This window comes from Colius striatus, chromosome 13 (assembly GCF_028858725.1).
Source record: "Colius striatus isolate bColStr4 chromosome 13, bColStr4.1.hap1, whole genome shotgun sequence".
In the NCBI taxonomy this organism is placed as follows: Eukaryota; Metazoa; Chordata; class Aves; order Coliiformes; family Coliidae; genus Colius; species Colius striatus.
In genome coordinates this window covers 8308073-8429968 of record NC_084771.1, presented here as the reverse complement: position 1 = coordinate 8429968, position 121896 = coordinate 8308073, and the positions used below count along the sequence as shown (strand labels likewise).

The window sequence follows — 121896 nt, the reverse complement described above, 5'->3', positions numbered from 1 at the left end:
AGAAAGCTGTACCGAGGAGTGACATTCCAAACCCAGCTGACGGGGTCCTGCGTGACCATTTCACAGAGGGGGCACAGGCTGCCAGTCACCACGGTATGAAAAATGCCCTGGGTGCATCAGAAAGAGGCAAAAAGGTGACAAAATGGCTTTATTGTCAAGTGCTGAGAGGTTTCATAGAATGGTGGGGGTTGGAAGGGACCCTCAGAGCTCATCCAGCCCAACCCCCTGCCGAAGCAGCTCCCACCTAGATCAGGTCACACAGGAACGTGTCCAGGTGGGTTTGGAAACCTCCTGAGAAGGAGCCTCCCTGGGCAGCCTGGGCCAGGGCTCCCTCACCTCAGCAGGGAAATTGGTTTTCCTTATGTTTAAATGGAACTTTTTGTGTTCCAGCCTCATGTCATCACCCCTCGTCCTGGCACTGGATACACCAGAAACCATACCAAATGGGTGGATGTGACAGCTATTTGCATATTACCAGTTTCTACTCCTAAAATCCTTTAAAGGTTGATCCATTTTTATTTAATCATTGTTTTTAAGAGCAGCATGGAGAGAAACTGTTACAGCCCATCTTCCTCCTTACAGCATCTCTGCACACCTCTGTGGCTCCTCAGCGCCGCTTCAGATGTCCCTCATGACCTGGTGCCACTCCTCTTAACAGAGTTCTGCTTTGGAGGAACATGAATGTGGCTTTCACTAGGAGATTCACTGTCATCCCCCAGCACGCTGCAGAGGATCCAGAAAGGGATGAGTCACGGAGCTGCAGGATCCACGTGTGGCTGCAGCGTGGGGTGGGAAGGGAGCTCTGGGAAATGAGGATGGGCTTCACTCACCATAAGGATGATTCCTGAGAGGTGGGAAGGGGTATGGAACACAGCCCTTGTAGCAGCCTTAGGGGGTCATAAAGCCACTGGGAAAATGTGGATGCTGGGGAGCTGAGGTGCCGGGGAACCAGGAACACGGGGAGAGGCTGGGAGTCGCTGCAGAGCTGCAAAGCCCAGGCAGGACTGCGCTGCTGGGGCCTGGCTCAGGGAAGAGTTACACAACAGCCCATTTTGGCACGAGTAACGCTGTTTGTACTCAACCTGAGGGCAGGATGCCATAGCCTCCCTACCTGCCCTCAGCAACACACACAGAACAAACAGCTGGGTGGTTCCTAAGGTGCTCCTCTCCTGTGACTCCCTCTGGGCTGTGACACGGCTGCACTCCCAGCAGGCAGCTCCCAGTCAGAACTAGTGGGGGGAAGGACCCAAGTGAGGGACAGCTGAGCTTCCCTTGGGAGCATTTTCTATCCCAGGCTTTCACTTTCCTCTGTAGAAATACCCATCACATAGAGATGGGCTCTAAAGGAATAATCCTGTCACAGCTTCACGTGTTGCCACCCCCAGGCTCAAATAAAAGCTGAGCATGAGTATATTCCATCAGGCACCGACCAAGAGGTGCTGAGGAATCACGTGCTGCTCATCCAGAAGCACAGCAGGTAACAGTTTGCAGTAGAGCTCACCAGGATGTGGTGCTACCCAGGAGCTATGGTGCAGTTTCCTCCTGACACAGGGTCTCACTCAGCTCGGGGCTGGTGTGTACTTTCAGGGCATGTTACAGAACATCACCCCGTGGGGTTTTCTCCCTTTGCATTCCTGTCACATACAAAAACATGAGCTTGCAATTCTAAGTCCTGAAGACAGGTGGGAGAAACATCACCTCTAGGGAGAGTGAGGATGAGCATGCCCTTTTTCCTAGCTGTGAGTTATTCTGAGAGCTGCAGAGGTTTTACAGCATCTCTCCATCCAGGCTGTCACTTCAGAGGCTCCAGGGTAGTGCTGGAAAGGTGGGAGAGCCCCTAGAACTGAGGTTTGCAGCTTGGTCAGGTGGCACCTCACGTCTCTGCTCACCATGAGCTGATCAATGAAGCTGCCCTAAAAAAGATTCCAGGAGCTACCACGGAGAGAGATTTTAATAACTCTCATTAGCAGCTTGGGAACTCACAGGATGAAGACCAAAGGAGCTCTACCATCAATCCCAGCTCCTGGCACAAAAGAACCTTGCTGAGCCGTGTGAAGGAATGCAGGTGAATGCTGTGGAGCAGCTCAATGCCAAGTGCCCAGCTCGTTCCCCAGAGAGCTCCTGCTGCGTGCTGGGTACCATGGAGCACCCCAGGAAGAGGCTGCCTGCAGGAAAGGCTGCATCCTGCTGGGAACAGCAGCAGCAACTCTGAAGTAGCCCTTCACAGGAAGCCCAGTCATGAGCAGGTGCTATAAATACATGCTAAGAAAGGATTTATTCCCAATGTCTCAACGCCATTGATTTAGGATGATTCAGCTCTTGGTGTTCAAAGCATGAAGATGAGCTGTCTTTTTAATTAAACCTTGCAGTTATGACAGCCAATGTCCCACTGCCAAGGCTCGGGGAGTTCTCACACCAAGTGCCAGGTATTGATGGGGGCAAACAACTTCACACTAAAGAACGCTGACAATTCACTTGGTATGTCTTAGCAACTTATGGCTAAGCTGGCAAATGTGTGCAGCTTTCATAGGATACTTCCTATGGAAAAAAATACTTGTTCACAGAATGTCCATGACTGGGAGGGTCCTGGAAAGCTCACCCAGTGCAACCCCCCTGCCAGAGCAGCACCACCTAGAGTAGGGCACACAGGAACTGTCCAGCTGGGTTTGAATGTCTCCAGAGAAGGAGCCTCCACAGCCCATCTGGGCAGCCCCTGCCAGGGCTCCCTCAGCAGTGTTTCTTTGGAACCTCTCCTGCTCCAGCGTGTCCCCGCTACCCCTTGTGCTACCACTGCACAGCCCGGGGACAGCACACTCCATGGGACACACACAAAGGCTCCTGTGAACACCCAGGCACTTCTCAGGCTGCGCAGCACCAGCCACACGTATCTCCGCGCTTCTTGCCTGTGTTTATGAGTCTGTGTGAGGGGCAGCGACGGCCTAGGCCCCACAGCCGGGCACAGGCCCCAGAGCTGGGCACAGAGCGGGCTCAGGCCCCGCTGCCGGGCTCGGAGCGGAATCAGGCCCCGCGGCCGGGCCCGGAGCGGAATCAGGACGGGTTCGGAGCGGAATCAGGCCCCAGGGCCGGGCTCGGAGCGGAATGAGGCCCCGGGGCCGGGCTCGGAGCGGAATCAGGACGGGTTCGGAGCGGAATGAGGCCCCGGGGCCGGGCTCGGAGCGGAATGAGGACGGGTTCGGAGCGGAATGAGGCCCCGGGGCCGGGCCCGGAGCGGAATCAGGACGGGTTCGGAGCGGAATGAGGCCCCGGGGCCGGGCTCGGAGCGGAATGAGGCCCCGGGGCCGGGCTCGGAGCGGAATCAGGCCCCGGGGCCGGGCTCAGGCCGCGCCGCAGCGCCTCAGCTCTGGGCCGGAAGTGCCGCGTGACGCCGCCCGCTGGCCCCGCCCCACCACGCCCCCTCGGCGCGTGACGCGAGGCCCCGCCCTTCCGCCCGGCCGCTTCCGCCCCGCGCCGTCCCCTCCCGGCGCCGCCTCGGCCTCGCGCGAAGCCGCGCACCGCCCCCTTGCGGCCGGCGGCGTGCGCTGCACCGTGCTCCGGCGGCCGCCTCTCGGGCCGCGATCGCTATGGGGCGAACGGCGATGCGATGAGCGCCGGCGGCAGCCGCACCGGGGCCAGCACCGCGAGCGGGCAGCGGGGCTCCTCCATGGGGGCTCGGCCGCAGTAGGAGCGGCGTCTCCCGGGGGCGCGATCCGCCACCTCCCCCTCCCCCTCGGGCCTCCTGAGGAGGATGGCGACGGCGGCCGCCCCGACCCAGCTCGAAGCCGGTGGGTATCGCTGGCGGCGAGGGCTGCCCCTCCGCCCCGCCGGCTGCCCCCCGTCCTAACCGTGTCTCCTTCTCTTCCCCCTCCGCACCCCCCTTTCCCCCCGCCCCTCCGCAGAGCTTTACTACCTGATCGCCCGGTTCCTGCAGTCCGGACCCTGCAAGAAATCAGCCCAGGTGAGCGCGGAGCCGGGGGCTCCGGCCGGGCCGGGGCGGGCGGGGACGGGCCGGGGGCAGGGGGGCGGCGGGCGGGGGAGCCGCTGCGCTGCGGGCGCCGGACTCACGTCCTTTGTGTGTGTGTGTGTGTCCGTGTCTCTCCCCAGGTGCTGGTGGAGGAGCTGGAGGAGCACCAGGTACGGCGCCAGCCCCGGCGGGACGGGGGAAGCCCTCGGAACGGGACGCGGTGGGGGGGGGTGTCGCCCTGTCCCGTCTAACCCGCCCCATCTGTTCCCGGGGCTCCAGGAGACCCTGCGGGAGGCGCGGGCGCCCCTGCCGCGGGCGGCGGGGCCGGGGGGCAGCGGCGGAGGGGCTCCTCCCCGGGGCGGGCGGGCACCGGCGCCGGCTCCCCGCGCCCGGCCGGGGAGGGGTCGCTCGGCGCGGGGCCGGCCGGGGTCTGACGGCCGCCTCCGTCCCCGTCCCTCCTCCCCTTTCCCGTCTCCCTCCCGCAGCTGATTCCCCGGCGCTTGGACTGGCAGGGCAAGGAGCACCGCCGGAGCTTCGAGGACCTGGTGAGCCAAGTTTCACTCCCGGCTTCCCCGACAAGTTCCCCCCCCCCCGCGCCGCCGCCCCGGGCGCCGCTTCCCCCTCCCCCCGCCCTCCCGGGGCTGCGGGCTGCGCCCCACCGAGGCCGCGGCTGCCGCGGGGAGCGGGGGAAGGGGCGGCGCGGCTGGGCCGGGGGCACACACACACCGCGGCGGGGGCCGCTTGCTGCCGGCCGACTGCGACGCGCTATTGTGGGGCCGGGAGGGTTATCTGAGGGCACGTACCGGGGCCCGGCCCGGCGAATGGCGCCGCGTCTTACAAGCCGGGGAGCGGCGGGAGGCGATGGAAGGCGGCAGCCGATTGGCTGCGGCGCGGCGGAGGAACTGGCAGGCAGGGAGGGCGGGATGGGGCGGGGGCCGCGCGGGACCGGTGCCCCCCGTTCCCCTTCCGCCGCCCCGGGTGCCCCTCGCCGCCGCCTCAGCCGGGCCGGGGGCGGCTCCGCGGGGAGCCGGCGCGGGGCCGGCGGGGCCTCCGGGCTGACAGGGCCTCGGCTCCTGGCACCCCGCGCCGTGGGGGAAGCCTCTGCGTGGCCAAAACACCGCGGGCACCCGCGGGCGCGGGGTCGTTGCTGTCGCGGCCCGGTGCGGGGGCCGGCGCGGGCCCGGCGGGGGCGGGACGGGGAGTTACGTGTCGACGTGCCGCCGGGCCCGTCGCCGGGCAGAGCTGTTGGGCTGGTTCAGGGATGCCTGGGCCTGACGCCCAGCGCCTCGCCGGGCAGCAGGGCCTGCCTTCCTCTAGATAAACAGGGATTTAGGGGGAAACGTAACGGTGAAACTATTAAATGCGTGTGAAATCCATGGAGTGGCTGCTTTCGCCGCACACAAACCGTGCGAACATCTGTCATTGAGGAAGGTCGGCTTGGCTCTGCCCTGCCAAGGGGCCGGGTGCGTGGGGATGGCCCCGAGATGAGCGTTTTCTCGCTGCCTTCTGCACGAAAGCGGCGAAACTGAAAAGTCACTTGGTTTCCTGTAGGGTGCCAATGGCCTTGTCATTTCTAGGAGCTCTGGTTAATAATGTATGGTCCTGCATTAGCACTCTGCGGTTGGAACACTGTAAGCTCTTTTTAAGACACTCATGCACTGCATACAGTGATTACCACTGTCTTATCACTTGGAAAGAAACAAAAGTACACCTTGCCTTGCCCATCTCGCACAGTGCAGCGATGACCTGGGATTTTGACATGACTGTTGCCCAGACAGCTTTGTAGCTTGCTCGAGAGTTAGTTTTCCACTTCAGTGATATCTTAGAAGCTCAGGTGCAGAAGGGAGAGCTCCTTGTGTCAAGGTGAGACATTTGTATCTGATGGCTTTCCCTTTCCAAAGCGTAGTAAGAATTTCAGATGAATGTTGTGCTTCGTCATACCTCCTGTGGATAATTCCAGGCCTGTGTATTGAGTGAACAGATACAGAGTAAGTACTGCATTCAGTACATTTTAGTGCTGTGTGATCTTCCTAGAGAACCTGAAATCTGACGATAGGCCATTTCAGGTTTAGCTTGGGAGTGTGCCTAGTACCTGAGAGGAATGTTGACAGTGTCACTGTGAAGTCTGGTTTCAGACATACTGGTTTTGCTTAATCACTTACACTAACTTATGTATTATTTATTCTTTCTCTCTATGAAGCAGGAATAGAAAATATTTTAAAACCTTATTTTTAGATACTAGGTGGCATTGTTGAAGCCAGGTCCTTTAATATTTCAGGGACAGGGGACACACTGTTGGAAAGCAAGGCTTTGGAATTCCCAGGAAGTTACCTCTGGCCATACACAATGATAAAAATTAAGAGTGAGATATATTGTTTTTTAATGTCCTAAACCAATCAACAGCAACCAATCCTTTTAGATTGCATTTTAATCTAGAGATATTTAACTGTTGAATGTGATTTGCAGTAAGAAACAGGATTATAAATGAATGATGACAGCGAGACAGGTTGATACTGGGTAGGGTGGACTGAGCTGCTCTCTGTTAATCCTCAGCCTGAAGGAATCCTATGCCTGTCTGTATAACCACTGTTGAAGATGTTGAAGAAGGGCCTTTTTTCCTCTCATTCTTAGGATGTTTGGAATTTGGACCTTGGGTTGCCTATGATTGTATATTAACCTGAGCTCTTTCAGGACTAGCTAGATGTCTGAACATCATGTTTAGAGTAGAGCCAGGGTTGTGAAGAACACAAATAACTCTGTCCTTCCTTTTAGTTATCTCGGTCACATAATGAACCAAAACAAATCCTAGGTGCTGGCAATTGGAGAGAAAGTGTTTTCTACCCATCTCTCCTTTTTGAATGCTTATGGACAGAAACCCAAATTCAGTTGCAATCCCAGCCTGGTGTTGCAATTACACTGGTCAGGCAGCCTGAGATGATGGAACCTGATGAGCGTTTACCAACCCAGAGAAGTCTGATTGGGTTTTTTTCTTTGTTTGTTTGCTCAATATTCTGCTCTGGCAAATCTGACCAGGTATTTCTTGTTCCAGTTGCTGATGTTTCAACTTTGTTTTCGATTCTCAGTCTGACTGTTCAGATTGGCCATGGTATCTGTTGGAAAATATGCCGATGCTCTTGCCATTGAGCATTGTTTATGCTTTTAGGCCTTTTGGAAACGATAAAGATGCAACAACCAGGTCGCCTACTAGGTGACTTATCTAGGGAATGTGTACTCCCACTTCACTTGAGCTTTTAGTCAAGACTTGAAAACTCTATATTTGGTTTTTTTTTCATTTGAATTCAGTCTACAAGTGTCAGGAACCACAAGGCAGAAGAGGCATTTAAGGCACACTAATAAGAATCATACCTAGCCAGCAAAACCACCCAGAGAATAGTAGCTTTCGTGCATTTGTGTTCCCTCTGTCTTCACTGCTTATTTCCACTTTGGGGTACTTTTGGTGTGCAACATGTGGCTGCCTGTCTGTATAACCATCCAGGTGTACTCCAGAGTGGTTTTTACTTTGTTATTGACTGCTGCTGGTCTTGAGACATGAAACATGTTTGTACAGGGGAGGGTCCTCATGCTCCTTACGAAGGTCTGAGGTATGGCAAACTTGCATGCAATTAGTACTCCTCATTTAAATTAACCATAGTAGTTGGATGTAGAGTCAGTAGTGGAACAGACAAGTCAAGTTGCACCGCCTCAGATTATCAGAACAGCCTCCAGTGGGCTGCTCTTTGAAATTATCTTTGTTTATTCCTGATAAAGATGCCTGTCTCTGGTCTGGTTTTCAAGAACTTTTCGATAGGCTGTCTCTTCTGGCTCAGCCTGTTTTGGTCTTTGTGCTGAAGGTCTGTATAATTTCAGAAGAAAAAAACCCCAGAAAATGGTCTGGTTTTGGGCAGTGGGGAATTTGCATCCGTGAACGGCCGTGCTGGTATGGAACAGCTTATGGGATTTGGCTTTGAGTTGCTGCCGTGTCCATCTGCATTGATTTAAAACTAGCTATGAGGCTGAGGTGCTGTTATTTATAGATATTGCCAATCCCAGCATTAGCAGCGGGGAGATGTTACGGTTTTGTCACCTCAGGAAAATGTCATCTGGTAGCTCCAGCCCCTTCTCTCTGGGGAAACCGAGTGTATAATGGCTTTTACAATTCATATCTTATTTGCATACTGTTGACGTCTTGTGCAAGTCCAAGATCTGAGCTGCTTTTTGCTGAGATTCCATGTTTGAGGTCTTGAGTAATTTCCTGCTTGCTCAGCTGCCTTGGTCTTCTTGGTCTCCTCTGCTGCTTTTTGATACAGTTGTCAATTGATTCTTAATTGATCATTATTTTGGCAAATGAGAGAAGTGTCGTACGGCTGCCTAGAGGTTAGAAATCTACTGCTGATGAGCAACTACCTGCCTGCCCACAGAGGACTGGTACGAAGAGGAAGCCTCTGGAGATCTGCTCTGCTTGCCTGCCTTGCTTCCACGAGGCAGCCCTTGTGCCAAATTCAGTCTGTGCTTTGGAGCAATGTTTCGCAGGGCTTCCCAAAAGGGATGTTTCAGAGCAATCTGGTTCCGACCCCTGGGAAGACAAATATCTTATTATAAGCAGTAGTCACAGAGTCTTTTTTGTTTATTTGTTTCCTGTTTATTGAAACCTTCCTTGGAGGAGAAATTGTCAACAATCATACCAGGGGATTTTGTTCGTTTCAGGGATCAGGCAGTTTCTTGCCTTTCCTTTTAGCTGTCCAGTGAGGACCCTTTGCTCAGTCAGCTCTGAGATTACATGGTGATGCTTCCAACAGCAGAAGCATAAACAGGTTTAGGGGAATGCCTTTCTCCCAGCCCTGACGTGCCTTCACTAATAGTTCTTTTCTTGCAGCTGCTTATCACTGTAGCAACTGATTTGCATTCTGGTTCAAGTGGCCATGGCTCTGTCACATCCACCACTGCTTGTTTACTTAGATTTTGTTTTGAAAGAATGGATTGGCTTTACCCAGTTCTTTAAAGCTTTTAGATCCATAAGACCTGCATGGTTGCTGTGTCAGAGAACTCTTCTGTGGGTGCTGTGGCGTTCTTGAGCTCTCACGTTTGAAGCTTTTTAGGGTCTGTTACATCTTGAGGCAACAAAACATTTTCCTCTTTATAATTTATCCCAGAGGGCAGAACTTGCTCTCACTTAGCACGTCCTCAACTCTTGTGCATTATGTTAACATGCCCTTTTCAAAGCTTTAGTTAAGCATGGGGTTTGGCCTGCATCACTCATCTCTGATTTTCTTCTACTTTTCTAATTGTTTTTTAATGATCTAATAATATTTTGTGTGCATTTGGGGAGGTGTTAGTACCCTTGGTCAGTTTTACCAGGTGGGGTTTGGCCTAGCATCCACAAAGAGGTGTGGCTATGACTGATTATAAGCTTTGCCTTTTCCCATCCTTGCTTTAATGACAATCTGATTTGGGAGAGTGTTTTTCTCAGCAGTGTGTTTGCAGCTTCATGTCTTGGAAAGATACTTAAAATCCATTTACATCTAACTCACGCGGAGGTGAAAGGAAGGATTTTTGTTTCAAGTTCTTTTGGGACCCTGAAAATAGAATTGCTTGTTTTGCTCTGGGCTGTGGTTTAAGCATTATATCTGGAAGCTATTATGGAAAAAAAGTCACCAGGAGAATTTGCTGCTGTTGCTGCCTGCTCATGTAGCTGTTTGGTAGTAACAACAGTGATAATGTTGAGGTTAAGGGCCACTTATTTGCATTGTCCTGGCTTGTAGAAAGGTGAAAATGTACAGAGTGGTACAGCCTTTTGCCTGTAGCATGTCATGGTTCTGATTGCAGGTGACAAATCAGACGTGTAGGATGTGCTTATAAAGTGAGTGGTCACTTAGACGTGTGCCTGGTCTCTGCAATGTGCTCCACATCAAGTGTCACTTAGAAATGGAGTCCCTCAGTTCCAGAAGGACAAGTTGCTGCTGGAGAGAGTTCAGCACAGGGCCACAAAGATGCTGGAGTGGAGCATCTGCCTTGTGATGACAGGCTGAGGGACCTGGGGCTCTTCAGCTTGGAGGAGCCTGAGGAGTGACCTCATTCATGGTTACAAATCCATCAAGGGTGGGTGTGGGGAGGATGGTGCCAGGCTGTTCTCAGTGATGTATAATGACAGGACAAGGGGCAATGGGGACAAGCTGGAACAGAAGAGGTTCCAAAGAAACACAAGGATGAACTTCTTCCCTGTTGAGGTGAGGGAGCACTGGCAGGGGCTGCCCAGATGGGCTGTGGAGGCTCTTTCTCTGGAGACATTCAAACCCAACTGGATGAGTTCCTGTGTGCCCTGCTCTAGGTGGTGCTGCTCTGGCAGGGGGCTGCATTGGATGAGCTTTCCAGGTCCCTCCCTGCCCTTGAGATTCTGTGATTCAGTCTAATGAGAGTGTGCACTAAAGCTGAGATGCTTCAGCAGGTCCCTTGTGCAGATTTAACTCCACAATGGCTTTGCCGACTTTTCTGATCTGGACAGTGATCAAGCAGACACTTGCTATCCTGAGCTGCTTAACACCTGGATGTCCTGGGCAAATCACTACCTGACATGTACCAATAGCTGCCACGTGCTTTGGGAGTCTGCTGTCTCCATCCCTCACCTTGGAGCATCGGCCGCTCCGCACGTGTGTTGATGTTCCCTCTCTTTGCTCTTCTTTGTGAAACCGTGGCTTGATCTGTGGATCTTTAAGCACCAAAGTCCCTTTCCATTTCTCAGGAGATGCACTTAGTTGATGCTGCTTGTTGAATAACTTGTGCTTTGCCTCCATGCTGGGGTATTTGCTGCCAGGCTTAATTCAGCACCTCTCTCTAGACACAGGATAGGGCCCATCCCTCAAAGCCAGCGTGTCTCTGAGTGGAGAGGGAAGTGCTTTGCTGCCTCATGTTGGGACAACACACTGGATTTTTCTCTGAGATGTATTACCAGAGAGAGAGAGGCATGATTTGGGTTTTTTTCCTACCCCAGAAGTAAAATTCCGCAGCTTCTGGTTTAGTTATTCTTTTTAGTCTTTTAATCTTAGGCTTGATGAATCGCCAGGGTTGTGAGGTGCTGACTGGGGAGCACATTAGTAATTAGCAGAGATGTAAAAAGCAATGTCATGCTCAAATTTTAGTAAGTTGCAGATTCTCTCTTTAGAATTGCTTTTGTTTCAGATCCTTTCAGACCCTGAACAAACTGAAGGGAGACTGGCGTGGGACAATACAAGATTGTGCAGCTTTAACACGTTCAGATTATTTCGGGAATGAGCAAGAAGGATAGGAAGACACAAAAGTTCACATAATCCTTTGAACACACGTCAAAAGGAGATGTATCATGTAACTTACAGTGAAAGACACTTCATGCTTGTACAGTGAACTTCCCTGGGAAGATACCACTGTAATTTTGGAGCTCTATGTTTTTTTGGGAGGAAAAAGTTGGAATGGCTGGAGAGAGCTGTCAGTGCAGGAGGGTGTTCATGGGGTCATTCCTTGATGCCCACACTATGACAGGTCATGGGATTGGGATCATGTTAACACAGTCATGAGGTTTATCTTCCTGCAGAGGTACAATCCAGAGCTGTATCTTTAAGGTGCTGTGACTGAAAGGATGAGTGGAGAAGTCTCTCTTCTCTAGGAGTTTCCAATCAGATTGGAAGAGTTTTTGTTTGCGTTTAGTTAAATGGTAATTTACATATGTTGTTAGAAAAGCTTTTCCTTTTGGTTTTTCTGGTTGAAGCCCTGCCTGTGGGATGGTGCTGATCTGCTTGTGATGCAGGTGGTTACATCATACAAGCCGTGACTCACTGTGTTGGGTCCTGCAGCACAACTGCTGTTGCCCAATTAGAATGAGTTTCCCAATGACACGTAGCTGATGACAGAGTTCAGTGAACAATGCTTTGGCAGCAGGTCTGAGTGAAGGACTGACTTTTCCTCTTTCCTGATGTGTGCTGCTCCCTCAGTGTGCTGGGGCAGGAGCTGGGAATCTCCCTGGGCTCTGGTAGGCAGCATACCTGGGCCCATCTGATGCTGCTGTGCAATTGAAAGAGGTGGTTTTGTCCCTTGCTTTTCACCAGCTCTGTGGCTTCTCTAAATCACAATCAGCTTTACTAAACTTAGCAAAAAACATTTTCCTTCTGTAATGTGAGTGTTGCTGGCCAGGGGAGCCTGTACACCTCCCTCTGCAGTTGGTGAAGACTGGAGCTGATGTAAAGGAGGCCTTGGTCGTGGTTTTAGCCAGAGTAGGGAATCATTCTGCCTCACTGCAGCTGCACAAAAACTTGTCCTGCCCTGTTGGGAGGGAACTGGCCTGTCATCAGTATTGGCCTGTGACTGGATACATTTGAAGTGTTAGTATAGGAGCAAGGACTGTGTGCAGGAACATACCTGCTGTTATTTCTGTATGATGAGTAAAGTATTCTGGCCTTTTCAGGTCAGGTTTAGGATTATTTGCCATTTTGCCATTGCTTTTGTGGCTTTGTAAAACAAAAAAGTCACAGTGTGGCAGGAATTGGAAGGGTCCTTTAGAGTTCCAACCCCTCTGCTACAGCAGGTTCCCCTCGCTCAGAGGGCACAGGAACATGTCCAGGTGGGTTTGGAAACCTCCCGAGAAGGAGCCTCCACACCCTGCCTGGACAGCCTGGGCCAGGGCTCCCTCACCTCAACACTGAAACAGTTTTTCCTTATAAACCTTTTGCATTCCAGCTTCTTTCCATCACCCCTTGTCCTATCACTGGATACAACAGAAAAAAAAGTGCTGCCCCAACCTCCTGACACCCACCCTTTAGATATTTGTAAATATTAATGAGGTCCCCCCTCAGTCTCCTCCAGACTAAACAGCCCCAGTTCCCGCAGCCTTTCCTCAGAAGGAAGGTGTTCCATCCCCTCTGCATCTTGGTGGCCCTGCCCTGGCCTCTCTCCAGCAGTTCCCTGTCCCTCTGGAGCTGGGGAGCCCAGAACTGGACACAGGACTCCAGATGAGGCTTCAGCAGGGCAGAGCAGAGGGGGAGCAGAACCCCCCTGGACCTACTGCCCACACTCTCGTTGATGCATCCCAGGCTGCCATTGGCTTCTTGCCCACGAGGGCATGTTGCTGGCTCACGTTTAATGGTTTATGACAACCTCTTTCTTAATATTGCAACAGATAGAAAAGCTGGAATTAGTTACAACTATTTTTTCCATGGTCAATCAACAGATGCTGAAAAGCTGAGTGACCTGGTACTGCTCTCTTCAGAAGGAGGTGGATGTAGCTGTGTGTCCTGTGTTGAAGGAGCTAAATAAGCTCTCCTGTTGAGTTTGTGGTTCCAGCTAGTAAATAGAGTAGAAGTCAGGCAAGTGCAGGACATTCTGGATAATGAGGCACCATGTATTTGCTCTTTGAACAGGCTGTGGGGAAAAATATTGTCTCCATAGAAAACAGTCTCTGTCTAAAGGGGAAAAAGAAGGATGTTTTCTCAAGATGACAGATTAGGAGGGGTCTTAAAGATACTTCTTCCCGGTAACAAAAATACAGAGACTGGGTATTGCTTCTAGGATAATGTTTAGAGGTTTTAGGCTTTAGCAGGTGTGCTTCTAACAGTAATATGAGTGTCTGGTGAGGGTGTTTCAGCTGAGCAAAAAGTGCTGTATGTGAAAAGAGTGAAGTGAAGGGTAAAAATGGCCTCAAAACAAGTCCCCAGGCAATGCTTTGATCTGAGTACTGCACTGGGAACTCCGAGTTTCAGAGGGTTTTGTTTGTTATTAAGGGATATCCTAAATCACAACTGCAACTACTACCACCTGGACTCTCTGGTCTGACTTTTTCAACACTTGAAAAGACATCTTTGGTATATTTAATTTTGAGGGGATTTTCAGGGGTTTTTGACTTTATTTCAGTAACTTTAACACTTGAATATGAACCAAAGAAATATGAGTAGAGGCAAGAATAAACCAATAACATCTGCATTATTTATCTGTGTAGGTGGCTGTCAATGCACACATCCCTCCAGATTATCTCCTGAGGATCTGTGAGAGACTTGGACCCCTTTTAGACAAGGAAATCCCACAGAGTGTGTTGGGTGTGCAGACTTTGCTAGGTGTCGGGCGCCAGTCTCTTCTGAGGGCAGCAAAAGGTAAGACTCTCCCTTTATGTGTGGCTGGATTTTGTTCTAATGTTCAAAACCTTTATTGTGGTGTCTATGTGTGTGTTTGCATGAACCCTGATTTGGCTGCTATGCTTCTCAGCTTGCTTGTTGCTAGAATTCAGTTATTGCTGGCTCTGTTACCTCTGTGTTTCTGTGGTTTGAAGTCATCTTCAGCAGCTCTTGCCTACAGTTGCCTGATCTTGTTATTTGCTTCCTCTACAGCACATTGCACTGATGTTTGTGTAAGTGATGTGGTGAACTGCATTAGAGATTTGATCCATCTGATATATAGCCATTTTTTTCACTGACACATACCTGTGTCAGAACTGACCCAGCAGTCTGTGTGTTTTGCTGGGCTGTTTTTTCAGGCTGATTTGTTCCATTTGATGCATTATTTGATACCTTGGCTCTGCAGGCAGATGTGTCAACTTGAAGGGCAAGGTGGCATCTGGGGCAGCATTTAGAGGGTGGGAGGAGGTGAGACTGATTCTTCAGTGATGATTCCTGCTTGTCCTTGCTCAAAGTTAATGTGAATGAAGCCCCCATTCCTTTCATGAATAGAGCACCAGTCCTGTTCCTTTTGAAAAACTGCTCTGCTCCACATAATGATCCTGAGAGCACAGTTTTGTGTTATAACAGATCTGAGAGCCATCTGCTAATGAAAAAGAGTGGTTCCTCCCTTCCCTTCTCACTCTGTGTCCCTGTCACTGCTTCCCTGTAGGAGCCAGAGCTTATTTGGTGGTGTGATTTGCTGATTCAGAGAGCTAAAATGTTGCAAAATTTGTTCCTGCTGTTGTAAGTGAACTAAATCAGCTCGTGGAAGGATCAGAGTGCTGGAGGTGACATAGGCAGCAGGAGCATCCTTCTGGGAGAGGAGCAGGGCTGGGAGAGCAGGATCTTCCAGTTTCAGTGGCACTTAATTTACCACATCCCATGAAGTCACACACTGATGCTAACAAGGGTAGTGGCATTCAGATGATCCACTGGATATCACCTGGAGGGATGTGCTGTTTGGAAACACATTTCCTTACACAGAGTTTTGGGACTAAGTCTTGTTTTGCCCGTGCTTTACTAGAATTGGATGAAGAGTTTCAGGTTTGCAGGGAGGCCTGCAGAGAAATGTTCCTTCATCTCACATTGAGTTTGCATCTTGGAAGAAAACAGCAACAAAACATGAAGAGAAAAGGAACATTTTTGTAGAGGGAAACAGAAGTTTATTAAGTGAATTAGGGGACAGAGGCTGGATGACTCACTGAAAGATGTAGTGCTTCCTAAGCTGTGTGATAAATTTATTGCCAAGAGATTTGTACTAGATTTATAGAGGGTTTTTTTCCCTTTACAGAGAAAGGTGCTGTGACACACTGCCATTTGGTGTGTAAGCCACACCTGTTAGTGTGAAACAGCCTACCTTTCTCAAAGTTGGCATCCAAGGCATTTCTGCTGCCCCTAGTTGTGCGTCAACATGAGGTTTCCATTTGCTGTTAGTATTTATAGCTGTTTTGGTGTACTTTAGAAAGTATGAGTTCTGTTTTTAATGTGTATCATCATAATACCCTGTGGTACAGTTTGGGTTTTAACCAGAGGCTGCTCTCGGGAGTCTCTTTGAGTCACGTAAGCTTGTGCACTTCCTATTCAGAGATCTAAATGGTGATACACAGATCCACCAATCTGTGGCACTGTCCTTCTGCTTCAGCACTTACCGTGGAAGCTCATTTCTCTCCTACCAGATGGCCAGAAATGGAAGAAATCCAGGTCTAATTTCTGAGGCAGTCTGAACAGTCTCAGAAAAATCGCTATTGTTCTAGAGAGAAGGCTTTCTGAGGCCAGTTGGCAGCAGATAGCTGGAGAGGCTTTAAAGAAAACAGTCTTCATTTTAAACACAATGTTTTTTTGGGTGATGGGGTGCAGAGGAGAATCTGAAAGGAGGGCATATTGCCACCAATTGCAGGAAAACAGATTTCGCTGGGAAAAAAACCCTCACTTCTCCCACTTCCAGGGAGCAAATGCATGAGTGTTATGTGTGTTCTCACATGTGCATAAGATGTCCTGGATGTGTTGGGATTGCAGAAGGACTGAAAACATACCAAAGTTCAGTCCTGCCTCAATACAAAGTGCACCCACTTTTTTCATTGTCTGTTTTTTCCCACCAATTTAAGACTCTCTTTTCACCAAAATGAAGTGAAAATAATCTGAAACCATTTACAAGCAGATTGCTTAGGAGCTAGAAATCAGAGTAGCGACCTCCTTTAAGTGTTACATCTCTGACAAAACCTTTCTGAAAGAGAAAGCGTATTTTGGGATGCTGGGAGTGGTGCTTGAAGCTCTTGATTCTGAGAGGAACAGATCAGTTGGACCTGGTTTGGCTGATTGTTTCACTAATCCACTGTTAATCTTTCTGGTACAGACTTCAGACACACGCTATGGAAAGGATCTGCATTTGCAGCTCTTCACAGAGGCCGCCCGCCCGAACTGCCTGTCAATTATGGCAAACCACCAAACGTGGGTGAGTTTGGAAACTTACATTCTTCTCTGTGTTTTTATTAATCTTCTACCTTAAGGTTACTCTTCCTGACTAAAACACAATGATGGGTTTGCATTAATAGCTTTTTTGATGTGTCACCATGAATTGGTCTAGACCAGGATTCTTACTGACAGCAGAATTCCCCTCTCTTGCATTATTCAGGCTTGAATCTTCCATAACACATGTGCACACTTTAACGCATTGTGGGCACATGGAAGAGCTTTACACCTCAGTTTCCTGTTTGGAGGACAACGTGCCTGAGGATTTTTTGATGAGGCACCTCCATAATATGTAGATGAGTTTATGAGGCTGGGTAGGCATGATCCCAGGAACATGGAGACAGGCTTTTTCAGGAGTCTCAGCCAGAACACAGCACCTTGCTCTCAGGGAACCTTTTGGACTCAGGAATTCATTTTAGTTGGATTATGACAGAAAACAGATTGCTTGCAACATCCCTCTCCAAAAAGGAAATAATTACAAACCAAACATTTACATTACTTCAGTTTCAATTGTCCACACAGTTAGATAAAGCAGATGTGTAAAGCTCAGCTATCTGCAGGCATTTGGTGTAGGAATCATGAAAGAGCTACTCAGTTTTGGTGAAACTAAAAAGTATTTTCCTCCCATGGTCTGAACTTTCATAAAATATTTTTACACTGTACAAATTTGGTTCTTCCAGGCTTAAACAAAGTCCTGTTGGTCTGGTTTGTTTCCTATTAGAGTGTTTAGTCTGTATCTAAGGTGTTAAGTTGGTTGTGCAAAGGTGTAGACTTCCTGGTTTGTTGGGAATTCCATTCATGTAGGTTTCTCCCATCCCTTTGGAGATACAGGGACAGTGATTGCAGACTTCTGCTTCTCCCATGTCTGTTCCTGTATTTGTGCTTCTGAACTTGTTCTCATTGCTAAAAATTAATCTGTGTGTGATAGAGAAGGGACAAAGCCTGGCTTGTTTGTGGGTGAACTGATGGCCTGCTTTGCATGAGGTCTCTGCTGGTGTGGCAACAGTGTGACGGAGTAGCAAAAGCTAATTATGGGTCTTCTGTATGAAAAAGAAATGGCTTTTTGCCTGGAACTAGTGCACAGGGAACTGTTGCATTGATACTTTTCCTACTTTCATCAGATAATTTAAAAGTCATACTGTGGACATTGAAAAAAGAAAATGATTCCTATGTATTGGTGGGGCTACTTCTGTACATTCTGTCTGTCCTTTTAGGCTGGTTCTGCAGCTTACCTTATTGTTAGCAGTTGGGCTGATGGATTACCAGTAGGCTAGATTATATATGTGTTGCACACAACTTCTACAGTTTCTAGAAGGGCTCCTGGATTAATGCTTTTGTAAGAGGAGAGTCAGACCGTGTGTTTTCAGAATATGGAGTGTTAGTAATGAGCCATATGAGCAGGTTGGACTTCAGGACTTGTCATGCTTTCATGGCAAAGGGCTATGCTGCTTGCTTGGTCATTATTTAGTGACTTAGAGAACAGAATTGGGTGTTGGTTTTGGTGTTCTATGAATTGAGTTTTAAGAAATGCAAAGGTGTTACATGGAAATGGGTCTTTTATGGCCAGGAATGTTTTCTGTAAGAATGGTTCCTGCAGTAAAACAGTCCTCCTTAGTATAGATACGTAAACTGCTAGTAAGAGAGGGAAATGTGTATAAAGAGTAAAATAAGAAGCTTGACTCTATTTAAGCTGTGCAGGAAGCTGGAGTTTGGTTTTTGGGATTCCCCATTGTTGATCTTGAAGTGGAAGTCACAAAATTCTTCTGTGTGTGTTTGTGCAAAATGAGTGCTTTCTTCTGCTGAGTGGTGACAGCCACAGATGCTGCAGTGTGTGTGTCTCTTGTTACAAAACCCAAGCTGAAGAAATGGCAAAACCTCTTTAATACTTGGCATAATTGTGAATTCTCATACTGTGCTGGCTTAGAGTTTTCTGGAATTGCTTTCTGAAGTAGTTGAGCTGAAGTAATAGCCACCCATAATAACGTGTGTTCATGAGTGAGATGAAATGATTGTGTAATTGATTGCCCGTGTAGACTAAAAATAAGGTATAGAACTAGCAGCTAAAAGTTTTCTCCCATAATTTCTCTTCCAGTGGTAAAGATTGAAGCTTGCTACCATAAGTGTGGCATTGCTTGTGGTTGCCCTCCCAGCTGGAAGGGTTGGAAGCTGCAGCTTCCATCTGACTGGGACTGGGACGTGAGACCTTGTGTTCTGTACTCCAAGGTCGTGCAAAATGGAACTGGAGCAAGAAATTAGTGTTGCCTTTTCCCAGCATGTTTGTGCAGAGCAGGGAGTCTTCTGGTTGGGGAAGTCTCCCAGAAGGTGCTGACCTGTGGAAGTCATTCTCAGGAACATGTCATTTGAGTGTTGAGTCTTGGAGATCTGTGACCATTTGCTGGGGGAGGAGATGAAGGGAAAATGCTGTCATAGCTTTCTGCTGCAGACAAGTTAACACAGTGAATACAGTAAGGATGGTCTTTTGTTTTATGTCTTTGCAGGTTTTGTAGTAGTGACATGTTTAGGACTCCCTTTGGGCTCTTCCAGTCAGGAAGTGGCAAGATTGGTTGGTCATATAGTACCTCAGCAATGGGAGGATATGAGAAACCTGCTTTGAATACTACTTCAGTTTTGTCAGGCTTTATTTTTTCTTGCAGGCCACACAAAGCAAATTAGAAAGAAAGTTGTTTTCCCTCTTTAGTTAATTACTGTAGCTATTCTAACCCAAGTATGAAAATCTTTATGTAGGTAACTGTTGGTAGTGAAAATAACACAAAACCCACAGGTCCATGGCATAGTCTCAATGAACAAGCAATTCAGCTGTAGGGAAATTTAGAGTCAAGGTGATCCAGCTACCTTAGGCCTGCCAAATAGCACTGCACTGATGAGGTCAGAAATCAATGATGTTTCTTTGCTGTAAATGAGTTCCTTGAGGTCAGCAGCTCTGAAAGCTGAACACTTTGTTCTTTTGGTGCTTTTACTGGGTCTAGCTGGCTTTGTGGCTACACATCGACTCTCTGATAAGATATTTTTGCATATGGGAGCCAACTGTGTTCATTTCCCAGTGTTCTTGTGAAATCCAGACTTGTGTTTCTTCTGAACATGGGCAGTGGTACCCAATCTTCATGCTTGATCAGGCCCTGCGGTGAGGTCACAGCTTACTCACCTCATTACCAAGGGAGTGCTTATACCAGAGGGTAATGATTGTTTTTGTCAGTATCCTGTTTCCTATTTTTGCTTGCAACAAGTGGAGGGAGGCAAGAGATTATAGAGAGAGGAAGAGTGTGAGCAGTTTTGGAGCTGCTGCAGCTAGGTGACTTTGTCTGTGCTGAAATGTTTTAATTCCTTCTGGAGTTGTCACTTACCTTTGAATTTGTGCTGTCCGATGGTCAGGTTTTGAATTCTGGTTTCACTGATGGGCTGTTGCTGCAGGGTGTTGTTTTTGTCCTTTCTAGGTGAGCTTCCTAGCAAGGATTTTTACAGTTGTGCTGTTACCTCTAGGGGAATGGATTGGGGTTGAGGAATTACCTGCCTCTGCCCCCTGCACCTGTGCCTGTACGTGCACCAAGGACTGCAGTTTTCCTGAGGGTGTGATCTTCGAGGACCAAGGACTGTGAGAAAGGAACAGAGAAATGTGTGCATGACAGCACTGTTAGTGCTAGGGGTTGGTAGTTGGTGAAGGCACTAGAGCTTTCCCCAGCTGCCAGGAGATGGCTGTGCTGGTGCTGAGGCAGGAGCTCACCCCACCACTCAGGGCAGTGCCAGCACCCACCTCTACACCCAGGAAGCTGACATTTCCACAGCTGCAAGTAAGCAGCTTCATCTGAGAAGATGGCCCTTCTGTTTAAGGATAAAACTTATTTTTCTTAAGAAGAAGGCTGGATATGCTCACTTTCTGTAGATGAAATACCATCAATGCAGTCTTGAAAGTTTTCCCTGGCAGGGAATAATGAAGGAGTAGACTCGGCAGCCATTGTGCCCGGTGTGGCACCAAGCACAGCTGCTAATTAGGTTGCTAAAAGTGTTTTGGGCCACTATGTTGCTATTTCTCTGTGTGGGATTTGGGGCTTTTAAAAAAATGCTTTTAGGCCTTAAGAGTACAATGACTTGATTGTGCTGCAGAAAGCAAGCTTCACAGGGTTTTTGTCGTGTGTGGTAATTCCCTGTTTAGGTATTGTGTATTAATCTACCAAAAAGTAGGAGAGCTGGAATTGAGGATGTTTGTTTTGTTTTGGGGTAGGGGTGTGTCTGTTTTCTTTGCAGTTCCTTTGAAGGCAGTTGGTAGCTTCTGAAGTGTGGGAAGACACAAGTCTCATTCCCAGCTTTGTGTGTGTGGCATACCTGCCTGATGTACCCCGAGTGTTTTTGTATGGACAATCAGTTGCATTGAATACTTGCTACTTTTTGTTCCATGATGCTGATGCTTTGGTAAAAATGATATTCCTTCTGGTATTCCTTATTCCTTCTATATTTCTCTGAAACTTGTGTTGACAGGCTGAGGGAGATGGGGCTCTTCAGCTTGGAGGAGCCTGAGGAGTGACCTCATTCATGGTTAGAAATCCATCAAGGGTGGGTGTGAGGAGGCTGGAGCCAGGCTGTGCTCAGTGGTGGGCAATGACAGGACAAGGGGCAATGGGGACAAGCTGGAACAGAAGAGGTTCCAAAGAAACACAAGGGAAAACTTCTTCCCTGTTGAGGTGAGGGAGCACTGGAAGGGGCTGCCCAGATGGGCTGTGGAGGCTCCTTCTCTGGAGATGTTCAAACCCAGCTGGATGAGTTCCTGTGTGCCCTACTCTAGGTGGTGCTGCTCTGGCAGGAGGTTGCACTGGATGAGCTTTCCAGGTCCCTCCCAGGCCTTGAGATTCTGGCATTTCAGAAGCACAGCTTTATTTTTTGATTTTCCATGGGCTGTTGAGGAGTCTTTTCCCCATTGTGCAAACAGGGAGACAGACAGGAAAAATGAAATGACTTTGGCATCCTCTGAAGCTGAAGTGATTGCAAGTCTGGGAATCTTCTGGAAAAGCTAGTTGCCAAGTTGCCTGTCTGTTCCTTACACCTTTTAGTGTTTCCTTCATGTGATTCCCAACAAAGAGCAGTGGTACATTTTCAGAGGGATTACCTGGGAGCATGGCAGTTCACAGCAGGGAAGGTGACTGTTGGGAGTATTTTGAAATGCAAGTGTACCTTTTTCATTCACACAGTTCTTTGTGGGGTTAAACAAACTCCAAGCCTTTTGAAACTGTTTAAAGGCAGATCTCTGTTCTTATATATTTAAATGATTCATGTGTTGAAAGGCACAGCAGAATTACCCTGTTGCTGAATGACTACATCTCTCTGTTGACATAACAGAGTCCAGAGTGTGGGGGAAAGGGGGGTGTAATATTTTTAAGAACACAGCTTTTAAGCTTGCACACTTAAATAGTAAATAAAATAATGTGGGGGCAAAGCTGTGAGTGCCATTGTACAGTATTCATCACTGTGGCATCTCTGTGCCCTCCTGGAAGAGGTGGGGAGAAAAGGTCAAAGGTTTTGTTTTTTACTTTGCTAGGGGAGACACTTCGATTTAACAGTTCCTGTATAATATCAGGTGTCAACTGAATAATAAATGGATAGTAAACTAATTTGGTTTAGTCTGTTTTGCTTTTTTAGTACTGCTGAATATGTTTTAGCATGAAAAACAAATACTAACTGAAGATGAGGTCACACTGGGAGCCTGGTGCCTTTTGCAAGAATCTACACCTTATATGCATCTTCTCGCTTTTGTGTGTAGTGTTTGTATGATGTGATGGTACAATTAAGAAAACAGGTCAGGTTGTTCATTATACTTTTACACTAAAGGACTGAAAGACACTAGAGAGCTTCACGCTGCTCTGTGAAGCCCTGCCTGCTTCAATGTGCAGTAGACAAGATAAGGGGAGCCTGCTATCACAAGGGCTCAACAAGCCCTGTACAGATCTTTAAGTGCCATTGAAAAAAGCTCTCAAAACTTTAAAGTCAAAAGTTCAAGTGGTATGAGTTAGGATAGGTAAATTCAAACACTCAAATGATCTCAAATGATACATGAGATCAAAGATTAGAATTAGAGTCTTTCTGTATTCGACAGCCATAATGCTGCTCTTGTGGTGGTGCGTCCAGCAAAGGCACACACCTGCCTGTTTTCAGGCTGTTCTTGTGGGAACTGCTAGATACAGCCCTATGAAATAACTTCCTGTTGTTGCAGTCTTTTCTTGTGTCTGCCTTTCTTTTGACTGAGGCTTTTTCCATCAGTGCCACATATTTCCTATCCCCCAATTACACTGCCATAGACATGCAATGATGTTACTGCTGCTGCTTGTAATGGGAGAAGTTTTGTGAGGAACACGTTGAAGACCATTGTTCCTCACATATAATCTGGAACCTGTTGCAAAGAAAAACTTTTATCACCAAAAAAGCATTTAAAATAAATCATTATTATACTCCAGAAAGAAGTTTGCAGTAAGTTTTTCAAGGAAATTTTGTGTTACTGATAGCAAGTTCTCCCAATCCAAGAGAGAAATGTATCTCTTGCCTGTTCATGAACTGAACAGTTGGAATAGCTACTAGTTGTGATGAGAACTCTTTATTTTGCTTTAACTCTTGTAGAAGACAGCAGGTGCCCTGTGTGGTGTGGTAAGTATTGAAAGCTTCATCAGGAGTGGGCTTTCTTTTGTTTTTTACAAGACTATACAGCATGTTTTGATCAGGCAGGAGAGGGTCAGAGTTAAGGATTACAATAATAAAGTCATTACCAAACGTTATATTTGAGTTAATGTTTATTTACTTTGAGTTCTGGACAAGATTCATGCCTTAGTTTTCCTTTTGTTTTGTTTCTCTCTCCCAGTACATATAATTTCTGCCAGACAATTAACTGGATGTGGACGTTTCAGCCACTTGTTCCCAACGTCCACCTACCAACATATGAAAATGCATAAGAGGATTTTGGGACATCTGTCATCTGTGTATTGTATAGCCTTTGATCGCAGTGGGAGAAGAATTTTTACAGTAAGTTTAAAAATGGTGCTTTTCTTGGAGTATTGCTTTGCTTGGTTTGATTTCTTTCTTTCTTGAGTCCTGCAACAGTCACTGATTGAGGCACAGACATGGCTTCCAGGGACAGAAGGGAAGAAGAATCTTAATGTGTATGGAGACCCCACATCTTTCTATGTTAATTTTCACTTTTCACTTGACTTGGTATTTTAAAATTGCTCACAGCTCCAACAGACTTTTGCTGTGAGGGTGAGGGAGCAGTGGAACAGGCTGCCCAGAGGGCTTGTGGAGTCTCCTTCCTTGGAGGTCTTCAAGACCCTCCTGGACATGTTCCTATGTGACCTGACCTAGGTGACCCTGCTTCTGCAGGGGGGTTGGACTAGATGATCTCTAAAGGTCCCTTCCAACCCCTACCATTCTATGATTCTATGACTTGGGCAGCTATTTGCTTGCCCATATCGAACCTTAGAGCAGGGTGGTTCTGGTTGGGAGCTTGCAACCCTCCCTTGAAGCACTTGCTCATTTTTCTTTATTTGTCATTTTCCTTGCTGACTGGCACCTGCAGCATTCTGGGATTGGGAATTGATTTGCATGCTGCTTGCTGGGTTGCTTCTTAACACTTGTTTTTAAAACTCCATTTTACCTTTTGGTAACCTTGGAAATGCTGGCAAGCCTTTCCTTATAATTCAGTGAGAACTTGATGAATAGAAGGCTTCATTACTTTGTCTGCAATTTACTTCTCTACTGAATTTTCTTTCTAGAATCTGTAGTATGTCAGTGAATAGATGAATATTATTTAAGGTTTTTCTCCAGAATATATTAACATACATTTCTGTGATGCTGCCCTTACTTTATCTTGGGCATACTTAAAAATGATCAGCTTTCTCAGCTTAATAATGCATCCTTTACCTGTTAAATGTTCATCCCTGTCTTGTCTTGTCTTTGCCCTTGTCCCTTAGTAATAGGATTTAGAAACACATTACCTGACAAAGTAATTGTTGTCTTTGTGTTCTTGCTAGTGTCTGCACTCATTATAAATTGGTCAAATAGAGATGTTATGATAATGGCTCTGGGTCATAGTGAGGGCCTTTTCCCTTTTTATTTATGCTGTAAAGAATATTTTCTCATCTGCAGTTAAATGAGGAGCTGACAGTGATTTCTGTTCAAATTTAGCTGCAGTTAATAAAATGTAATTGAAAGTCAAATGATGTTGGTATCAGAGTTAGATTTGTTGTGTGCTGTTCCAGGATGCAAAGTGGCAATCCTAGCTACTGCTGTTAGTGTGCTTCGTGGTATCTGAATGGTGGGAAGGTCTATGAACTGTCTAAAAATTCTTGGCAGTCTTGGGATTGAGTAGGAAATGATGTAGCTGCTTCTATAGCTAAAAGTATTTTGCAGTGATCTGCATTGGAAATGCTTTTGAATTGTGTCTTTCCTGACGTAGTATTTCAGTTGTACACAACCACTGTCTGAGTGATCCTGCTTTCTTCCATGAACAGAACAGAACTGTGGTACAGCCTTACAGCTCCAGGAGCACAGCAGAGGCTCTGAGATGCCTCAGATGCTTCAGTGCTCTGTTTCCTTAGAGCTTAAGTCTTACCATCACTTTGATTTTACTATCAGCTTGGTCCATCTCACACAGATAATAAATATGACTGTTGAAACATTTTTTCTTCTTAAATTTACCTTGATTATTACTGAACTGCACTGAGAAGAGTTATTTGGGTGATCATATCTTAGGATGAAGTGATAATCTTATTTTAGCATGAAGCATAACACAGTGGCTTCTGTTTTACAAACATCCAAATCCCTGACCCCACAAGTTGCTCCCCGAGTTGTGTCCAGTGAAGTTGTCTTCGGGCAGGTTCCTGACACAGTGGTGCTTTGGCTCCACGTTTGTCTGCAGTGCACGTGTGCATCTGTACACCTGGCACATGGACCTGGTTTCATATAATCTTTGGAAATTTTTGTGTGGCATTAGGGGTCAGATGATTGTTTGGTCAAAATCTGGGCTACAGACGATGGACGCCTGCTCTCCACCTTGCGGGGACACTCGGCTGAGATTTCAGACATGGCTGTTAACTACGAGAACACGCTGCTGGCCGCGGGCAGCTGTGATAAAGTGGTCCGAGTGTGGTGTCTCCGAACCTGTGCCCCTGTCGCCGTGCTGCAGGGCCACTCAGCTTCCATTACTTCCATACAGGTAAGGGAAGATTTCTTTTTTCCTAAACCCTTGGATTAAAATGGTACTAAGAGATGTGGATTAACATCCAGGGATAAAACATACCTCTTCATCTCTGTTCGGCAGCGTAGATTTACCCCGACTTGAGGGTGTTGTTTCCCCTGCGTACTCACTCCTGCGCAGTGGCCAACTGCTGCCTGAGGAGATGATCCTGCTGCTTCTGTCTGCCTTTAACTGTGTGGTCCCACTGCTGCTTCCTTAGACCTAGCAAGTGCATGGTAGCTGAGAGCCTCAGGTTAGCAAGCTGGGATGCGGCTGGCATCTTTGGTGGTAGCCCTTGCACAGCAACTGACCCAGCAGTTGTGTTGACAGAGAACCTTTGTTTTTCAGAAGAATACTGTCAGCTAAGAATCCTTAGATTTCCTTGCTCATTGTCTTAACCTGTGCCACATGGAGCTCTTCTGAATATTGTAGTGTATATAGCTGTTTCAGCAGGCACAGGAGAGCACAGGTCAGGGTTTGCAGAGAATCTGTGCTTGTGCATGTACAGTTTCAGTTGGTGGCAGATGCTCAGTGAGCAATAAGAAGAGCAGGGGAAAAAAAAAGACTGAACTCTACCAGCCCTCAGATCTCTAGTGACAGCACAGTCAATAATGGCTGGTAATTTGAAGCTTATTTGCTTTAAAAAAATCCATGACTGTCAGGCAGAAACCTACAACCAAGCAAAATTCCAGGATGTAAAAGATAATCCCTGGAACTTGGCAGGTTATGCACATGGATGGGAGAATGCGTGGGGACGTTTGACTCAGAATCCCTCTTTCTAGAGCCTTGCTGCCTTTGATTCATCACAGTCTTCTCCAATGTGCCAGTAGTCCCTGGGAGACTCATTTTCTCTCCTCTTGCCTACACTTCCAGTTTTGTCTGATTTTAGTTATGTCACAAGTTAGTTACTTTAAGGTGATTGTTTTAGAGATTTATTTTGCAACCTGGTTTTCTGTTTTATGTATCACTTGGCAATGTGTATATGCATCCCTCACAAGCTTCTTGTAAAACTGGTGGTTTAGAGAATCATCACAGTTGGTCCTGGCTTTTTGAGGAAACAGTGCTTGATCTCCTCATCAAGCAGCCAGAAGATTGAATGTATTGCTACAGTTCTGAAATGAAAGGGAGAGACTTAAGAATGAAAAGGTTTCCTACTCCTTAGAGAGGCAGAGGAGAGGTTCAGGAAGAGGGAGGGAGTAGGAGTCCTGTTGTGCTTTAGTTCTTTGGTGGCTTGGATGCAGGAATCATTTTTGTCTTCATTACCATGTTTGATCCAGTTCTGTCCTAGAAAGAAGTATTTCCTCCTCTTGTTGCCCCATTAAAGGGTCTAGGCTTAATAATTTCTCCAGTATGCTAACTTTTGTGTGGTAGAAGCAAAGATGTCAAACTGTAGAAGTTTTCCTTTCCTCAGCTTTATTTTAATGGAAGTTGAGATTTTGTGCTTACCCTTGGTACTGCTCTGTGCTCTCTGTATTCCCAGCTCATATGTTTGTGGAAAAGGTTCTTGTCAAGGTCCATTTACAAGTTTACAGCAAGGAAGGGGAGAAAGAAATTAGCTGGTTTAACTGTTACAACTTTATTTTTAGTTCTCTCCAGCAAGGAAAGGAACAACACGATACCTCACTTCTACTGGTGCTGACGGAACAATCTGTTTCTGGCAGTGGCATGCGAACACCATGAAATTTAAGTAAGCCTGTTTAGATAATTATCTTCAATAAAGGACAAATTTATTTGGGGTTTTAGTGTAGAGAGGAGTGCTGAGATAATTAACCAAGGCTGTGTTCTTTCTCAATAAATACAATTCCTTGGGATATCTTCTCCCGTAGACACACTGTGTCTGGGTGCCAGACCAGTGCCGTGGGTCAAGGAGCTCTTCCTTCTGTGGGTCAAGGGAGAGGCAAAGATCAGGGCTGTTATTTCTGGGCTTTGGGCCTTGAAAGACAGTGTTATGGAAGAGCTTTTCAATTTTTATTTTTGAGACTAAATCCTTGACCAAAATGTACAGGTGGAAGGATTTATTTGCTTTTAATCAGGTGAACACACATATGAAGGTGGCATCAAACTCAACAGGGAGTAAATGCTATTAGACTGATGGTTTGCCATCTTCTGTTTTAAGTAGATTTGCACTGGTATCATCATAAATAAATTAAATGTTCTTTTCAATTTAGAAAATTATGTTTTTCTGACTGAAATGAGGAAGGAAATTGCTAAAATGAACAATATGTTTTAGTAAACTTAGGTGAGAAATAAAGAGATTGAGGCCGGGCCTGTTGACCTGCAGAGCTGCAGTGCACTGCTCCTGTTGAAAGGAGATTGAGGCCGGGCCTGTTGACCTGCAGAGCTGCAGTGCACTGCTCCTGTTGAAAGGCTTTGGAATCCAGTAGTGAAAAGTAAAAATGTTGTGTTGTTGCATATAGGGATCGCCCTGTGAAATTTGCAGAGAGGTCCAGGCCTGGGGTTCAGATATCTTGTTCATCTTTCAGTTCTGGTATGTATGCACTATTAAGATGCCTCAAAGTGTTTTGTGACCTGCAGTTCCTTTGGTGACAGGACTGTTACTGCTTTTTAAATACAGTTGGTATGAAACCTTTTTTCAGTGAATTATAGCACTGTCAGATTGTGATTGTTTGAAGTTTTCCATGCTGAGCCTCTGCCTCAGGCTGATTTTTCTCTATTTTTTGCTACAATTTTAGCTAAAATGCCTTGACTGCATCCAAACAAGACCGTATTTCACTCTGTCCTTGTGCACGAGTGGTTTTACTTTGTAGCATCCTCTCAAGGTCTTACCTTGTAAAGTTTTTGAGTGAGAAGTTCTGGAAGTTGGGCAGACCGGTGTCCTCTGTTCAAGGGTTACACGTTTGCCAGTCTTCCAAATTTCGCTAAAGTTCTGGGAGGATGAGTTTAAAGTAACTAAAACTGCTTCAATGCAGTAAATGACACAATAGTGACCTTCCTGTTCAATATTGTAAAGAGAACAAACATGACAAGAAAACAGCTTAATCACTGGCTCCTGATTTTGCAGTAAGTTCCCTGATGTGTGTCCAATAGACATTGAAGAGGTGCTTAAATGTTTTATTTGATATTGAGCATTGAGAATATGAAGCTCTTCCTCATCTCATTTTCCTCACAGTGTAATGGAGAGTGCTGTGATAATTTCTGAGGGAAAGCAGAGTAGTTGGTTGTAACTTGCAATATGCTCTTCGGTCAGAAAGGTTTGCAGCTGGAATATATTGTAGAACTCACAGTTATGCTAAAGTCAATATAGTCTGAGAAAATACAGCTCAAAGTAGAAGTGAACTCCTTTGTTCAGAAGGTGCGTTTTGGTTACACTGGAGTTTTCTGTTTAAAACTGTAGTTTGCTGCTTTGACCAGAAAGCAGTAATTAAAAGAGCTTGTTCCTTGGATGGTTTTTCTTCTCACAGAAAACACTGTCTTTCTTAGGTGGGATGTTCATTGCAACAGGTAGCACTGACCACGTGATAAGAATTTACTATTTGGGCTCAGAATCTCCAGAGAAAATGGCTGAGTTAGAATCTCATACGGTAAGAGACAAAGCAGAAAGTAAATGTCTTTTGTTTTTCCTCCACCTTTCCTTATTTCAGGTACTTAGGGTTTATACCTCCTATTTGCCTTATTTTCTGGGTTGGCTCTCAACACTGTGGTTCCTGTGCCCCCTGATTGAAGGGAACCTGCTTTAGCAGAGGGGTTGGACTAGATGGTCTCTAAAGGTCCCTTCCAACTCCTACCATTCTATGATTCTATAATGCAGAAGGCATCTTGTAAAAATCCAAACCAGCTTAAATACCTGTACAATGACTTTCAATCTTGATTTTCAAGTTTAAGTCTTGGTAGCTTTTATTAAACCATTGAATGCCTCAGTTTTAACGAACCTCCATAATAAAGAGTGACTAAACCTGTGTCAAATCTTTCTTCATGTTTTAGTTGTTACCAAGAGCATGTGATGACTGCATTATTTATTATGTGCATGGTAAACAAGATCTCAGAAAGGCAAACTTAGAGCAACACTGATAGGGCTGTCACTTGTGAGGAGTTTGGAGCATTTATCTTTGAACCTTAATAGCCCAGCTGCCCACCCTGACAGAGGTTATGACCAAGGTCTGAGTTGATTCACTGAGCTTCATCAGGAGTCATGGGTCTCACTTTTAAGCCTCAGAGCTCCAATATAACAAATCTAACAGGGATTTTTCTCACCAAGGAAAAAGTGCTTTCTATATTCAGCAGTTCAGATTTGGAAGAAGCTACAATTCCTTCAGTTGGCTGTTAATGCCAGAGACTACTGTCAGCCCAGCCCTGGAAAAACATCCCAACCTGGACACTTGGTTATCAGGAGCTAGAGGTGTCAGTGGGCCTAAAGATAGCATGTGCATGTAAGCAACACAAGTATTTAGAAAAAAACAAAGAAGGCAAAAGCACATCTCAAACATAACATTTCTTTCTCTGCAATTGGTAAGTGGAAATAAAGCCAAGGTTTGCATTTTTTTGATTAACTACTTTGATGAGCTTAAATGTGAGGTCTAAAAATTGCAAGCCAAATTTGTTTGGTTAAATTGTTCTTTCTCCATCTTGCTGAGTGCTGTACCTGCCAGGCCTTGTGAGCTTCTAGAGGTCCTTATTCCTGCTAATGCTGTTGAGTCTGAAAGGTACAGGGTTTCCCAGGCAGAGCTTAACCCAGGGTGTGTACAGTGCTGTGGCATTGTGCAGGAAGACTGTGCTCAGCCAAGAACAGAGCTGCAGCAGCCTCTTCCTGAGCATCAAAGTGTCAGGGAGACTGAGTCAGAAATCCTTTCTGTCTCTGAGCTAAGTTGGGAGCAACATGAAACCACCACCTCTGTGATGTTTTCTATTTCAGTGTATAACAGAGAATGTCTGAGGAGGTTTTAACTTCAAATGTAATTTTCAGTTCTTGGATTTGTAAGGTACTATGTTGTAGATGTTATGGAAAGGTGCAATTTGCTAAAGAGAAGCTCATCATTAAGGTCTTTTTTGGTGAATGTTTCAAGTTACAAAGCACTTAGAACTCTTTTTTTTCCTCCCTCCTATTTAGGACAAAGTGGTTGCAGTCCAGTTCTGTAACAATGGTGACAGGTGAGTGGCTGTCCCCTGGGACTTTGACGTATGAAATGTGCTATTTAACTTTCCAAATAACTTCTGAGAGAAAATTTAGTGCAAGAGGACCAAATGGGCTCTGACTAATCTTAGACAAAGTGTTTAAGGTACGCTGCAATATGCGTGTCTCATCCACAAACTCGGGCTTTCTGTCCTCTGCTGCAACAACAAAAACCTTCTGTAACTTGGCTTTTGCTTTGTATTCATTTTTTTTAAACTGTGCAAATTGGACACCAAATCTTGTGTCCTTTCAGTGTAAGAGTGTCTTACTTCACAGATGGCCTTGTTAAGTACACTGAGGGATAGGCCTGGAATAAGAGCATTCTAATAATTGTACTTCCACACAAAAGTTGGACATATGCAAGTGATCAGACAAGTAGGTCTGGAAGGAGCTGTGGACTGATCTTTAAAAGAGCTTTTCTTGCAAGGTGCTTCTGCCTGGTAAGATGGCAATAACATCAGAGTACATGAATTGTTTATAGTGACATCAGGGATGTTGTTTCTCGATCACTTTTCTTTCTTAGCTAGAACATCACATTAAACATGAGGGGGAAAAAAGAGCTTGTTGGCTTTATAATTTCGATCCTGTTACCTAAGATGAGAAATCAGCACATATTTATTTATCTGTGTTGCTCTTAAGCTTGAGCTAGTGACTTTTGGGCATCTTTTTTTCTGGAGTTGCAGGAATCAAAGGGCTGCATGGTGACTGGACAACGTGTCCAGCCATAGCCAGTGCTGATTGCCCAGTTAGAGGCAGGACATGTATTTTGGATATGTATTTCCCTTGTTTCTGTACTGTGGCAGAGATGAGGAGGTCCCTTCTTTATCAGCTGCTATTGCTCTGTCCTCTCTGTAGTAAGTAGTGTGGGAAAGTGCCACTCCATGACTTCTGAAGTGTGCTCTTAGATTATCATTTGAGCAGTGTCTGCAGTGACCGAAGGGAGGGAAATAGGGCTTGGTGTGTTGTCAGAAGTGAAATGGAAGGAAAGCAAGGAAATAATGGCATATAAGTGATGAGTATTGTGGATAATGAAAACAAGGAACTGTAGAACCACCCTTCATCTTGTGGGTTTTTTTGTTTTCATTTCTTCACAGGGCTCTCATTTATAATCCATGTGAGAGTCACATTGAAGCTGATAGTGTTGCTGATAGACTATGTATATCTTTGGATTTTTGTTGAAATTGACTTTTCTTGCATATGTCATCTGTATTGTTTCTACCAGCTGAGGACCAGAAAGCAGCCAACCATTAGCATAATTTGAGAACATTTTAGAAATAGTATGACATTGCTGATATGTTGCTGAAGCACAGGGCCACCCACCCTTTCCTGTCTGCCTCATGTCATTCCTTGGTGAATGATTTCTTTTACTAATCTCCCTTTGGGCACATTGAATAAGCAAGTGGTTCTTCTTCTGGTTCTCAGGGTTCTTAAAAATATGGAAAGAGGCTTTTATTTTCATAAACACACAATTTATAAGAGCTCAACTTCTGTGAGGCTCTGGAGTGATAGATGTGTTATGATGAATAACCAGGCCTTCATCTTGTATTTCTGTAAATCTGAAACTGCCTTAAAAAACCCCGACACCCTGATTCATTTCCAAGGGGGAATAAGCAAAGAACAGCTTGTTCATGGCACATAAGGGTGCAGTTGATCCTCACATCCCAAATTAGGATCCAGTCTACACAGTAAATAATACTCACCTGCTTAGTTTGTCTGCATTTGAGATTAAAGCTTTCCATTACACACGTTCTTCTCCCTGCAGTTGTTTGGCTTTTCACGAGGATTTGCATGTTTTGTGTGACCTGCCATATTTTGGTGTTATATCCTTGCAACCCGCTATCTTCAGCCTTCCCTGAGTCACTGGTACATCTGGATAGCTTATCACTAAGTGTGATATGGAATGGGCTGATCTTAACGTTTCCTGGAGCAAAGGCTGTGAGAGTCTCTCTTTGTTTACGTGACTAGTGATGAGGCACAGTACTCACCTTGACCAATTGCTGGAACTGAGTATAAGGGACAGTTATTCTATACACACATCACGTGTTCTCTGAGGTCCTGGGTTGCTGTCCCCCATCCAGAACCACTTACAGAGTCACCTTTGAGTCTCAATGATAATTTCATTGATCTGCTTCATTATTCATAGTAGTTTATATATCTCTGATGACATAAATGGGCAATATGTGAATTTCTAGGCAAATATGTGAGTCTCCAGTTTATTAGTTCAGAAAACAGTAGTTCAGTGGTCTTAACATTTATGAAGTGAACCATTCCAACCTGCAGAACTTTCAGGTTTTAAACCAATGCTAAGTCAGGATGCTCATGATAGAATGTATAGAGGTGCCTGTAGACATGTCTGCATGTCCAACTTGTGCAGCACAGCTGTGTTGGAGAGTGGCGTGACAAGCTTTGATTAGTGATCAACATCTTCACGTCAGGGGATTTGGGGCAGTTTTTACTCGTGTTCCTTATTTTGCTTGGCAGGAAGTTTAAGGGCTATGTGCAAGCAGGAGCCTTCCAAGCAAAACTGTAACTTTGCCAGCAGAACTGCACCTGTACTCAAAGATGCAAATGGTGTGGGAATGTTCTGGTGTAATTGTACTAACAATTCCTTCCAAGCAACGTGAGAGCACAGGTCTCACTGGGGGTATTAGGTCACATGCTCACTGGCAATTATATGCTGTTGTGGTGCTTGTGATTGAAAAGTGATAGCCTTTCATTGAAATATGGAGAAGTGAAAATAAAAAGAGAGTAAACTTGTCACAAGTATTTTTAAACAGTTTTTTGTTGCGGTGAAAAAAATTCAGGTTAGGGCAACTGAAAAGGAGAATCAGTGACTCAAAAGAATGTACTTCTAAAGGTGAAAATGTGTTACTTGAGGAGCTTTTTTGGAATCCCTTTTTTTTGATAGCCAAAGCATGAGGATGTAGTTAAATGCATTTGCTGAGTAACAGAGGTTTTTTTAAACAAGGAGGAGTTTGAAATTACAAATGCTCATGTTCCACTTCACAGGCAGGGCTACCTGCTTGTGTTCAACTTGGGTATTTCCTTTCTCTGTCTTCACCCTCTCCCTAAATTAATGTATTATAATTTATGCTAGACTGCTGGCACACAGTTTCTTTTTCTTTGCTGCCACTATGAACTGCTCAAGGGATTTGCTGATGTCATTAAAAAGGGAATGTGCAGCTTGTATGAATTACGACATTGAAGTCATTCCAAGGCCATCTGCTAGCTGGAGCCAAATGTAATTAATATTGTGGGATAGAAACTCTTTTGTACCCTACAGTATCTGATATGAAAATTGTAACCTCACTGTCTTTTAATTATGTTCTCTAGATCAGAGATGCACAAATAATGTAAAGAATAAGTGTTGAAAGAAGATGACATACATCCTAGCTTCTGTGCCTCTGTGAATGGGTGTGCTCTTGGCTTGGCAGTGTTTGGTAGCTGCCTGTTTCCTGTGGCTGTAGTTCATGGTTGTTTAGGAGTCATTAGGTGCCCCTATATGTGGGCATATATGGAGTAAGACAAGTGTGTATACACAAGTACACACTCCCAAGTGTGTGTATATACACCTGTATCCTTGTGTGTGTGTGCACATGTGTTGCAGAGTGATATAAAAGTGCTTGCAGTGACCTTCCCTAAGGTGAGTGACAGTCCTCTGCCAACCTCCTAAATGTTCTTGCCACAGGATTTAGCATACCCACACTGTTGCTGGGGATGGAAAACTCCATTACAAAGCTACTAAGTTGTGAGAAAATAAGATCCTACAGTGGGTGTGTGGGTGTTGGACCAAAAGCAGCAGTGGCTTCTCCTTATTCACTATTTCATCACTTTGGTTTTTTTCTTTTTTTTCCCCCATAGCTTAAGATTTGTCAGTGGAAGCAGAGATGGAACAGCAAGAATATGGCACTATCATCAGCAGGATTGGAAAAGTGTGGTCCTGGATATGGCTACCAAAATGACAGGGTAAACCAAACCAAATCAGAACATGCTTTGTAGCCATGTTTACATAGAAAACAAAGTCTTCCATCACATTGCAAACTATTTACTTACTTCCATCCTGAGTTCATTTCAGTGCATGCTTTTTGTGTATTGGAAATTCCATGGCTCCATCTGGTATGTTACACAGAAAATATTAATATGTTGGTAGTTCCCCTCTCTAATGATTGGGGAATATTGAGTATTGTATAGATGAAGAGAGAATGTTAAACAGAGCTCATGTCAAGGACAGAGATTTTAGTAGAACCTCATTGATCATGTGCTGATATGTTAATATATATATCCACCATGGTTCTTAACATTATATTTTTCCTTAAATCTTTAAGTAAGAGATGAGATATGGTGATTTGCTTCTCAGGTTCAATTAGGGTATCAAGTTTTTCTTTCTGAGATCCTCAAGTGACTTCTCTAAGTGGCCTGGTAATTGAGTCTGCATGAGAACAAAAAGCAGAAATGGAGAGATCCATTAGGCCTTTTGCTTTGCACAGTTCTTTGTGTTCCATTGGGTTACATTTTTAATAAGTTAGCTGGCCAAGTGTGATTTGGATTTATTTCACAGGTTCTTGCTCTTTATAGAGTTTGCTAATATTGATGACTGATAAGAAAAATGTCTTTTAGGAAAAAGAGAGCTGAATAGTTTGGAAGAGAGAACTGGGGTAGGCAAAGGTGATTGCTTAAGAAGAACAGAAAATAAACTTCTCCTTTTTAAGGAAATAAAACTCTATAAATCTTAGTGATACTGAATATTTCCCAGATTTGCTTTGTATCGCTGCAGAAAGCATCCTTTGTTCTCCTGCACTAGCCAGTAGTCACGGTGGGGGCAGCCATTATCTCCCCAATTTCATACTGAATTAATGCTGTTTAATGTTGCTGTATGCAGTTACTGATTGATTTCCTCTTTTCATCATCGATTTCCTTAGAAACAATGTAGCATCTGGGGAGGACAAGGTGACTAAGCTGAAGGTTACTATGGTGGCTTGGGATAGATATGATGCCACCGTCATTACTGCAGTCAACAACTTCCTTCTCAAAGTGTGGAACTCATGCACAGGGCAGCTTCTTCACAGCTTATCTGTGAGTAAAATTCAAGTGGGTAATCCCAAATGGTTGGAGTTGAACTCTGAAATGGATTTGAGGCTAAACTACATCATCATTCCCCCTAATGAGGAGTGTTTTGTCCTGAAGTGTGCTACCTGGGAGGGATATGTATTGCGGGGAAAGGAACCGGTGACCGAAGTGCTGCTAGACCCTGGTGGTTGCTGGCTGAGAGGGAAGCCCTTTGAAGGCCACCCTTTGTGCCCAGATTAGAGGGTTGCAGCTGTCCTCACTGCTGATTTCTCCATCCTCCCCATCCCTTCCCATCTCAGCTGTGCAGAGCTGCAGTCCGAGGCACTTTCAAAGTGAGCAGTGAAAATACCAAGTCTGACTCAAATATTGACTGAGTACAACTCTAGTCTGAGATCCAGTGAATTGAGCTGTCATGGCCACCTGCCTGGACTGAAGTGTCCTCACACTAAATACTTGTATGTTTGGGAATATTACCTGGGGAAATCTGACTTTCTTTTCCTTTGCTTTCACTGCAGGGCCATGATGATGAAGTGTTTGTGCTGGAGGCGCACCCGTTTGACCAGAGGATTGTGCTTTCGGCTGGTCATGATGGCAATATTTTTGTTTGGGATATAGACAAAGGAACAAAAATTCGCAATTACTTCAACATGGTGAGAAGGAGCAGGGGAGGGCTTTTCACATCTGTGTCAGACTGATCTTGAGGCAAAAGCAGATTTCATTTCATACCTCTTGTGAGCAGTGTTACAACGGGGTTAAGGGAAGACTACACATTAAAAAGAGAACTCTCTGCTCTTCAGTGGGCAATAGCAATGTATGGTTTTGCATCTTTTGTAAGTGCATCAGCAAATCTTTCATGGGGTCTGTGCCATCTGATTGGTATTCATGTGTATGGGCATGGTTGTACCATGCAAAAGATTCTAGTGGCTCCCGAGGTAGAGCAATGAAAACCAGTGAGCCCGTGAGTTGCAGCGTGATGCTGTGGGAAGATTGGTGTGGTTGACTCTCCGTCACATTATCTTAATGTGCCCTCTGCCAGATCTGTTGGTTTGGTTCCAGTGCTGAGCAAATGCAGCTGTAGTGTTTCAGGACCTAAGCAAGCCTCCTGACACATGGGGCTGTGAAACCTGCTTGGACAGAGTCAGTGCCTGTCTGAGATCTCGTGCAGGCTTGCCCTGTGTCATCTATTAACATAAAATCTAGACTTCTAGGTGTTTGTTTCAGAACAGACATTAAAAGTTGTGTTGAAATTTCAGGGCAAAGAGATAATGCAAGGCTTTGCTTCATCCTTCAGTGAAGCTAGTGGAAAAAAGTATAACCGTAAATCAGTCTTGAGCGAGGTGAGAAATGACCCAGAATTAGCATCAAATACTTGTTGGAGGGCAGGTGGAAGATTTGTACAACTGTTCTTACAGAGAGCGTGTGATTGTGAAAGGAATGCTCTGTGTTTGTATACAGATTGAGGGCCAAGGCCATGGAGCTGTATTTGATTGCAAGTTCTCACCAGATGGACAGCATTTTGCCTGCACAGACTCTCATGGACATCTGCTACTATTTGGTTTTGGATGCAATAAATATTATGAAAAGGTGAGTTGAAGGAATTTCAAACTCTTCTATATCTTAACCTGGTTTTGTCTTGGAAGCATTCGTTTTACAGTTAATTCCCTCGCCCTGCCCCAGACAAGGTAATAATTAGATCATGGAGCAGTTGTATACCTAAATCAAAAAGATTTAGACAAGAGAATCTCTAGACAAGGGAACAAAGCACTAACTTCCCTCTGTTCACCTCTGTTGGCATATTTTACTATTGACTTTTTGTATCAGGCCTTGGTAATAAACCACATTTGTGGTAGGAATCTGTCCCCTGTCATAACATTCCTTCTGCTGATCCTGAGTGTAGGAGTTGTGCTTTCTGGGTATGGGAGCCATTGCAAAGCAGCAAGATAGCTGCAGTTGGCCACTGATTTATTCCCTAAATTGCTTTTCCTGCAGATTCCAGATCAGATGTTCTTCCACACGGATTACAGGCCACTAATCCGTGATGCAAATAACTACGTGTTGGATGAACAGACTCAACAGGCTCCACATCTGATGCCTCCCCCATTCTTGGTGGATGTTGATGGGAATCCTCATCCCACGAGATTCCAGCGGCTGGTACCAGGGAGGGAAAATTGCAAGGATGAACAACTTATTCCTCAGCTGGGATATGTAGCTAATGGTATGCTGTCTAAACCTCCTGCATAATACATGTGTTGCACCAGCTCAGTAGGATGGCTCTGTAAGGATGTGTTTGTTTCAGTTGTCTTCTGGAACTGGTGGTTTACATTTGGTGTAGAGGTAGGAGAAGAGATGGGGTGGCTTTATGGCATAAAGGAAGTGTATGGAATCAATTTGACTGGAGGCAAGATGAGGAGACTGCAGGATTCCAAAATCTGTGGCCTTCTACAGGATATTTGGCAGGATGCTGAAAGAATTGTCCCCAAAGTGCTGTGTAACTCTGGGTGTGAGTGAGGAAGCAGGAGGGTAAGGAAGACATTGGAAAAACTAGCTATCATTTTTGAAGCAGATTTTTTTCTCATGGATGGAGACATTTGCAAAATGCTGGTCTCAAGAAGAGATCTTCCATTATTACCTACCAAAGCAGAATTCCTTTCTGCTCTTCCTGAGGGTTTGTGTTTGCATTCTATGTGTGGTCTGCAATTTTAGGGTTTGATTGTAACTTGTCTTTTTAACCTTTGCCTCCATTTATTGCACGAAAGCAGAAGGCCAGCTGGTGATGAGATGTTCTGCAGAGCAGACGATTGGTTGTGCACAATTTTAGTTCAGCAGTGTTTATTAAAGCAGAAATTAGTCACTTTATAAGCATTTGTGGCTTTGTTCTTGTCAAGGTGATGGTGAAGTAGTGGAACAAGTCATCGGGCAGCAAACTAATGACCAGGATGAGAGTATCCTTGATGGAATGATAAGAGAGCTACAGAGGGAACAAGATCTGAGACTCATTAATGAAGGAGAAACTCTTCCAAACCCTCCACTCAATAGATCCCACTCCGTTAATGGAGGTAAATGTCCCTTCATTACCTCTGTGGTTTCTTTTACTAAAGCACAGTAAGATATTCATTGAAAGGTGTTAAGATATGTTCTGAGACCATGTTTTTGAGGATGCTTTTCTCCCTTGTTCTTACACACATTGTCAACCTGTGTGGAGCAGTTGGGCACTAGCAGAGGAATTAGAAGTTGAAGGTGTACATCTGAGGGCACACAATGGTTTAACTGGGCTGTATCTGATTACCTGGAACTACTAGACTGTAATTATTCCTCTTATAAACCTTTCCTTAAAAATAGGTACAAAGTTCACCATGTTGTCTCAGTGTCAGTCGTGGCAGAGATGATACTTTGTACCTCCATAATATCAAGATAGCAGCATGCAATTAGAGAATATCAATGGAATACAGTGCTGTGACAGACTAATGGCAGCAGTAATGCAGCATAAATGCTAAGACTGAGCATCAGTGTTTATAAAATAAACATGTCTGCTCTGTCTTAGTGTTTCCTTAGAAAGCCTGAGATTGTTCTCCTGGTAAGTGTTCTGCCACTGTGATTTTATTTTTAATACACAAAGTGATTAAAAATTTAAACCAGACTCAATCAGATGTGAAGAGCTGACTGTGAGGCAGCTGCCTGAGTGCAGTTGATGTCAGAGAGCAGATGCTGTGGAATTGTGCTGCAGGTCCATCCTGAGCTTTTAAAAAATGTACATCCACTAAGAAATGGGTTCCAGGTTAAATGACTGATTACGTGTGTCTGAATTAGATTTCCTGGCAAAGCTCATTAGGACTGCTGGATTTGCAGTGGCTCATCTTTAAATTCAACAAGTAGTAGGAAAAGCATTAGTGAAAAATGCTGAAAATACACTTTTGCTTTGATGTAAATTGGTATTGTCACAAAGGTGGCACAGAAGCCAGCTAGGACTCACTCTCAAGCAGTCTTTTCTGCCTCCCATGGTAGGTTGAGGTGTGGTGCAATCTTGCTTCTCACTTTGTATGTCTCTGTATTTGTGTGAAAGGGAATTTCCACGTATGACTGATATAGAAATGAAAGTAGTTACCTTACAAAACTTGCCCTGGTAAGTAACTTCGCTGCCTGAGCTGCCCATTTGTGTGAGTATTGAGGAACAGCTGATGTTTAAATAGCTGAATACATCTGTTTGCACAACTGTGAATACATTGTATCTCGTGGTTAACCCTATGGAAATCCTGGTAGTGCATTCCTAAATGATGAGACAGATTAAGGCAATGATGGCACAGATTCAGATATTACCAGCCTTTTTGTCTCACTTTGTTACCTCAAGTGTCTGTTTTCTCCTGGGTATGTTGCACTGCATTGTGGCATCCCAAGCCCAGAGCAGGAGCAGTGCCTGTGGCACACTAGATGAGAATTACAAATTTAGAGCAAATGAAAGTACAACAGAAACCTTAAACCTTGCAGCTGTCTTTTATTTTAGATGTCAACCTCGTCTCTTCTTGTACCATAGAAATTAAGATTTCAGATCCCTTACACACTTGATGGGACTTTAATTTAAAAGTCACTAAAGTTCCTTTGAAACTTTTCTCATCTATTCTTTGCTATGTCTCTAAGATACAGCAAGCCACAGTGCTGTTACAGTAGCATGTGCCTCTCCTGCAGCCCAAGGCCAAGACACACCAGTGTTCATCTGAAGCAAAAGACAAAGCCTCTTCACATAGAATAAGTTTTGGTTATTGCCAAAGTGTTATCTGGGCACAGTCCTTAAGCTTTAAAGTCTCGGTTTTATTGCTGCTTTATAGAAGTGAAGAAAAGTCTTTTTGCTTGGAGTGACCTCATTAATACAAATCCATCAAGGGTGGGTGTGAGGAGACTGGAGCCAGGCTGTCCTCAGTGATGTCCAGTGATAGGACAAGGGGCAACAAGCTGGAACAGAAGAGGTTCCAAAGCAACACAAAGACAAACTTCTTCCCTGTTGAGATGAGGGAGCACTGGCAGGGGCTGCCCAGATGGGCTGTGGAGGTTCCTTCTCTGGAGACATTCCAACCCAGCTGGATGAGTTCCTGTGTGCCCTGCTCTAGGTGGCCCTGCTCTGGCAGGGGGGTTGCACTGGATGAGCTCTCCAGGTCTCTTCCATCCCTTATGACTGTGTGATTCTTCTGTAGCTCTTCGAAGCCCAGGTCTGGATGTTACATCTCCACCAAACGTTGGTCTCCGGAGAAGTGGCCAGATCGAAGGCGTCCGGCAAATGCATCACAACGCTCCCCGGAGCCAGATGGCAACCGAGAGGGATCTGATGGCCTGGAGCAGGAGAGTGGTGGTGAATGAGCTTCCTCCAGGCATCAGCAAGTAAGATGAGAAGTGAGACAGGGAAAAAAAGAGATCGTATACTGTGTAATGAACATTCTATATCCTTTTTACAGGCTTTAAAAAGTGTTTTTTCAGGAACATGTGGGCTTTTCTTTTGACTTGTTCCTTGGAACTTCAGGTACTAGGGTTGGAGTGGTAACCTCGGGAGAGCTGAGGATAGAAACTCCTACTCTTCACAACTGAATCTGTCTCAGTAGCAGTTAAAATACCACATTTTTCTGAGGCTTTATTTAAAAAAAGCACCACAAAAATAGTTGTAATAAATTTCAGTTTACTTGAAAATAATGATGTGTGCTCAACTGACAAGTCTGCTTGCTTACCTTGTGCTGCCAGGAGTGAAGTTGGGGTGGATGCTGCTAGAAGCATTTGTGCACAGATTTCGTATGGCAAGAGGAACCTGAAATATTTTAATGTGTGTATTAATGAGACTGTCAAATTGTATGATGGTTTCTTGACTGGAATGGATGTTTCCTGTGTACAATTAGGGTCCAGGAAGAATGTCGAGCTGCCAAAGGTGAAATTGAAATTAACTTGTACACTGTTGAAAAGAAGAGGAAGCCATCCCACACCTTGCAACGGGTGAGTTAATCCACTGGAAGAGAGAACCTGGGTGTGAAGCAGTTCTGAGCACTGAGCAAAAAGAAAGTCAAAAAACCCCCAAGTAGGTTTCATTCAGTGATGGAGTAGATCAGTGGTAGCAATTGTTTCTCCATCTTCCTTCTGTAACTGCAGTTTGTCTTCATAATCTAATATTCAAATAGCAGTGGTAAGTTGCTATCCTTGAGGCTTCAGTAGTGGGAGGATGCTGGGAGAGGAAAAGAGCAGAGCCACAGCAGGTCTTTGGTTTGTGTTGTGGAAAGCAGGAGGAGCACAGGTGGTGCCACACGTGTTGAGCTTTAACCTGGACCAGAGGCTGCAGGTATTTTTTTAGAGGGAAAAAATATATTTTTCCATAACTTCCTTTCTTAAGGACTGCTGTTTTAAACAGTAGAATTGATATTAGAGCAGGAAACCACACCTGCACGTGCACTGAGGTGAACCACAAGTGTGGGAAAGAAACATTTGCGTTTCTAACTCTAGATTGCCTTCGTGTGGTTTGCAAACGGCATCCAGCCACCTTAACGAGGCAGCTTTGAACTGTCATTCATCACACAATCTCTGAATCTTTTTCCTTTCTGTCCCTCCTGTCCTGTGATAAAAGAATGATTACCAGCCAGGAAGTGGAAGGTCTTTGAGGAGGAACCAGCGGAAGCGCCAGCACGCCTACCAAACGCGCTCCACCATCGAGCACCAGCAGCAGGGAGCCGCGCAGAGCGTGCGCGCACGGGCCGACTCAGACAGCTCCTCCGAGGTCTGACACGCCAAAGCATGCTCTCTGTAGCTTCCCTGCTCACAAGGAGGGTGCTGAGGGCACCAGGGGCTCCAAGTTTCCCCACATAGGAGGAAACACTCAGATCGTTGAGTCTTTTGGATCTGTGGTGTTACTGTAGTGTGTTGATCTTGGGGAGTGAAGGATCCTTTGCCCCCACACCAACACAGTATCCAAAACTAGCTTAAAACAGGTTGGGTATTCTTGGAAATCTGAAAGGGAATAATGGGTACAAGCTGGAACAGAAGAGGTTCCAAAGAAACACAAGGGAAAACTTCTTCCCTGTTGAGTTGAGGGAGCACTGAGAGGGGCTGCCCAGATGGGCTGTGGAGGCTCCTTCTCTGGAGATGTTCAAACACAGCTGGACGAGTTCCTGTGTGCCCTACTCTAGGTGGTGCTGCTCTGGCAGGGGAGTTGCACTGGGTGAGCTTTCAAGGTCCCTTCCAGCCCTTGAGATTCTGTGATTTTCCAGTAAATTTAACTGAGCTGTGTAAAACCACTTGCTATTCTGAACTTTCATACAGCACATGTATTCTAGGTCATGTTTGGTACTTTGATACCATCTACATCTGTAGACTGCTGTTGAAAGAGATTGAGTATTGATATTAATCATTGATATTGGCAAGGGAAGAGCTTAAAATATACCAGAGTATATATAACTTGTTCTCATTAAGGAAACATGCAAAGTGAAAAGAGACTGGACATGGTTACTTTGTCAATGCATTGAATGTACAGAATAGCGATAAAACTGATCACTTGCCACTAAAATTTATTAGTCAAACACTTCAATAAGAACTCACTGCATGGTTCTAGTACCATTAAAACTCACATCTCTTTCTGCAGGATTTATTTAAGCTTATAGTATAACACTAGTTAAGGTACATAAAGAAGTTGTGGACTTGGGTAAAGCTAAGCCAGTCCTTAAATACAAAGATGAGACAGCTCATATAACTTGCTTGCAAAGAAACATGGTACTTTTAAAACATGGCTTCAAAGTGAGACCTTTTGTTTTTAATACAGGAAGATGAGACTGTTGGCACAAGTGATGCGTCCATGGATGATCCTGTGGCCGCCTGGCAAAGTGAAAGCAGTTCCAGGTGGCTTTACTGTTCTCTTAATTGTTAATGTTTGTTGATTATAGAATTGAAGTGAGACAGTTGATGTCATTATACTGTGAGTAGAGGTCTGTACAGATGTGTTACACCTTATGACAGATGGAGGCGAAGTGTTCAGCACACTCAGGTGGCTTAAAATGGTAACCAACAAGATTTGTGGAGTCTGGGAACAGACAAGTGCTTTTACCTGTGAGTGACTGAGTAACTGTAGAAGTTTTTTTAACAGTCTTTAACAGAAAAACAGTGTGAAAATGCTGAATTCTGAAGCCTGGCTTCATGGAGCATTTTATATTGTGGGCTTTTGTGCCTTTTTTGGGTTTTTTGGCAAAGTCATAAAGACCATTTGTAAGAAATTATTGTCTTTAAATAAGAGCTGCATGGAAAGATCCACACCAGTTAGTCATCTGCAGTAGAAATGTTGCTAGAAGTGCATACGTATCTCCTGCTCATACTCCATTGTTTCCTGATGGTTCTGTTGTCAGTATACATTTGTGTGCAGCTTCTGCAGTCTCCGTTCTCTCTGCTATGCCTTTATGGCTGGAAGGGCTGTGAGCTAACATAAATACTCTGTGTGTGTGTGTTATTTGGATGTTAAGGAAGTCAGAACTGTGTTTTTAGAAGAATGCTCTGGTTTCCTAAATCCTTCATGCATTTTGTGCAGTGACTTACAAAGGCAGTTTATGAACCAGTGAGAGTATAAGTGTGAAAATACACATCAACCATAACAAGAGTTTTCCCATCAGTTTGCAATTGATAAAATAACCTGCTGAGATACACAAATTACAGGGCACTTATCCTGAAATCCTCATGAGAATGAATTTTGGTGCTAATCCTGACAGCTGTTCCATGTTATCAGAAGAGCAGGTTAAACGTTTAGACATTTCACTCCATTGCATGAAAACTAAAGTGCTGTTTTCTTTCTCACAACTTTTTATTACTTACAGTGATTCATCCAGTGACTATTCTGACTGGACAGCAGATGCTGGAATTAATCTCCAGCCTCCAAAGAGACAAACCCGGCAGGCAGCTCGGAAAATCTGTAGTAGTTCTGAAGATGAAAACATGAAGGGAACAAAAGGACTGGAGCCAAAACGAAGGAAACTTAAACAGCCTAGGAAAAAGGTGACCATTTTTCAGTTTTCAGTCTTTTTTGCTTGATGAATATACTTTTGAGTGGTTGTTTTCAAAGTAAAACTTCTCAGAGACAAGTCTGTAGTAATCAAGAGCCTTTAGGGAGCTCAGTAACTGGAGTACCAGTGGTACTAGACTAATTTGGGATTCTTTTGTTGCTGTGTGATGTGGGTGTACTGCCAGGTTTCATGCAAGTAGTTCTCCATTGCAGGTTTTCTCCCAGATTTATTCTCTTCATCGCCGTTAGATTTACTCCAGCATGGTTTTGTTGTACAGTTGTAATGCATCTGTATTACATTTATATTGCTTTTTTCCTGATATCTTCTAAAGACAATGTGCAGACTACTTCTAAAGAAATACAATCTTTTTATTAACATTTAAATCTTCTCTTATATTGACCATGTCATATTCCCTGCTGTTCAGTTGGGGTTTTTGGAAGGTTGGCATTCTGGCATTTGCTTTGCCCTTGTATCTAGCTATCTTATATCTACTATATATCAAGTAAGTGCCACATGATCAGTTCTTCAGATGTTCTACCATAAGAATGAAAGCTTTCATTCTGAATGGAATGTGATCTCTTTAAGAAACCAAGTGGACTGCTCTCAATGGAAGGGGAGCCCAGTGAGGAGTGGCTTGCCCCGCAGTGGATCTTGGATACCATACCCCGCCGCTCACCTTTCGTCCCACAAATGGGAGATGAGGTAACAGGGGCAGCAGTTCTGAGATGCCCACCTAGGCTGAGAAGCTTGTTTTGATCAGGATTGTTATACCTAGCCATCTTTTCTGTGAATTGTGCTCAAGATCGGCTGAGGCTTTATAGCTCTCTTTGTTATTCCCAGGCAATCAGTTGGTTACACATAGCTGTCCAGTGTCTTTTTCTGCATGCATGTAACTTATGAGTAGCAGGAGTAATTGATTGTGCATCTTCAGAGAAACCTGCATGCTTCTTAATGAAGTAATGCAAAGAAGCTGGAGCACAAAAAGTTCCATTTAAACATAAGAAAAAACTATTTTACTGTGATGTGAGGGAGCCCTGGCCCAGGCTGCCCAGGGAGGGTGTGGAGGCTCCTTCCTTGCAGGTCTTCAAAACCCACCTGGACACGTTCCTGTGTGACCTGATCTAGGTGGGACCTGCTTGGCAGGGATTTTGAACTGGATGATCTCTAAAGGTCCCTTCTAACCCTCACCATTCTATGATTCTACAATCCCAAGTTTGAAGGCACACAGAGGTGCCACTTTAGGGGATGGTATAAGTATTTGAAGGAGAAGAGTGCTTCATCATGAAGTAAACAAGTGTGCAGTATGTTCTGAAAGGGATGATATCAACCTGATGTGTTCACAGACATTTTAGAAGAGACAGCAAGACAAGTGTCAGTAAAATGTGGGGTTTTTTTCTTCAATTTCCTTTTTTTACCTTGTCTTTTAAGATCATATACTTCAGGCAAGGCCATGAAGCTTACGTGCGGGCAGTAAGGAAAGCAAAGATTTACAGTATTAACATGCAAAAGCAACCATGGAACAAAATGGAACTCAGGGTAAGCTGAAGCAATACTTCCGAGTGCTGAATGTCTCTGTAATGTGAAATTGATATTAACAAATCAGTATGAAAAATAGGAAGAAATTAGGACTTCAAAATGTTAATTTTAAAATTGGAAGTCTTAAAGTCAGCGTTTCCATTAACACAAAGCCCTTACATCTGTTTGGATCCTGGTAATAGGAAGCCAGAGAGATGTTAAAGAATCAGAAAGTTTAACTGGTGTGGTATTCTTGCCTGATAGGTTAAAACAATGTAGAACTAGTAAGTAAAAAAGTAGTCAGAGTTGAGAGTAGTTAAGCACTGGAACAGGTGAGAGCATGAAATCTCTGCCTTTGGAGACGTCTTGAAGCTCAACAGGAGGAGCTTGATATGAATTTGGCCATTAGCCCTGCAATAAGCAGGAGTTTGAACTTGATTCTCAGGGATCACTTTCAACCTAAATTATTTTATGACTCTGGTGAGTGTTATTCTCAACACCAATTCATTCAGAACCCACCACTCAGAAGCTGTTGATAGTTCTCCACAGCACAGCACTCCACAGTGACCTGAACATCAAGGTTCTATGTATTGTTTTGCATAAGAAGTACATCATTGTGGTGGAAAGACCTAAATGTATGCACAAGCTCTGTTAAACAGCAGATCTAATGAAGCATATCATTGTGCATGCTCTTAAATTCTTGGAAGGGCAAGACAGCATCTTGTATTTATTTTTACAAAAGCTAAGTAATTGCTGGAGCAGACCTTAGGTTTACATAATGATGTTGATTTTTCTTATCCATTTGCTTTGAACCACCGAGTCCCTTAACACTTAATTCACAGTGTTGCCCTATCTTTTTCAACTTTACTCAGATTCCATATCAAGACAACAGCACATACAAGAGCTGATATTAGTGTATGTGTGTATGCCAGTGGCTTTATTAGGGAAAATAATTGTTTTACTGGAAAAATAGCCAGTTACTAGTCCCAAGTATTGAGTGATTCCAGCTGTAATCTTCAAAGGCATCATCAGTTTATAAGGAAAAGGAAATAGCATTTCAGTTAGGATAGAGATCTTACCACCACCTGGTGTTTGGCAGGACATGAACATAAAGACTGTTGTTGAATTTCCTCTTTAAGAGGGAGAATTTCCATTGATTTCCCCTGGATGTTGCTGTGGAGGGATGAGAGGCCCCCGGGTTTGGTCAGCTACAACCTTTGATGCTGTCAGGGTGGTTAAAAGCAGAGTGGGTACGTTCCTTAGAACCTTATTACACAAGTTAGTTAATTTGTAAGTATACTGTTCACAAATCTACCAAGGGAATGAGCATCTTTTGTCTTTCATTTGTTTTTATTTTCAAGGTGAGTGTGAGTGATTTTTTTTTGCTGTTTGGAAAAGAAAACTTAGGGCTGAGATCACCTGGACTGTAAAGAGGAAACATAGCTGGGTTTTGTTAACATGTTTGATACTTTAATGTAGATGGCTTTGTTGTTAGCAAGTTCAAATAATGCTGTTCCCTGATCACTGATGAATAGGAACAAGAATTTGTGAAGACTGTAGGAATTAAATATGAAGTTGGGCCTCCCACGCTCTGCTGCTTGAAGCTTGCATTCCTTGATCCAATCACGGGCAAAATGACAGGAGAATCATTTTCCATAAAGTAAGTGGCTGAAATGCTGACGACATTCTTCAAGAGATCTTTTTTTGCAGTTCAGAAGCTTCCCTCCCTGCTTGCTTTTTTCCTCTTGCAAAGCATGATGGCATTAATTAGTTATTACACCAAACTTGAAACCCAAGTGCGTGAAGTTTTCTCTTTGGAGCCTGTGTCTGGATTGTACATATTGAACTATGTTCATGGGTAACAGAAGCAATTTTTTCTCTGTTTCCTGAAGGTACCACGATATGCCAGATGTTATTGACTTCCTTGTGCTGCATCAGTTTTATAATGAAGCCAAAGAAAGGAACTGGCAAATAGGTGACTACATTTTTCCACTTCCATATGGTTTGCAACATTTCTGCAGCTGTTTAATAGGGCACAGCATGTATTACATGATGTAAAGGACTATACCACAGGAGATATTATAGACATCATTGGAAACTCTGTTTGATGTTTGCTGCAATTCCTGTAGCAGGAAAAAAAAAGGAGAAATGAAAGGAACTGTTATGAGGAAGAATCTACTGTTACAGTGTGATTTGAGGCACAGAGGCAGCTGTGACTAAATACTAAATGTGGAAGTGTTCCTTTAGGGGAAGGGCTTCATTCCTGTAGTGCAGAACGTAAGAGCTGAAGTAGTGCATTTATGAAAGCTGAAGTTGATTGTCTAAAGAGGAGTATTTAACAGTTATTTATGTTGTTCTTTTGCTGAATGCAATCTTATTCCTCCTAGGGGATAGATTTCGCAGTATAATAGATGATGCTTGGTGGTTTGGAACAGTGGAGAGTCAGCAGCCTTTCCAGGCAGAGTATCCTGATAGCTCCTTCCAGTGCTACTGTGTTCAGTAAGTATTTACACAGCTGTAGGGTATCACATGTGTTTGCATGCTCTGGATCCTTTACACACAATTCAATTGTGTGCCTCAAGAACTAGGATCCCTTTTTCCTTTTAAGTATAGAATCAGCCACTTTGTCTCATTTCTTTAATTATGAGCTTATTCATAAAATAATGCCTCTGGAGTAAACAAGATTACAGTGAGTGGAGTGAACATACAGGAGGTAGAAGAGAATAATAAGGAGTTGGAAAGTAGCTACTGACATGTCTTGTTTCTAACAGGCATGATCTTTTAGCTTTAAATCTGGAGAGAAAAGGTGTGTTGTTATATTGAGCTCAGACTTATGCATTTGAATGCATTCTTTTTTTAATAGCTGGGACAATAATGAAAGAGAGAGGATGAGTCCATGGGACATGGAGCCAATTCCAGAAGGAAGTAAGTGTGTGCTGAATTCACATCTATATGCAAAGTTAATACTTCCTTGCCACTGCTAGTACTTACTGTGGTTGAATTCTTCATATTTAGCTGCTTACCCAGAGGAGGTTGGTGCTGGAGTTCCCGTGACTCCAGATGAGCTGACAGCTCTTCTCTACAAACCCCAGGAAGGAGAATGGGGCGCCCATTCCAGAGATGAAGAATGCGAACGAGTGATCCGAGGGATTGAGCAGCTTCTTTCCCTTGGTATGTTTAGAGAGAAAAGGTGGAAGAATTAATAGTATTGATGGGATGGCACATGACTGAGGAATAGGGAGGGTGGAGTGGTGGGAGTTGGTGCAGAGTATTTGAAATGTGCATAAGTGTATCATTGGAAAGAGCTTTTTAGATTTTGTAAGGCATCCTTTTCAGTTATACTCCCTTTTTTCTGAGCCTTGACCTGCTTCCTCACAAGTTAAAGGGGATTCTCAGTGGGTCATACCTAAATATGAATGACCAAAGCATTGATTTAACCCTCTCAAAAACCAACCAACAAGTCCTCACCAAACACTGTCACTAATAAATATCTTGTAACTAGTGTGTTGCTGTTTAATCACATGCTATGATTTAAATTCTGTCCTATGTTTGTACCCAGGACATGTCTGTATTATTAGTTTGTTGCTTGTTGTAGTATTCCTGTTGTAAGTACATACACAGTGTTGCTTTTTAGCAGCAGGATTGGCTGCTGGCACACAAATCTCAGATGTGATACTTAAACAAAAACTACTTTTCCAAGAGTAGTAAACAGATGGTGCAAGAGGAAGGATCCCACCCTTTGGTAGTGGCATACCCAGCTTAGGTCTGTTTGGCTTTTGCTGACTTCTTAGAAAGAAAATCCAGAAGCATTGTAAGAAGTCTTATTAACTTTTAACTTCCCTACTGGTATCTTCTGAGGCATCTAAATTATTATGATCTTCTGTCTTTCAGACATTTCTAATCCCTTTGCTGTTCCAGTGGACCTTAGTGCCTATCCCATGTATTGCACTGTTGTTGCTTATCCAACTGACCTCACCACGATCAGGAGGAGACTTGAAAACAGGTTTTATAGGTCAGTTGGATTTGTATTTGTTTGTCATCTACATTTGCTATAGCCCCATGGAGGACAATATGTTTAGCTGAATACTGTGTAGTGCCACTTCAGCAATGTATTTCTTTGATGAGCCAACAGCATAAGATGAGATTCTATTTGGCATTGGGCAAAGTAAGTGAGTCTTCCTGAGTTAATGATTTCTTTTGGCTACATTGTCAGGGAAAAGCTGCCATAGGTGGATCTGAAGTGTCTTTTTGTTTACCATACAGAACTTTGCTTTCTCTAGGCAGAGTGTATTTCCTTCAGCTATACCTCTGCAGCCTTTGAACTGGATGCTTTGCTTCTACTGCAGTTGCCAGAAGTGGGCTAAACAGGGCTGTAAACTGGGAATCTCAGTTTTCCAGTTAACTTGGAGATCAGTAATGTCCTTGCTTTTTGTAATCCATCTGAGGACCACTTTATCTCTAAGGCTTTCTCTAAGAGGGAGCAGTCAGCAGTCATCTTCAGACGGTTTGTTTCCTCCTTTCATTCCGTTCATTGCTGGTTTGAAGAGCAACATCTTTCTTTCCACAAAAATCCATCACATCTCCTGGATCTGAGTTACCTGCTTCTTGTTTTTCCTGACAAATGCTACTGAGCTCAGAGGCAAAATAATGTAACCCCTTCCTCTCCATCCCTTTTGCCTTTGTTTGTAGGAGAATCTCTGCCCTGATGTGGGAGGTGCGCTACATTGAACACAATGCCAGGACTTTCAACGAGCCAGACAGTCCTATAGTCAAAGCAGCCAAAATTGTAACGGATGTCTTGCTTCGCTTCATTGGGTAGGCATGATTTCTGCTTTACAGACCTGACATCTTGAGTTTCTGAGAGGGTTGATTATATGTTTTGTCTTCTGCTATTGTCCTGCAGGGATCAGAGTTGTACTGATATATTAGAAATATATAACAAGGTGAAAGCAGAAGACCTAAGCAGTACTGATGAAGAGGAGGAGGTGAGACCATTAAGTCTGAACGTGAGAACTTCTTGTCTTTTTAAATTCAGCACTTGGAAGAAATTTGAGCAAAGGTTTTGTTGAGTTTTTATTTTATGAGTAGCTGCACTGAGTTTTTGAGATGAACCTGTTTGGGCCATTTGTGTTGCTCACCTGGGGCTATAAGTTCCCTTAAGTAAAAATGGTTCCTGGAACTGCCTGTCTTTAATCTTCTCTCAGTACATGACGTTTTATTGCGTGAGGAAGTCTTAGTAAGCAGGGGAGGTAGAAGCTGGAGCTGTTACTCAGTCTGCTGAACCAGAAGGGCAACAGCTCAGCTATTGTCAGCCAGGCCACAGAGCTGCTTTTCTTATGTAATTCTGTGTCATTTCCCAGCAGCTGTACCATGGAGTCAAACAACAGGTTAGATACCACTTCCTTCCTTCAACTTTTTCTCTCTCCTTACACCTTCTCCCTTCCGTGGTTTGGAAACAGAGACGTGCAGTAGTTCCTGTTCCAAAGTGACCTGTTATAACCAAAGTCCCTTGGTTTTGTTTTACTTTTTCATGTGTTGCTTTGAAATGTGAGCTAGAGTTAAGATTTAGTTAGGAAGTTTCTTCCCTCCTCCCTTCTCCAAGACATATTCCACAGCTCCAGTTTTGAAATAGTTCATTTCAAGCTGGTGCTGCTTGAACACCTGTGTGCTTATGGCTGGTGCTAATGGCTTGGGCTTGTGTTGAAATCTATGCTACAGGGTAATCATTTCATTACTTTTATACAACTGAAGATCCAGTAACAGCATGCAACAGGCTATTAAGAGAGCATTTTACAGAAAGTGAGGGGTTACCATGAGTTAAACAGCAGACCCTCCTTTCCCAACTCCACTTTCTTGTGTCAGTTGTGAATCTCATCTGTTCCATGTCAAGCCATGGTTAGACATGTTCAAAATAGCCACTATATTGCCTTCCTTTCCCTGTGTCCTTTCAGAGAGCTGGTTTATAACGTGTTTTGATTTATAAGATGTTTTAAAATAAGAAAGAAATTACTTTCAGAGTCTTTGTAGAAACTTTCCTGGTCTCTCAAAATGATTTGTTTTCAATCACTAGTGGAAAACTGTGTACAAAGGGAAGTATGGTGTAATTTCTGAATCCAGATTCTGAAAAGACTTATTACATACACTTGATCTAAGCAAGGCACCACTTGAAACCTGAATAAACTCAGTACAGCTGCTCAGACATGAACATTCAGGTGGGGGAATATGACTCTACAAGACTGGGACTTTGAGTCTTAAGGACTGAAAGTAAGCCATTGGTATTTATCACATGCTTATGTATCACTTTTATGGAAGCAAACTTGGAAAAGAGGTGGAGCAGCTTATCCACCTAGTTTTTGTTTGTTTGTTTCTAAGTTATGGAAATCCTTGTTTGAAACTAGTTGCTGTTTTGCTGAGTAGTTTGAAATTGTGTCTATTATTGCTGCCTGTGTGGTGTTAAACCCTTCTCTGAGGGTGCATGCAAGTGTGTAACCATGACCTTTGCCTTTAGGTGGCAGAAGTAGATGTAGATTCAGACGCTCCAGGAACTTCCTCGGGAAAAAGACGAGTAAGTAAACATTTCTGCATGGTCTGGCTTGTGAAGGGAGATAGACCAGTTACTGAAACACTCATTTAGGTCTGGAGGGGCTCAAATTTGTCATAGCCAATGGTCAGTAGGACTAAGTGTGTGAATTGAGTTGCACGTGTATGTTGGTGTTGGCAGAGGAGGGAAGTTATTGGGCAGGAAAGTTACTTAATTACTGAAGAGTCTTTCTTTTTTTCTAATTTGACTTGAAAGTTAGCTAGAACAGATTCAGTTTTCAGTCAAATTTGGATGAAAGCTGATGAGCAAAGCAAGGCTGGTCTGAAATGCTGGCTACCTCATGGATGGGAGGGCTTATATATGACTAGAAAAGACACATTTGTACAAGTTGCATTCTGCATATTGCTGTGCCAGCAGCTCTGCTTTAATCTTACTGCAATTCTGGTTTTAATTGTGTAAACCTGCTTTGAGTCAGAACACTGGTAAATTAATAGGAACTTCAAGTGAAGAGTTTGGATATTGTGGAAAGCTGTGATACATCTGTTTCTCTGCAGGTGAGACGACGAGTGAAAAGGCAGCCCGTGAAAGCAAGTCCTGATGCTTGGAAGGAACAGTGCAAGCAGTTATTAAACCTGATTTATGAAAGAGAGGACTCTGAGCCTTTTAGGCAGCCAGTTGATCTCTTCTCCTATCCTGTAAGTAAAACTCTCATGTCCAAAATGAAACAAGCCTATTATTCATCCTTTGGCAAAGCATCCACGCCAGGCATGTTTCTGGCCTCTCCCTCCCTGAGCTGGAACGTGCTGTGTTCTATGCACTCAAGTTTTCAGAGAGCTATCTGCAGTAATCCTCAAGTAGAAAGAACTGGTTGAGAGCCACTGTTGTAGATGAACACTTAGGTGTGTTTACTGCTGTAGGACTTGGCTGAGCCTGTATTGTTTTCTTGTGTGTTTTTACAGGATTATCGAGATATTGTAGACACTCCTATGGACTTCAGCACTGTGAAAGAAACCTTGGAAGCAGGAAACTACACCAGTCCCTTGGAATTCTACAAAGATATTCGTTTAATATTCTGCAACTCTAAAGCTTACACTCCTAATAAAAAGTCTCGAGTAAGTCATACATTTTAATGCCTTCTTTACAAAGACCCTGCCTCTGCAGTGATGCACTGCATGAAATAAGATCTGTATCTGAAGAGCAAAGTGCTGCATTGTGAAATAGAAGTAAGAAATGTATGTCAGCTCTGGGGCCTGTGGTTAGAAACTTGCCTTGTTCTGCTCACATAGATCACTTCTGAATTTCATTATCAGCTGAACCTTCTGAACTTAGAGCTGCTGAGAAATTATCTGGTTACTGCTGCAACTACTTCCTTGAGTATTTGTAGCAGAAAACTGAACAGCAGTTGTCAATCTACTGTTAATGCAAGAATTGTGCAAGGTTTCTACTAACCAGAGGAAATGAGAGCATTCTGATAGTTAACTTCTGTCTAGTTTACTTAGTATACTTGGCAAGACTTTTGTAGTGTTGCCCGTGTTTCTCGGGTGCTAATCTGGCTTTTCTCTGTGTGCAGGAATAGGAATCTAATGAGGCAGAAAAAATATGTTGTGTTGGAGCCTTAAACAACATAGGGCAAAAAGGAAAGGGGAGATCAAAATGATAGAATATAAACATTTCTATATGAGCTAGGTAAAAGGACTCTTAAGTGTGTGAGTGCTGATGTAAACATGGCTGTGTTTAGTATGTGTTCCTCTGCAGTATGTTGCCTGATGGCTTTTCCTAAGCTACCAAATATCAAATGATTCTAAACCTTCTAAATGTTTTAATGATACATAGTTCATGTTCAAAAAATGACAAGTTGGCATGAGGACACAGGTGCAGTTTTTGCCACTGTTGATGCAAACCAGAACCTGAGTGGTGTTGATGTCTTTGTAATATAAAAGTAAATGAAATTTTGACTGTGTTTCCAGACACAGAACTGTAATGAAAAGCTGCATCTTCAAGAAGATGCTTAAGTTGGGACAAAATCTCATCTCTTGAGGTGTGTGATTTAGCACAGATGAGAGTACTGGTCACAAAGTTGTCTTGCGTAGGAACAGGAGCACTTACAGATTATCGAGGAGTGTATGCCATTTGGGACTAGACTGAGATACTATTACTTAAAGCCAGATAATACATAGAATTGAATACTACTGCCAGATTTTTATGTGGCACCTAATATGGTGTGACACAGGATTTTATTACCCTGGGCACTGTCAGGCCGGAGGAGGAGCGGAGTGTGCTGCAAAGAGCTTTCAGTGCGTGTGGACATGCCGCTGGCTGGGAGGAAGCAGGAGACTGTGTGACCTTACCCATCAACTGAGGAATAAAACAGACCTAGCTCCTCAGTGGAATAACAGCTGCTGTGTTTTGTGTGAGCAGGGTGATGAGAGTAAGCTCAAAATAGGGTGATGCTGTGGGAGAGGGGAACTCCAGCCAAGCGTTAGCGAGTGTGAGTGAAAACATGAAGTTGCTGTTGATGAAGGTAGATTGAACCCTTGATGTTGAGTAAGGGCTGAAAGGTGGGCTGTGGATAAGCTCTGAAGATAAAGACTGGTAACTTTTGCTGGCTTTAATAGAGGGGAAATCAGTAGAGAACTGCAAGAAGAGAAGTGACTTGAGGGTGTTTTATGTGTGCTTGACGTCAGAGTGATCTTGGTGAGTTACTTGCTGCTGCACACTCCCTGGGAACTTCCCGGTGTATTAATAACTGAACAGCTTGTGAGTCAACTCCCAAATTACTTTAATGGAGTGGCCCATCAATATCCATTTGCTTAAATGATGTGAAATGCCTCAGCGAGGTGATCCTTGCTGGAAGGCTGGGGCACACAGCCCAGCCTTCTACCGCTGCAGCTTCATCCTCTGCCAGACATGTGCCTATGTCCTGGGATCTTCCAGCCCATTTTAGCATGTTTGCAATAGCAGCCTGAACAGAGGCAGAAAGGGCAGGGTGCTACAGCCCAGAGCTAAGGAAAGAGAGGATGTTAAAATATAAGGCTCTGGGCAAAAATTAAGTTGTATGAATGTAAAGAAAACTCCGTATTGAAGAGATCCTCTCTTCAGGTAGACTGTCAGAGGTGGGAAGAGGCCCAAGTGTAACATCTTCTTGATGGTGTTTACACAATTCTCAGAAGACTGGCCGCTGCAGAAGGGTATGAGGATGAGGATCAAGACCTTTGTTTTATGCAGAGTTTGAACTGTTAGTTTATCATGAGTCAAACACATCCAAGGCAAAACCTTGAACAGAAGCAAACACAGTCTGAAATATGGAGAAATATGGATTTGTGAATGAGGCTACACAAAGGCAAGCCTGGAAAGAGGAGAGGAGAATGCTCCAAGGATTTTGTCATCTGTTCTACAGAAATTAGGAATGAGGACACTTTAGTTGGCAAAGGAGGCTGTATTTCAGTCATCCAGATACTCATCTTCCTTTAACTCTGTGAATATTTTGTGCTGTGAAGAATTAAATTGTTCTATGAAAAACCACTGTTGTAAGAACACACATGTGCCATGGAGGAAGCTACCAGGGAACCAGCCCATGGTGGAATGTCACCATGTGTTTTCCTGGGAGCTACAAAGGCTGGCTGGGCATCTTTGGGTTGCTTTTTGTCTTTTCTGATCTATCCAACTCCTGATAAGTATGACCATGCTTTCCCCCTCCAGATTTACAGCATGACACTTCGACTCTCTGCCTTATTTGAAAATCATATGAAAAATATCATCTCTGAGTACAAGTCAGCAGTGCAATGTCAGAAGAGGAAAAGGCCACGGTACCGAAAGCGGCTGAGGAGCAGCAGCAGTTCACCCTCAACTAGCAGAGCATCCAGGTAATGGAATGACAGGGAGATGTGCTGGCACTGCCAGCTGAGATGAGAGTGGTGGATCTGCCCTGGTGAATAATCAGTCACAGTATTGCTGATTTCCTCATGCAGTTGCTTGCTTGGGTGATAAACTCACGAGCTCAAATCCCCTGCTCAGTCTGTGGTTTGTGCACAATTCTGGTGAGTGAAAAGAGTATGAGATGAGAAGTGTTCCCTCTGGAGGAAATGGAGGACAAGGTTTCTTTCTGCTGTTGTTTAGTAACTGTTAAAAAAAGTTCTGTGCAACACTCTTCTGATTTCTGGATGATACATTATCCAAGTAAATCAAATATTTGTTTAAAGAGGTGAGATAAAATTCTTTCAAACTCATGTGTCCTTCACCAGACAATGATATTGGAACTATTTTTAGTGTTGCTACACCTGTGCAAGCACTGAGAAAAAAGAGATCACTTGCTTTATGCTTTGGATGCAAAAAGAAACCCAGAGCACCTTGCAGGGGAAATGGCTTTTCTGGTTTTGGTACTAACAGTTTTATCTCTTTGGGATATTTTGTGTCTTCAGCCCAAAAGGGAAACAGAAGCAAATGAAGACTCAACCTAAACCCAACCAGAATACCTCACTGCCTTTGACTAGGACTAGTTCTTCAGTTTCATCTCACGGTGAGGAGGCATTTTCTAACATGCATCTTTTCTCTTGCAACAAGTCACATTCAGATTGAAGCTTTTGTTCATGAGACCCACACAAAACCCTCTTGTTGAAAGAGCAGGTAGCAAGGCCAAGGAGATACGTTGTCTGTAGGCTGTGTTAACTGAACTTTGCCCTCCAGCTGTTGGTAAGTTATTGCTAGGGGTCAGAGAATAGGGAAACTGGCTCTGTCCTTGATAAGAATGAATGTAGTGACAAGAGTCTGGACTTGCTGAGCGTGGTGGACTTGCTGCCATGGTGATTCCAGGCACATTGAGCTTCCTTGGGATGACACCCCAGAGGAATCTGTGTCTTTGTGACTGCAGAAGCAGCTTGGCAAGATGAACTTCTGACTTGAGCTGTTAGCTCAGGTGATACAGAACCTCCTCAGAATGCCTTGCATTGCAAACCTGATAAAAACTACTCTGTCTCATTAGTGGTGTCCTGCCTAAAGTTTCAGATACAGCAGAAGAACCTCTGGGTTCAGCCACTGGTGAAGAGATGGAGAGTCAGCCATCTTCCTCAGGCTCGAATGCACAGAACCGAGGTGGAAATACCATTGATGCAGGGAAAAGCAGACCAATCAGGAGTAAATCTACACCTGTGAAGCAAGGTGGGAAATAAGTGTTTTGTTCTTTGAATGACTGGTTTCACTAGAAATGAAAGATGTTGCTTCTGTCTGATGCTTCTGATATTCTTGCCTGAGTTCAGTGTTATGCTGTATTCCCAAGCCACACTAAGGAATGGAGTTTACCTTACCTCTTACACTTCTGTAGCCTCTTGTCTGAAGGGTAGTTGGTACATGATGCCACATGCACTCCAGTGAGGTCCTGTAAGATTCCTCCAGGTAGAAAAGCTTGATTGCTGTTAAACTTGATGTATATTTGAAGTTCAGGTGCTCAGCAATCCTGCTGAGCTTTCTTGGCTTATTTACTGTGTTGGAATTGGACTTGCCACGAGTGTTCCCTGGACTAAGCCTGTTGAGAAAATGCTTTTGATGGGGAATAAATACTGCTTGCAGAGCACTGTTTTGATGTGTATAGATTTGATGTGTACAGGCAGAGCTTGTTTTCTGCCTTGGTACCTTAGTTGTCATCTGAGTAAATGTTCAATGTTTATGTCTATCCCAATCCCACTGGGCTCATTTTGTTGACTGGTTCTTCACTGAACTCTTAGTCAAGACAGTTTGTGGTCTTTGCTTTCAGATAAGATGAACCGTGTTTACTTTGTCTGAGAAATTTTCCCCTTAGAGCCTATAAAGGTCATCTGTGGTGAGCAGCTGAGAGCTGGATCATCCCCAGAGCACACCTCCAAGGCAGCTGGGGCAAGTCCCACTGTTTGTGTCCTGTTTGGCTCAGGCGTGATGACGATAACCGACGGGGTTGTTTTGTGTTTGCTTAGATCACTCTCCTGATGGACCACTCACAAATGGTGATGGCAGAGAGCCCCGGACAGGAGTCAAGAGGAAATTAATGAATGCGTCAGAAGATGAGCATCTGGAGGAGGTGGAGGAGGAGGAAAAGAGAGAACTAAAGGAAAAGTCTGGTTTATCTTCATCGGAAAGCGGGGAATCGGGCTCCAGTTCGAGTTCTGAAAGCAGAAGCGGCTCGGATTCCGACTCGGAGTCGACGTCCAGGACGGATCAGGATTACATCGACGGAGACCACGACTACAGCAAAGTGGTGCAGTCCAAAAAACCCAAGAGAAAAATCAAACGCAAACTCGCCGGCGGGAAGCGGAATTGGCAGGGCAGAGGGACGGGCAGGAGAGGCAGGTGGGGGCGGTGGGGCAGGTGGGGCAGAGGGGGAAGAGGCGGCAGAGGCGGAAGAGGCTGCGGCCGAGGAAGAGGCGGCGGCAGGGGAGGAAGGAGAGGCCGAGGGGGCCGAGGAGCCTCGCGAGGAGCCACCAGAGCCAAACGTGCCCGAATCGCAGACGATGAGTTTGAAAACCTGTTTGGGGGCCAGTTTGGTGAGAACGCGTTTGGAGGGAGGTTCAGCCGGCCGCCTCGGATCAAAACGAGGAACGAGGGCAGGAGAACTGTCTTGTACAACGACGACTCCGACAACGACAACTTTGTACACACCGAGGATCCTTTGAACCTTGGTACTTCCAGGTCAGGCAGGGTGCGGAAAATGACAGAAAAAGCCAGGGTCAGCCATCTCATGGGATGGAATTATTGACAGGTGATAAAAACAAAACCAAACTTTGGAACAATTTTCAAAGAACTTCAATGGCCTTCTACTGCAGGGATTTTACCAGAAAAATCTACCAAGCGAGTTGTGCGGGGACTCCACTCACGTTTCACAGTGGTGCTTTTCCATTCTGTCACTTTGCGTTCGTTTCGAAGCTCCAGGTCGCCACACTTCATTGGTCAGAAACAAGCCTTAGTCATTAGGCCTTAAATTGCAGAAATTCTTCCCCACACACTACAAGCTCATCCCATTCGAGAGGCTTCCAGCTTCTCCAGAAGAACGTGACGTTGCCAAGTCGCGGTTACGACTCTTCTCTCTCCCTTGTTTTTTTTTTGTATTATAGAAATAGCACCTTCTTACAGAGTTTTTATGTGGTTTCTGCCATAAATCCTTATACACAGTAATAATGATAACTTTTGCACAATACACCAATCCTAAAGGCAGCTATAAAATGTTTACAGTTTCTATATTGTAAGAAGGATCTGGATTATTTTAATCTTCCCAGGCCAGGCGGTGATGAATTGTGCTGAACTGAAGTATGTCCATACTGCAGTCTCGGGGGTCCTGACGTGCTTTCTATCGGTTCTTTATTCATGTAAAAAGTGATAAAGGGTTGGTGCCTTGTAAATATGTAGCAAACCTTTTGATGTGGTGTGTCCTATGTGTGCATTAACTTTATTAAAAAGAGAATACTTGAGAAGTATGAATATCTAGACAAAAGGTGCCAAATGCAAAAGTTACTTGCATCTATTTTCTTTTTGTCCTCTCATATTTTTATAGTGTTACTAGAGATTGTGCAGCTAAGGGGTGACTTCAGCATCTGAGAGATTCCTCCTCTTCAAAGCATAACGTGATTCTTTTGTTTGTCATAGTAGCTCAGCTACCTCTATTTACAACTACTGGAAACTGAAAAGAAAATAGATGCTGTTGTTCAGTATGTGTTGAAGAAGAGGCGAGGAGGAGCGTAGCGGGGTGGAATTGCTGGTGCAGTGGTAGAGTCAGTGTGTCTTCATTAGCCTGACACAATGCAAATGAATCCAAGGGGTGCTGAGAGCTCTCAGCAGCGCCCTGGTCTCAGCAGCCCGGGCTTGGCTTGTGCAGACAGGCCGAGTTGTCTCCCTGTCCCCACCTGGGTTTGGTTTGATTCGCCTGGGAGGTGACGAGGGCCCCGAGGGAGGCTGACAGCGACGGGTGAGCTCCTGCTCACAGCCTCCAGAGGGACTCTTGTATCTCAAGCTTCCAGAAGAGAATTGGTGTTGCACTGTGCTCTCGTATTCCTGAACAATGCAGACTTGTAACCACAAGCGGTTGTGGCGGCCGTGGCGTTTGTCGTCCCGCTCCTCAGTGGGCAGCAGCGGGCGTTTGGCCTGGGCTGGGCTGGAGGTGGGCAGCCTCTGCCTCCCTTCCTTCCTTTCTGGGCTCTGCCTGGAATATCTGTGCTTTATAGAGAGTTTTCTCCCGTCGTCTATAAACGAATGTGACTGTTGCACTTGGTTAAGAGAGGCAGTTAGATGACACGGAGAGAACAAACGAGAAGAGAAGGCTTGGGTGAAGTTTTTCAAATTGTAACTATTTCTTCTTTTTTGTTTAAGCTTTCATTTGATATCCTTGAAAGTTCTTCTGTGCACAGCTTGGTCAATAGTTCTGGAAAACCTCAGGCAGCAAACTGACCCGTGTATATTCTCAGATGCAGAAGGAGTTTAGTTTTTGACTTGCTATATGAAGCAGTAGCTATTTTATCTCGCTTTCCAAAAATTCTAGTTAGATGCAAAATGACTTGAAACTGCAGAGGTTTAGTTTTGTGACGGAGGAGAGTGCTCAGAGCACTCGTGTGAGTCTATGGTACAGTGCAAGAATCACAGTTTTACTTCTATAAGGAAGGTTTTGAATCGCCTGTGATCCGATTCTGGGTTTGATTCGGTTGTGTTTGATGGGGGTTGGGGTGGGGAAAGAAGTGCAAAGGCTCTCCTATAGATCTCTGTTGAGCTTTAAAATATAACCACCTGTCCTCTCATCTCATATATATGTATATATATATACACACCTATATATTTATAAGAAATGTATTATTTCTTTGGCTGATTGCTCCTTCTCCATATGGTATCCAGGAATAGCATGTATGCCTCAGTTGATAGTCGGAGTCCTTCCCCTTTTAGATGAGTCCTGTTGAGCTGATGGAAACGCTCTGGTTTCTGTTCTAACACCTGAAAACCTTGAAATGCAAACGAAATGCTTTTCCTCTATTTCTGACTGGCCGAAGATCCACTTCCTTATTTATTTTGTGTAGGGGTTGGGGAGAGATAAACCACGTGGATTCCAGAGAAATTGTTTTATGAGGGTTTTTCTTTGTGTATTTTAGCAGCAATTAGAGTAATATTAAGTATGGTCTTAAATGTATCTTTTCTATGTAATGAAGTACTGTGAAGATGGCAGTGAAGCATCACTTTGCTGTGGCGTAAGTATTTAACCACATGTTACACGATGAAGAGCGAGGCAGCAGGGTGTGCTCGAGCAGCAGAGTCTCACTTGGTGTAAAAAACAAACCAAAAAGAGCACCTTTTCTTTGTGCATGAGAACCTCTTAGAAGCATGAAAGAAATAACTCATTTTTACAGCTGTTACTTTGACTTGAGTTTGTGTCTGGATCCTTTCTCTGAGTTATGGATTTCTCATGGCTTCGTTCTGGGGACTGACCATGGTTCTGTAGTGACTTGGTCCTCAGGTCCTGGGAGGAGCCACTTGTGGCTGCAGAAAACTTAGTGCTGACCCAAAAGGTGCAGCAGAAGCAGTAAAATGATTTCAACCTTGTACTGTCTGGCTCCCTGATCCAAGGGCTGGCTGCTCAGCCATGAGCTCCTGGCACTGCAGGCACAGGGCCACCATCTCTCTCCTCCCACTTTACACAAAACTCCAGAACTCTGCCTAAGGAGAGGGTTTGAGGGTCTGATTGTGTCTTGGATTCCTGAAGCTACAGAGGTGTGAGGCAGGCCAGGGCTTCCTCTGCTGGTGTGGGGTTAACTCTTGGGGGTTAGTGCGTCAGAGTTTTCTCTCGCGTTCCTTTAGCTTCCCAGGACACCCTTTTGGAGATCTGTGGTATCTTGATGAAGTTTATTTTGGCTAGACTGTAAGGTTTAATTCTTTTGATGCCTGTTTTCTCCTCCAAAACTCATGCTTATTGTTTATATCCACCTTGCTTTGTTTCCTGGCAGCATTCCCAACCTGCTGGGAGGGGGTGGCGTTAATGAAGATGGGCCCTGGCTGCTCTGTGCCTCTGTGGGCACCCTGCTCAGCTGGGGCAGCCTGTGCCTTCCCTTGCCCAGCCGTGGGCAGAGAGGGGCTGTTCCCCTTGTGCTGCCCGTTGTGTGGCTGCAGACAACAACCCTTAGTTCCCCTGCTCTCCCCTCACCCCTGTGCTCCCTGTCTTTGCAGTTACTCCTTTTCTTGCCCTTGCCATGAGTTGCAGTGGAAGTCCCACGCTTCCAGCATCACCAGATGATTCTGTCTTAACCTGTGAAATTTGTGACCTGATCTAGGTGGGTCTGCTTGGGCAGAGAGGTTGGACTGGATGATCTCTAAGGGTCCCTTCCAACCCCTACCATTCTGTGATTCTATGACACTTTTATGTTGGCGCTTCACTTAGATGGGTCTGGGCAGTTTTATCACTCCTCTCTCTCTTTCTATCACTCTTTGCTCCATAAACTAAGCAGAGGCCACCCCCCTCATCCCACCCTGCAGACAAATAAGCTAGATAGCAGCATGAAGAAGGAATTGGTGGAGGGTTTTGGCTCCTTTTGAAGTGTTGCATCTTCTCTGTGTGTTTTCCTTTTCCCTGCCTGTCTTCTGGAGCGTTCACCCCAGCTGCTCCCCTCGCGTGAAAGCAGCAGGAGAGTGTAGTACCCAGAGCACTGGGGAGAACCCCCACCAGGTGAAAGCAAAGAGAGCTTTTCATTAACTTCTGTGGCAAGAGCAGCCGCACTGCATTGCTTTTGTCAATGTTTGGAGGCTCTTGACCACAAAAAGCAAGATGAGCCTTGTCCAAGCGTTGGAAAAGGCATCTCCTGGGTGTCCCCGGAACATTTCCAGCAACCATTCAAAGTCACGCACATTAACGGGAGAAAATAAGATTAAATCACTAATTTTCCATCAGAACTTGGTGAATGTTTCATCTTGGAGCAGTGAGTGACAGGGAAAACTGAAGAGCTGGAGGTTTAGGGATGATGGCTTGTGAGCCCTGCCTCGGAGCGTCCCGCTGTCCTCGGTCTGTGTCACCAACTCGACGTCTCAGACACGTCTTTGTGTGTTTACGTTGCCTGGGGGTTGTTTTTGTTTTTCAGAAGCTTTATAAAGCACTGATTATTTACATGGCAGACCGAAGGAGCAGTTACCAACCCAAGGCTCAGTCTCTTTAGTACGGTAGGGAGCTGTCATTGTGTTCTTACAGGCTTGTATTATAGAAAATTCCTGCGCATGTGCGAGAGATGATTTCCAATTGTTAGTATATCAGAGGTTTACCCATGAAAAAAACAACTCCTTTATGTACAGTAAGTAACAGCCTGCAAAATTTAGTCTAAGAGTTGTCTTTTTTTAGTGTTAGAAATGCAAAGACCCGTCAGAAGCTTGTACATTTGGAATATGTCCCGTTCAGCCCACAGCAAACTCACACAACTGTGCTACGAATCCCTGAAAAATCAGATTGCCAGTGGAATTGCTGTCACAGCCTTAACTCTAGTGTTACAAAAATGGTGCTTAAATACGTTTATGTGCGTGGATGTGGTACCTGGTAGGAGTTTGTGAGAATCTGAAGCGAAAGCGAGTGGCTTAGTGCTGTGCTTGGGGGTTAACGCTCCTGGTAGGGAACTGCGGCCACGTTGGGGAGCTGACAGTGGAATATTTCAAGTGGTGGGCAATGAAGGGCAGTTTCACAGTTTGGAGGGGTTTCAATTGGCAAGCACTGTGTATCTTCCTGCTCTCTGGGTCTGTGAGCAGCAGAGCGGGTGGCGAGAGGAGCTGCTCCGGAGGCTGAAGGCCTGTCCGGTATCAAAGAGGCAGATGAGATCAAACTCCTCCTTTTCTCTCCCTAAAAAAGCCTCCTCAGAGAGGGGGTGGCTGCTCGGGTAGATTTGGGAATCAAAAGTCTGGCGATTGTTTTGCTGTGGAAATACTAACACTGTCTGTTCCTGTGCGAGCCGTCACAACAGACTTCATTCACAAACACCAGCCGACGGTGGCGATGAGATTCACGTGATTTAGGCTCTCCAGTTTGTGTTCTGGGTGACTGAAAAACACCCCAAGAGGAAAAAAAAAAGAGAATGCACAAAGCTATTAGAATTATATCTACTTTCTATATTGATTTATTTTTCCCAGGTGATATTTATGCCCATATCTTCACATCCGCTATCTCAGGTCCCTTTAAATGAATACTTCAGGGATTTTAATGCCACTTGCTGGCAGACCAAATGTAATATTTATATGCAATGAGCTGTTAGTTTTTTGTATTGTACAGATGTAAATTTGTAAAGAATTTTTTTCTAGAGTTTTTTTGAAGTCACTGATGTAATCTAGGATGTTTCATTTTCCAGCTGTGGGATTGTCTTAATAAAAAGAAACAAGATAAACTCTCACTTTGGTTTCGCATTACTTGCTGAAGAGGTTGGGTGTTAAAAAGGCCACAAAAACACCCCTTAAAATTGATTTTTTTCAATGTAAAAAGAACATTTTTTACTTAGGAAACTTTTATAAACTGGATGTAACAGCTTTTAGCAGCTGCAGGTCTCAAGCAGGACAGGATGGAGACCCTCACCTCGGCCACTGGCCAGTGAGGGCTCGCCCCGGGTCTGTCACCCAAACTATCACCCCACCTGGCTCCAAAATGCCATTTTCCTGGGCAAAAGGGGAGGAACAGCTAATGCTTCCTTGGGAAATGACGTGACAAGTGGTGTCTGGGGCAATAAGTCTGTGCAGAGCTTCCCAAAGCGGGCGAGGAGGAGGAGGAGGTTTCTAGACAAGGTCTCTCCTGCCACCGTGGGACAGGGGTCGGTGAGATTGAGCTCGAGGAGGAGATACCTGGTTTTAAGGGGTATTTCATGCAAAGGAACAAGCCTGCTCCTTGTTCATCCCTGCTGTTGCCCTCTCGTTCGGTGCCAGCGATAATGTTGTTTGAAGAGGGCCAGGGCACGGCTGTGGCTCTGGGCTGGGCTGAGGCAGGGGCTGGCCCTCCCCTGCCAGCCACCATGCTGGTAAGGCTGAGCCCACCCTGTCCCAGGTGCCAGTGGGAAGCGTTGGGGGCTCTCATGGGACTGCATTTCCTGCCTTCGCTGCACACAGGCTTTAAAGCCCTCGTGCCCCATCAGGCCTGGACTATTTGATACCCAGAAGTAGCTCTTGCAAGGTGTGTGAGTAAGGAGTACTCCCTGCAGTGAGCCTGTCCCTCACCCTCTGCCTGTATCTCAAGCCTATCCCATCATGTTTTGCTCTGTTAGTCCAGGATTTTGGCTTTTCCCCTCTTTAATCTCTTGATTTATTGGCTATTTCCTTTCATTGCCCCAACTCAAATGAGCCAAATGGCAGTTCCTTTCAGGTGGGGATGAGTATCACCTGCTTGATGCCATGCTCCTGCTCCAGGCCTCAGGAAGAGAAGGTTGGTTTGTATTTTTCTTTCCTTGGCCTTGTTGGTTACAGAGAACAAAATTAAACATGTATTGCAGAGATGCCAAAGGCCTCCTGCCACCTCCATCCATTGAAAGGCATTAGTGCCCTTCACCGTCCCTTCCATCGGTGATGTCTCGTGGGTGTTATGTGTGTGATACCATTGTGTGTTTAGGTCATGTGTGATAATGTCTGTTACAACGTTTGTGACACACAATGCTGATGTGGCAGAGCACAGTGCAGCCTTCCAGCGTGCTTTGGAAATGCATTTTGTGCCAGTATTTCTACAGGTGCTTTTGCAGATGTTTTTTTAGATTGAAATTGGGATTTCTGTGTGTTTCAGCAGCGTTGGCTATAACTGCTCCCTGGCCCTGGTGTGCAGGGCAGCTCTGCCATCCCAGTACCTATTTCCAGCCTGCAAAAACCTGGAGCACCTTCCTCTGTCTCCCCCCCAGGCCCGTCCTCCGACGTTTCCCACTGCCAGGACCTCAGGGCACCGTCGGGCTCCTGGAGCTTGACTGACCTGCATGGGAAGGGGGAAGCCAAACGCTGCCTCCCTTCCAAACAGGCACTGAAACAGGCTGATTGGCACCTCAGTGGCTGTATCCTCAGCTGAGGCTGCTTTTCAGGGCACACTAAAAGCTCAGAGGCAGACAGGCTGCAGCCTGCGCCTGCTCTTTCTTTTGCTGAACACCTTTATTGGGGTGCAGGACAGAGCTGCAGGAGGGGAGGGCCGGGCAGACACCCCTCTCCTCGGCCCTTGGCAGCCGGGGATTTTGGGATTCTTTGTTTCTCGGTGAACAAAAAGCCCTTTGTCTCAAGAGGATCAGGTGTTGAGCCAGGAGAGCCTCACCCGTGACGCAGGGGTGCTGCTGGCAGCCCTCCCGCCCCAGGCCGCCTTCCCCTTGCCGAAGGCGTGCTCCCCTCCCAGCCGGCGGCCCGGTGCGGTGAGGTCCTGCGGCGGCTGACGCAGGCCAGTCTCTGCCCTCCTCCATCAATATTTGCTCGGGCGCCGGCAGGGAAGGTTTTAAGAGCTGCTGCTGACGCAGGGAGCTCCGGCCTCGCACCTGCCCCTGGGGCCGATGTGCCGCCCGTCCCACGGATGGTGCCGGCGGCCGGCGTCGAGCATGAGGGACCGTCTGGCGGAGCTGCGGCGGCGAGCGGCGGCCGAGGGGGACCCGCAGGGGCCTGCCCTGTGCTTCGACAACGCCGCCTGCGTCAGGGACGACGCCGGCCCCGTCGGCCAGGCGCTGCGGGAGGCGGCCGAGCTGTGGCGGGCGCTGGACGGGCTGGAGCAGCTCTCCCTGAGCATTGAGCGCACGCAGCAGACGGTGCTGTGCTGCACCTCCGAGGACGGCGTCGCCGGCGCGAAGCTGGCGCTCAGCGCTGCCAGGGCGGCCTTCGCCCGCGAGGCCGTGGCCCTGCAGCCCCGGCTGGCCGCCCTGCTGGCGGCGCCCGAGGCGGGCACGGGGCGAGCGGGCCCCCGCATCCGCCAGACGCAGCTGTGGCTGCTGCTGCGCCGCTACCGTGCCGTCCTCGCCGGACACTACGCCCGCGAGAGCCGCTACCGGCAGAGGCTGAAGGAGCAGATGGAGAGGCAGGCGGAGCTGGCGGGCATCGCCCTGGGCGCAGAGGATTTGGACCGGCTGGCCGAGACCCCCGAGGTGCCCCGCATCGTGGGCCGGGACCTGGAGGAGCTGAAGGCCAAGCAGCACCTTGCCACGACGCGGGCGCGCCAGCAGCAGCTCCTCGACCTGGAAGCTCAGATGGTGGAGCTGCACGGGCTGTTCCTGCAGCTGGAGGGGCTGCTGGTGGAGCAGCACGGGGCTGCCGACAGCGTGGAGCAGCACGTCCTGCGCACCCTCGACTACGTGGCCCAGACGGGTGGCGAGGTGAAGAAAGCCCTCAAGTACCAGAGGCCGTCGCGGCTCTCGGCGCTGCTGACGGCCGCACTTGGCCTCTGCGCCTGCTGCCCCTGCCTGCCCTGCCTCCCACGGGCCTTCCCCTCCGCCTGAGGCAAGCTCCAGAGACTCCAATGCTTGGGGAGTTTTAAACTTTTATTTAGAGACCAAAAATAAGCCCATGGAAGGGTTTGGAACGCTGGTTGTTAGGTGCGAGGGGATGCGATGGCTCGGTGCTGCCGTGGAGCAGCCTGAAGGCTCCACCAGCACAGCTCAATCTTTATCCTCCCCACTTTCACAAGTTTTGCTTCCTTTTTCAGCACACACCGATGTGGCATTTTCACTGTGGCAGGTTGGTACACGGGCAGGTGGGTCTGGCACAGCTATCCCGAAGGGTTCACCCCATGGTGTGACGCTGTGAGGGTTTCTTTGCCATTGAAGCAGGGTTTTTTGGGGGACTGCAGGAGATGGGCTCAGACTCCAACCCACACAAACCAGGCAATACCACACGTGTGCTTGGAAGCTTGGTGACCCTGAGGTACCACCTGCATATCCTAAAGCCTCTCAGAGACAAGAGCCTGGTGAAGTTTCTGGGGAACCCTTTGTGGAAGGTCCCTTTGTGACCCTGCCGTTGCTGGGGTCAGGTCCCAGCTGTCTCAGCCACCTCAGGGCTGTTTTTCATCTCCTGGTTGAGCTTTAATAAAACAATTTTTCAATAACCTTTTGAGCATAGAGAGGTGAGTTATTTCTTGGCAGCAGGAGGCCCAGGGCTAATGAAGAGCAGAAATGGAGTGAGTTCTGGGTGTGTCTTTTGGGTTAAAATCTCATGAATCTAGAAAAGTTAATTTGCAGGCTTTTTGAATGCACCTCCATGGGAATAATGATTTTGTCAACAAAGCTTCGTGGAGAACTGACCTTCTCTCAGTTCATTTGTCTCCTGTTTGCCCAGTTACCCCAGAGGATGTTTCACAAGTTGGAAATCACATAAAGCAGCAAGCAGAAGGATGAGCTTCCTCCACGCTTGCTCCTGATCCTCACCAGCCTCTGCAGTGCGGGGCAGGGACCTGCCCAGGCCCATGTCGTGTGGTCAGAGCAGGGGGAACATCCTCTACATCTTATGTTGAAACCCACGTTTTCTGTGCAGATGCAAAAGCAGCCTCCTGTGAATCACTGGAGACTGGTTAGAGGACATACAGAGAAAGGAAACAAAGCTCTGCGAAGCAGGGGAGGTGGCAAATCCAAACAACTGATGTTTAAGCAGGCTTTACACACCAGCAGCAAGGCTCTGTGCAAACAGCCTCTCTGGAGAGCAAGTGCCAGCCTTGGGAGCCCTGGCTGAGCCCTGGCTTGAGGCGGGGGGCAGCATCCAGCACCAGCAGCCCTGCAGAACTGGTTGAGCTGCTTAGTAAATTATTGTCCTTAATGCACAAGAAAAAAACCCTCCCTGCTGTCTCTGACAGTGTGTTCAGCCAGGGCATGTTCACAGGGGTGTGTGTGGAGCAGAGCCTCCTCCGGAGCCTGGCGTGGAGGTGAGGGTCCCTGAGCTGCTGTGGTTTGGGGGTGCAGTGGCCGGTGCCAAGCTTGTTCTTGGGTACAGAACGACCAGGGAAATAGCTCTGTTTGGTGTGGGGAGGATGGGGGAGGAGCTAAAGAAGTAGGAGGGAAAGAGGAGAAACTGTGCACACTTTGAGTTTGCTCATCAGGTTTTTTTCCTGTTGCTTTTCATTAAGTGTTGTCCTCTGATGGAGACTGATTGTAGCAAAGCAGTGAGGAATGCCGTGATGTGGGCATGAGCAGTCAGGGAAAGTTTCCCTTCTCCTCTGAGCAAAGGCTGGGACTTCATTTGAAGCACGTTTGCTTTATGAATATTCCCAGAGATGATGAAGTTGAGGTGGAGGAGCTGCTTTAATGGTGCAAAGAATATACATGAGAGGGCTCTTCTTATTATTTCCCATCATAAATTTAAGAAGTTCACATTTAAGGAGAAAGTTACAAGAGAGACAAACGCATTAAGTCCAAATTGGGCTTCCCAGCTCCTTCAGCTCTGTTCTGTATCAAATAAGATTCATTTAAAGAGTCACTTCTTAGTAAAATGCATTAAAAGGAGGTGGCTCAAATGTGTAAAACCTTTACAGCTGTGCTGGCAGCACACTGTTTTTCACTTGCAAAGCCCTTCAGCTGAAGAAATATCAATGAAAACAGTATTTTCAAAGAGCACAAAACATTTTTCCTGACATTTAGGCCAGCAAATAATTCCAGAGCAATTTATTCACTCCATGGAGCTCTTTTTATTTAAGGTGAGGTAGATTATTACAGCTTTTAACAGCCTGGTGTTTCTGCTCAGAGGCCACGGGAGGGCTCGTGCATTCCAGCTCAAAGAGACTTTCTATCCCCTCAGCACTGCTGATTCTTCATGTCACAGCAAACGCCCCCTGAACAGAATAGTTCCTTGTAAATGCAGCTTTTTTAAACTATTTCAGTGTGAGGTGAGGGAGCCCTGGCCCAGGCTGCCCAGGGAGGGTGTGGAGGCTCCTTCTCCAGAGGTTTCCAAACCCACCTGGACATGTTCTTGTGTGACCTAATCAAGAGGAACCTGCTTTAGCAGGGAGCTTGGACTAGAGGGTCTCTAAAGCTCCCTTCCAACCCCCTCATTCTGGGATTCTGTGTGCTTCTATGAGAGACTTAATGATTTTGTTCCTTTTCCCCTGACTGTTCCCACTGAAACCCCATCACCCAGTACTTCCACCTCCAGAAGTTTTCCAAATAGTGGGGTGTGGGGTGGTGTTTTTTGCTCAATCTTTCTATACCAAATCCCACTTGGTGTTTTTATTTTGAGTGTCCTTAATGTCAAAGCAGAAAGTAATTCTTCTGTGTGGGCTACCCAGTTACTGTGATGCCTCAAAGCACTTTCCACATCTCCTTCAGCGATGCAAAGACGTGTCAGCAGTGTAAATGGACTTGATTTGTTTTTCCCCAGTTTCTCCCGTGTTTTCCAGTGAATCAACAGCTCTGTTCACAGAGATGATCAAACAGCTTGTGCTGCTGCCTGCCTTTGAAAGACGCAGCGGTCTGGCTCGCGGGCCGTCCTGCAGGAGCAGGGATTGCTGCCAGAGCGTTCAAGGGAACCACTTGTCTTTCCAGCAACAGGTTGGAAACTCCATCCTTGGGTTTTATTGGCAAATTGGGCTCATTTCAGCGTTGTTTTGGTGCTTACTTCAACTGGATGTGTTTGGAGTTCCAGCAGCACGCTCACGTCTCGATTTTGGATCCCGTGGAAGGGCATTTCTCTGACAGGTAGGAAATCAGTTGTGTTTTCCAGGATTAAAATATTGCTGTTGGATTTCCCTGGCAGGGGCTGCTTGATCTCCATGCCTCCTCCTGCAGTCAGCTCGTGGAAAACCTGCAAGGAATGGCTCAGGATGAGGAAGTTCACGTTTTTTTTTTTTACAGAGGTCTCAGTCTTAGGAATTCCACTCCTTTGGCTTGCTGACCTGCAACATTCACTCCATGAAGTTGTCTCCAGCATTTCTACTGAGTCTTCACAGGTGTGTGGCTCTAACTTCCAAGTGTAGAGGGTGTGCACTGTGTATATCACCATTTCAGGCTCAAGTCTGAGGGGATAAGCCAGGCCTTGCACAAAATGGCACAAAATGATTGACCAGCACTGAGCAGTGTTTTTCCAGAGTAAACTTGAAAGGGCTTAAGGAAAAAGGAGGTACCAAACTCTTGCTGAGATGGCTCCTGCAATACTCTGTATTTTGCAGTTCTTCACCTGAGAGGGTGGTGCCTGTGCTAACAAGAAGGTTGCTCCCACAGGCAATAATGCCAGGCATAAATACGCACGTTGACAGCCTGTTCCAACCCTCCTGCTTCTCTGTGTGATCAGGGCAATAAATCAAATGTGGGACTTTGATGGGCAGCACAGTGGTGGGGACACACAGAAGCCGAGGAGGAGCAGCCACTTGCAGCAGCTGAGCCCGTGGTGCAAACAGCCTAGAGATGGGCAGCTCAGACTGGCAATTCCTGTTTGCCACAGCTCCAAGCCTTGTTTGTGCAAAGCTTTTTGGTTTGTTCCGAGTAGACACTTAAGAAGCTCCTCAGTGGAGCTGATTTACGGTCTCTGCTCAGACAGGAGGGCAAAGCACTGATGATGGGAGAGGGATTCGTGGCAATTCATTATAGTCACAACTCTCCCATCACGCTGCTTCTGAATGGAAGTGACGGGTGTGTGCCGTGGTCTGCCGGGAGCTCGCGTTAGCGCCAGCTGATGAGGCGAGCAGATAATAGCTTCTCCGGGGATGATTTGGTTCTTAACTGCTATTTCTAAAGCTCCAAGACAGACTCAGAGGACAGCTTGATATTGTCACCAGCAATCTGCATAACTGAAGCACTGGGAGGCTGTGGAGTGAGTCAGGCACGGGGTCGGGACTGGCCGTGGTGTGACGTGGGTGCGATGCCGTGGCTCTGCTGTGAGACGGGTGCAGAGTCACCTTTTGCTGCCCCAGAGTGCACAATACTAACCAAAGCTTTAAAAGTCCCCTAGACCAAAGTTCTGGTGCAATCCTGGCTTGGCAGGTAGTTTTTCATTTGGCTTTTCGTGACAAAGCAGCCCCTCTGGGTTGATTTGTGGCTGTGTGAAAATGGGCTCTGTTTCAGTAGTTTGGTGAGTCCACGTGCAGTCTGGGTAGCCAAGCACTACAACATTTCCATTAATAACAGAAGTCTTGAATAAATCCTTTCACTCACTCTGAACACATGATTTTTTTTCAGGTTAGATTAACAATGAGAGGGGAAAAAAATGGCCATGAGTTTCCTTTAGATAATTGTGTTCCCATTCCCTGACATTTGATGATTCATTGCACAAGCGTCTGGGCAGGTACCCTGGAGCCCCTGGGGCCTGTCCCAGTGTGCAGATGCTGCTTGCCAGAACAGAGAAACAACAAGCATCGTTTCTGTAGCGCCTTAGCATCCCTGGTACCCCCAAAATGTCCTCAGCCCACAGCATTTGCTGGGTGCTTGGTGCTCCCAGCTCCAGGGGATGTGGTTCTGCTCTTGCCTGTGGCATCAGGCACCTGCTGCTTATCAGCCTTCTGGAAATTATCCTTTCTAAGGTATCTCCCCACTTCTGCCTGGGTTCTTTGCTTATTCTGAATGGGTTTCAGAATCAGTGCTTCACCCCTGGCTTATTTCTCCTTCAAACCTCTCTTGGATTTGCTCGTTGCCCTTCGTACACAGCTTGCTTTTTGTCTTTGATAAATACAAATCGAACACAGAGCAGAATAAATCATAGAATCATTTTGGTTGGAAAAAACCTTTAAAATCAACTCCAGCCACTCCCCTCACCCTGCCCAGCCCACCCCTAACCCCTGGCCCTCAGCTCCACGGCTTTGGGATCCCTCAGGGCTGGGGACTCCCCCAGCTCCCCGAGCAGCCTGGCACAGTGTTTAATGCCTCCAGTGTTAAATTCCAGTGTTTAAATGCCACTGCTCTGGACTGAACCCTTGGTGGTTTGCCATTGTAACGTGTTGCAAAACAGCATTGAACAGAATTCCTGCTTGTTCAGGCGTGTGCAGGAGCTGTGTGAGAAGGGGGTTTGGTGCCTGCCCAGTGTGGCTCCTCGTGCTCCAAACACAGGTTGTTTGCAGGGGGAGCTGCATGGCGTCAGCTGCTCTTTGGGTTTAATTACAGGATCAGAGCTGCTTTCTGTCTGGGCTTTCTGAACTACATAGGAAAGGCTTGCAGCTCATCCTTAAAGATTTCAGTCCATAAAATACATCTTTTCCTATCCTGTTCTACAATGCAGAATAAGCTGTTTCTACAGCTGATGGGAAAACAGGCTGGTGGGAGCAGGGGTATGGGAAATCAGGTTGGCAGAAGCTGAAAGAGACCATGAGGTGCCACTGTAGTTGTTTTAAAGGATCACCAGCAGCTTTAAAGGCCAATTTCATGTAAGGGAAAGAGGCTAACAAGGCACAGCAGACACAGACCTGAATAAGGATTTCCCATGGAGCGCCTGTGTTGAAGTGCAAGTACCAGAACAGCTCTGTTGTCAGTGTTTCATTAGTGAGGGTAAACAGGAAAGCGACTGGAGGTGACAGGTACAAACGATCTCCATCACAGAAAACCATTCCCCATCTCAGGCAGAGGCTGGATAATCTGGTGCCTTAAAATAGAGCTGGGTACAGGCGTGAGTCACCTCCTCTGCTGGGCAGGAGGACAGTCACCAGAAAGGGACCTGGGATTGGGCTGCTGTGTTTCTATCATCGCTACTTTATTTCACCACACTGCTTTCAATCTGTGCATTTCCTAACAAACACAGTTGACAGAGGAGTAAATGGAGTTCTGCAGTGGTACTTTCAGATCCTCGTGTGGCATGGAAGAACGTGGCTCCGTTGCTGACTTTGCTGTGTGTGGAACTAATGATGCTGAAAAAACAGAGACATTTCCCCCCCAAACACATCAGCTGAGCTGTGGTACAGGTGCACAAAATCTGCCGTAGCTGTGTGTGAAACTTGAGTTTCTGAGGCCGTGCAGGTGACCCAGGGATGGGGCTGAAGCAGTGTGGCAGCGGCTGCTCCGTGAGGCACGTGCCCCTCCATCCCTGGCTGCAAGGGAGAGCCTTGCTCCCCAGTGCCAATTTACCACCCCATTGCAACAATTTATTCTTGCAATCAAAGTGCATTTACAGCTGTGAAATGTATGTGTTGAAAACAACCCCAACCCTGGAGCATTGCACAGCCCTTTCTGTCGGCATCTCTTTGGGTGCATCGCCTTTCTGGAGAGGGGCTGTCAGAACCCCTGGGCACAGAGTGCTGAGAGGTGTCTGGTTCTCAGCCTGAGCTTCAGGGAATCTCCTCACATGGAATAATTAAGCTGTTTACCCTTGATATTAAAACCACACTGAAGTGACAAGGGCACCAGGGTAACATTTCTTTTTTCCAAACAGAAAATGGTTAAAACTTACTGTAACAAACGGGATTTGATTGATGTGTGTTTGCAGGGTAATGGACTTCCTCTCATCCCTGGCACAATCCAATGTGAGTAAGACATTGCAGGGTTTTTATTAGAGGAGTCTTTTATTTTTGCTTTTACAGATGTACACATTATCATTCATTGTCAAAACACATCTGCTGAGAGAGCCCACTGGATCTCGAGACCACAGGCTTTTTTCCCCTCTCTCTTTCTGCATCTTTGTTTTCCTTTTAGCTGTTATTTCAGAAGGCAAGAATCTGGAAATTCTCCTGCAGTTTGAAGGCAGCCACAGGCTCAGGGTGGTTTGGTGCTCTGCTAAAGGTGGAAGGGGCACTTGTGGGTGAGATTATGGGTGCTTATGACATGCTGAGGCTCTTCTTTTATGGATCAGACATGCAGCAAGGGGTGCACGTGGCTTTCACTTATCCTTGTGGTGCTGCCCAAGTGGGCTGTCCTTCAGCTGGCTGCCAGCCTGGTCACAGCCAGAGCAAGTTGTCCCCTGCTGCCAGCAGCAGTTGATTCATCCTGACTCATACCTGTGTGTGCTGGTTGTGGGGAGGAGTGTGCTCGGTGCTGGGGGCAATGTGCCCTCCCTCCAGTGACTCCAGGCCCTCTTCCTTCACCAAGCACAGCAGATGTACTCATCCCCTGCACTGACTTCAGGGTGTGGGTAGGGCACAGCTCAGTGTTTGTATCTGCAGATGTGCTGGCCAGCTGTGCACTGAAGCGCTGGCTTTTGCCCTGGGGCAACAGGAAGGCACCTGTGCAACATGGGGTCTGTGCAGGGGGGGGTTTCCCTGCTCAATGCCTGCTGATCTTCCCCATGGTGAGCTTTGGCTCTGTGATCTGTCTCCATGGTCCCTGGCCCAGCCTCAAGACTGTAAACTATTAATCCAGGTTTTGTTATTGCAGCAGTTTTGCTCCTTGCAGGACACAGAAACGTGTTCTGATACAAGTTCTTTAGGACTGAGTGGTCTCCAGGGCAGATACATCTGCGACACTTCTCTGCTGTCACTCTTTGCTTTGCTCCAAGAGCTGATTCATGTGGTGAGCTCATGAATTCAGGCTGGAAAATGATGAACACCTTTCCTTGGTCTTTATTGAACAGTCCAGGACCACTTCCACATCCTCATTTTGACTTAAACTTCTCCTCTTCAAAAAAGGTAACGGGTCAACCTGAACTTTGTTGCAACAAATACATTTTAAAGAGAATTTTACCTCCCATTTGTGATGACACAAAGCCCTTTGTAATGAGAGGCCATTTCACAGCTCAACTGTGCTGTCTGGATTAGAGGAGCTTGTCTCTGAGAGACACCCTGCAGCATCTGCATTTTTTGGGCAAAGGAGGTGTGGACTCTGTTCCAGTGGTTCTTATTCTTCACAGAATTAAGCCAAGTGACTGCCACATTTTTCCTCATATCCCTCAACAAAGGATCCTGTTTCCAAATTGTTATGACAGCAATAAAGCTGAGATGTGTAGAAAGCTTTGGAGGCACTGGCTGGTGGCTACTGAGCTTCTGTTGGTGGCTTTCAGATGAAACTGTGGGTAGAAAGCGACAGAACAGGAGCAGCCAGCACCATAAGGCATGGCTGTTAAAGGGCATCATTCCATGGGCCACAAAGTACATTGCATTTCTTTTTTGACAGGTATTTAAGAGCTTACAAGATGTGAAGCTGGACAAGTGGAAGGGTGGCTTCCAAAAGCAATCCTCTTCCTCCTCTTGTGTGCCCTTGGATGACACAGTGCAGGCGTGCAAAGCCAGGTCCTTAGACCACAGATACCTTCTTGCCTCCAAGCTGTTTTCTTCAGAAGGTGAGTATTTCTGCATTGAAGTCTGATGTTGTGCAGATGGGAAGATAAATAATGGTGTCCCTGCCATAAATAATGGTGTTCCTGCCTCTCTGAGGGACAGAGATGTCCTGTCAGCGAGGGCAGCCAGTGGGAAGCCTTTCCATGGCTTTCCACTGCGGGATGGTGTGACTGTGCAGTGAAAAAAGACCATTTGGCTTCTGTTTTACACTCAGCTCAGCTCTGAAAGGGGCTACTTGTAAAATCATTTACCCTTTTCTTGTTTTTTCTAAGAAGCCTGCCAGGCTTCAGAATAACTGAAGTGGAGAATATGAAGCATAGAGGAGCAGGGAAGAGAAACAATCTTGATAGCACCATACATGTGCTGCTTGTGCTGTGCTGGAACGGGAACATCAGGCACTTTCTCTAGAAGAAGCAATTAGCTCTTTTTTAAACAGTTATCTTATGCAGGCAAAAAATATCTGCTGTGTTTACTGTGGCTGGGAAGGTGTTAGGTTTATTCACTATAACAAAATGGGGTTTGTTTAAGACAGGGAGCAGATAAAAGGCTTGAAAGCCAAACTTCTGTCGAAAGTTAGTGGCTGTAAGTCTGAGTGAGGAAGGAAACTGGTTGAGCTCAGAGCTGAAATGTTACCAGATGGTTTCATTATGTTGCACACACCTTGGTTTTACAGGGGGACTTGAGACATTTCCTTCATTTTGGTCCCATTTCCTTGGATTTTCACCGTGCCTAGTTCAAGCTTAACGACTGTAAGTAGCTCACAGAGCAGATGTGCATCAGCGGCGTGTGCAGGACAGAAAGGCAGCGTTTCTGCCTCGTCCCAGAGTTGTTGAGAAAGCATTGGAAAGATTTGGAAATAGGCACACCACATATGCACACAGAAAGCGTGCCTGCTCTCTGGGGCTGCCACATAATAGAGTGCAAAAGAAATAAGTCTTATTTCCATAGTGAGTCATTGCTCGCACTTTGTTCGGCGTCTGTGGAGTCGGATTCGCTTCAGCTGCTTGTGAAGCAGGGACAGGTGCAGAGTATCTTCCTTTTGTTCTCGTGGCAGATGCAAGCAGGGGAGAGAGCAATGTGTTGCTCGTCCATAAAGCACCAGCAGAATAATGTTAAATGAAGACTAAAACGTTTCTGATGAATAAAGGGAGACGGTTCCAGGAAGAAAAGATGTTCCACAAGAAGCCAAAGTTTTCAAACTTGCAAAATACGCACTTGTTATGAAACCAGGCTTGGATAATTGCCTTTGGTTTTGTGCCTTATGTGGCAACTGACAACAGTCTGTAGGGAAAGGACAGATTTTCCTCCAGAGCCATTTGTGCCCCTTTATGGATCGACTTGGGCAGCAGAATGCAGCCATGGGAGCAGAGAAGGCTTTGGAGAGATTCAGCCACATGTGGTATTTTCTCAGAGGTGAGATGGATGTGGAGGCAGCCTCATATTTTGAGCTCTCCTTTGCTCCGTGGGTCCCATCCTGCAGCTGAGCAGAGGGCAGATGGGGCAAGCATGGCCATGCAGATTCCCATTTCTGGGGTGCCAGCCTGGTTTTAGCAGCCATGCCTCCCCTCCCGGGCTGGAGGAACAGAGGTGGATGCTGCTGCTGCTCTGCTCCCAGCACAGCCACCCACGGTGACTTCCATGAAGTCACTCAGCCCAGGACATCTTTGTGCCAGGTCACGCCTGGATGTCAAAAGCTTTATATAATAGATGGGTATCCAACAGTGATGAGCAATCATGTCCTGCCCTTCCCACTCTCCATCCAGGCTGGTGGGACCTCTTCTTGCATCCACCAGCAAAGCTGTGGGTTCCCAGGGAGGTCTTGTACAAACCTTTACTTGGTACTAGCACCCTGCCCCACACACAGCTGGGTGAGACCTTTGACCCTAACACATTGGGCTGTGGCTATCATAGACATTTCTCACCATATCCCCCCTCTCTAGACACCAGCATCATGAAAGAGCTGGGCAGGAGATAGTTTTCTTCTACCACAAACATTTTTTAATGTCTTGAAATGTCCCTGACCCATGTCAGACAGTTTATTATGTGCTTTCTTTTGTCTTCATCCCAGTCTGGTTTTCCACACGTCTGCTGTTGCTGAGTGTGGTTTTAGTTGGTTTGAGGGTGAGGGTTTTGTCCTTTGAGTGGCTAATTGTGTAAAAAAAAAAGCTTTCAGGAATTTCAGAACACCTTCTTGACAAAAGCAATGTCATGAATGAAATGAAGCAGGAAAGATCTGATTGACTGACATAAGATACCCCCAAATCCCTGAGCAAACCTGACTCTGGCAAAGCTGCAAGATACTGCCCACACCTGTGCACTAAAGCATCCTTCTGGGTTTGGAGCAGCCAATCTGGGGGCAGGTGGATGTACAAGCACAGGCTTTGGGGTGAAGGCATACCTGAGTGGTGGCTTCTGGTGGGCTCCATCCCAGGGTTCACATCCTGCCTCAGTTTCTCCCACCAGGGATAAACCATGAGCTGCAATCTCACTCCTGCTCGGCGGCTTCGTCGCTTCTTCAGCCAGCAACATGCAGCGTCCCCAAATTACTCTCCTGTGTAGTGACAACACATGCAGCCACTTAGCCACTTGGCAGCACTGAGGATGCTGATGAGACACCTCCAGCCCATCTGTCTCGTGGGTACCAAGGACTACCGTCTGCACCGGTGATGACACAAGGTATTATTTCTGGGTGCATTCACACGTGTTCCTCCTGGAACAGCCACAGCAGATGGAGCACTGGGGAAAGCTACAAATCCCTCACTTAGACACCTCCTGAGCTTCTGCTTCTTTTGCATGTGCCTTTGCTAATTGTCTGAGTGGCTTAATCTAGAGGAAGGCAGGAAACAGTGTTGTGATATCCTGAAAACATAGATGGGACACCAGGCTCGATATTTGGTGCACTAGACATTTTCAGTGGCATCGTGGCTTGTATCAGAACTGATATGGCAGCAGGAGCAAGGCAGGGATTGTCCCCCTGTGCTGGGCCCTGGGGAGGCTGCAGCTCCAGGGCTGTGTTCAGTGCTGGGCCCCTCACTCACTGCCACAGGGACACTGAGGGGCCAGAGCTGGGCTCAGAGCTGGGGAAGGGGCTGGAGGACAAGGGTGCTGGGGAGGGGCTGAGGGAATGGGGGTGTTGAGCCTGGAGAAGAGGAGGCTGAGACCTTTTTCCCTGAGAGGGGTGTCAGCCCCTGTGCCAGGCTGCCCAGGGAACTGGGGGAGTGCCCAGCCCTGGAGGGATCCCAAGGCCATGGAGCTGAGGTGCTGAGGGGTCAGTGCTGGGCTGGGCAGGGTGAGGGCAGGAGTTGCACTTGGTGATCTTACAGATCTTTTTGAACTAAACCAATTCTGTGATTCTATGACACCCACCCTCACCAAACAGCAGCCACCACCTCTCGTTGACACAGCAATGAGAATGTCCCCCCTCTGCCAATTAAACCCAAACCAAAGCGAGGTGGGTGTATAATGAACCTGTGAGTGAAGGCACCGAGGCAAAGCCCCATCTTCCTCTCTGACAACGGCCACGTTTCAGTGCACAGATGAGAGCTGAGCCTCCCACTCAACGTCACCCCAAACTGGCTTATTCCCACCAGCCTCTAGTGTAATTAAAGTATTTTATGCATGGCAATGTTTGCACTAATTAAATGTTGCTATTCATTATTGAATGATGAAGCTCGTTAGCATATGCTGTGCAGCTGAGTGCTGGTGCCTGGCTGGGCCAGGCCCTGCCCAGGGCATCTCCGAATTCACACTCCAGGATCCTCATTCTTCCAGTGTGTTGAGGGCATCTGAGCATTTTCACTTGTTTTGGCCACAAATGTTTTGAGTTGGGAATGTCTGAATAGCCTGTGCAGTGAAACATCCATATGCACCCTGTTTTGGGTCCCTTTTTGATCCCAGTGGGACATTATAAACTGTTCCATAGGCACTGGAAAACTCTGATGTTTAGCACGTTCCCAAGGGGACCACTTTTGCATTTGTACAAAGATGAATTGATTGCAAGCCTGCAGGCAGCACTATGACAAATCTGAGCTTGTTATTTTGCTGGTACATCACGTAACAACGTGTTTTTGTGAAAGCTGTGTGGCCGCCACACCATGGTTTTCAGATTTCCTGAGATAAGCTGAGCAGTGGTGCCTTAAACATTCATATATGTGGAAATATTCACTATGTAAAATCTTAACAGACACCCAACACTAATTTAAAACATTCCAGACATTGAGTCAAAATAGAAGCTGGTGGGAACTCCCCCTCCCCACATGGCACTGCTGAAAAGCCCACTTGTTTTTACCCCTCTGTTGCACATCTCCCTGATGAAAGTCCTGTTTGCTCCTCATTTCATGTGATTTATTATCAGAGGGGCCAGCTGGGACCACTGTGGCTGAAGGACTGGCAGCATTTCTATTACCAAGCACTTTATAGCTCAGTCATGAAATCTACTCAGAGCTGTGATGGTCCAAGACTTTCCTTAGGAGGAAATGTTATTTCCTCGAAACTCTGAAGTGATTTAGGAACCGTTAAGTTCTAGGAGGGCAAAGGGAAAAGAAAAAGCTTGATTTTGCTGATGATAGATGCTTTTTCCCACCCTTCAGCAGCAAAGTGGCTGGCAGTAGCAGATGCTATGGGATGGTCTTTCTTAATTGCTTACTTGAGACCAGCACAGGCTGGGGGTGACCTGCTGGAGAGCAGCCAGGAGAGGGACCTGGGAGTGCTGCAAACTGAACATGAGCAGCAGAGTGCCCTCGTGGGCAAGAAGATCCTGGAGGGCATCAAGGAGAGTGTGGGCAGCAGGGTGAGGGAGGTTCTGCTCCCTCTCTTCTCTGCCCTGCTGAGGCCTCATCTGGAGTCCTGTGTCCAGTTCTGGGCTCCCCAGCTCCAGAGGGACAGGGAACTGCTGGAGAGAGTCCAGTGCAGGGCTACCAAGATGCTGAGGGAACTGGAGCATCTTCCTGATGAGGAAAGGCTGTGGGACATGGGGCTGCTCAGCCTAGAGGAGAGAAGGCTGAGGAGGGACCTTATCAATGCTGATGAATCTCTAAAGGCTGATGTTGAGAGGATGGGGTGACACTTTTTTTCCTACAGTGTCCAGTGCCAGGACAAGGGGTAATGGACATAAGCTGGAACACAAAGTCATGCTTAAACACCAGGAGAAAGTGCTTTGGTGCTGAGGTGAGGGAGCCCTGGCCCAGGCTGCCCAGGGAGGGTGTGGAGGCTCCTTCCCAAACCCACCTGGACACGTTCCTGTGCCCCTTGCAGGGAAGCTCATGGTCAGTTTGGCAGTGGTGATGCTGGAACTACTGTGTGTGTGAGAACCTCAGTGTCAGGAGTGTCCTGACACATTGGGTGTGTTTAATAGCAGAAACTGGGGTCAGCCAAATGCAGCTCCTGGGGCAGATGGCACGAGCTCAGCACAGAGGGGTAGGAGCAGAGCTGCTCAGGCTCCTCCCAGCTAAAGACACATTCTTCAGAAAATTGCTATGCATGAGGAGCAAAACAAGGCAAAAACATGGGGGGTCTGTGGTAGATTTGTTTCTGAGCAGCCCGAGCACAGGGGTTGAGCTGGGATTACACCATGCTCAACATTTCCCTTTATGTCAAGGCTGGAAAGAAGCCACCATAGTGCCTTTTGCTCTGAAAGAGGGAAAACTGAGAGCAGTGAAAATTGGAGCAAATGCCCTTTTCTGAAACCCATCACTGAATACAACAGAATAATTTTGCTCATAAAATGGCTAATAATTTCCATGTTGGAAAGCATTTTGCTCAGATGGTTTGCTAGCAAGGAAACAATGCACACAATTCATACAATGGCCAAACAACTGCTGGCTTGAATGAAAAGAGAGTTTCAGAGACTCAGCATGGGCGTGCTGAATGCTTCCTTAATTCAGCACACAGTCTCAGAGCACTGAAACAGATCATTGCAGCACGTTATGCCAAGCCCTGAATCGATAGGTTAAAGCTTTCTCATTCACTTTGCACTATTAGGTCAAATGAAGCTTGCTCTTTCCTCCAAAGCCACCTTTCATTTTTCTTCTGTGGTATCAGAGGAAGGAGCTCCCTGCAACCTGTTAGATATGAAATCATCTCCTATTTGATGGAGTACTAATAGGTGTGGAAACATACTCAGTGTTGATCTCCTCCCATTGTGAGCATCAGGAGAAGAGGTTCGACCCTGCTCTTCTATTTACTAGAGGAGCCCGTTGCAGCCCATTAAGAGATCAGAGACCAACTCAAGGGGCACAAATGATTCCTCTTGCTACTAATAGCCTTGATACTAATAGGAAATAATTGAATCCAGCCTTTAGCAAGCAACCCATGTGCTGGGGTTGCAAACATTCAGCAAGTCCCTTACACTACACTGACCTTATTACATGGACAGACACCAGGATGCCCAGGCAAAGACAAGGGGGATGGATAAACTTGCACCAGGGGAGGTTTAAACTGAAGATTAAGAACTTTTTCCCTGAGAGGGTTGTCAGCCCCTGTCCCAGGCTGCTCAGGGAGCTGGGGGAGTGCCCAAAGCTGTGGAGCTGAGGTGCTGAGGGCCGTGGGTTAGTGGTGGGCTGGGCAGGATGAGGGGAGGGCTGGGACTCCAGGAGTTTACAGATCTTTTCCACACAAAATGATTCTATGATTAGCTGCTTGGTGGGAAATCCATCTATCTAACTCCAGTTATGGATTACAGTGCATGATGGACCACGTATAGAATGGTTTGTCAGGAAAGTATCTTCTGCCCAACACTTGTCCCATCTGAAATGTTTCATTCTGAGCAGGTTTTGAGGGAGGAGACTTGTGCTGCAAAATAAACACATCTCTTATTTAAAGCAGGCTTTCCTGGGGCTTTGCTTCCCTGCTAAACTATGTCTGAGTGTGCTCTGCCACTGGAGTGTGGGGAGTTCTTTCTTTCTTTAAATACAAAGCTAATGAAAACAAGAATCTAAAGTCAGAGGGTTGCAACGACTCCGGTGTCTCTGGAGAGAGGCAGTGAGCTCTGTCTGAAGTGGTTTTATTACCTTTAGCTGTAAAACATTTCTATGATGACAAAAACAGGCTTCATTTTGGCTTGGTGGAGTATTGCAGTTACCTGAAAGGACAGATCAATGTTCAGTGTTTTCGTGTGCAAGTCAAAATGCAGAAACACACATCAAAACTGGAGAAGACTCTTTTTGCTAGCAGAGCACTGAAACAGCCTGCCAGTGCTGTAACAGCCATGCAGGAGCTGATCTCCTCCCTTAATGTGTTTTTTCTCAAGACTTGGCAAAACATGAATTTTTAAAAGATCTTCCTTTATCCATACATCACAGCCCTGTGTCCTGGCACAACCTGTGACGGGCTCTGAGCCGTTGGACCCCCGGAGCTGACGATGCACCAAGATACAACAAACATCTGAATATAAAGAAATATCAGTGTGACAAAGTATTGGCATTGCTGGTATGGTCAGAAGGAACCCAGAGGAGGGCCCAGAGGGAATTAGGGAGCTTTCACAGGAAAGTGCAGCTTTGCTGCAGAGTTACTGAGCTGGCAGCCTCCTTTGCTTCAGTACTGCTTTGGTATTTTACAGCACAGAAGGAATATACATGAACACATTATTTCCACCACTGTTTCCCCCAGGAGCTGACCAGAAACTGGTGGGGTTTTTTTAAACTTATTAATTCACAAGAAATATGTTGCTTTCAGCAGTCAAAGCTGTACATGCTGATGCAAGAAGCAAGCTCTGCACTCAGACACTTTGCTGTCGCTTTGGTCTGGTTCTCTTGCTGTGTGCCTGGTCTTGATGCTTCTTCATTACTGGATAACAGAATTAAACCCCACTGTTTTGCAGCAACACCTCAAAAATTTGCAATGGGCATATTAAATTCTGCAGCAGGACTTTATTGCCTGGTTTTAATCTCTTTCAGGATGGCAAAACTGTGGTCCTGGGTGGCTCAGGAGAAGCAATGGGGACACTGTTAATTGGGGGAATTCCCAATTAGGGGCTCTCAAGGTCAGCAAAGCTGCACAGCAAAGAGGAAAGAGAGGGGAGAGGCTGAAACTGCAGAGCAGGCACTTGGCAATAATCTCTGAAGTGATTCTTACCCTGACAGCAGTCAGGGATGCTGTGCTCAAGAAGCAGAAGTAGATGGCACCAATTTTTCCATAAGGGTTAGGGGCAGGGACAGGATGGTCTAGGGACATTGCAGCATTATTTGGATAGTCTTTCAGAGGCAGGGAAAACTGTGTAGATGGAAAAAAGATGTGGCTTATGAAGCTGGTTTATAAATAATTACCATTTACATGCTTTAAATAGTCTTGTCTCAGAAGAACAAGGCACAAGCTCAGCTCATTGCTGCTCACTGTGATGCCACAAGAGCATCAGTGCTGCAATGGGCTCCACAGCTGAAATGGAGACAGAAGTGCCACTACTGAGAGTTAGCAAGAAATTACCATCAATACCCATGTTTGGAAATACTTGGGCAAGTCTCAGGGCAGGCTGGCTGCTCCCACACACAGAACTCATTTCATGCCCAGCCAGGCTGGAATTTCTCCTGCTCCATCCCATCCATCATGATTTTTATCACTGTAAAACTTAAAAAGGAGTCAGATGACTTGTGAATCGATCCCCAATTAATTACCTCAGCTGAACATTGTACAAAGGACCAGTTGTTAATCTTGTTCTCTGCCCATGTGACTGATAGGCTGGTAATGGAAATCTTTGCCTACAGGCAGTGTGCCTCAGTAACGACAGCAGCCGAGTCTTCTGCTGCCCATAAAGCTCGGAGAAACTCTGAGATATTGCTTGCCTTTGCCCATAGTCTTTTCTTTTTAATAGATGCCTGCATCCAACCCATCACAGTAAATGTCTCCTCTAAGTTTCTTGCATATTTTTTTAAAGGTCTGAAGGGTGAAACTCCTCAAAGCAGCAGCAGTGACACGGCTGCAAACTGCCAATTAGTGGGCAGCAACACTCACTTAGGAGTTTGTAATCATTTCTCTGAAACACTGAGAGTCCTACTGCTGAAACCTGCTTATTTGTCTTGCACTGGGAGCTCATCAGAACCACTTATGTTGCTAAATTGCCCAGTAAGCCACAGTTATTGGAGTAATTTTAAGTGAAAAATATCATCTGACTGATAAAATGCAGATGCTCTGGCACAGCCTTTGGCATTTGGGAGAGTTTTCATCTCCCTGCTACTGAAATCCCAGTTAAAACCAACAACTTCATGGCAGCAAATCATATTCCTGCAGCTTATAAGATTATAGCAGACAGAGCTGGTGGGTCAGGATCCTGACACAGTTGCGGTGTTGTGAGGGACAAAAATAAGACTCAGTCAGCACCAAAGCCCTGGAGAAGGATGGATCAAGGAGCAGCCCTGCTCCCCCATGCATTCCCCCAAGGGTCTTGTCCTCCAACTGAGACTTTTTCCACCAAGTGAAAGGAAATAGCATCACCCATAAGATGGAGAATCTTGTCTCTCCCCTGCTCTTCTGAGCCTGCTAATGAGAAAGCTAATTATTCCCAGTATTGAGGTACCAAGAGAGCAGAGTGAGAGGGGAAGCTCGAGGGCTGGGCATTTCATGAAGCACCCCAGTGAAAACTGAACAAACACAACTTGTGTGTCTGGTCCCAGCTTGTGGGTGTTCTCTTGAGGCTGTTTCATGCCCTCAGTGGAGGAACAAATAGAAAAACTGACAGAGGTTCACAAGTCTTATTATTTACTGTTGGGACCTGCTGTGATTCAGTGAAGCCTGTGTAAAACAGGGATACTGCTTCCAGCCCAGGAGGGTTGTGAGGCTTAATGAAAGGTCTTTGAAATTCTCAGGTAAGAGATGCTGAGGAGCAAATCACTAATGAAAGTGGATTGTTTAAGGATTATTGCACACTGATACTGGAAGGTCAGGTGAACCTTGAGAGCTCTGAGGAAGAAAAGGAAATCTTGAGGACTGTTGGGAACAAACCAGCTTCACCTTGATCTTCACCTGGAGCTTAAGCTGGGAGAAAGATGGCAAAAAGTCACACTACCAGAATCAGTTGTGGTCTTTTGCTTATGGCCTCTGCAATCTGGACTGGACCTTAAATACTCCACTGTGGTAAACAAGTTTGTGTTGTCTATACTGGGGATTTCTTTTGAGGAGTGGAGGCAACAGCCTTTGAGCTGTAGAAAAATATATGTCAGGGTTAATGAGTTCTAAATGTCAAAGTGGGATTGTGTTTGTGGATGCTGCACAGCAGCTACATTGGAATGTAAATGGGCATGTATTCAATTAAACTTTCCTTAATGCAATCAGCAAGATGTGAAAAGTAACGTAGACCTGGCGAAAAATGCTCACCATGGCTACAGCACCAGCTCTGAAATGCCCCCCTGCACTAATGAGTCATTAGCATGGGAGTTACTCTTTCATAGAAGCAGCTCTCTGTGCATGTTTTTGTGATGTGGCTCCAAAGAGGGCTCGTGAAGCTGTGTCCCTGACTGCCACTGCCACCAAATCCTGGAGACAGGTGAAATAGTTTGCCTTTACCAAGGAGGCAAAGACCTCCCTCTGAGAGCTGGAGGACAGGCATCCTCCAGTATGCTGCAAGAAATCATTTGAGGACTGTGAAAGTTAAAGGCTGTGAAATCATGTTTGCTTGGATATAAACCTTATCAGTAACTCCACGAGTCCTTTCCTTGTAGTGGGAAGAAGGAATACATCCCACTGCAAAGCATTGTCTTTCCAGAGCACCTCTCAACCCCTGTTCAGAAACTATCAAGCAAGGAGATCAGGTGGCACATGTGACTTCACCATGGATAAAACCAAAGATGTCTAAAAACAAGAAGTGAAAAAAGACCTTTGGTACAGGAAAGAGAAGCAAACCCCAGCAACCCAAAAGGCCAAACCACCAAAACCATTCTGTGTTGGGACTTGAGGAGGCCTGTGCAGAGGTCATTAATAATATTTGATCCTGGCTTTGTGTCAGGGTGAAGTGGGTTTGGTGGAAGATGGGGAGGGGTGTGACCACTTGAAACCAGCATCTGGAACTGGTGCTTGGCTGAAACGAGCCGCGGTGCTGGGCTGAATTGATGCGTCGACCTGTCTGTGCAGGCAAGGCAGAGAAACCACAGCAGCCAAGAGGAGCCTGAGCATTAGTTTTGATTGCTGTTTCCACTCTGAAACCTGCATCAGTCAGCCTGAGGAGAGTTATGAACAAATGGAAAGGTTGTTTGATAACAAGGAATAGGAATGAATAGTGTGTTATTGTAGTGCTTTCCTTCAGTTAAACGCTGCTGGCTTATCAAATGAAACAGCTGCAGGAAAAGCACCCTTGTAGCAGAGGGCTGTCACTTGTGCCATGGAGTGATTGTTATCAATTACTGGATCAAAGCTGTTTTCTCTGAAGAACAAGCTGTTGTCACCACGCTGGGGCCATGCCCAGAGGACTGGCCACGTTCCAACGCCCCACGAGCGTGTTGGGGTTTGCTCTTTCCTCCTGCCTCTGCAGGGCTGGGCGGCCCCAGCCCTTCCCCCTGCTCAGTTGTCCTCCTTCCTCATAAATAACTGAGTGGAACAGAACAGTCAGGGTTTGCACACATATTCCTACGGATGCAGCTATTCCTCACCACAAAAAACACCCCAGATTAGTTACCCTTCCATTGTATTAGTTCATCTCTTTACTGTTTATAGTGTAAGCAAGGAAGGCTGGGATTTGGGAACAGACTCTCCAAACCCCTCTGTTAAAAGGCCATTACTTTAACAACAGTGCTTGTGAATTAAGATCTCTAGAAATCTAGTTATTTAGCTTGGGCTGCTATAAATACTTCATGAAAATGTCTACTGTGTCTAAAAGAATATGAGTTGGCTGAGTGGTTAACAGAGCTGCAGAAATGCATATTAAAGATTCACAAACCAGACCAAAGGCTTCCTTCACGTGACTGTTTCAGTTAATGGTGTGCTCTGTGGACACGAGGTTGTTTGGATCCCTCTTTGACTGGCCCACCTCCTCTCACTTTGACTAAAAAGCTGGTTTAAAGCATAGCTGGGTGGTGTTATGCAAACACACATGACTTTTAAAGCCAGCAATTGAGAGCTCAGGGTTTTGGCAAGGGCATCACATCCTCACAACTGAAATATTCAACCTTTGTGGTTTGTCTTGCTTGCTGAGGAGCAAACTCTGGCTGTCAGCTCTGCAGCTCACCCCAGAAGCCTTGTGAAGGGGCCACGCACAGCCTGTGGGTCAGCAGCTCTGGGTACCCAGGGGACACCTTTTCCATGTCCCCCTCACTGAATCAAAGCTGAGTAGTCTAGAAACGCTTACACATGAACGAAACACACAGTCAGTGCTTTGGGATGGGTGGCCTGGAGATGACTGCCTTATGTTCACAGCCCATGTGGGTCCATGGAATCGCTTGGTCCTGTGTCACTATGGAGTGGGCACATTCTCTATCCCCATGTACGGCCAGGGCTTGTGCCATGGCCTGTACCCAGGCTGCTCAGCTGTGTGGCAGCACTGTCACCAGCTACACTGACGTTTCAGATGGTGTGTGAGGTTTTGGGTTGTTTTTGGGATGTATTTTGGGTTGTATTCGGGGATTTCAGAGGTGTTTCTTTTTACAGTCCTAAAGGCTGTGTGGTGTGTACCACAACGCCTGCACGTCCTAGTTAAATCCCGAATGCTCTTTGTTTCTTGAAGACTAAGCTATAGCTATATCTGATTCTAACTTGCCTAATTCTTTTTCCCTAGCAAGGCTTGATTTGTTTGGATGGGTCCTGCAGTCAGTTGCTCAGGGCAGTGGATTTCTCCCCAGTTCTTTGGCACCTTATGTGCTCACATCTTTGTTTTGGTATGGAAAATGTCTTTGCATTATTTCCTGTGAAAGTGTCTGGGCTGAAGTCATTGACTAATGCAGTTTGCAACCAGAATGCTTTGGAGAGAGGTTACTTCCTTCTGGGGACATATGCAAACACAGTCTTCTTTTTATTCAAAATATCTTAGGAATTATCAGTGGGAAATTAAGTCTGTGATTGTTCCTGGAGCATCTCTCCATGCAGCAGCACTCCTGCTTTCCCATTTCACCACGAAGATTTCTTTATGCCTGGAAGCTTCCATGTGAGGAGCAAGACAAAGCAGGTTCATTGCTGACTTTACAACATGGCATTAAATTCAGCTGGAGATGTGCCTTGCTTAGGTGAGATGCTTTGGTGGCAGCTCACCTCTGTCAGTGTATCTCTTGCAGGACAAACACCCTTATTTTTTCAGTTTCACAACTGTAAAATAATTCTTATTATTACAGAGAGGGTAAAAGAAGAGGAGAGGAAGAAGGGCAGAGAGGGAGTCATTACAGGCTGAGCAAAGGAGAAAGAAATGTTATTAGTGGCTCAGATGACCTGTCTGCCCAGGGCCTTGGAAGTCCCCCAAAACAAACAATTGGCCAAGATGTGAGTAAATACATACAAAAAAAATGTGTTCCCTTCTGTATTTAATGAATGTAGTGACTGGACTTCACAAACATGCTGCTTTGGACACTGTGTTCAGCAAAAGACGTCAGATGAGTGCCTTGGAGGAAAAAAACCCGGCTTGCAAAGCGTGACCTCCAGCCAGGCTCTGAAGGCAAGTCCTCCTTGCTGGCAGAGCAGCAGGAATTGTGGCTTTCCTGGGGAACTTTACAACAGACACTTCTTCCTTTTAATGCACTGTTAAAACAATGGTAATCGGTGATAAAAGGGAGGAGTCAGGAAAAGCCACACTCTGGTTAATGGCATCGAGAAACTGTGCCCTGGATTACTGAGGTAAGGTTAGAGTGTATGAGATATCTGGGGAAAGGAGTTTCAGTTTCATAGTGAGGCTGTTGGAGTCATCAGGAAGGTCAATGGGACAGTCTCACATACCAACATCCTGCTGAATCCCAGAATCCCAGCATGGTGGGGCTGGAAGGGCCCTGCAGAGCTCCTCCAGCCCAACCCCCTGCTCAAGCAGGTTCCCCTGGCTCAGGGGGCACAGGAACGTGTCCACGTGGGGTTGGAAACCTCCCGAGAAGGAGCCTCCACACCCTCCCTGGGCAGCCTGGGCCAGGGCTCCCTCACCCCAGCACCAAAGGATTTGCTCCTCCTGTGCCAGGGGCACTTGCTGTGTTCCAGCAGATGTCCATTACCCCTTGTCCTGTCACCAGCCACCACACAACAAACACTGACCCCATCCTCTTGTCGTCCCCCTTCAGGTATTTATCAGCATTGGTAAGGTCTCCCCTCAGCTTTCTCTTCTCCAGGCTGAACAGCCCCAGGTCTCTCAGCCCTGGGGATTTGCACTGTGGATGAGCAGAGCTGGTGGCTGCTGGTGGCACAGGGCTCTGGCTCAGCCCTGGGTGCTCTACCCCAGATGGGACATCTCTGCCTCACTGCTCCTGCCCCTCCTTGTGCTTTTCTGTTTTTTTTTTTCATGACAACTTGCTGGGTTTTTTTGAAGGTTAGTTACATTTTCACACTGAAGTGACCAGTGCTGTGCATGGCAGAGCTAAGGAGGGGTGAGTGGGATATCCTCCATTTGTACCCTTCCATGCACACACAGTGAATCCCTCCTGTCCTTGCAGGGCTCCTTTGCCTGTTTGTGAACCAACACAGCCTTTGGCATCAGCTGAGAAGCCCCAAAGTGGAGATGTCTCATCCTGCTCTGCATTATTGGGCAGCAGCCAGCAGTGAGCAGAGCTGAAGTGGCCCTGATGCAGGTGGCTGAAGGTGGTGTGGGGATAAAGGGCATCGACATCCCAACTCTCCTGAGCACAGGTCTGAGTAAAACACGTTGAGTTGGCTGGAAAAGCCTATGCTGGAGAGAGATGGGTGGGTTAGGGAGGCACATGGAGGTGGAAGTGGAGGAAACACGTTTCTCTGTGACAAATGCCAGCTCCTTTCCCAGTGTTTCATATGTGGCAGAGAAATGATCTCCATGCATTTGCCTAATTAAGCTCCAGAGGTGTGAAAGCCTCATTGCTTTGACAGGGGGAAAGCTGCAAAATGTTATTGCCTGAGCTGTAAAACTAAACATGAAACCTTTGTATTCCAATCAGCACAAAGCCTCACTCTTTCAATGGCAGCCAGAAAAACGGGGGTGAAGGCCTGGAGAGGAGCTGGTGGGCTCCCTGCCAGGAGCTGCTGACTCAGCACCGTGTCCTACAACCGATGCTCCCGCTCGAGTGCCCAGGAAGAGTTGGCTTTGCTTCCCTGGAGGGTTTCCAGCCTCCATCTACCATCCCCTGACACAGTTCAGGAGTACCAGGGCTTTCAGGAGGTGCCAAAACACTGTATCCTTGTAAAGACTTTGCCCAGTCTCTGACAGAACAGCAAATGCCCCTTTCCCATCTATATCCCCATTGGCAAAACCAGTCAGACATCCCGAGCTCTTTGTGGAGCTGCTCAGGATACAGAACAGCTACTGCTGGCTGAGGGATGGCTTAGGCAGGAGGGAGGGTTCCTGTCTGATGGGGCTGTTTCAGTAATGAGGCCCTACTAAATTGCAACAGGTTTGTCAGTGCTGTGCTCAGAGAATGCAGGAGGTTGGTCTGCAGAGAATCCACAGTGCAAGACAGACACCTATTAGTCATGAGCTAAGTGGTTAGAGGGAGCCCATCCAGTAATTTATGGCTGACATTATAGAGCTTTCCTCCCGCTGAGGCAACATTTAGTCACAGGGGTAAATGACTGTCTGTGCAGGGAGGTCAAACATCTCAGGTGTGGCCAGTGGCTGCCACAGAACCAGCTTTGCCCCAGCCATGGGAAGTTTTTAGTGCAGCCCCATGAGTAGGCTTCTTACCACTCATGTTTACTCTGCAAAGCAACACGGGGAATCCCGAGTCTGATTGTCATAGTTAAGCACAAAAATACTCAGTCTGCTTAAGAAAACATCTCCCTTTCTACTTCTTAACATGTCTCCCCAGGCATGGCAAAAACCTCACTGGAAACCATCAGCTTCATGGCTTGGCCAGCCTGTTGCCAGGAGGGGAGCCAGGCTGGTGTCCAGCATCCCTCTCCGGTCACCATGACAACACGGTTGCACAGGACAGCGGAAGAAAAATCCTTCAGAAAGCTCTGGAGCTCAAGAGGAATTGAAATAATTGCCATCCCGGACTCCTCCTGTCTCCAGGGAGTGTGAAGGACCCTGGTGACGTGTGCTCTGATGTCAGCTCAGGGCTCCAGCCACCCCAGTGCAGGAAGCTGCCAGCTCTGGCTGTGTCCCAGTGCTGTTGGTGTCATGGGCGAGTGACAGCGAGTGTGAAGGACCCCAAGTGCTGATGAATTTTAACAGCTGGGTAAAGAGCCTTTGCTCCTGCATTTCAATAATGTGGTGAGGAGTGCTGCTGTGGCATAATGGCCATATTCAAGGGAAAATAAGTAGATGGGCTCCTTTGAAAGGTGACTTCTGCTTGCCGTGGCTTTGCTTTTCAGCCTTTGCTTTGACCGAAGTGAGGCTGAGCGGGGAGAGCAGAGGTGTGGAGGAGTATCAGAGCTCTGAGAATTTGGCTGTTTGCATTTGAAATGGCTTTTCCTTGGAAGGTGACACAAAGCCAGGCTCCAGATGTCCTTTGTGCTCAGCTTTCTCCTCTGGTGGCTTGCAGAGCTTTGCCCAGCCCAGAGAGGAGCGATTCACTGGGTGCTGCAAGGTGGCCCAGGGGACTCTTCTGCACGAGGGGTTTTTTGGTCTAATTCAGGTTTCAGATTTTAAAGAACAAAAAGCTTTTTAGTTGGAACAACAGTCACAAGTGCAAGGGTCTTTCTGCAGTGCATCAGTAGTGACTCACTTAGGAAACTTGTACCCAGGTTATTTGTGTAACAGGTTGTGGCAGCGTTTTGGAGTCACTGCAGCTATTCCAGGTGAGAGCAGCTAAATTTCAGGAGGGTGATGACATATGCAGCGAGACAAACTCCTCCTGACCTTCCTGAGCCACGGCTGTGCCCTCAGCCCCACCCTTTGCTGTTTGGAGGGGCTGATGTGCAACTTCACTACAGGCACGACAGTGCTGGGCTTAGGAGGTGAATTGGGGCATGTTACAGTTTTAGCTTCCTGCAAAGAGAATGAAGCAAAGATCAGAAAAATGGAGGCAGCAGACACATTTAGGAGAACAGATCTGAGCAGATTTTGGCCCTGGGAGCTGACTTCTTGCCCAGGCTACAGTGGAGTTTCAGCAGCTGCTCCAGCATCAGCTGGACCTTTTTCTTTTGAGCAAGTAAAAAAGCAAAGGTTGTTCTCTGCCCACCTCAAAATGCCCAGCTGGGAAATCCCAAGGGTGTGGAGCAGAAATAATTGGATATGAAATGACCAACTGGCACTATTACATATTACAGACCTTTTGTTACTGAATCAATACATGTCAGAAAGCGTTTTGTAGCCAGGAGCTCTTTACAAAGCCCATTCTCCATGGTGTTCCTCTAAGTTCAGTGGTTTTCTTCTCTTCTGTGTGGGCTGCATCTGTTGAAGGAGCCCACATCTCCTGGAGCAGCTGCTATGGGAGCTCCAGGGGCTCCAAAAATGAGCAGTATGTTAGAGAGGAAGGTGATGTAACCCTTCCCTGCTAAAATTTACTCGTCTCACCCAGTGTGTAAAGTACAAAGCTGGCTTTTTTATTCTCTGCAGAAACTCAAGAAAAGAGCTTTAAAGTTTTTGGGTGAACCAGAGGGATGAGCAGCTGTGTTCATCAGCAGAGTTTTACACCCACATTATCTGGATAACCTGGGAAAACTGGCAGTGTCTTGTAGAGAGTGAGAAAGTCCCTCCCCAGCCTCCTCTTCTCCAGACCAAACACCCCCAATTCCCTCAGCTGCTCTTCATCAGGCTCATCTAGACCCCTTCCCAGCTCCTCTGCTGGTGAATTATTAGAAGAAATAAACTTTCTTTAGTGCAAGATACTACAGCAAACATAACCCCAGCTCCTGTGAGCAAAGGTCCCTTAGCCAGAGCAGGCAGGAGGAAGGGAAGGTACTCAGCCCCAGGATGTCATTCAACAAGTGGAGCTAACAAATGACCTGACTGTTAATGAAAAGCTGATTATACTCTGCAAGAGATTGCTACCAGGTGTTCTGGGCAAATAAAAGGAGAGGCTGGAGGAGAGTTTGCCTTTTAGGGAGCTGGGGCAGAGGAGAGGAAGGTGAGTGTGGCTCTTGGGTTAATGGGCTCTGCAGGGAGAACTTTGCCTTCAATTTTAAGGATTTTTTTTTTTCCCCCTGGAGCTTTCTTGCTTATGCCTTGGGTGCAGATGTGGATTTAGCTGTGAGGAGAACCAAGGATAAGCTAAATTCAGGAGTAGATGAGGAGTAGATATGGTGAGTGCCTCCTGGGTGCTATTCAGCATCCTTGCCTTGGCCCTTTGCTTCCCCATCACGTAGAGCATCTGGATGACCATACGGAGGCAAGGAGGGCACATTTATCTGTCACAGACAACAGCAACCATTTGTCAACCTGAGCTAGCATGTCAGGATGTCCCAGGGTACCCAGAAGTTATCTTGTGCAGCATTTAACATCAAATAGTTGTTTGTCATTCAACTGCTTAATACCTGCTCACACGATTTGCACAGCAAAATTACATTATCCTGTTCATTTCTCCGTGACACCTTGAGGAAACCAAGAGAGCTTTTCAACAAGTCTCTGAGCAGTGTTCATGATGCTGTTATTCTAGTTTTCCCCCATTCAGAGGGAGTTTGTATACTCCTCATGTACTGTAGGGGTGTATGTTTCTGTTATTCAAGCTCTATATCAACCACTGACTGAACCATGCTGAGCAGAAGGGACGGTATCAGCCAGAGCACACTGCACATCACACAGTGCTGGAGCTGTGGATACTCACAGGATCACCCAGGCTGGGCACAACGTTGTTTGTCCCTTTTTGGAGGGGCATGGGAAAGGTGCCACCCCCAGCAGCAGCCACATGTGTGTTCAAGTTGTTAATGTGATACAAGCCCTTCTTCCTTCCACCTCTAAAAGTAATCCTTGTTGAGACTCCAGAGGGATAACCCCAAGGCAATACATGTGATGGATGAGTTGCAATTTAAATATTTATGTAGAGCTCTCAGCTGCTTGACCCATTTCCTTCTATATTAAATACATCCTCCTTGCTAAATGAACTGTGGCTGACTCTGTGTCCGGTGTGACTTAGAACCAAATCTATCAGTTTGCTGGGATTTGGAGGGTTGTGTTATGTTTTGCCATAAGTAATCCTCTGGTTACGAACTTTTCTCACTGTCTGATGTATGAGTATCCCAGCAAGTGTTGCCTTTTTGAGCAAGAGCCTCTCTGCAGCACCTTTCTTTAAGGGGCTTTTTGGGAAGCCACCATGGGAAGATGAATATTGCAATATTCCGTGTTTCTTAGCCCTCGTGATATTTTAATGGATCTTTTCTAGCTTTCCTGGTTGCTTTTGAGTTGTTGGGTTTTTTGAATGCACTTCCCTTCAGTCATTTTTTACATCTGTCTGAGGGAACCAGACTCATTCTGCAGCCTCTACCCTCGGTCATTTTTCATGCAGCTCCTCAAACTGATTGGCAGATCTTTTCTGTCTGGGGTTATTAATGACTTGGCAGGATCTGAGTTAGAGTCTCCATAACAAACCTCTAAGCAGAACTCGCCATACGTGTTTGCTCTCATTTTATCTTCTTTCATCATATCCTCACACCTTGACAGGAGGTGGGTATTTCTTCCAGCAATGCTGCTCTGAAAGCAGCTTTGTTCCCATCATCTGTTGACTCCACCTCTTGCCATGTGCTGCCTCCTGCTCCTGAATGTGTGTGTATCTCTCCTCTTTACCCCCACAAAGCCATGAGCTGCTGCCTGCATGAGTGTGCTGGGGTGGCATTTTCACCTGTTTGCACAACCTGCTTCAGCCTCAGCTCACCTTCCCCAGCTGCTCAAGTATTTGCCACTACCACAGAATGTTAAGGGCTGGAAGGGATCTGGAGAGCTCATCCAGTACAACCCCCTGCCAGAGCAGCACCACCTACAGTAGGGCACACAGGAACTCATCCAGCTGGGTTGGAATGTCTCCAGAGAAGGAGCCTCCACAGCCCATCTGGGCAGCCCCTGCCAGTGCTCCCTCACCTCAGCTGGCAAGAAGTTTGTCCTTGTGTTTCTTTGGAACCTCTCCTGTTCCAGCTTGTGCCTGTTGCCCCTTGTCCTGTCATTGGACATCACTGAGAACAGGCCCAGGGGAGCACTGAGTGCAGCACCCCAAAGGTGTTGGCTCAGCAATGCTCACAGAAGGGTTTTTACACCTCAGCATCAAGAGTGAGATGATTTCAAGTACCATTTTCTTTGCTTGAGAGTCGACTCAAGCCTGAAAATCCTAAGAACATTGATAAGTGCATGCACTTATGTTTGTCACAGAGCCATTAGCTAAAAATAGCCCCTCGGTGACCTATGTGACCAGAAGAAACAGCAATACAGACCTGTAATAAAAGTGTACTTCACTGGGCTGCACCTCAGCTGCGTCAGCACGAGAGGAAAAAGTTGGTAGTCTCTGCCTAATGAATACTAATAGAACCTTTAAAGCTCATTTACCAAATGCATACAATTAGGGGCCAATGAGAGGCATTACTGGCAGAGCACATCCCAGCCTCACTGAAACATCCCCTTTGTTTAGTGCAATAATTGCCAAATAAAATACATCGATTGTTCTGTATTTATACATTCAAGAGCTATTTGGGTCTGCCTGCACTCGTCCTGATGTGTGATGAAGGGTATAAAAGGAACAAGCGTCTTAATGCAAAACACAGGGGAAAAAACTCTAAAACTGCATGAAATTTGAGAAACAAGGCACTGTGAGTCAGTCATTTCCTCATGTTCTCTCCCACCAAAGGACACGGGCAATGATGCAAACAGGATGTGGGAGGATTTGCAGATATTTATGAGCAGGTGCTTTTCAGCTGGAGTCAATCCTGCACCTGGGGGCAGAGTCTGCCTGGGGGACTGTGGTGGGCAGCAGAGATGCTTCTGCAAAGTGTCTTTGCATTTACACCATGCTCAGGGCTGAGTTTATTTTCTAGCTTTTTTTTTTCTGCCCTTCTTTGGAATTCCCCCAAGCAAGCTGCTGCCCAGGTTGCCTCTGTGTCACTGTCACTCTGGGTTGCTCCATGCACGGCACTGAGCAGCAACGAACAGGTTCTGATGTGTTGGAGACCTTCAGTCCTACCTTGCCCTGAGGTCTTCCTTAGGGGAAGGTGGGGGAAGAGCCCAAAGACATGCTGTTGAGAAGGGTGACAGTGCCCAACATTCCCTCCTGCTGCCTTTCTCAGGGCTGGGGCAGAAAGGGATGGGATGGCTGTAGGAGCAAGTGCCCTCAAGCCTCAACCTTACAAGAAAAAGTTTCCAGTCAAGAACCACCTTCTTCCTTTTATTTGCAGGCATGAGTCATTTTGACATTGTTTCACCTACAAAGACATAAAGATAGATCTTTTTGCCAATTTGTTTTTGCTTTAGACCTGAGAAACAGCTACAGCACAGAGCAGTTAGAGGAACCTTATTCAGTAAGGAGGAGTCAGAGGGGGGGGGGTGTGTGACTGGGTCCAGTGACGTCCCCTGTGGGGCGATGAGCAGAGAGGATAAAGACAATCATCACCTAAACCATGGAGCTGGACCCCTAATCCCCAAAAGAACAAACTAAAATGACAGTGTTTGTCTTCTGCTGAAAAACACCCGCTAGGCACTTGGATTTATTCTTGGGGCACATCTCTGTGACATTGATCTTCCCCTCGTTTACATATTACCCCTCTAAAGCTGTGCTATCTCAGCGTGGCAGCCCCCAGCTGTGCTGGGTGCTTTGGTTATCATCTGCCAGCCAAGTGATTCATCACTCCCAGGTGAGGTTTTCAGTGGCAGTTCAGTAATTTTCTTTATTTTAAAACTGTTTTCTCTGATTCCACAAGCACACTCTTTTCATGTTTCTGCTTCACAGCCCCGACTCACCCATCCAGCCCTCATTTCCCTCACTTCAGAAAATGCCACCTGCCTACTCTGGGGGAGTGGGGATCAGCTTCTCAAAACACACATATCGCCCCAAAATGCTGCCAGCTGTGGCTAGGACATGGTGACAGCACCTCTGTGAAATAGCTGGATCCTGATGAATAGCCTCAGCCTCATCAGCCCATCCATAACAGCTATTCCTGGGGACAAACCGCTTGATAAGGCTGCAGAGACAATGTGTGCAGCCCTCAGGACAGAGATTTAATAACTAAGTAGTTGGTTTTTTTTCTTCCAAGGACCATTTATTAGCTCTTTGCAGAGCTTTTCCTTCTCACTCAGAAGCTAAAGCTGAAATTCTTCATGTGTGTGGGGTCATAACACCATTCAACTTTGTGAAAACTCATCAGCAGTGATTTGGCCCCAGGTATGTGCAATCGAGGAGGAAGAAGCAGCAGCTCACCCATGGACCTCAGGAGCCTCGTGAGCTCTTGTTGCAGAATGTGGCTCTTGGACATGACCCCCCATGGAGCCAGGGACTTGTGCCAGATGATGAATGGTTTGGACACTCACCAAGACCTTAAAGTGCTGATGGACATTGCTGGGACCGATTGGAAAGTCCTGGGTAAAGACTGAGGAAAGCTTCCAACTTGCTCTTGGGGTTTGGTGGTTTTTCCTGTCATTTAATGATTTTTTTTTTGCTTCAGTGGGTTTTCAGATGGGAACACTGCTGGGAAATGAGAGGCTGGAGTGCTGCACACGGGGATGGCAGCATGAAACGTTTCAGGGTAGAGCGTGTACAAAATTTGACTGAAATTTGTGAGCGGTTTCTTGTGCCCCCAAATAGCAATTTTTGTAGCAAATGCAGAACTTGGATTAGTCAGCAAACCTGCCCTGGGACAAGCAGCAGGAAGCTGTGACATCTCACCATGGTCCTGGCACATCTTGTGCACATTCCCACCGAGGTGCAAAGCCAGGTCATTCCCATGGCAACGTTGCCAGGGCTGGACCAGGGAGGGAAGGTATATGGCAGTTGTTAAGTGGTACTGACACTAATGATATAATTATCTGTGCTAAAACTCATGTCTGGTAGCATCTACTTTGTTTCCAGGGTGACTGGAACACCATAAATAATGATGTCCAGCAGTGCTCCCATAGAGCTGCTGTCCCCAGCGGGAGCGGGGCAGAGGGTCCTTCATGGTCAATGGGCAGGAGATGGACGTGCCAAAAGTTTCTGTTCTGCCTCCCAAACTGCCAAAGCCAAGATGACTGAATCTCTGACACAGGGAGCAGCTCCAGGCTGGGCTGCTTCTTCCTTGGCTTTCCACAGATAGGTGGTGTGTAAATACATCAAGAGTTTGGTCACCTGGAACTCATGAGGAGGAACCCAAACGTCAGTTCTTGCCTTCAGCCCTTCTCACTCACAGATGACTGGGAGGAGAGGGAGATTTTCCCGAGGAAAATCACTGATTTGTCAAAAAGGGCAAGAATATGGTTTTAACCTGCTTCAGCCCAAGGTTCCTGGTGGAGATCCACTTCTCTGGCAGCTCACCCCATGAGCAGGGGAGCTCAGATACCCAGATTGATGGGTATCGTTGTCCTACCTTCTCACATGTGTCTCCTAGTCCCTGGAGACCACCAAACTGGGGAAATCTTGTGGTTCCCCAACTCCCCACACCTTTGCCATGCACTCCTGACTGTTGTTTCTCTTCCCAGCTGCAGTCTTCATTTTAGATTGCAGGTTTGTTTCAGAAATGTGGAGTCGATCGTGGATGTGAGGTTCGGGTGGTCCTTCTCTGGAGCATGGCCGTGCTTTAAACAAGACAAGGTTTGGGAAGGAATCTGTCCACATGAAAAAAACAGCTGGCTCACTCCTCATTTTGTCCTTTTCTCAAGAGGCTGGGGCAATTCCAATGATTTTGACCTTTTGCTGAAGCAGAGGGCTGCATTTGTCTCAGCTGCTGCACTACCTCTGTTAGTGCAGTGCACCTCACTTTCAGGTTGATTATATGCCCCTTCTCACTGTGACAGCTGAGCAAACCAATTCAGGTAAGGGGGTAAAGGCAGGAGACTGCCAGCCACGAGCTGCAGCAATCACTGGCAAGTCCTGGCCCTGGTGCTTGTACAAGGCTGAGCTGCTGGAGAGGTCATTGATGTGGGGATAATGACCAGCACTGAGGAGGCTTCAGAGAGAAAATGGGGAGGAGAAGGAGAAGAACACACAATTATAAATGAAAAGCAATCTTGAAATCTTCCATTCATGGTAACTCAGAAGCAGAAAGCCATCTGCACAAGGCTGAGCCTGATCCAAGACCTATCAATATCGAGGAAAGGATTTCTAATGACTTCCAGTGGCTTTAAATTGGTTTTTACAGTGCCCAAGATACATCTGTGACTGGAAAAAAAACCCCAAAGCATCTGTCTTTACTGTTCTCTTATTTACTCCATTGTTCTTTCCTACTTTCTACTGAGCTCTACACCTTAATACTGTACAACTGTCATCAGTGGCTGTTGGCACGAGCTGCACAAAACCTGTACATGCACCGATTCCAGCTCTCCTGCTTTTGCTTACTCTTCCAAAGCATTCACAGATGCAGAGGAGGAGGTTACTGCTCCAATTCAGGGAGTGGACTATCAGGGCAGAACCGGGAAAGGCTTTTCCACTGATTTCAAGCATCATGAGAGCCCTTTGGACTGTTTGACAGGTCTCTGCAAGGATTTGAAGGCCTAATGCTGTTAAGCAGAGTTACACTGCTAATAAGATCTGCAATATTTTCAAGCAGGTGTCAAGGAAAATGCTGTGTCCTTCAAACCAATCTCTCTCCCTCATTTTAACTCAGAAGCTGTTTGCTGAGAGAACTGCTGCTTTGGTGGAGGCAACTGCTGAGACACTGTGATAGTTACCAGGAGGTGGATGTGGCTTTATGTTCATGCTGTCATTGCACAAAGCCTCTGCACATCAGTGAAGGAAGGTAAAGTGTACAGTTATTTAATGAGGGGTAAATAATGAAATAATAATAACTGAAATTGTTGTGTTTGTATCTCATGTGATGGGGTTGCCCATAGGACTGTCAATGCAAAAGCCCTCAGGACAAGGTGTCAGCTCAGATGTCTACACTGGATGTGTAGGAGGGAGGTTTTTGACACTGCTTGGTATCTTAAGCCCTAAGGACATCCCAGCACAGAAGGGGAGGTAAAAGAGGGACCAAAAGCAAAAGGGGAAAAGAAGTGCCAGAAGTAAAGAAGGCAAGAAGTGAACAAAAAATGTTTTCATACTAAAGCTGCTAAAAGCAGGCTTTAATAAAGACAAATCAGGTTTTTAAACACGAAGAACAAAAGCGCTTCCCATTTTGTTTTATTATGTGTTATTGGAGTTCTGCTTTGTAGCCTAACTTGATAACCTTGGTGATGTCAAGGGGAGACACACTTTTACCCAAACCATGCTTCTCCATCAGGTTTGTGCTGGTTTTTTTACCATGGCTTGGTCTCCTGTTATGACTTTACTTAGAAACCATGGGGGAAAAAAGTTACACTCCAGCTCTGAAGAGCACAAACATGAACTGAGATGTTTTTGCTGTGGTAGCCCAAGTGAGAGCTGTGTGAAGCCCATGACCAGCTCGTAGGTGGGATGGAAAGGCTTCCACTGCTCTTGTTTCCTACAGTAAGAGCTGAGAAATTAATTGACTGGTTAGATGATTTAATGAAAGAGCTAATCAATGCAATAAATGATTTAGAGTTTAGGATCAGACCAGCTGGGCTTGTCCAACACTATTAAATTTGACAGCTACGATGCCATTTCTTATGGTCATCTTTCTGCCTCTTGATTGAAAACACGGCTGAGTGTTTGGGCTGGAACTTACAGTTTAACCAGCCTCTGAAGAAGTGTAATGAGTTGTTTGTACTTCAATATGAGGAGTCCATAGCTTGCTCTTCTGACTCGATGGGGTATATAAGCTGTTCAAGGCAGGTAATGAACCCAGAGCGCTGACTGGCAAATGTCATTACCTGGGAACTGCCAGGGATAAGCAGGCAATACAACAAGAGATATCATTCCACACCCATCTTTATCCTTTAGGCAAAACCAGGAGCTGCAATTTCAGCCCATGGTCTGGAAAATGTCAGGAGCTGATAAAAGGCTGGAGGAAGAACTCATTGGCATAAATGGCAAGAGGGGTTGTGTCACCACCTTGAGCTGAGGCTTGTCGTGTGTTCCTCCTCCATGGGGAAAACAGGATGGAAAGGTCGGCACTGGGAGCTGCTGAGGATGCTGAGATGCCAACGGCTGTGTGTGTGCAGAGATACAGAGCATATGGGCAGCATCCTGCTCCTGTCTGTTCCAGGAAGCAAAACAGAATGAGTGTGAAATCAATTCCTATCAACAACAGGATGAGAATGTTTCCAGGAAAAGGAAATACAGCATGGAGGGAAAGGGGCTCGTGTGGAAGGCAGGGCCTGAGAGGGAGCAGGGGGGCGTTCGGTGGGGTTTGCTGTGCTGTCTGTGTTCACACACACACAGCACACAGGGAAAAGGGAATAAAAAGATCACATTAACCTGTGCACATACAGGCACACACTTGTCCATAAACATATATCCACGTGACCTGGGCTCAGTTCTCCAGAGGACTTCTTTGTATTTCGTGATACGTAGCGGAGGGAGCAGCTTTGGAGAGGATTTATTACGGGACTGGATTGCTTCCCATGGTAACTAATTGTGATTTCAGAAACACAGGTTCTGCCATGGCACGAGATGAAATGGAGCTGAATATGGAAGCAGCTGGTAAGAAGAAAATCGCTTGCTTATGAAATAGTATTTAATGATGGAGGCTGATGGAGCAGAAAAAATGAAGGTGGGCAGGGATCAGAGCACAAAACAGCCCTCCCTTTCCTGCTTGTATTGCCTTAGATTTGTAAGTCCTTAGGAAAGTGCTTGGTGAATATTGAAGGGAAACCCCTTATGTGGGCTGCCTTCCCATTTCCCCACTCACCACTTTACTAAGAGGTAGACTATTAAAAATCTGACTGTATAAAAATGAAACAGTCAGGAAATGAAATTATGGCTGAATGGTTGTTACTGGTTAAAATACAGGAAGGCTTTTACAACAGTCTATGCATTTTACTATCAAAAACAGGTGAAAATGTGTTTTCAGCAATGCTAAAAAGAAAAACAAGGGGGGAAAATGGTTTCCCAGGCTGTGGGTGTCTCGCTGCTTCCCTGTACCCAGGCTCGGGATGGCAGCGGGTGCCTGAGGAAGAGCCGAGTGCCACTGGCTATGCACATGTGGAGCAAACTTTGAAGATCATCCCAAGTCCATTTATGAGTGTCATTAAAGCAGAGAGGAGGTTTTCAGATCCCCCAGCACAGCAGATTGCCGTTCCTCTCCCCATCCCTTCAGTCTCATGGGCATTTGATAGCGAAAGGGCTTTGGAGTGCAGCTGGAAGGGGCTGGCAAGGGGGATGGAGCCTCTCTGGCACCCTCAGGCTGCTGAGGTCAACTGAACCCACCTGCTTTTCCTCCTCCTTTCCATCAAATGACAGCATCTTTGCCATATGTGCAGCCTCTTCACCGCACAGTCAATCCCCCAGAGGCTCAAAGGCAATAAACACCCAAATTGGGTATTTCCAAGCTCTCACATGATGCTAAAACTTCCAGCCTGTTCCTTCCCCTCCTCTGGAAGACACCAAAGAGTCAAACAGTGTGTTGGCACTCCCAGGAAGAATAATATTGTTTTATCTTGTCCTTTTAAAAACATAAGACTGAATGAATTTGGGCAGTAGCCCAAAACCAAGCCCAAAAGACCCAACCAACCAAAAAAACCCCAAACCCACCCCCACAAAAAACCCCAGAAAATCCAGTATGCAACCAAAAATTTAACTGTGATGAACGGGGCCCAACCCAAAACCCCATTTGTAGGAGTTTCTCTGACCTTGGTCCAACATCACTGTCATTGGCCTTGTTCATACTTGGCAGAAATCCTACAGCCTGGATCAATATGTGTTTAGGTTTGTGGGAGTGTGCACTCAGCATAGGTAAAAGGTACTTTTAAGTATATGTAAAGGCAAATCATCGGTCAAGTTCAGTACTAATTTTATTTACCCAGCAGACAGTCGTGTTTTTATCATAGAAATATATATCTAGGCACTTCAAATGTGGATATTTGCCCCAAGGCTGTTTGACAGGTAGCACAGAGCCATTCAGATGTGTCACAGGTATTGGTGAGACTCAGGAACCATCAGCGTAGGTCTGAGGCAAACGGGGGTTGGTGGTTTATGGACCTCAACTGTAACCAAATCTTTCTCCCTCTTGCAGGTACAACACACCAGACTGGCTGCTGGGAGAAGTCTGCATGCTAGGATTGAAGTCCCACCAGAATAATGAAGGTATTACAAGCAAACCATCCGTTAAACAAGAACGTTGTTTTAATGATTGCTCCCCAAATACCCAAAGGCACTAGTCAACACTGTGGACTAATGACCTACAAATCTGTGTGATTAGTACACATTTTTAAGCATGACAATATTTTTCTCAACAGCTTCAAGTGGCACATTCAGTGCAACACTTCCTCTGTCACCTGCAGCAGCTTTCTCCTGAATGCCATTTTAGTTGAACAGAAAATCGTATCAAACACAAACTGAGCCGCAAGAGTCACACTGACCCGCCAAGCGCTCTCAGCTGTCCTTTCCCCAGGTATTTCTACAAGTCACACTGGATACACACCTCTGTAACTCCAGATCTGAGTCGCTGTAACTCCTCCAACATCAAATGACACAGCTAGCAAGTGGTAGATCGGATCCTTTGCTTCACAGCTCTGCGGGCTCAGTGGAACACAACAGACGATAAAACATCTCAACCGAGGACACTTTTACATCTCTTTTAGCCACTGCAAAAACCTTTGTAACGTGTCGAGTACAGAGCTCACAACTCACATTAAAGGAACTACCATAAAGTATATGCTTCAAACAGACCTTTTACAATAGAACACAAGATCCAAATGATGGGTTTTTTAGGAAAGCACTTGAAACTTTAACACTTAGGTCCTGACAACATTAGGTTACTTTAAGCTGTAAACCTGAAGGAGTTTTATGTGATTAAACAAAATCAGCATTACAATTTCCAGGTATTATTGAACAGGTTTGTAACAACTAGATAGAGTTATAATGTAAACATGGAGCTCAGGAGACCAGGACTGAGAAAACCCTCTCAATTCTTTATAGGTTTATATATCTGCACATGGTAAAACCAGGAACAACTGGAAAAGAAGGTTACAGCATTTCACTTTAGAGATTGATATCAGTGTTTTGCAAGCAGCAGTCTATACATCATCCCCTTTGTAATATTAGTGTACAGTACCATTACTACCTTGGAAAAAAAACCCTCTCTGGGTCAAACACTGCTGCCAGGCATCAGTCTAAAACGTGGAGGGCAATATTTAAATCCATCAGATTTTGCTAATTGCCTGTGTATGTGTATGTGAGATTTTATACATGTAAATCTATATAAAATCATACACCTCAGTCTTTCAAAGCCAAACTACCTCTAGGTAAGAAACACAAGACCTTTTTCAATAAATTTAAAGGGTTTATTATTTATACCTGAGACGTTTTTGCATATTGATGTCTTTGTACCTTTACCAGCAGGTACTCACCTAAGTCCTTGTCTTTTTTCCAGGGTCTCACACAAAGCCCATTAGAGTTAGGTGGATTCTTCCTACTAACCCTGTGGGCTTTGCCAGAATCCTTCTCCATCTAACCTGGATGTATAAACAGAGGTGTAACAGGATTAAATGTATCTATTTAAAGAACAGTTGCTGTACAAGTGAAGAGGTTAGTTTATACAAATCCAGAGCTAGCTCACCATTCCTGGCCCTTTTCACAATGTCTGATTGAAAAGAGGAAGTACAGTCCTTTATACAGGTGATGCATGTTTTTACTTGTTGGTTAAAAACCCACTTTTTGAAATCTTTCTCCAGGTAAAGGACCATCAGCTGTACATGATGTGTTCAAAATGCTTCTTCTTGGCTCTTGAGAAGATCAGCCCACTTCTCCACCCAGTGACAGAGGAAAGCAGGAGTGGAGGAGTGGTAAGTTGATGTGGCTACATTACATTAAGGTCACAGGCCAATGCAGATAGAGTGAGATTTTCAAACAAATTTAGGGAGCTGAGGAGCCCTGTTCCTCCTGAAACTGAAGCCACTGGGTGTCTGACTCCCACTGATTCCCCAGAGAGTCCCAGTTGTGCCCAGTGCAGCTTTGGGCTCTTCAGCCCTGCAGATCACACGAGCAGAGTGCAGCAGCACAAGCGTCAGCAGGGACAGAACCCACATAAGGCTCCTACAGAATTTCACAGTGCTATTTAATTTGGCAAACACCAAACTAAATGTAGAGGTTCCCTTTGCATTCCAAACAGCTCAATTAACAGCAATGAAAAGAAAAAAAAGAGAAAGAATCCACCACACTTTCCTCCATTTTTCTTCCAAGAGGGGGGATCCCCTAGAAGAGCTTCCATGCAAACAGTGTTATCATTTCTGATAACACAGCAGTTAGAATTGCCCTTTGCATTGACTGTACCATAGCCAATGGAAGCAGCTTCACTAGTGGAAGTGAAAGTGTGCTTTTAGACAAAGAATTGGATGTAAAAAAACAGAAAAAAAATCATAGTACTACATCCATCAAAGACATCACAAAATGAATCAGCTTACAAGTAGGTTGGTGTACCCTTCTCATGTTGCAGAAACATTGGGGTTTGCACTATAGTTTACAAAGGAGTTGATGACTTTAATGACGATGATGAGCAAAGTCATCTTCAAATAGCTCTTTGTTCTACCGTACAGGTATACAAAGGGAGAGAGGAAAGCTACATTTCACTGGCAGTGGGACTTCATAGACCTTAGAAATTTTAGAAAGGTTTGATTTTAAAATAGTGGCGTGTAGCCAACGTTTCTGAACTGGCCGAGGATGAGCACAGACAGTGATGCACCAGCAAGGAGCTCCTAGTAACGACATAGTGGCACGTTAAGCATCAGATGGAAGAAACTCTACTGCTTTGCATTTCCAGTTGGCTGTTCCAATTTTCACAGCTTTCACCCATTCTAAGTCTCCTTTTCATACATATTCCTTCTTGTGCTGCATCCAAACCGCCTGAGTTTGGGTGAGAACACCTCAGATCCATCTGTCCCACACCTGCTCGTGCTGAAGCTGAGTGTTCCCACCTCTCTGCCCAGCAGCACTACGAGCACGTTGTGCCCCATGGGTGCAGTACCGAGGACACATGTTTTCCTTTCTGTAGTTCAGGAGCTCTCTAGCATGATTGCCAACAGCATCACGACGTTCATGGAGCAACTGGCACAGGGAGGCACTTATGTGACATGTTTAAAACTTATCTTTGGTAAACACACACACACACAGACACACACACACACAGAGACTTGTAACTAATGTTTTACTTCCTGGTTGTAAAAGAAATCTTCATTTGCTACCAGTGTATGTGTGCAGGTATCTAAACAGACACAGGACATGGCTAGTATAAAATGTTGTGGGTATTTTTTTCTCAAATGCCACTGCCAAGGATTTGTTTTCATTCACCTAAAAACATCACAGTCCTGGGCTTTCTGTGTATTTCCTGACCCTGTTTATTAGGCATTAAAGTATCTCTGTTCAATAACAAATTAGCAATAGAAAACAAGCCCTATGTGCTCAGTTTTCACCTTCTTTCTCGTTTTGTTACCTCGTTCTTTGGGAACAATTGAATCAGAATTGTTGTATCTCTCACAACTTTCGTTATCTGTGAGGCAGATCCTGGGGTCCAAAGCTGCTTTACTCAAGCAGCCAAATCTCTCCCTCAGAGCAGTGGAAATTTTGGATACACAAAAATGGAGTCTGCTCTTGGTCAGGATGCTTCCTACTAACCATCACTAAATAGGACTCTGGGGAGGAGAGGGGGTCTCACCTCTCTAACTGGACCTGAAGAGTGATCAGAGCCTGTAAAGCAGAGCTCAAACCACGGAGAGACAGGCCATCAGATATATGTGTTTTGAAAAGGTGATGGAAATAAACTTTGCTGGAACTGCATGGGCATAACTGATGGATTATCCATGTTAATGTACCCTGAACCACTTGGTTAACATGGATTATCCATGTTAATGTACCACTTCTAAAATCAGGCATTTCCACTGAGAGGTATTCTCTTGGCTTCATTTTTCATTTACACTGTTGGAATTTGGCTTAAGATTTTTTTCTTTTAGAACCCAGGATATAGTGCATCTTGTTGTATAAAATTAGAATAATTTCTATCCTTCTCTTTTCATTGGAAAACAAAAAAGTATAGCCCAAACACACGTAGGGGTAGAAATAAATACTTCAGGAATGACAACCGTTTCGCTTACTTTACACTCTGCTCAACAGTGATCTAGACATCGACCAACCAAAGAACTTTGGCAACTCGCACAAAAATATGTCCTTCAATCAAAAGTGATGATAAAACGTGCTTTAATGAGGCCTTTATTATGAAGAGAACTGGAGAGAGGAGTGTGTCAAGTGCTGAGGAGGTCACAGTGTTCCTAAACCATGCCGCTTTGCACTTGTATGTGGAATGGGTACGGCTGGTAGATGATGGGTGGTTGTCCGTGAGCAATGTAGTAATTGCTGAAGTTTCTGTCACTGATATACGGAGCAGGCTGATAATAGCACGTTACATTGGCTGCATTTGGGATGATATTTTGCTCTCCAAGTACTTTTAAAGCCAGAATTGTGATCATATTCAGAGTTTGCCTTCGTTCGTGCCCCATGAGACAGACTGTGCTCTCGTTTACAACACCACGCAGAGTCATCAAGTAATCATATTTGCTTTTCTCTTCCCCAATAAAGTGGTTGCGAAGATATGACTCAATTTTCCTCTGCTGCTCAGCAACATCTGGAAAATCAATGAAGAACCTGGAGCACATGTAACGTTCCAGAGATTTAATTTCGGCCTCGTCTGCTGGCTTAAAGTCACGAACCAGGAGGTTGCTGTACTTCAGGAGGCCACCTCCTCTGATCTCCTCCGGGTTCCTTGTGGAGATCAGTTTGTATTTTAAGTGGTCCATTGCTTCGTTGAAGTCTCCATACATGCTCTCAGCAATGACAGTGGGGTGAGAGTCCTCTGTCAGCTTGCGGTCTGTTGCTCTGTAAATGTTCAGTATGGAGTCCAGTATGATTTGGAAGGAGTCCACACTAAACTCAAACTGCCGCCTGAGCGAGTTGACAAACTTTAGTTCTACATTCTTGCCGCTGTTGTTTGACAGCGAGATGAGACTCCAGCGGTCATGGTCGGTGGAGACTTTGACCATCTTCTGCACATAGGCATCTTTCATGGTCTGAGCAGTGATTTTTTCCTTATTAACACATTTTGGCAAGAAGTCCAACAGGCAATTGAGAACTGCTTCCTTAACAACCTGGAACTCGAGCTCACTTGGTAGTTCCACCCCGAAAATGATGTCCAGGTCCTTGTAGCTGGTTCCATTCTGCTTTACCAGGATGTGACTGGCTGTGGAACCGTTCAGGCGGATGTCTCTAACGTTGATTTGCTTTTCAATGAGCTGTTCCTTTACCACATGAATGATATCCTTTGGCTTTACATCCAGCGTTGGAAAATTTCCTCTCCCATGAATAGGTATGACCTCAGCTAAAACTTGATCCAGGATTTTAATCTGATCCCAGGTGAGACTACTGAATCTGTGGTCTAAGTCCTCAGTCATTGTGATGTCGGTTGGCTGACTAGGGAGAAACAGAAAGTGAGAGACAAATGTTAGAACTTGCTCAAATACACGAGCCTGACATTTCACTCAGTTATAGCAAATATATCTTCCTTCCTTGGTGCAGTGACAGAGCAGTTCATTTTGCAGAGGCACAACCCCAGTTAACGGCCTGAGTCAACCACTGCACTTGTCACAGGCTTTTATTTGAATTTTAATGTACTTGGGTTTTAATCCTGCTGAGAAACCACTCTTATTGTATAATCCATGACTCAAAGTCAATGCAGTAAACCATATAGACTTCACTTAAAGCTACTCAAAGGCTAGCAACATGAAATACTTGGTGGTTGTAATGAAACTACAAACAAAATTTACTGTGAAGAGAAAAATGAGTTAAATGAGCAAACCTGTTCTTTCTGTCCTGACTGAAAAACCCCCACCTGCAGTGACTTGCATATTTAAAACCACTGAAGACCAGGAAGCTGTTTTAAAAAGCAAGAATGATGCAATGTGCTCGTTGTTTATCAAGCCATATGCCTTGGATGTACTTTAGTCTCTGTGGGTCATCTATATGCATGTATCCTTTAATGCCACTTGTTACCATTTAAGAACTGGATAGCCAACAATTCTTCAGCTGTTTCCACTATGTTTCTGAGGTGAAATCTTTGGATTCTAAGCCATTAATCGTGTCCCTACGTCAATGTACCAATGCTACTTTGGAAGAAAAGTGAAATGGGAGATGAGAAACTTTGGTGGTGATCAGGTGTGAACAGGATCTTCTCAGTGAGTCACCACCACGTGAAAGAAGCGACTTCAGAGGATCTGCCAACACTGCAAACATACTGCTGAAACAGTGAGAAATGTTTCTGCAGGCAGATGGCTGAAACATATTTTTTCAGCTAAAGTTCAAGAATAAAGTACAACCATAGTGAATGAGAACACCACCAGAAGGTCTACACTGTTGTTTCTCCATCGGTAGCGACTACATATGTACCTTGTCATGTATTTTCCTTCCCCTCCCTTCAGATTCCAGATTCTGGAACATTTCAGAAATTTCAAGTGACTTGTGAACTGTCAAATGGCTTGGGAATATTACAGAGCTGTTTGTCACATACTTCTATGATAGTTACAGCTCATAAGTAAGCTAATCAAGAGCACATGTAATTGCAAGCACCTTTCTGGCCTCGTTACAAAGAACGAAGCTAACCATGTGTTTGAAGTTAAACACGTGCTTGAAAAGTTGGCTACATCAGGACCCAAGCTGGGAGTTTAATTGCCCCTGAACTGAAGGTGGGAAGGTCTTGGATGCAGTCTATAGATTCGGCACAAGTAAGTATTTTGTGGCTCTGTTTATGTATCTCCATATACCTAATGTGGCAATATAGAAGTGTTGGCATACATCCTCAGGAATGCACACGTTCCTGCAGGCTTTTAGAAGATGCAGCATTTGAACTGAAAGGGAGAGAAATTACCATCCTTAGCACTGCCTGTTTCACATGCTTATGACTTTTCCATTAGCTATTTATTATTACGATCCCATGCCAATTCCTTTGTTAGCACAAACTAACTGTATGTTTATCATAAAACCCAGCTGTTCCAGAAAGCTGCTGTGAGTCTGGGAAGCTGCACAGCACTGGGTGGAGTGGGAAGGTTGGAAGGAGAGAGGTTTTTGTGTCAACTTTTTTGCTGCTGTGTTTGTCATCTGTATTACTGATACATCAGACTACAGTGGACCAGCTCTAAAGATCTCTTAGCTAACCTAGAGTTGTCAGAATTGTTGTATAAGCACTAGGTTTTGTCACGGGACTTGTCTGAAATTGCACAAATTTGAGAGAGTTTTTCAGGGTTAATGCTGTGATGTGAAAGGCAAGGCTTAGAAAAGAGATTATTGAAACTCAACCCCATTTTTTAGCACAGCAACTCTCTTCAAACACTTTTGGAAATAAGCTTGGAAATCCCTCTTTATTGCTACATGTTTCTAGTTATTTTAGATCTCACTGCAATATTCTGAGATTTTAAAATGAAAGGGAAAGCTAATGTCAGTAAATATCTCTTTTGTGTTGAAGTCCTACCTCAAAATGTCATTTCTCTAAAGTGGCTCCTGCAGAATCTGTTGCTGCTTTGTGAGTTCAGAGCCTCAACATGAAAGTTTAAGAAAAGTCTTATGATAAATACAAAGAACTCCATGCTGAAATAATGCCTTCAACTGTGACAAGTAAGGGTAATGTCCCGGGAAAATACAGGAATTAAGTTGCCAAGCCCATAATTAATTTACAGATAGATCTAAAGAAACTCTTTAAAAAACTGATTTACTAATTTGCTTCCAGTTTGCAACCCAGCACACAACACTGCACTTTCCTAGAAGGATGTTCCTTAATCTTGTCTAGCAACAAGACCAATTTCCAGGCAATTTTATAGCCATTAGGAACCTTATTTCTCAAAGCAGAGGCAAATTTATTTACCGAGGTGCTCAGGCTAACATCAGGAGTTATTATTAACACAAGTAAGGCTCTGTTACAATAAATCAGCAGCAGCAAGGCTGTAATTAGTCAAAGCACTGAGTAAACTGAGAGAACAAGGGATGAAGGGAAGGAAATTCACTGCGTGTGGCCACAGCAGGTGGAAAACAGAAGCGAATACTGGGGTTGGGCCTGTTAATGGGAGGGGAAAAAAGGCTGGAAAATGGCTTTGTTCTTTGGAAACTGGGGCCTGAGACACAGACTTTGAGGGCTCTTCCTCACCAGCACTCACAGCCTTCCCAGGGTCTGCCTTGCTGCACCCTGTCAAAGAATTCAGTTTCTGTAACTTCTTCCATGTGAAGACCCGAAAGCATTTCATGTGTTTCACACTCGCTGTTCTCTGATCTCAAAGTCTGTACGTGGGCAAATAGAAAGCTGCACAAACACTAGCACTGTGGCAGTGAAAGGAACAAGCAGCCTCTGAAATTGTATTGAAAAGAGGGGTTTTCTCCTCTCTTCATCACTCTCTGTAACTTCCTGAGATTCTTTCCTAGTGATTTTTCGTAGTTTTTTTGCCTGTGGGATTTAAAACATTCCCATAAACTGTAATGGACTCTGGATCCTGCCTGATTTAAGATTTCTGCCAGACAAAGCTGTAAGAAGTAGTTTTCAGAGTATTTTCTTTCACATGCACTGGCCAAAGAAGCACAGGATGAGATGGATCAGGCCCAGCCAGATTTTTGATATCTTATCCTTATCATAAGGTTAGAAAAAGATTTCCCTAATTCAAGTTCCAACTTGTCCTTGAGTGTCCTTCAGCTGATGAAGTAGTTGCAACGTGGAATAATGTTCAGTTAACTATTGGATCTTTAAACATTGTATAAAATTAGCGGCTCTGATTTCCTTCAGCAGAGTTTGGACCCAACTGCTATGAGTTTGGGTCTACAATGATGCTGAGAGATTTCAGAGTTAACAACCACTTAGCACTCTGCTGTACTCCAGCTTCTTCAGGAAAAGAATGGGAGCAGATCTGGCTTTACAACTGAATGAAGAAAATCTGCCATGCTAATGACAGCTTTCACGTTCCACACCACGTCCATAGATGTGGATACTTATAATCCAGAGGACAGTGTCATCAAATTTAGCTCATATTTTACCAGTAGACTGTTTAGGATTCCCTTTTTCTACACTCTACAATGCTGCTTGAGTGTATTTGCTAAGGGTTTGCAATGTGCTGGCATTCTCAAGCAGAATACATCTGAAATAGGTTTCTTGCAGCTGTGTTCGCTCCAATCTCTTCCCTTTGCTTTTATCTGTTCCCTTGCTTGTCTGGTTTACAACAATTATATGGAACACTTTAATGCTCCAATTATCTTGACTTTATTTGCACTTGAAATGGGTTGCAAAGGGACCTTTCACAGATGAAGCAAAACGTCCTGTCAGCTGCTGCAGCAGCCTTGCTCTGGGGGCTACCCCACGGATGCCCAAGGTAACTACTGCAATTCTGCCCTTAGATCTGGGTTTGCTGCATACACATTATATGCATCACTAATGGCTTCAATGATATCTTGCTTAAAGCTTTATTTTTATTCAAAGATACATTTCTCTTTCGAGCTGGACATTTTGAAGTGGTTTGCACGCTCGCTGACTGAAGGGCTGCAGCTGGCATTAGCTCTGAAGGCAGCAATGTCAAACGTGGAAGGAGTCTCAGTTATAATTTAAATGTGTATGAGACAAGTAGAAGCTGTAAAGCATCTGGGGCATCCTAAATGGGGACATATTTAAACTGCTTTGACAGTGTTTTTCGTGAGTTTTCCCTTCCATTAATGTTAATGTATGCAGGGAAGATACTGTTTATTTATCCTGTTATCATGAGATAACGCATGAATTGCCATAAGTTTTCAGTACAGTTACCATCCAGTTACCCTGAAATAACAAATAATAACTCAAGGCCATATGCTCTTCTCCTGTGAGATAAGGTTGCATGGTGTGCAAAATACACTCGAGCAGAAAGCATTTTGCCTGAACTATGCCACCCAATATCACCTTCAAGGGCACAACAAATAAGCAGAAAAGGAGAGACTTTATCAACAAAAATTGTCCTACCTTTTCCTCAACCCAACCCAAGGAACAGGGCAAAGCAGCAGAGTCATGTAGCAGCCTGCACTGCCCCTGCTCCCAGATGAAAACCATTTGCAAAGCAGTACAACCCAAGGACAGCCACACTCTCCTAGAGCACAAAGCTAAGGAAAGGGATCAAGTAGCCTACACCTCTACCAGAACGTTACAGGATCTTGGCTCAACAAGCTGGAAGTTCTCAGGAGGGACAAAATAACTACAGAGTTTAATTTGGGCAACCAGTACAAATACATAATCCATGTTAAGTCATCCTGGAGATTTAGGGTTTTTAGGATGTTGAATTTTTCCATCATTACTCACAGAACACTTGTTCTTACCTGCACGTGCATCCCCTCACAGGGCAGCATTTTCAAGGCCAGATATATTATGCCTTCATATCTGTTCCAACAAAACACAAGGTTCCTTTTTACCCAGCCCCCAGATTCAAACGAAACAAGCTCTTGGAAATAGTATGAGGAACAGTCTTGTCATTTGCTCTAAAATACTTTAATAACTTTGAAGAGAATAGGTGTGATATGCACTTCTGTGCAGAGCTGTCAGCAAAGGTCATTAGTACTCCTGAATGCCTACGATGGACTAACTCCTGAGTAACATTTCCAGAGAGAATACAGAACCCCACAGACTCACCGTGGCAGGACGATTGGCAAGCATGTATTTCAGCAGAGTTAATAGGATGACTCACTGGATCCTTTGGTAAAGATATGAATTGTCATCTTGTCACTGGCAAAAACACGAACCTCCCAGGGAAAGCTGCAGGGGGAAAAAAAAAACCCAACAAACAATACCATTCATTTTGAGATAAATGTTAACTACCAGTCACCTGCTGTACATAATAAATCATGCATTACAACTTGGCAGTCCTGCAGTCATAACAGTAGCCTTTTAAGTCAGAAATGATAAGGTAAAAGCAGTGGAAAGGCACAGAAGTACTTAGACTCTGGGTTTCAGGTCATGCTTAATCATCTGCAAGGATGTTAACAAACTTGCTATTTTCTCTACAGGATTTAGAGTGAGAATATTGTTAATAGCCATGCACATTAGCAGGGACAGAAAAATAGAACTAATAACTCAGTAAGGTTAAGCATCATGAATTGTGTAGTGGCTTCATATTCTTCCCAAAAAGGCATGCAGATGGCAGGAAGGTCTTGTTGCTGGCAGGCCAGGTCCTTGGCTCGTTTATAGTAAGGGCAGGATTCAGCCTGTTGCTGGGATTTCCATGGCCCACTGGCTGGCTGGGCAGGAATCAGCCATTTCTGTGAATATCTGTATGCTACCATAAGGGCACTTTTTAATATTTGTTTCTCAGCTTGGAGGAGACTGAGGGGTGATCTCACTAACGTTTACAAATATGTAAAGGGTGGGTGTCAGGTGGATGGAGCCAGGCTGTTCTCAATCGTGTGCAATGACAGGACAAGGGGCAAAAGGTACAAGCTGGAACATAAGAAGTTCCAAAGAAATACAAGGAAGAATTTCCTCATTGTGAGGGTGAGGGAGCACTGGCAGGGGCTGCCCAGATGGGCTGTGGAGTCTCCTTCTCTGGAGACATTCAAACCCAGCTGGATGAGTTCCTGTGTGGCCTGCTCTAGGTGGTGCTGCTCTGGCAGGGGGGTTGCACTGGGTGAGCTTTCGAGGTCCCTTCCCACCCTTGAGATTCTGTGATTTCAAAGATGTGCTGACAGCTCGGTAGCCTTGCTTCAGGCTTTCCTTCAGAGACCTCTGCTCCAGCACCCCATCCTACAACATTCCCAACACCTACACGTGGTTCCTTGACTATCCCAAGTAGGGCCCTGTCCAGTGTATGATTCGATGTACATGTGAATTTACTCCTTGTTGCTTAGTTGTGCTCCCCAGTCTCAACTTTTATGCTGCAAGTATACATGCTTTTGAGGAAAGATAACTTTGCAAGCATGACTTGAGTGTAAATATATGCATAATGTGCAGGAAAAGCTGAAATGATGGCCCAAGGAGGTATGGACTGCATTATTCAGTTTATTAAGAGTATTATGGATTTTTCCTCCACGCTACAGCAGTCAGATTTTTATCACTGCATATGCCATTTTACTGCTGCCAGAAGCCCAGTACTTGCTTTCCTCACTCTGTGAGGACTTGTCTGCTGTGCCAGGATCTGTTTGTAGCTTTCATTTGCTTTCCAACTCATGAGGGGCTACTAATTGAATGATGGCATGTTCCGTGACTTGCTTCCCAAATCCATGCGGCCATGGCTGCTGTTTGCAGCTGGCAACAAAAGGTTAAGTCTGGCACAACTCTGGTTAGCCTAAAAGGGAGAAGCCAGGTATGTCTTATACGGTAAGGAAAAGAGGTTCAGATAAAACAGTCTCAGCATGTGGAGTCTGGCCTCCTGGAGGAAAAGTCAGACAAATGTATAATCAGTTAGTTAAAAAAAAATACATCATTTAGTCTTTTCAACAGTGAACTATTGTTATTTCTTTCTGTGTGAGGGTGGAAGGTTTAATGGATATATGATATCCATTAATGGATATATCATCATGATAGAACAGATTAACACTGGAGTAGTATTAATGGCTTCCCCTGGTGATATTTAGGGGAAGGAGAGAAAGACCTTTCTACTTTTTTTTTTTTAATAGAACACCCATTATTATAGAATATGTTCACTGAAGCAGCAGCTGAGATTGATGAAGTGCTTTGGCTGTTGGGACATTATTCTCAATGGCTGCCTTTTATTGGCTCCATCATTACAGGAGAAGGTGCATCATTTCATTATTCTGTACTCATGGTTTCCAGGATTTTTCTAACTGAAGTGAAAACAAAAACAGAAACGACCATGTCAACAATTACTTTATGTCTCAAAGGCAATATTTCCCTATTCTTGAAATCAGAGTGTGAATTGTGATGATATGCACCAACAAACTCATTTCAAAGTCTTTTACCCCTGTGTCTCTGTGGATAACGAGCAAAAGACTGTAATGAGAACCAGCAGGGTCTGGGAGATAACTGATGGCTCTGTGCCACTGTATGCCACACACTGTGCCACAAATACTGCTTGAGAGTACGTTCCCAGTTGGTGGCTGCTTTTCGGTGTCCCTACTCCCAGGTTCTACCATGAGGCATATTGACTCTCATTGGGTCAATGTTCATTGGGTGCCTGCATCTCCCATGGGCTTCAGGGAGCGTGGGGGTTGCTTGGACATCTCCTCAGCAGAGCCTGGGCATTTTAAGGTGATTCTCCCACGCTGGCAAGAATGAGTAAAGGATCCTCTCCCCTCTCCAGAGATGCCTGCCTCCCTCTTTCTGCCTGCTGGCTTCCAGGAGCAGCTCCTCAGACTAATACCAAAATCTATTTACTCACTTGGAGATACCAGTGACTCAACCCGAAGCTCGCTTATCAAAAACTCTCATTATTATGACTAAACTGCAGCAAAAGCAGGCAAGGTAAAGAATGAAACAATCCTCCTTTTCCATCTATTAACCATCTTCATAATTATCTCTCCTCTTCAGCTGCCAGTGAAAGAGGGATGAGCTGTACAGCTTGCCATTCCAGTCCCAATTCTGGGCTGTTTTCAGGGAATAGAGGACGTTACAAAGTCAAAGCTCTCCTCAGAAGCTCTCCGGTGGCTCCCTCCTTGCATCTATATCAGGGGAGATCCTGTGAATTACAACAGTGACAGAATATCCCCAAGAACCTGTCCTGTGGGATGGCCTCGGTCATGAAGGCTTCAGAGGATACCACCAGGTTTGTGGTCATGTCTGTTTTGAGGGGATTCCAACACAACACACAGAGTAAATGGAATGGAATTCTCTTTTTTACTGATCATGCCTCCAAAACACTGTGTCTTGTTGGAAGCTGCATTTAGTTCATTCAATCAATGCAATGCTTTTCCTTTTTTCCCTCTTCCTGAATCAGTACTGAGCCACTGAAGTGTTGAGGGTGGATGTTGATAGCCTGTGCAGTAATACAAAGGGTTTGGAGAGGTTTTCCTTGGAGTGAGAGAGAAAGTGGCAAAGAAATGCACCATAAAGTCCTTTCTGCATCCCTCCTACTCTGCTCTGCATGTTTGAGAAAAGTATTTGCTATTAAGCAATTATTCAGAAGTCTTTTCATTTTATGGCAGAAGACAGGAGCTCTGGGCACAGGCTCCAGGTTGATTTGTTAAGCAGTCTAGGATCCCTCCAAATGAAGGCTCTTCGTGACTGATACAGCAAGTGATGAGCTTAAATTGAGTTGGAAAAAACCTTCTGTATCCTGGCCCAGGCTTGGCTTGGCTGGCACCCTCTGCAGAAATGTGTCTCACAGAAGAGGGCAAGTTGGGATCCTATTCAAAGACCACTATGTCTTCCACTGTGTCTTAATATTACTCATTGAGTTGATCACATTAACATAGATTCATATTTTAAAGAATTAATTTCCATACTTGTGAAATTATTCTGACTCCACAATGCAGGAGTAGGATTTCCTTTTAAGGTTATTTTCCCAGTTTCATAAGTTGTGTTGTAAAAGTGAAGAAGACATGTATGAACCATTTAACTTCAAAGTACTTGCTGTACAAGAGCTTATTCTTAATTCTGCATCAGTAAGAACTAGGATTGCCCTAGAAAACAGCTTCTTTATATCTGAAATGTTTTCTAGAGTTCTGTGATGAGGTAAAAAACTGCATAACTCCACTCAACCTACACCAGGAACAAGGATTCTGGCTGCAGCACCAGAAACAGGGTACTGCTACTCTTCTGTGCTGATGGCAGCATGCAATGCCTCTGACATAATGACTAAAATGCAGAGAGAAGATAAAGCAACAATAAACCAAAGGAAAAGGCTCTGGCCCCGCAGCAGGGACGTGTGCATTCGTGACTTTTCCATCACTATCAATAATGCATAATGACCATCATGTGGATGACAACACCAATTTTTGAGAGAGACTGAGTCAAGCTTTCTAAGGCCAAACATGAAAAAACATTCAACGTGACATTGGATGCCAGGCAGACAGGACCTGCTCAGTAAGCAAAGATCCAGCAGAAAGGGTAATGGAGAAGAAAATCAGCTGATGTTGACATAAACTGACATCTGCTGTAGCAGTTTGTAGTGTTTTGTGGAGAAGAACCCTACTTCTGTTAATATATGTACCAAAAGAAACAGTTTTTAGGGTCACAAAAATATCTGGTCTAGGAAAAAAATGGAAATGATGGTTTGTCTGTAAGAAGTTCTGAAACATGAAGGAATCATGTTCAGTATTATGCTCAAGTTTTACAGCTCTCTCTGTTCTCCCTTTACGTGCTGCGCTCTGATTCTGTGTGGCAGTAGACAACAGGTATGCTGCTGATTCCGTGGGGTATCTTAGACTCTGACTGATGCTTTGAATAATTATTTTTGCATGAAGATTGTGGTGGTAAAGGGGAAAAGCCAGACCATAACTTTCCAGACATTCTGGGGTTTTAATGTTTGAGTCCCGATGGTAAAAACTCACTTCTCACACCAGAAACTCTCTGGTGTAAACAAGACCAGAACTGGCTCGGTTGGGGCATGTCTGGGCATCTGACTTCAGCGAGACAAATCCTGAGCTCACTTCTATTCTGTGAGAACCATCCCTCACTCCATGTTACCTATAGTTTGATGGTGAAATTTCTCTTGAAGTTTGCTACAAACCTTGTAACTCTTCATTGAGCTTCATCCATTAAAACCAGTGGGAGTTAGACATGTAAGATATATATGTATATATTATACGCCAGACCTATATGGGTCTTAAATCCATAAGAAAAATTCTGTCCCCATATGCAAGCAACTGGGATCTCAACAAACACCCCAAACCTCAAATAACACTGGAGTGACCCACCAAAGGCTGCTGAACATGAATGAAAGAGGCAAAGCAGAGCACAAGCTGCCAACATTTTCAGCCCTTTCTATGGCCAAGCATCAATGGCTCAGACCAAACCTGTCCTGGAGGGGAGGAACTCTGATTCAAACCCAGGAGTCCCAGAGCTGCAGCTGAGGATGGAGCTTGACCATCAGAGCCCAGAATTAGGAAGGCCATGAAATCAATCTGGATTAGGAGCATTTTGAAAATACGAGTAGAACTTCACCCTTCAAGCAGTGTTAGTTAATGAACCGAACTTCCACTGCCAGCCTAAATGTTGCTTAATTTACTCTCTGAAATAATTCAATCTCAATGTGATTTCAAAGTGATCTTTCAAGGAACTGGGTCTACTTGACTCTCCCTGACTTCTACTGGATTTATAAAAGATCTAATTCTATTGCATCAGCAGTTACTTCCAAACTTGGGCAGGAGCTGTTGATAGGCTCTCTGGGGCAGGACTCATGGGTCAGGCCTTTTCTCACAGGGGTCCATATGAGACGTCTCTTTCTGGCAGCTGAACCATTATGGAGCACGTTCAGTGCTTACTACAGTGCTGTATGTCCCATGCTTAACGAGGCAACAAAGCTAAATTTACTGTAAAGTTACGCCTCTGATGCATAGCTGAGCAGGGACAGCGTGCAGGCAACACTGACGCCAGGGCAAAGGTCTGCAGCAACCACAAATTAAAGGAATTATTACTGCTCCCTTTAAAGTAAGCTGTGAGAAT

General features: G+C 45.6%; 3 protein-coding genes across 4 annotated transcripts; 2 read left to right on the top strand and 1 right to left on the bottom strand.

Annotated features, from left to right (window-relative positions):
- Nucleotides 1–3563: 3563 nt before the first annotated feature.
- Nucleotides 3564–65391, top strand: BRWD3 (bromodomain and WD repeat domain containing 3). Of its 2 annotated transcripts, XM_062007056.1 has the most exons (40): nt 3564–3782; nt 3897–3955; nt 4102–4131; nt 4447–4506; nt 13917–14067; nt 16484–16582; nt 23456–23616; nt 25583–25804; nt 27412–27512; nt 28243–28313; nt 29267–29367; nt 30891–30931; nt 34815–34919; nt 35873–36026; nt 36536–36670; nt 37476–37604; nt 38010–38235; nt 38906–39076; nt 41204–41387; nt 41894–41987; nt 42610–42759; nt 43798–43874; nt 44837–45014; nt 45608–45724; nt 46451–46558; nt 48073–48197; nt 48430–48512; nt 48925–49036; nt 49401–49462; nt 49553–49708; nt 50429–50549; nt 51227–51352; nt 51441–51522; nt 53046–53102; nt 53633–53773; nt 54038–54190; nt 56778–56941; nt 57497–57594; nt 58074–58232; nt 59021–65391. In XM_062007056.1, exons 1-40 carry the CDS (start codon nt 3746–3748, stop codon nt 59797–59799), a joined length of 5379 nt encoding a protein of 1792 aa, XP_061863040.1. In that variant the 5' UTR covers nt 3564–3745; the 3' UTR covers nt 59800–65391. The 2 variants fall into 2 exon arrangements, with proteins under 2 accessions (XP_061863040.1, XP_061863041.1); XM_062007057.1 differs by lacking the exons at nt 50429–50549; nt 51441–51522; nt 53046–53102; ... (4 more) ...; nt 58074–58232; nt 59021–65391 and having other exon boundaries at nt 51227–51340.
- Nucleotides 65392–67566: 2175 nt separating this feature from the next.
- On the top strand, nt 67567–69075 carry LOC133626623 (syntaxin-1A-like). The gene has a single exon (XM_062006922.1). It carries the CDS (start codon nt 67583–67585, stop codon nt 68468–68470), a length of 888 nt encoding a protein of 295 aa, XP_061862906.1. The 5' UTR covers nt 67567–67582; the 3' UTR covers nt 68471–69075.
- Nucleotides 69076–109573: 40498 nt separating this feature from the next.
- On the bottom strand, nt 109574–110749 carry TENT5D (terminal nucleotidyltransferase 5D). Its single transcript, XM_010207437.2, has one exon. The coding sequence runs from the start codon at nt 110747–110749 to the stop codon at nt 109574–109576; it is 1176 nt and encodes a 391-aa protein (XP_010205739.1).
- Nucleotides 110750–121896: the final 11147 nt, after the last annotated feature.

Excerpts from the sequence above, each read along its gene's own strand:
- BRWD3 (XM_062007056.1), top strand. The coding sequence starts at position 3,746 with ATGGCGACGGCGGCCGCCCCGACCCAGCTCGAAGCCG. Across the intron at positions 29,368-30,890 it reads CTGAGTTAGAATCTCATACG|GACAAAGTGGTTGCAGTCCA; the intron begins GTAAGAGACAAA and ends CCTCCTATTTAG. Across the intron at positions 51,353-51,440 it reads GTCTTGCTTCGCTTCATTGG|GGATCAGAGTTGTACTGATA; the intron begins GTAGGCATGATT and ends ATTGTCCTGCAG.
- LOC133626623 (XM_062006922.1), top strand. The coding sequence starts at position 67,583 with ATGAGGGACCGTCTGGCGGAGCTGCGGCGGCGAGCGGCGGCCGAGGGG.
- TENT5D (XM_010207437.2), bottom strand. The coding sequence starts at position 110,749 with ATGACTGAGGACTTAGACCACAGATTCAGTAGTCTCACCTGGGATCAG.